General features: G+C 41.1%; 1 protein-coding gene across 2 annotated transcripts; it reads right to left on the reverse strand.

Moving 5' to 3' along the window:
• Nucleotides 1-13,167: 13,167 nt before the first annotated feature.
• On the reverse strand, nt 13,168-118,572 carry ZNF608 (zinc finger protein 608). Of its 2 annotated transcripts, XM_069491888.1 has the most exons (10): nt 118,278-118,572; nt 113,806-114,900; nt 73,005-73,260; nt 24,619-24,706; nt 21,665-24,119; nt 19,622-20,039; nt 18,876-19,048; nt 16,912-17,065; nt 14,753-14,834; nt 13,168-14,144 (listed from the first exon to the last, which is right to left on the reverse strand). In XM_069491888.1, exons 2-10 carry the CDS (start codon nt 114,709-114,711, stop codon nt 14,138-14,140), a joined length of 4,539 nt encoding a protein of 1,512 aa, XP_069347989.1. In that variant the 5' UTR covers nt 114,712-114,900; nt 118,278-118,572; the 3' UTR covers nt 13,168-14,137. The 2 variants fall into 2 exon arrangements, with proteins under 2 accessions (XP_069347989.1, XP_069347990.1); XM_069491889.1 differs by lacking the exon at nt 113,806-114,900.
• Between the last annotated feature and the right edge of the window lie 25,607 nt (nt 118,573-144,179).

The raw sequence follows: 144,179 nt of genomic DNA on the forward strand, positions 1-144,179 counted from the left end.
ACTCTGCTTCAGGCGCTGTCCAAGCTCGCTTACAGCTCCTGGGCCCATCAGTGACTACCAGCAGGCTAAGGAAAAGCAAAGAAAAGGGAGCAAAACAAAACAAGAAAAACACAAAGGATGCCTTTCTATTCCTCCGGGTATTAACTAACCTTAACTCCTCCTCACTAAACTCATTTCTTGCTAAACATCTAAACCACCGTATGATGTCTTCTGTCTCCAAGGACTCTAAACTACGCTTTCAACACAGCCCATGAGGCGATGAGTCCACTTCTTACTCCTAACTGCCCATCAAAACTGGGTTTCTTAAAATGATGAGGCTCCTTCTCCATTACTTCAAAATGAAATAGGACATCTATTAAAAGAATGTTATATAGACTTCTTCACAATGGATATGTTCTATTTTTAACTCTGAGAGATTAAGTACCATAAGAGGGTACTTAACCTATTATTAATAAAGACATTTATTTGTTTGCTACTCCATTTGAGCACTTTCCTCATTAAGCTTATAAGAACATGCATGTAATGTTATGCTAAAATAAAATATTATCCACTAACAGCCAAGGACAAACTTTGTATAATATATTTCAAAGCAATTAACATCACTGTGAAAGATTCTATAATTAATATTCTCTCTTCATTTAATATATATAAAAGAAATTAAATAGAAATGAATTAAGTAGAGAAAGTGATAGCAAGAGAGATAGAGAGACTATGGAGACTCATACTGTCACATATTCTTGGTGAGAGAAATGTCAGTTTATTTTTAAAGTGATTCACGTCCTTCATTTAAAAAAACAAATAGTTCATAATTATATTAATTAACAATAAAATTCCCTTTCTCCTCTAGGCCACTTCTCCCCACTCCCATTCATCATAAGTAAACCGCTCTTAGCAGTTGGAGAGGTTTTGCTTTCCAGGTTGGTTTCCTATCCAAATACAAATAGAACAAACAAACATACACGTCTACAACACACACACATGTATGCAAATAGGTATTCATTTATTTACGGAAATGAGATTGTACTCCTATACCCTGTGCGTAGTATCTAGCAAATTCTTTTGTTGACAATACGTTGTGGCCACCATATCATGTGAATACATGAAGACTTATTTCATCCTTTTCAAGGCAGCGTACTGTGGCTGTACCATTGCTAGACCACACTGATAGACGTTTAAGTAGTTTTTGGTTGTTGAAAATGATGCAACGAACATTTTTGTACAGTGTCTCTGTGCAATTAAGTGAGAATGGCTATAGACTATTTTGCAAAAGGAAATTATTATGTGCTTATATTTTTGACAAACAGTGCCAAATTTGTCTCTAACATATTTCTCACCAGCAGTGTAGGAATTTTGACTCTCACTCTCACCAACATCTAACCTTCATCTTACTGACAGGTAGAAAATAATCTGTTACCCTTTTAATTCACTAGATGACCATCTTTTCATATTTCTCTCAGTCATTGCAGTTCCTTTCTATTAACTAGCTGTTTACACCTTTTGCCCATCTTTTCTTGGGGTGTGGCTCAATGTTTTTTAAACATAATTTGAGTATAAATATTTGTTTTTGTCTGGGGTATATTTTGCAAATATTTTCCCATTTCTTGTTTGCTATTTAATTTTATTTATGATGTTATTCCCCACGTTCAAGTTAAATTTTTTTTATGTCATCAAATTATCCATCTTTTTCTTTATGGCTTCTGAATTTCATGCTATACACAGAAGCACCACTCCAATTCCAAGAACAGAAATAAATTCATCCATGTTTTCCTCTAGTGCTGTGATACTTTCACTGAAGGTTTGATCCATCTGGAATTTATTTTGTTGAAAGGAATTATATAGGATTCCAGGCTAATTTTTTTCCATATGGCTAACCAATGTGTCAAAGTATATTTAAGGCAATAACATGCCACATTTGCTGGTTGAGTAATGTTTTATTACAAATAAAGATAAAATTACTTCTAGGCTTTCATGTATTAATTTTACTTTTCAGAAATAGTAAGAGTACACTCCAGTTATTTCATAAGTTTTGTGATATGTTTCTTTAAGAAATGTATTCTGCAATTTAAAAATAAACAGAATGCAATTGTAAGTTCTATGTTACAGGAACACGAGAAAGGAATAACTCCCTGAATTCTTTTCAACAAGAGACTCCAAAAAATAGCGAAAACAATTATACTCCACAAAAAACATTTTTTAATGACTCTTTTTCAATAGAGTTTAACTTGGCTTTCAGGGTTCTACATGAGTTAAAATTGCTATGCTCTTTGGCTTCATGAACAAACACTGCAACGGTTTTACCAAAGTGGGAAATATGTTAGTATTCTATCCCAGCTAACTCAAATCATGAAAATGGTGCAATTAAAGTATATAATATCATGTCATTCAAAATCTGTTCAAATAGGCAGTAGGAAATATATAAGGAATAACTGGAATAGGACATTTTGAGGGGTAAGTCAAGATTTTGCAAAGATTCAATAATTAGTTAAAAGCAACAGTGCCCCTTAATCTTAAAGACACTAATTTATTTCCTCCTACCTTGCAAACTTCTCCCATTTGAACTTCCTTCAAATGGCTGCATCTGTCCGTTAGCTGACCCTTGTCCTCTCTGTGCCTGGTCCTTCCCTTCACCCTGGAGTGGCTGCCTTAGCCCACATTCTCTCATCCCCTTGCCCTCATGACAAAATTGAAATGGCTGGTAGCCAAACAAGTGAAATTAATATCCATCATCCTCCCCCCACCACCACCCATGACTCTCATCCTCAGCACCTCTTACGTGGCACGATGCCACAAAGCAACAGCTAGCACTGACTTCTATAGGTTTTCCTGTCTCCTGCCTTTCCTGAAATCTTCCATGCGTGTGATGAAGGCTCATCTAAAGGCGGTTCCTTCATTCCCTTTAGAGTAAAAATGTAGTCTTTACAGAAGCTTACAAGATCCTAATTAATACATCACTTTCCCCACCCAAACACACACACAACTCTTGGGCCTCATGCAATGAGCATTTGCCGAATTGAGGATATTCAATTCTGCTATAGAAGACAACCAAGCAAATGAGATTGATGCAAATCATTAGATGTGTTAAGCATAGATAATTAAATTATCTACCTGGGAGATACGTTAAACAGCTAAAGGAAGTAGAGCATGTATGTGTGAACCTACATAGCACGGAACAGAAGAAACAAGTCAATGCTAAATATTCACGATGCCCTAAATATACATGAGACACATGAAGTACTAAATATTCATTCTGTCCTAAATATACATGAGGACATGAAGCACTCAATATCCATGAGGTCCTGCTTCAGCCATTCGATAACACCCATGAGCGTCCCCACCTGTCCTCTGCCCTGGAGATGCAAACAAAGCCCGTAACTGCTCATGAGGCTGAAGCGACAGCTCTTGGCCAGGCTCTGCAACACAGCAAGCGTGTGCCGATTCCAGGTACCGTCCGCCTCCCTCACCCCGCGGCTCTGGCCCTGCTCACCGCACATCAGCAGGGCAGGCTGGTGCAGCACAGAGAGACAGGTACACGAACACTGTGGGACCCTGGATTCTGGTAGCATGGCGCTTCCATTTTCTTAGGCACCATCCTAAGTCTGTTGATCCACTCCATTTCTTTCCACTTGCTTCTCACTTTATGCTTTAGTTTCAAATGCTTCAATAAACTGTATGATCCATGCATGTTAAATCTGTGAGCTTCCTTCCCATGACTGTGGGGTAGCTTGCCTGGCTGCGTAGTTGAAGGCAACCATTGTGTCAAGGTTGTGTCCACACAAAACCTCATGCACCATCCTGCCCCTCACTTAGTTAAAGAACAACTACACTGTTCTTGCTTTTCCCTGAACACTCCAAACACACTGTGACCTAATGCCCTTTGCACTTCCTTGTTCCTCTTCCAGAAACACGTCCTCAGACATCTACATGACTTGCTCCTTCATGTCTCTTCCCTGACCCTCCTATATAAAGCTACATCATTTTCTAACAGCAATTCTCCAATTCTCCAACTCCAGCTGAGTGTCCTATAATTCAGTTCAATTCTGACACTAACGACCCAGAGCTAGTTCAGACCCCACAGGTTACAGGTTCAGTCCTAGAAGACTTCCCCCACTTCAGATGCCAGCCACAAATGGGGTCCCCAGCTACCTACACGTCTTCCCAACCAACTACAAATTCGGAGCTTCCCACGATTCCCTCTTCAGTTCAGTAATTTGCTAGAATGACTCATGGAATTCAGGAAGGAGTTATATTTACAATTATAGTTTTATTATAAACCCAGGAACCACCAGATGGAAGGGAGGCATAGGACAAGGAATGGAGGCGGGGGTGGCACAGAGCTTCTCCAGGTGTGCCACCTCCCAGCATACCGACGTGTTCACCAGCCCAGAGGCCCCCTGCACCTCACTGTGGCAAAGTTTTTGTCAAAGTTGCATTACAGAGCATGATTAATCACATCACTGGCCATTGGGTGATTAACTCAATCTTCAGTCCTTCTCACTTCCAAAAGTTCCAACTCTCTAACCACGCAGCTGGTTCCTCTGGTGCCAGCCCCCATCCTGAAGCTATCTAGGAGTGACCTCATTAGCATAAAACCCGGTATGGTCGAAAGGGTTACCACGAGTAACAAAACCACACAGAGGTTGTAGGTGAGGCAGATTAGCAAAGAAAGGAGGTGAGTCAATGCCATCTCTGCGGCATCCTGACATGACATTCAGTCGCTGGCTTGGCAGTGTTTACTGAATACCTGCGACAGGCTCAACGCTGTTCTGGGAGCTGGAGCTAGAACAGTGAAAAACAGAGATGAAGACTCTGCCCTTATGGAGTTTACATTCTGATGGGAAAAGAAGACCATACATAAATACACAAGTATATAACGCGTCAGGTGGTGGTAAATGACAGAAAAAAGAGGATAGGAAGTACCTATGGAGGAAGAGGAAATTTCTATTTTTGTGGTATAATAAAAACTATATATATTTGGTCTTTGTCTTCCCTCCCCCAATTCATGACACACCTCGCACACTACAGGCGGTCACAGGGATGTCCCCGGCCCCACGGGTTTGGAAGTGGCGTTGCCACCACGTGAGGACACACGCTCAGACTGGAAACCGTGTCCAGGCTGGCTCCTCCCAGGCACCGGGAAAGCTCAGCTGCCGCCTCTCTGTCGCCTCTGACGCTGCAGCTCACTGTGACACTGCTGGCGATGACGCTGATGCCCGACAGACTCTGGGCGAGGGGTAGGGATGAGTCACCACATCCTCCTCCCCGTGGGCACCTCTGACCGCCTCACAGCCCTGCGGGTCGGAGCTCTCCACAACTCACCCCTGCTTCCGCCCTCCGCTTGCCTGACCCGGGCACAGTGCGGCCACCAAACTGTTGTCATAGAACCTACCCGTTATTGTCCGTCTCTGTGTGTCTCTTCACCGAGGGGAGGGTGGGACTTGGGGTGCAGCAGACACACAGGCACCTGGGGGCTCTGAGGCTGAGCAGGGCAGGCTCCAAGGTGCATGATTTCCCAGCAGAGCCCCGGGGTGGGTGTGGTCTTCACAGCACATCTTCTGGAAAGCTCTGCTCATCTCTGCAGATATCCACAGCTTCCCCTCAGAGAGTCTGTCTACGGGGCTGAGAGGGTAGGGTCTGGGCCCCCTGTCCCCCAGCCTTTAGTAGGTTTCCTAAATGCATTCTGCCTCACATTCTGGTCACCCACTTTCAAAATTCCTTCTGAAGGAATTAATTCCACCCCAAGGGTGTCCAGTCCCTAGCTCTGCTAGGTGGGGCACTGGCCCACCCTCGCCACAGCAGGGACCCTTGGCATGGGCCCATCTAGTTTTCCTTCTTCCACTGGTGAGCGTGGTGTCCCGTGCACACAGGGATCCAGGGAAGTTCGAGGGGCAGGAAGTGGGGCCGCTCCTTCACCTTCCCCCCACCAGCCCGGCTGGGCCCTGGTCCCTGAGGGTGGGTGTGGGAGGCAAAGGCTATGGGGATCACGCCCCACCCAGCTGGGACGACTGGGTGTGCCCCCCCGCCTTTTCTTCCAGCGGGAGCAAGACCATTTTCTGAGACCCAGTCAAGCTAAAGCCCCTAATAACTCTGAGTCAGTGGCCCCAGGCGAAGGCCTGGTCTCCCTTCTTCTCAAGGAATTTTCCTCGGTGAGATTCTCCCTCTGCCCATGGGCTAACTTGCCCTTTCTCTTTCCACCCTTGGGATACCAGGGCCCCTCCCTTCTCTGCCCCACCTCTCATAATTGTATCTGTATTCTGGTAAAAATGGTCCTGTTAGGCTTGTTCTGGGTGGGAACCTGACAGTATGGATAGGACAAAATGCAGTTAATGGAAACCTTAGGCTCATAAAACAATAGCCACAGGAGTCTGGAGAGTCCCGGCCTGGTAGAATCTAACAGGCAGCTGCGGAGCCGGCACTCCCCTCCTCCTTGATAAGGATGCAACCAGCCCCTCCCTTATCTCTGCAGGATGAGACAGACACAGGGGCCCAGAAATTGGTTGTTTAAAAAATTTTATTGCAGTGGCTGTTCTGGTCCAGGTACTCCCCCAACGAAACCCTCTGTAAAACCCATGACTCTCCCCTCCCTCAGGATGGACGCTCTTTGGCCTCCACCCATCTGCACCCAGATGCTCAAAATAAATGGCATTTTGCTACACATGAGGCTTCGTGTGTCTCTCTCGGCTCCGGACCTAACTCTTCAGAGTCTAAGGCTACTTGCTTTTGGGAGGTCCCTCTTCTTTTTTATCGGCTGTAAGTTCTGGGGAACCTCTGCAGGAGAAAGGAGTATGTATCAGTGTGTGTGTGTGTTAGGGGTAGAGAGTGGCACTTTTCCTCCTGCCAGTAGAGTCCTACGCACTGTGTCGTGGAAGAGAGAAAGGAAATACAGCAGGTTTCTGATCCCTTCATGTTCCTCTGTGTGCTCAGTGTGGCCCAGCGCCATGAGCGCCTCCCTGTCCCAATTCTGCCTGATCACCGGATCCTCTAAGGAAGAATCAGTTACAACTGGGGGTCTCTCCATGTTCTGCTTGAGTACAAACAACTGCCTGCCTCCACCCACACCCATCCTGAACATACACTTACACCTCTGGGAAACCCAAGGGAGTCTACCAAGTCCCACTGGCCCCAAGGAAAGATGTATGTGTTGGACAACAAAATATTCATCACCCTTTTCTTCCTTCCAGCAGAACCCTGGGTGTAAACCATGATCCACCCCTCCCATGCATACCCAGGGGCAGATTCCCTTCCTTCTTAGCCTGAGGAAGTCACAGCAATCTCATTCTCTTGCTGGGGGTGGTTCAGGAGTGAGCATGTGGCCTGGTCTGGCCTAGGATACAGGAGAGGATGCCTGCCGGAGACATCTGAGAAAGGTCTCTTCCCTCCTAAGAGAGACACAGGAAGACACACTTCTCTCCCCTGGACATTGATGTCTCGGGACGGAGATCTGGAAGTCCTGTGGCCGTAACACAGAGGATAAAACCCAGGAGGACGGAGCAAAGAGTGTTTCAGAGAAGCAGAGCCAGTAGCACGAAGGATGGTGTCTGGAGCTCAACCTGCTCTTGGCTTCATGTTATGAGAGAGAACACATTTCCTTGTGGCCGAAGGCAGTTTGGGTCACAGTTTGTGTTCCATGAAGCTGAAAACATCCAGCTGTATAGCAGCCTTGCAAGGGACGCTCTCCCCTGCTGTGATTGTCACACTGAAATCCTCTGCCAGGCTGGGGATTCCACCCCTCCTCCCCCATCTGCCAAACACCACCCTATAAATGGACCCTGGAAAATTCTGATCTGATCTAGGAGGATGGGATGGGTGGTTGGACCACCTCTGGACAGTGGTGGGGAGATGGGACTACCTTCTCTGTCTGACCTACGGGTCAATGACCTCCAGTGATTAAATGGGGCCAGGACGCCTTGATCCACTGGCTCCTGTCACCCTTATAAGGAAGAATTTTTGAATCAATTAGCATATTTTGTCCCCAGCACAAACCATTTGGAATATGGCCAAGAAAAATCTAGGCCATTCATTTTTTGTAGCTCCTGCCATATCACAATAAAGTGGCAATTTCATTACAAGATTACAGAAATTAGAGCATAGTGTAAACATTTACATTTGCAAATATGTTCCACATATTCCCCTCTTCCTTCAGTGGACACAAAATGCACTGGAGAAGGACCTGGTTATGGAAAATGACTTTAAAGTTGTGGTTTGAACATCTTCCTTTTCTAATCATTTCAGAAATCCTCTGGGACATAAGTGTGACATCATTTGGAGATAATTAAAGTACAAATTTAAGCCCATTGTCAGACATTGGAATGACCTTCTGTAGAACCCCATGACTATCTGCCAGAATCACAAAAGCATCAACTCTCTCCATCAGCCTCTGATGCTCAAGCACCAGGCTCCCACAAAGCCCGACTCTTATACTCCAAGCTTCTATTAAGAGTTACCATGTGCATGTGGTAGAGCATTGAAGAAGGCCAGGGTCACCATGGCAACGAGAAGAAAAAGGTAACCCTTCCAGCAACCTCTGCAAGCAAGGCACTGAGGATCCTCCAGGCTCCCAGGACCCTGAGCCTGGGATATGGAGTATAACAAGGGGCTGGGGCTTTGTCCCACAGAAAACTGGGGACACAGTCACTTCCATAGCTGTGTGTACTTGAGCGAATTACTTTACCTCTGTGCCCCAGTTTCCCCAACTCTAAAACGGGAATAATAATTGGGTTGTTTTGAGAATTAAATGAGTTGCAAAATGCTTAGAACAGCATCCAGTGCATAGTAAGTGCTACATATATGATGATTATGATGATTATTATACCTACCAGATAAAATTATAGTGTTTCATATCATACAACAGTATTATCCTATTATCACCATGTTAACATTGCCCAGGCAGAAAGGAACTGTGCTGGGTGATGTGATAGGCAGAGTAATGATCCCCTAAAGACGTCCCTGTCCTAATCCCCGGAGTCTGTGAATGTGCTCTGTCACATGGCAAAGGGGAATTAAGATTGCAGACGGAACTAAGATGGCTAATCGGGTGCCCTTGAGGTGGGGAGATTATGCTGGATTATCTGGAGGGACCCAATCTAATCAAGGAACCTTATAAGAGGGAGGCAGAAGACTCAAAGGAGATGTGATGGCCGTGTAAAAGTAAAAGAGAAAAAGAAAACATTTCCATAAACCAGTAGAAAGATGGCTCAGTAATGACTCTAGCTCCCCAACTTTTCTGACTAAATGAATAATGATTGCTTTAAAACACTGAAAGTAAATAGATTATTTCCAAATTTTCCAATAGTCGGAAGGAAGCATGGTGCCATGTTAAATCTCCTCACTTAAAAATGAGGTAGGGAAGGAGGGTGACGCCCTTGAAAGTTATAGGGCCATGATTTCGTTTCTCAAGAGCTCGATTTCTTGCAGAGGCGACAAACAGCCTTCGCCTTGCATGTCAACTTTGATCTATTTTCAGGGGCTACCAGGAGAGTTGTGCAGACGTGGTTGTGAGGTGTCACCTGCACTCAGCTGGGGAGGGTGCTGCCATCACCAGCCACGTCTGTTGTGGACTCGGGGAAGGAGTTCTGCCCCACCGTGCTACCTGCTGTTCCATGTAGAGAGGAGCATGACAACAGGCGGGCACGGGTCAGGCCACAGTCTGACCAGACCACAAACCTGGACCCTGGACCTGTAGACGCCTGTGGGCGTCATCTTGCCTCGTGCTCACAATGGCCCTGGAGACCTTTATTTTCTCCATATTTCAGATTTTGGCATGTTTCCTTTCATTTTATTTTCAATGTTTAAATGAAAAAAAAAAAACAAAACACAAAATCTTACTTGACTGAAATATATGGTGTATCTGAGAATCTCTCAAAGTTTATGCCTGTATATGAATCAAATGACTCTCCCCGTGGGAAGAAAATCCAAGTTCAATCCCAGCAGCTCGCTTAAGAATTACCCATTTTTCCAGGTTTTCAAATTTGACAGCCTTCCATCCAGGGGAAAATAATATGCCTTTTGGAGGGCTAATGTTACCAACTGATGTGCTGTGAACTGAATTCAGCCCTCAGATCGGCTCTTTAAATTGAATTCATCTTCAACCCATAAAAACTACTAATTATCATGTTAAAATATGGATCATCCAATTCTCTTTAAAAAGCCAGAGATCCAGTCCAATTTTACCCACGTTGTCAAATGGGCGTCCCCATTATATTTTCAGGGGGTTACAGGGAGCTACAAGGATGGCTTTCATGTCTCCTAAGGCAACAAAGAACAGAACTCAGCGGTCTACATGTGGGTTTAGGGGCTAGGCAGGAGTTCTCAATTTCAAATGACCAGCCGGCAGCTGGTTGTCACAACTTTGTGGGAAGGTTGCTACCGGGCGTCTCCATGGTAGAGGCCAGGATACTGCTAGACAACCTATAACGCACGGGACAGTCCCCCCACAACAAAGAATTATCCAGTCCAAGATGTCAATAGTGCTGAGGTTGAGAACCAACCCCAAGAATGATTTTGTTAAGAGAAATACAAAAGAATCAATGGCAGAGGCCCTGCTAATAGTCGGACTGGGGGCTTTGCTTTGTTTTCTCTCCTAAAGTTAACTGAAAGTAAACAACATTTATGACTCAGACTACTGCAGGAAGCAGGGAATGGATGACTGTGGTTAGTGACAAAAACAATAATAAATGGCTTTGCCTGTCTTGTCTCTTTTTCAGAGTCAGGGAAGGAATAAAATGACCAGTAATTATCATTTAAACTGCTGTTTTCTTCTGTATCAATCAGAGCTATTCATTCTGGTTACTCCCAGACCCTTGGGCTGAAACCGCACTAAATCAGGGTCACAGCCAGTGTGAATGTATCAGGCCAGCCTTTCTACTCTGCAAGTGTTAATGACCTGGGCTGAACATCAATGGCAAGTTTCCATGAAAAAGCCATCTGAGAGCCTAATCTCGGAATAAATGGTTCTATTCGGAGCCTATTACCTTGTTTTTAATATTCTGTATTCAATGAGACCACAGCTGTAAACAACTCTTCACTCCCATTTCTCCCGGAAGTTAATTTGCACCGTGTCAGCACTGCAGGCTTTTTGCATATGTTCAGGACAAGCTGATATGAGCAGGCCTGCAATGAATAATGTTTAGTAAAATCAATAAACCCTATTATTAGTCACTAAGGGGACTGATTTTATGTCTATAAAAGTAAAACAATTAGAACGTATTAATGGCAGATTCATCATAGTAATATAATGGAGCCAAGCACGCTTGTCTTTTGGGAATCTTTAATTTACCATTCGTTACTGACTATATACTCAGCCAGAGAAATGGCACATATGATATAAACAAGCTCTGGCCTTTGGCAATTCATGTTGTCATCAGCAAAGACAACACTGTAACAGTAAGAGGAAGAAACAAAACTTCATTTAGTGATTAATGTAAACCAGTCATGAATAATGTTCCAGTAAAAGCCTAGGGGGAAAAACTGTTCAAATCACAATGTGCTTTTGGTCATATATCTTTGTATTTATCAGCATTCCTGTTTATTACACTAGCAGGGATAAGCATCCTCTAATGTACCTATTTATAACCTTATTTATTTAATCACTTAACTAGAAGTGATTAAAAGTTTAGTATGTATAATAAATATACATCCAAAGGTAAGATTTGCAGCTCAAAGGTAAGACTGGCTTCCAAATGTATGACTTAAAAAATATGTATCACTAAAAGCAGGGAAATCGTCAGGAACTCCAGTATCACCCAATTACCAACGGGAACATGGTAATTCAGCTGGTGAAGAGGTAAGATGACCTTAGTTTGGCTGCTGTGTTGTGAGAGTTAAGGGGCTGGTCAAGAACTGGATTCAGCACATGGGCAACCAAGAGACACACTGCAAACCATACTCTGAACAGAGGAGACCTACTTGTTTAACTGCATGAGACAAATTACAACAAGTCTTCAAGGATAACGAAGATGTGGTGTAAGAACAGAAAACATTTGACAACTTAAACAGATGAAAAATATGAGAAATACTCTCTTAGGTGCAGGAATAAACACCATAAACAATGTTTTTATAAATGACAAGCTAGATGAAATTCAAAAGAAAAATAAACTGAAAATTAAAAGAAAAGTGTCTTCCCCCTGAAATCTATTAAGAACCTGGACTAGACTTGTAAGGCAGGTGGCAAATGTAACACTTTAAGGTGGTCTTTCAAAAGCAAAAGGAAACATTTTTTTCTGATTGCTAAAATCATCTATTCATTTGTGAAGCAAAGGCCTCTAGGTAGAACTAACCAGATTATACCAGCACAAACTCTGTCAATTTAAAGAACTTTCTAGTAAACCAAGTGGTAGACCCGTCATTAGCAATTATAGTAATGACACTTACAGCTGGAATGCATCACTGAAATCACCATCCCAGACACACAAAGCACACCCCACCTAGGGCTTCTGCATTTGCGTTTCCATCTCACTGCCATGCTTCTCCCCTAGATGTATCAGTGGAGCCCCTTCCTCATGTCTCCAACAGCCACTGTATTTACAGCCACAAACTCCGCCACACATTCACTCTGCCCCTGCCGTGCTTCATTTCTCTTCATAGTATTCACCAACCAACGACCATACTCTGTATATTGCTCACAGATTTTGTTATATGTTTATCTCATCCACTAAAAAACGTAGGTTCTGTGAGGACAGTTTTTGTCTGCTTTGTTCACTGCTATGTCCAGCACCCTGTACAATGCCTGGGACAATACAGGCACTCAGTAAGGACTGTTGGAAAGGAGGAAGGGAGGGAGGGAAGAAGGGAGAGAGAAGTAAAACTTTAGCATAAAACATTCTAGCATATCAATTTAATGACAGCTAGCTCACTGACTTTTTACACATTTCATCCACTGTCTACACCTGTCATAGGATTTACATCTTTTGAGTATCATTTCATACCACAGAAACCTACATCTACCAATGTGTAGTGATACTAAGCTCCATGTCTAGAGTAGATACCCTGTAAATATGTACACACTCATGGAATTAAATACACTATTTGGTTGTTACAGTTGTGTATAATAAAAGTTAGTATCTGTGCACTGTATCCTATGCACTGGGCATTTTTGATTAAGAAACCCTTCTTTGAAAATTAGAATCACTATCAGCCAGCTAGAAATAACATGAGACAGACAAGAAGCCATTATAAAAAAAAAAAACCTTTTTAATTCTGATTGCCAAATTATTTAAGGCAGGTATAAAAAAGGAAAGCATTCAATATACATTTTACATAAAATAAACTAGATTACAGCATAAAACAAGTAACCAGGCAATGGCGTTAAAGTCTCTCTCTTCTAAAACTGGATAATTGTAAACATTAAAAAAAAAAAAAAAAAAAGACTGCAGGACTATTCAAGTAATAGAACAATCACAGATGTCTCTGGTATGCAGGCTATTGGGTTATTTGCCATTCAAGATTATCAAAAAATGACACCTCATTATTCACAGATGCTCATTATTTCCCCGTTTTAATCTTTACATTATATACAACACAGTTTTTGTGGTACTGGCAACCCCATGCCTTCCAAAAGCATTTCTCCCACAACACACAAGTACAAACAGTGACTACAGGAACATTTTACACTGATGCGTCTTTAACAGGAGCCACCAATAGACATCTAAATTGTACCAAAGTGTCATCATCACAGTTAGCCTTTCTGAGGGGCTTACAGGAAATATGTGAAGGATATGCAAGGTTCAGGCACACTGATACATAACATTATTTATTTACAATTTAAAAGGAAAGGAAAAGAAAGTAAGCAGCCTTTTGTGGCTAACACTTTTCAACATGACAAATACATTTTTTATTTCCTTTACTGAGTGGTTTGCGACGTGGCAGCAGACCCTGTGTGTGCGAGCCTGGTTACTGATACAAAAAGTAAAGAATATATATATATATGTATATATACAGATATGTATACGTATATATATATAAAACAGAAGTTTAATTACAGCAACATTTGTTACTCTGTGATAAAATCTGTAATTTACAAAAATGAAATGACTGGTTTTTGCCTGCCATTAAGGCATTTCAAATTAACACCATGGAACTGATGTCTGTATAAAGCGCTTCCCCATGTGATCCAGTCACATGACAACGTACATTTCCAATCTTGTTATTCTCTGCAAAAGAAAAGCAAATCTTAGCACAGGGTTCTACCTACATTTGACAATGCAAACCTGAAAACCAGAATGATTGATAGGCTTATTTTAATTCCATTTAATCGATTCATTTAATTCAATTCCAGAGAAGTGAAAACACAAGGTAATGATATACACTGTGAAAAAATTAATTTTATAATCTTAATAATTTAATTTCTTTAAATTATTTTTCTTCTTAAAACAACTTGAGGAATAATTAAAAATATCAAAGAACAAACATTACCTTTAGCATTATGAAAATAAATTTCTCCATTTGCGACTTTAAACATAATAAAACAAAGGGAGTCATGTCATGGTGAATTATTTTAACAAAGTTGTGAGGATAAACTAAGAAAATGTCAACTGTCTAAAAACCGAATCGGTTAGTTACTAATCTACAACACATTCACAGAATGAGGTTCCAGAATATAAGTTGCACGGGAAGCACACTGGCATAATAAGCATATTCATTACAATGACACAAAATCCAAGAAGCTAAGTTTCTGATCTAAAAACCCTACACTTGCTTCCTCCTGACTATCAACACGTCTCTGTGTAGAAAAGCGATTCAAAATGTACAGGGTATTTACCTTCTTTGTGCAGGAAACATCCCAGATGCAGATGCCTGGGCAGCCACCTGCTGAGAGGCAACGAGGGCAGCAGAGGTCAAGCCTAATGGGGGGAAAATGTAAAGGTTCTGTAACATTTGGAAAGGTAAGAGTAGACACAGGCCCAGTGGCAGACCCAGTAGCAGCAATGTGTCCTTTCCTAAACACACACAAGAAATGTTTCATGCAGCAAGGACAGAGAACAAACAACTTGGTCTATCCAATATCTAACCCTTTATCAAATACTCTGTGGTTTTCTTAATAGCTATTCAAAGAGGATATAGCATTCCATCTCTCTGGCTCTGTGTGGTGCTAAATGGTTCGCATGCATTCCTGAATAGGAAGCTCAGGAGAAATAATAGGTACCAGGCAACAACAGGAATCAAAAGTCACAGTGAATTATAGAAGCGGCATACTATTTGCTTAGAATACAATACTTTCATAATAACTTTTATCACTTTAACATTTTCCCCAGTGATTGAACACGATGCATTCCATAAGGGACATGGAATGAGTGAATCAAACCTAGAAATATTCTTAACTTTTACCCTGCAAGACAAAGGTAGCCGTCAGAGATAGTAATAGCTCCAAATGGCATGAATTTGCCTAATAGAGAATTCTTTTAAATTCCATAGGAAACAGTGCTGGGGATAAATAGAGTAAACAAATACAAACCTAGGGAAGATTACTCTCTTTTTCTATGTCCTTTATTTGGATATATTTTCTTTTTCCAGAGGTATTAATAACTTAAGACATTACAATAACAATAATAATATCTTGAAAGTGATAAGATTTCCTGTTCATATGTATATTTTATTTTCTTACAGATGTAATGCATTAGAAATAAAACTCGTTTCTTTCCAAGTTCTTCTCACACTCAATATAAGTTGTTTAGGAAACAGAGATGCTCTCTATTAACACCATTAGTTGATACCAAGTAACCAGAGTTAAATAAATAAAAATGACCCCTTCACATTTGTTTATTCCTTCCCATTTTTGGAAATACCTTCAAACATATCATTTTACTTTATATTCATACAGAAAGGTAAGAGGCAGCTTGGCAAGTGCTATGGACTAAATTGTGTCTCCCCAAAATAAAAAATAAAAAGCCCTAACCCATAGTGTGACAGTACTTGGAGACAGGGCCTACAAGTAGGTGATTAAGGTTACAGGAGGTCGTAAGGGTGAGGTCCTAATATGGCAGGATTAGTATCGTCATAAGAAGGGACACCAGAGCTCTCTTTTTCTTCCACCCGCCCACCCCCGCCCATGCACAAGGAGGAGGTCACGTGAGTACAGAACAAGCTGGAAATGAAGCCTCTGCAGAGACTGACCCTGCTGGCACCCTGATCTGGAACTCCCAGCCTCTAGAACGGTGAGAAAATAAATTTCTGTTGCTTAATGGGATATAAGCTGTGGCATTTTGCCATGGCAGCTCGAGCAGACTAAGAAAGCAAGAGCCTAGCAAATGGATCTTTTGGTAAAGATGGTGCCACCACCTACCCCCATGAGGTGACAGAGATGGGACACATACTACATGTTCAACTACCACACCACAAACTGAAGACCCCTCACATCAACTCTACGGCTTTTCAAATATGTTTCTCTTTCTCAAAGCTCATCGTTAGTGAAAGAGTCGCAGCAGTGAAGGGCTGTGAGGAGTCCTTGAATTAGGTGATAAAAAGTGTTAAACCTGATCATGTTGACGCCATTACTTCCATGGGAATAGAGCAACTGAAAAGGCCCGCAGACATCAGGACAAGTCATTTCAAAGCCTCCCACTGGCCCTTCCTTTTTTCCTACAATTTCCCCGAAGTAGATATCTGATCTTCTGATTGTTATATTCAGTGCCCAGACACGGGCCGCCGCCCTCCGCCTGCGAGATAACAGGACGCCTCCGATAACATCGAGCAGTGACAATTATTTAGTGGTAGCCATTTCATGTCTCAGTAGAATACAAAGATGTGGGAATAGCCTTAACCGTGTCACTAAAAAATACTAGGAAATAAGTGTTAAAAACCGTCCCCAGAGCTAATGTCAACTCAAGCTCAGTGTTTTTATTTTAAGATTTGAGAGGCAGTTTTAGCAACTGTTTTCCAAAGCAGAGTGGACACAGACACAGTAACGATGGAGCCGCTGACCTTGGAAAGGGTCGTATTGACCTGGGATTAGCGGGTAGCCCATGCCCACGTGGGTGTGGTGGTGCGTGTGCAGGTGCCGCTGGCCGAAGGGGGAGTGGCGGTCCCGCTCCCGCTCCGCTTCGCGCTCCCGCTCCGCGGTAGCCTTCTCCACAGGCTGCACAGAAAAGAGAAATTCCCCCCGTAAATCTCCGAAAAACAACTTGTAGCAGTACCAACCCCCCTGTTACTGATTAAAAAGCAGACATATAGAGACTTAGAATTCTTTATTAATTGAAGATAATTTCAAAAGACAGGCATTAGTTGCAGCTGGGATTAAGCCAACGCTAAACAATTACTCTACCCAAAGCAAGCCAAGCAGTACCAATGTGTTCCTCACTGACTGAAATCAGAGGACTTCTCTGTTTCACTCATAACTGCGGGTTGAAAATCCACCCGGTATCCTCCCAGAAACAACTTGTACATGTGGATCAAGGAAAAGAAATAGTTTTGGAGATTTCTTTAAGGTCAAGTTTTCTAATTACACTTTCATTTCATTTATATTTTGTGGGGAGAACCTATCTCTTAATTTTAAACACATCTGTATCTACTTTTTCTACTGAAAATATACTTCCTAATATTATATGCCAATTGAAAGCGTATGCCCACATTCTGAATCTCTCCATTTCTGAACACTCATAGAGAAGCTCCCATTCTCCCAAATTATAATTTGATTAAGGAAAGTGTGTTTCCTATGCATTTCTACCTTTTAGAATGTAACCACTCGTTCACTAAAGTTCTCTTTTTCATTTACAAAAAAAAAATCTTTGTACTAGGAGGACTCACAGAAAAAGATTCATAGATCACCTTTTCTAGTTTCTTTACAGAGTCTCCGGCGGACTCATTCACATCAGAGATACTGCATCTTAATTTACTTTCAACTTTTCTTTTCTAGCTAAGAACCATCATAGCCTACAGCCTGTCTTTAGTCTCTCTGCATAACAGTCTCTAGAACTAGCAGTGGCTTTTTCTGGGGGGGGCGGGGAGAGCTATCTTTCACAAAGACACACATTTATGCTACTTCAGCGGAGTTACAGGGACACGACAATGAGTCAAGGCCAAAAAAATAGCAGATGCAGTCCTCACTCCGTAGCCAAGTGACTCACTCTTGCACATGAGCTGCACACTGCGCAAGACTCCAATTAGTGCCTGATTAAACTTAACAGCTATTACATGTCATGGGACCTCAGCTTTGCTCATGATGGAACCTCCACCATGAACACTGACCATGTGAATACCAATGGTCAACAGCAGGAGTAGAAAACTCAAATCTCCACGGAAGTCAAGCTAACAACAAAGACGAGTGATGCAGGCTGGGAGGGTCTATTTACATACATGCCTACACTGGTGGGAGTGGGACATACTGCCTATGTGGGGATACTTGTTCCCATCAATTATGCCATGTCACTTTGGACCAGATTTTCTATTAAGAGAAAGAGAGCATCTGAATTTGTATGTGACATCTTCGATTTTTAAAAGCTGTCCCAAAAGAAAACATTTTTTAAAAACTTGATTTGCCCAATAGGTCAACAATTTGTGGCCTCTGAACTGCTTACTTACAAGGATGCTGTACAATAGAGTTCTCTGTTACCTAATTTCTCAAAGTTTTATCAGAAATATTTCACACAAAATGCTGGTTTCCTAAGAATTTAAATTTCCACCTAACAAGCATCCGCCCAGGTAAGCAAGGTATACTAGATTTTGCAACAGAAAAGCTTGCTATCACCATACACGCTTTAACAATAATTTTCCCTCCTGTGAAAGTATCTTACTTTTGAACACTCCATTCTTTATGTATGAGAATAAAACAGCATCCTGAAATCACAGCTGGGTTCCCAAACCATTTATAGTTCACGACTGTTGTCTAGCCTGATTCCCTTTCTCCCCCAAAACACAGTTCTCTTAAGCAACAACAAAAGGAGCCTTACAGCAGGAGACTTGCTGCGGTACTGGCTGGCGTGCTGCTGGAGCAAGTCCAGCGCTTTAGCTTCAGTGGCTGTTTTCGTGTTGATGCTAGGGCTGGTACTGACCTTCTCTGTCTCTTCTCTCCCTGACATCTTCCCATAAACAGGATAATGAAATCCTGGAGAGAGATAGGCCCCTGCAGATAAACAACAAATGCCATATCAAGTTATGGGCTACATCTTTACAAAAAAAAAAATCATTTGGGTCACATGAATTTGGGATAAGAGCCGGAGATCTTAAAATAGGGGGCTACATTAAGAATGAGCTACATCATCGTTAACCTGTTTCTAGGTTCTCCGATTTTCTTCTCCCAGTTAATTCATCCTGATGAACGGAGGTTATAAACAGAATTGAGCTTACAGCCATTTCATACATTTATGTGTCCGCTTAAGTGAAAGGAATAGTAACTATAATGATTATGACAGTAAGTGCTTAGGATATTTTCATAGGCAATAAAGTATCTGTCAGTCTAACAGCTGTAGCAGACCATCAGAGACTACGGAAACTGCAGAGGAGGATTCTTGACACTTCATTTAAAAAAAAAATCTTATATTAAATCTGTTTCATCTTTGGGACTTTAAGCAGCATAAAAACAAGCAAAACAAATGTCATTCTTGAAGCTTCTAATTTATCTAGAGTTTTTATAGTAACAGCTAATATTTGAACATGGCCTCTTCCCTCCAGTACAGTTAGAACGCACAGCACGTACCAGGGTAACTGTGCATCAGGACGGGGGACACGGCCCGGTATGCAGGATGGCTGGGGTCATACATCTGCGGGTAAGGGTAGGCATGCAAGTACTGTATGTACGACTGGTGCTGGCTCATGGGTGAGGACACAGCCACTCTCGTTGCCCGAGAGTCCTTCCAATTCACAGGGGTCTTCCGATCATCATTTTTCAGCTTGTTCTCATCCATTGATTGAGAATCAGGACGCTTGGCCTCTTTGGGCTCCTCTTTGATGCTCGTTAATGATACAGGAAGGCTGGGCACACCACTCTCTTTATTAGGAGTTTTCCTTGGACTATCCTCTTTTAATTTCTTCTCTCGATCAAGTTCTTCTGACTTTTGCTGATCCAGATACTTGGGCTGGTATACGTAATGATGCCATGTCCTTGAATCTGGATCCTGATTTTTAAAAAGAAAACAAAACAGATTTGTTTTAAAATTTCCATTTTTAAGAAAACTTATTTATCATCGTGACAGCACTATTCTAATATTAAGTTAACATCTATTTGTGTGCTAGGCATTGTGCTAATAGCTTTACTTCCTTCTCTCACAAAGTAGTATGTCTGAGGTAGGCATTATTACTGATCCCTTGTACAGAAGACAAAAATCAAAGTTTTTAAAGTCCCAGCAGTATCAAGGTCACACCACTGCCCAGTTGTGGAGCTCGGCTTCAAACTAAGGTCAGTTGGAATTCAGAGTTGGGCCCTAAATGTCATTTCTCAACATTGAATAACATCCTCAGACGTATTTAATCCAATCCTCATTTTCCTTTTAATACCTTGTATAGGTAAAAGGAACATTAAAAACTCCAACTCAAGCTAATAATAGTAAATTTAAGTAATTGCTATAGCTATTAACATCACTTAGGAGGAAAAACTCTTGGTTTCCTAATACATTTTCTTCATCTGCTGCAGCTGAGGCTTAATATATTGGCTCACTTCTCATTATGTGCTAACATCTTAATCAAAACAAAATTTCAAATTAATAGCACACATTATGGCTTCTCTATTGGAAAAACAAAGCCATCTATAAACCCCCCAAATTGTATTGTTCTAATGCAGCCCCGTGAGGCGACAGCCTGATTTAGGCGTGGAAGTGGGGCACGTGAAAACTCTAAATGGCCTTTGTGACCCGCAAGCCATGCATGGGGCACCCGGGCCCTGAGGGGACACCCACAGCTGGGCTAAGCCCCAACTCTGGGCGGAACTGTGTGTGGGGGAGGATTCTTGCTCCGATGCACCAGGGCTCTGGAGCACGGGGGCCGGGCAGGGCAGTGCGGTGCTGGGAAATACCAGTGCTGACGCTCACGGCGCTGCAGTGAGTCAGGACGTCTGGGCTGTGACAGAAAGTGCTAGCACATGGTGGTTTCATGGTGACCAATTTTCAGGTGTTCTCAGGCTGGCTGAGCACAGGGCTCTGGGATGGCTGCCGAGGCCCCTCCTCCCCGTCGGTCCCCCCACTCGTGCTCAGCACTGAGCTCTGCTCCAGGGCACTCGCACAGAGTACAAAACAGAAACCTAGGCATCTCAGACCCGACGCCAGAGACAGCTGGGCCCCAGATTTTATTAAAATGATGAATAGGAAGTGTGAATTTAGGGACCCAGTTTTAATAGTCTGAGAAGATGCTAGTAGAAATTCGGAAATTTGTAAAAGAAAAAGTATTTTAGAGATGAGATTCAGAATCTGAGGGTCAGAAGGGAATTCAGCAGCCCCGTGGTGGAATGCTAAGTGAGAAATTAAGGGACCCTCTCAGAGCCATAGAGTGAGTGAGTGGCATGGAACACAATCTGCAAAGTGCACGCCCACTGTTCCTTTTACCACACAGCATGACAAGAAAACAGTGAGTAGTGTACACTTTAGAGTTACATGAAACCCCTAAGAATCTTAAGATGTTTTTCAAGGGAAGAGGAAAAAGCCCTAAGGTCGGTTTCTTTCCTGTGCCATAAGTCTAACCAGACCAAGCCCAGACATGTACAGGTGTCAGACTGCTCTCTCTCTGTTGGGGCCACGCTCCACAATCTTACTTGTTTAAATCTCGAGGTTGGGTCTACACCTGTCTGCTTCATAGAGTCCATGACAGATTTCATTTCTACAGCCTCCTTAATAAGCTGGTGGTTTTCCATCTGCTTAGCTTTGAAGCTGTCGGCCTGAAGCTGCTGCTGGTGATTGGAGAGAAGCTGCGATTTACCTGTCTCCTCAGTTTTATTAGGCACTGATGGCCCTAGTTTAGAATGGTTTTTGTTAGGCTCCGGAGTAGAGGGAGCTTTTGAGATTGTGGCCGATGGCATGTTTTTCTGTTTACTGTCCTCCTTGCCCAGCTCTTTCAAGGGGAGCTCACTTTTCCTTTCACACTCGCCTCTCCCAGACTGGGCCAGTTTCTGCTCTGCCAGCCTCTGGTCCTCATAGTACTTCTCGTATTGCTGTCTATAGGCAGGGCTGGTGGCCATCAGAGACTTCTGGTCCATGTAGAGCCCATAGGCATACTGGCCGTAATACAGTGACTGCGCCAGGGCGGGATGTCTCTGTGTGATCACCGACTGGTGCTGGGGCTGTAAGGATGCAGAATTGTGGTCCACTTTCTTAGCGTCTAACTGCTCGGCCTTGTCTTTCTTGTCGGCATCTTCCTCAGACTCCTTCTTGATCTTCATTCCCTGCATGCTGCCGCTGTTCCCAGCTGCAGGGGCGCCGACCTGCCCAGGGTGCAGGTAACTTGGAGAATAATAAGGATCATAGCCATGGTAATAGGGAGAATGGGACTCCTTCAGTTGAGATGATTGTACTGTGGTTGCAGAATGCCCTTTTACGACACCATCTTTGCTAGAAATGATATCTGATGGGGAACTGGTTTTTGACCTCATGCCCTCCGACCTGCTGTCCGAACCACCGTCGTCAGCAGCATCAGATATGTCCGAATAGGCCGGGGTGCTGGTCTTGGCCGCTGAGCTCTCTGCGCCATTCTGGGCCAACACGTGCAGGGGTGCCATCGGCGCCTGCCCGTTCACCAAAGTGCTGCATTCCATCCTGGAGGCGCTCCCTATGGAGGGGCTGGGAGCGTTGTCTGTGAAGGTGTAAACCTTGTCGGCCTCGGCTTTGATGCTGGCCATGCGGCTCTCCTGGGACTCCGCCAGCCCGTTGGCCAGCCCTTCGTTCTTGCTGAGATGCTCCTTCAAAAAATGCCCAGACAAATCTTTGCCGGCCCCCTTGGAGTCCTCTAGTTTCCCCAGCTTGGCATCCATTTTCGGGCTTCCCGTCTCTTTCCCTTCTTTGTCCTTTAGCTTCCGCTTCTCCTTTTTCTTTTTGTCTTTGAGTGACACCAGAGCTGGGTTCACGGTGACGGGCTCCCCCATAATTGTGGGCTTTGGTTGAATGGGTTTTAATGGCGGACTCTTTGGTGTAGCCTGAACGACAGTTGTTGTGAGGGAGGGCAGCCCGGGTATCGTCCCCGTGGTGGTGGTCGTGAAGGTTGCGGTAGGTATAGCAATTAGTTGTGGGGGAGTCGGGGCTGGGGCAGGGGCGATGGGCCGGGCACTTTTTAGTTTAGAAAGGTTTTTGTCCATTTTGCAATTGTTAGCTTTTTTGCCCTTTTCTTTATCTCCCAAATTCTTCTTGTCAATTAATCCTTCTGCTTCCAGTTTAGGCATTTCGGCAGCCAAACTGCCATCTGCTGCTGAGCAACTGTCTAACGTGGCCGTCATGTTGGAGATCACCGGAAGGTTGTTCAGTTCATTGTTAAGGCCCTTCTTTTTGCCAGAATTCTTCCCAGCTTTAGAACCGATAATAGAACCTGGGCCATTGCTCATCAGTTCCCTCTTTCCCTTGGGGGTGCCAGGGGGGTTCCCAGACCCAGGGGATGCTGGTGCCTTCACCTGGTCATAAGCTGATGCACTTGTGCTTGGCTCACTGCACTCCAGGGCCACGTTGCTCAGTGCCTCCTCACAGTCCGAGATCTTGTCCTCGCTGTCGGGCTCGAACTCCAGCTTGTTTTCTGGGTCTAAGTGTGCATGAGCCTGGTGGTACCTCAGGCCGTTAATGTGCTTGTACTTTTTGTTGCAGTTTGGGTGGGGACAATCAATTAACACTGGAGAAGAGCAGCCCTGGTCCAAAAAAGTAGTCTCTGGTTTCCCTTGAGGGGTGGTGGGAGTGCTTCTGGAATTTGTGCGGACACGCTTCCCAGGCTTGTTGTCCTCAGAGCTGGAGTTCAGGTCCAGCTCCATCGGAGGCTTGTTTTTCCTTTTATTGGTGGAGGAAGGGCTGGCTTTGATATCCTCGGCAGCACAGTTTGGGGGTGTCCTTCGTCCGCTGGCATTGAGGCTGCCCCGCCTCCCTTTCCCATTGGCACCCCCTCTGTTCTTGTTCTGTAGCCCTCTGGACTCCGTGAAGCTGGCCTCGGAGCCTGGGGCAGCTGCGGCAGACCTCGCTCTCTTCCCTCTGCCCCGGCCCCCTCTCATCTCCAGGTCACTTGTCGGTGACTCACAAAACCTAGGGAAGCAAGTAACACATGTCAAAATGAGCATCCTGTAAAGAGCCAGGAGAAATCACAAGGTACACAATGCAGCAAAGAGGAGTCAACACTCTGGTAGCTTAAGGGCTGGGCCCAGCCAAGGAAAGAGACCCTATCCTGCCACTGACAATTTCCACACCTGCAAAGGAACAGGCTACCAAGGGCTTATATTCTTTTTCAGAAAACGAAAGGAAAACAGCTCAGGTAGCTAGCTTCCAATCCAGTTCAAATTTCCATTTTGAGAAAAGAAGAAAACAAGAAGAGAGAGAAGGGTGGGGAGTAGAGATCTTCGGATAGAAAAGAAATCCAGCATCTGCATTTTACTGTGTTCAGTCCTGAATTGTTCATTTCTCTTTTGCCTGGTTTCAATTACAGGCAGACTTTTATGTATTATTCATCTCTCTCTATAGTTTCCTTGCAAAGAGAGGATGGGGGAAGGAGAGGAAGGAGGAGAGAGATAAAAGACCCTGTTTGTACCTGGGAGGGGCCCAGTCGTGCTTGGTGCAGTCCAGTAGGGTCCCCACGTAAGTTTTGTTCCTCCACGTGACATTGACCACTAGGACACCTGTGGGAGGTGGGGGAAGAAAAAGGATCATGGTTAGCATGGATTACAGTATTTCCAGTTCATTTATCATTACTATTTTTTACCAGCAAAGTTCTATTCTAATTTGCTTTCAAAAGCTGTGGTTTGCATCCTTCCTCTTTCTGGTTTCGGTGACCTCAAGTTAAAACCCACAGGAAATAATGTGAGTGTGTGTGTGTGTGTGTGTGTGTGCATTCGTGCGCGTGCGCATGTGGTACAAAAGGGTGAGACTGTGTGTGAGAGTGTAATCAAGATACTGCTGACAGAAGGAAATGGTTTTTGCCATGTCCTGCTGTAAAACAGCAACACTCACCTCTTAATTTTTCTATTATTACACATAATTGCTTTCGTTTGGCAAGCAGCCAACATAAACTAAGCGCCAGTTACCAGCGCTTAAACCAGAAGGTGACTGAAAGCAATCGGTTTTGTTTCCAATTCAACAACATAAAATAATGGGGATTTTTATTAAATATTAAGAAAAAAATTGTGTAGGTATATAAAAATAGGCATAGAGGGGAAAGTAGGGTCTTAGAGTCCAGACAGCAGACAATCAGCTATGATTTCTCTTTCCTAATCCTCCCCTCTTTGACTTTCTGAGACAATAATCAGCCTTGCTATGGTATCTGTTTCACTGTTTGGTCTTGTTTCATATTAAGGACTCCTAAAATAGCCCTCTTAAGAAAATAAATGTGCACAATAGATTTGCTCTTGGGGTTATCTTTAGAATCAACTTTGGTAAGCATTTGCCACAGAGGATTAGAAGAGAAATCTCAAAACCAACACACTTGTTTCCTGCAAGCCATTCTGCTTTTCCCAACTGCTTTGCAGACAGACAATTTAATTTAGCACTGCATCTGTGAATTACTAAACTTAAGTGCACTTAAGTATACCAAATGTCACAGAGAGACAAAATATAACATCCTCTTTATTTCTCTAGAGGACTAGCGCCATATTTTTAAAAAGTCACTCCTTTAAAGCGTATTTTAATAGGACCTAGATTTTGAGACATACATAAAATATTAGGGTAAGGAAATGAAATATTTAAGTGAGCCTTTGTTTTCTTTTCTGCACCTACTCCCATTCTGTCTTGGAAACACCAGAGGACATTACTCAAAGTCTATTTGTAGCTGGTTTGCTCCCTTCCGTTACCACTGCCATTTTGAATTTTGCAAATAACCTGTACTGAGCTCCTTTATGCTAAGGGAAATCTCACAAGGTAAGACTCATTTCCTTGGGAACCTTTTAACAGCAGGTAAAATGTTTGAATGGTTGGGACTCAAGTAGTGGAGAGGAAGAATTTCTTTCAAAAGTCTCAAAAGGAGATTTTAAAATTGTTTCCCATATGGTCGATGTTGCTATTACTTAGGCAACAGCTGAATTTACTCAGTGTAAATTCAGCCCGTTGTAGCAATAGGCTAGCAGGGGAAAGGCTAGGATGAAGCAAAGCAAGCATTTCCTCAAATCACGTCTGATTCCACTGAAATTCCCTCAGGACATTTTTTTTTTAAAACCATTGAATATAAAAATTCATATTGCGATGAAAATCAATGGTAATTAGGCATTTGGTCAAAATGTGCACAAGACAGAACAATTGGAGGAAAGGATTCTTTATGAGCACATCCCTTCAGGAAAGGGGAGGGGTGGGAGAGGAGGAGAAGAGGAAGACTGAGCTGGTTTTCTCATCATCTGCTCTCTGGGGCACTGTGTGTGGTGTCAAAGACCTTTGCAGCTGCTTAAAATTCTTTAGCATGTCAGCTATATTTACAGTGCAGGAATATATCTGTATCGCCAGAAGGTTACTGCATTTTAGCTTTAGATGCAATAGGCTGGATCACTGCGTTCTGGAGTCCCTGATGTAGCACAAATGTATAATTAAAATTGCTTGAAAGGAAACATGAAAGAAACAACAAACCCTCCATTCTTGCAGTAATAAAATTAAAAACAGGAAAAGTCTGCACAGACACTTAACATTTGTCTGCAGTGAAAGGCTTTTGTTATTGCTTTTCCCCTAAGGGGTTCGCGTTTCCAGCGAACGCGGGCCGCGGATTGGCCAGCGCCCGCTGCCAACGCTCGCGTCTGATTGGCCGGGCCGAGGGCGGCCGCGGGAGCCGGCGGGGGACGCCGCGCCCGGCGGAGGCGAAGCCGCGACCCCGTCCCCGGGGCGCCGGCCGGCCCCGCGCTCCGCACGGGCTCCGCGCCCTAAGGAGGAGGTCCGCCTGGCCGGGCTGTCTCCCCACCACGACCCACGCCAGTCCCCTCAGAACCGAGTTCGCGCCCACAGCAGCCGCAGGGGAAACCTGCGGCCGGAGAGAAGGCGGGGACCCAAGGCGAGCAGTTAATCACGGGTTATCGGGGCTGCTGGTTGAAGCCGTCACAAACGCTGAACTGCAGTTGCAACTTCCACACTGTAAAACTATGCACATCTCCTGCTACTCTTTCTAGAAGCCACAAAGGCAGACCTCTTGTCTAGGGACAAGTGATGCTGTTGTGATTTGCTCTGGGAGGAAATAAAATCCTGGAAAGAAAAGTCCATTTTCAACTTCAAAAGGCCTAAATAAGTCACCCTTATTTTTCCAGAAGCACTCCGTATTTTAAAATGTTCCACTCCCAGGGAGATACCCTGAATAGCCTCCATCCAGCAATGCTAATTAAATACGTGTGCTTGTGTCTATGTTTCTTTATATGGACAAGCCGCTTCACAATGCCACAGAGTATTTAAATCTGCCTAGAATTCACATGCGAATATACACACGCACGTTTACACAGCCAAATCTGCCCCTTTATATAGGAATGAAGGCTTAAGGAATGTTTCTCATATAAACTACACAGTGTCTTGTCTCTTTGTAAGAGAGTCTGTGTTTTCACAACACCCTGTTGTGAAGGGCCAAGGGGAAAGGTGGTGTGTTAGCTCTAAAACATGGAACAGTTTGATCATTTTGCTGAAATCTTAAAATCTTGCACATTATGTAACCCATGGTCATATAAATGTCCAAGATGAAAATTAGTCCTTTAAGAATACAAATTTGAATTTTATAAATATGGGCATAAAGTTATATTTCTCACTATCTTATATAAATTGGAAATAAGTATACATGTATTCCAAAAAATTTAATGTTATTTTAATGCACATTTATTCTTTCAAACACCTAGCCTGGGAGACAGGTGCTACGGGCACTCTATACGAGTCCTTTTCATCTTTATATTTGCAAGTATTCCAACAGGTTTATTATCCTCCCCTTTCCACCCTTGGTCTTTCTTAAGGAACTAATGCCTGCACTGTAACATTTTATATTTGAAAAATATCTGAGGCTTATTACTAATACAGTAAGAATTACAGCAGAACAGTACAATGGATGGTTGGAGACTGTGCTCACCACACATGGTTTTCTTCTTTGTATTGTTAACACTTTGTCTCAGATACAGATATAGAATCTGATGCTGCCCCCAAAGGCATATTATCTACAGAACATTTAATAAGAACAAGGTCTTTATTATATAACCTCAGCCTCTTACCTATAGAAGCCAAATAAGCCCTGAGATCTCATAAGGATTCCAGTGACAATGTTCTAACTGTTATTTCCTCAGTACAGAGTTTCCAGGGAGATGGTCAAGCCCATCAAACATTTACTGTGTCTGTGGGGTACACATTAGGTACCTATTTGGGGCTATGGAATCAACCATGTTTTAGCTGGAATTCCACCCAATCTGTGTACTTCAAGAGTCTGCAGTCTTAAAACAAAACAGACACAGGCATTCACTGTAATGCAGAATTGGAAGTACAGTTTTGCACATTACCTGCATTTACAGAGCAGGCCCCTGAGGCCATCACATTAGACTAGAGCAGACCCTGGATGCGATATGTTCAAGGTGCCTGCCCTGCCCACAGTCCCTGCTCAGAGGGCGGCCTTGGGGGACCAGACTCCTAGATCAGAGATCCTAACCCCAACCTCATCTGACTGGACCAGTGATAAGCACCTGAAGCAGAGGCAACCAAACAGGGACTTATGTTGGGAATCCGAGTTAGTCATGTGCAAGTTGCAGAAAGTTAGTAATTAGAGTGGAAGCCTTACGGTTGCAAGGTACTATGAGACTAAGAAGACCATGATAGGCCAAACCCCCAATGATACGATAGCTATGAGATGAGAAAGCCAACTGCTGGTGCAAAGCCCTCAGTCTGTGTGTGTGTTTATCTGTGTGTGTCTTTTTTTCCTCCAGCTTCATCACTGATAGAGGATTTCACCAACACCCATTCAGGACTGTCCAGTTATTTTCCAGCCATCTTGTTAGAAAGTTGTTCTGTGTGTCTTTGAATACCTTGGTCCTGGCTGTGCCTTCTGATAGCACAGGCAGTCCACCCATGTCCCCTTGACTGCCTTTCTTTCATCCAGGCAAGGACAGTGACCATGTCGGCATTCCCCTTACCTCAGGTTTACTCTCTTCTTTCCCCTCTCTGGCCTAGACACATTTCTTCAACGTTCTGCATGTCATATTTTTAATTCCCCTGAAAGAAACCTTGAAGATGCCTTCATCCAAATCCTCAAGGAAAGTTAAAGTTCCTAACAAATTAGGAGCAAATGGAGACAAGTTCAAAGGGTGTCACTTCTATGAATCCTCCCCTCAATCATGCACAGACCACACACCACCAGAAGACGGCCACTCTCTCCTGGGTCGCCACGGCACCGCATACGCAGTTCTCTCACTGGCGCGTGCTCACAAGGAGCCACGTTTCCCTCCCCATTCTGGGTTCAGAGCTAGACTCCTTCTCAGCTGCCCTACTGATTCAATGCAACCGTGTGACTGAGCCCCACAAAGGAAAGTGAGTGAAATGACGTGGGCCACCTCCAGGCCTGGCCCATTAACAACCTCCCATGCATGTTCTTCCAGTCTCCTTCCCTTGCTTGCTGCCATGATGGAAATGACTACCATGACTGTGAAGGCCTCAAGTTGAAGGTGGCTACGTCTCCCTCATCTGGGACCCTGAATGATAATAAGAATCTCCTCCCATCAGAACACCCAACTCAATCTGCTGGGTGAGCACCAAATACTCTTACCATGTCTGGACACGGTTAAGACTATCTCTCCTACCCTAATGTCCCCTTCATATTTTACTCCACTCATATACACAGTAAGCCTAACCCTTAAAATCCGGAGTGGTGTCTGCACCCGCAGACCCTGGGAGCACAGGCCCAGCTCACAGTGAGGGTTCATCAAACACCCAGGAACTAACTACATGGGAACTGATGAGAGACAGTCCAAACTGAATCCTACTCAGTGACTTCTTTTCTCTATTATCATACTTTCTCATTAGGCACAATCTCCTACTACCTTATAGATGGTAGACATTCTCCATGGAGAGATTTTGCTCCCAAGGTGTCATAAATGTGGTTTATGAATTATTATTTCTGGTATTTGTGAAGCTGTTTCCTCAAGAACTGGGTAAATGCCTGATTTCCCAGTGGACAGGCATAACTCTGTTTGCATTACAGTTTAAAGACTGTTTCAGAGTCTTTAAAGTGCCTCATCCCTGGGACAGAAGTCTTTGCCAACCATTGCAAACGCTGAATTTGGAATCAGACAGAAGTTTTTTTGAACTCTTATTCAGACTACCACATCTGGATGGACTTGGTGTGCACTCAGGCAGAAAACAGAAACCTCATTCTAGTAACACCAAACTGTAACCCATTATGCCATGATCCCTTTTTTTTTAATTTACACATTTCTTTCCTTTTATGTCTTTTTTCTAGTGAAACATTAGTGACAATAAAAATGCTGCAATACTCTGGTTTCATGAATACAGGATAAAGTTCATATATTTTGGATATCATATTACCCTACATTTTTACACAATGTAACTATTGTATAAGGTGTGATTTATCACCATTCCTTTGTTTAGAACTCCCTCCCTCCAATATTTCGTTGTTGTCACTCTGTTGTATTCCAGACTGGTACTTTTTAAAAAGCTGAATCTTGTATTGTACACTTATCTGTTGTTCCAGCTTCAGACAGAGCCTTCTTCAAAGGACAAAATTGAGTTTATAATTATTTGGGAAAATTTAAAATTTGCAACTAAGGTTGCCCATAAAATACTTGCCAGTCAAAAAGCAGAGGGACTTTCCCATTACTTAGGTATGCTAAGTATACATGGAGCACCGGGACAAGAAAAGTAAGTGTTGTCACATGACCATCAAATGCAGTATTTTTTTTTTAAAGAGCCCTACCGCCGGGCTGAATGTTTGAAGAGTCACTTTAACCACATCCTGTAATCAACCCATCTGGAACACAGTGCAGCGATTAGTCACCCTGAACATTGGACTTTATCTGAATAAATAGTGTACAGCAGTGGAGCTTGGGAGCTAGGGCAGTACTAACAAAAGCAAGTGTAATGAAACACTCTGTGCCTAGTGTGCCGCCACCCCAGTCGAAACCCCAGAGACACGCTGCTCTGGTGTTCATGCACTGCTTCATGAAAGCACAGTGAGCTTAAAGATGAAAGGACTGAAGGGCTAAAAATTGCCGGTTTGGATAGATCTTCTCTGTCGGCGGCTGGGCTATGTTGGCATCACTCTATCTACGTTAATTATAACCTCTCAGCTGACAGTTCAGCATTCCTATGAGAGTCTGGTGTTATTTTCAGGACATTAGGAACAGGGTTCGCTTATGGGAGGACAGTTATGATTCTTTATTTGCCAGAGGTTAATCTGAGCACCGAGACATTCTTTTTGGTTCATCTAAACCCAACCCATAAATAACAAATAAAAAAATGAAATCTTAGCCAATACCAAAAAGCAAAAAGCCATGGCAAAATGCTGTTCTAATCTACATTTTAAAAGATAATAGGCTTTCTTACTTGACTGTGTTTCTCTCTTTCAAAAGTACATTTGCTCATCAGTATACAATCTATGGAGATCTTTAAAAAAAACGTGAAAGGATTTTCCCCTCTAAGTACACTGAATAAGCCCTTAAAAAAACACACACACACAGCTAAAGAAACCTTGTTTCCCCATGGGTCTTATGGTTTAATACACAAAAGAACACACAGCCACTTCCATCACTGTCACCTCCCCCGCAGCCTTTGTTCTGAGGCCTGATGAGCTGTATTGATTTGGGAAAATCATTGAGCTTCTTGGAAAACTAGACTCTCGCTTATTCACTGCCATCTATTTCTTTCCCATGAAGACAGGTGGTCAATATCCAGTTGACTGGTCAGCTAAAAGAAGCTCTTGCTGCTTTTCTTTTTCTTGCTTCCCTAGTAACGTTATCCTTTCCCACTTCTAGAAAACACAATGGCCTGTTAAGGAGTCCTGTGGGTAAGAAGAGGGAGCAGAAATAAGGCTTTTGTAAGGCACCACTGGGAACACTAAAATGCTGTCCCATACATTTGCATGGGAGCCTGCACCACATACGTAGGTGGTGACCACATTTTCATTGACCAAGCATTACACAAGTTTAAGTAAGCATTAATGAAAACTTTTAGAGCCCAAGATATAACTTGAAAAAAAATCAAAACAGATCATTAAAGATCAATTAATGTTTACCAAAGAAAGAGATGCTTTACTTCTTTTAAGTCATTAGAACAGATGTTTTAGCAAATCTCCTAGTTATAAAATGTCATAGGTGTAATTATATACATTTTAGGTAGCAAAGAACATCATTTAAAAAAAAATCACATGGAGATCTTTAGAAAGTAATTTTAAACATGACTGGTAACAAAAACATTTCTTTGAAGTTAGGCAGACATACATATCCTAAAGCAACACTGCCCTTTGATGGCTTGAGGCCAGCTTTAAAAAATATGCATATATTGCATTATTCACAGAGCACTATGTATTCCTTATTGCTTAGGCAGTTCCTCTAATAGTTGCTGCTAGGGTGCCCAGAGTCCCCTACTTGGGGACAGTCAGGAGAACAGGTTTGAAGTGACCACACTGTGGGAGGCAGGAGGAAGGCTGAGAAGAGGGGTAGAAGGATAAGCACCCCCCCCCCCCAGCTTGCTTCAGCAAGGACAGCAAGTCAGAGACGCCAACTGGGCCCCATCAAAGCCACCCCCGTACCCCCAAGAGGATGGTTCTCAGGCTGTGGTCCATCAAGGCTCAGGCAATACACGGCAGGATGCAAGGGACAAAGAGGGACAGGGGGATGGAATCAAACAAAAAAAGTAAAGTCTCCGGAGACAGACATTTGAAGCGATTCAAATGCATAAACTGAATATGTACATCTATAGAGTGTGTGTCTGGGTCCATTTGTACCAAGACGTTTCATTTCATGTCTCTGATTAAACTTTCCAGTAAGTACCTGCCTCCTTTGAGGCTTGGCGACATGGAAATAAGCAACAGCGCCACTCTGATTTCTGATGCCGCGCCACTCTGATTTCTGATGCCACGCTCTAAACTTGGATTTTCTCCTGTTCCTTGTCAGGTACCCACTGCTTTATGTGAAATCTGATGAGTTCAGATGATGGTATCTAGTGCCCACAGGTTCCTCACACCCTCTCCCTTCTCTAAGCACAGCTTCCTCATTAGAATAGCAGATTTCTCATTTCCTTCCTCCTCCTCCCTTTCTTCCTAGGAAGACAAGGTTCGAAGATGCTGACAGTTAACAGCATCAGCTCCCCACCCCCAATCCAGCCTCACAAGCTTTTATTATCAGCTCGTTAGGAGATTTTTTTCCCCCTTTAAACAAAAGTGTTCGGAAAATTTGGAAAAGGTACTTTATAAATATTTATTGAACTAGGCCTACCATGAGCCCTAATAATGACACAGTTCTTACGGTATCACCTTCTAACAGTCATTCCTTTCTTAAGAGTGTTATTTCAGGAGACAGCCGCGCCCAGTGGCCCTGGGCACACAGCACAGGGCCAGGGTCTCCCAGAGTGAGAGGGACACAGCCTGCACTCACTCCTACTGTCAGGCTCACATGTCACGGAAGATAAGCAGCTCAAAGAATGCAGCCTTTCAAATCATCGGTCCCAGTCCTCTCCTGCATTTCATATTAATTACAGGATCTTCTTAGCTAACAACTCCTCTACCCAAGCTCTCCACGATGCCATTACTTCAACTGGAAAAACGTGCAAAGTGAAGAGCGAAACCTGACAAAAATAATATCCTTAAGGCAAAAAACTCCCTGGCCACACCACTCCCCCACAAAAGAGAGTGCTCTGTAGTAGAAGGGTGTAAAACGCTCTGAATCTGAGAAGTCATTAACAGCGATCAGCCACTTCCCTATTTTCTGTAGCAGGCAGCCTGTTTCTCGTTCAGTCCTTCCCCAGTGGCAGGAGAAGGGGAGGGAGGAGAGGCGGGAAGGCAGAGTCATTACTGAGATGAATGAGACTGAAAGATGCAAAGGAAATAAAATGTAAGAATGAAAAATCTCATATGCCTTGGGGGGAGGGTAGGCAAGGAAAAGCGAAGGCAGAGATATCGGTCTTCCCCTCTGGCCACCTGGTCTTCCTCACCAACCCACCACCTCTTGCAGATCAGCATTGGCCTAGGTGGTGCGTGATTAGCAAGAGTTTCAGGTTTAAACTCTGTTGAATTGCTTGTCAAAATATGTGTAATACAACTATAGATTATAGGACTGTGTTTTAAAGTAATTTCTTACCATCCCCAGTCCTTGAGATGTAAGGAGACAGTGGGAACCAATTGACAATTATGCTCCACATCAAAAAGCTGCTACTGATCCATGTACCTCGCTGGGACTGAAGAGCCAGGCTTCCTATAAATTATGATGCTTTATTTAAAGTCAGAGCGCTTATTTGCTTTTGTGCCAGCTCTGGGCTCTTTTCATCTCTAGTTCTGCCGGGCCCAGGAGAGCACACATTCCTACAGCTCTGCTGGCCACCAGCTGTGTCCTCTGTAAATCATAAAACCTCTGAACAAGCCATGCTTTACAAAGGCCAACAACATTTACTGGAGATGATCACTCTGCTATTATTCCACTCACTGAAATTTAAAATAGCAATTTATAACAGCAGCTGAAAACAGGGGAACTGCCTCCCAACTCCGTGTGTGTTTTGTGTGTGTGTGTAGATGGGCGGGATCTGCACGTATTTGGCATGCAAAGGGGTACATTTCGTGTGTCACCAAAAAGGCACTGTCTTTGCAAATTTGGAAAAGAAACAAGGAATGTGGATGTCAGAGAAAGTAGATTCAGTACCCTCACAGTTGAAGGCAAGAGGGTGAATGGGCTCCTGTCCCAGGAAAGCCTGCCTGTGCTCACCCGGAGGCGGCCATGCCCGCAGGCGGTGTGGGAGGGGGTTCACACACCCCAGTGGGGAAGCCACATACTAAGGCTCGGTTCGGGATGTAGCAGGGAAAGCTGAAGGAACTAACTCTAATGGGGTGGAGTCTGCAGTCGGTGTTGAGGGCTGGGAGGAAGAAGGCATAAAAGAGCAGGGATTGAATGGAGCACCCTAAGCGCCTGGAAATATGGCTTTGGAGACAGATCCATCGGGTTCACAGCCCACTTTGTAGCTGCTGCTTCCTCAGCTGACCTAAACCTTTCTGAGCCTCAGTTTGTTTATCTATAAAACAGTATGGATAGTATGAAGATTAAATAAGATGCGATGCATGTAAAGCATTTAACACGGCCACGGGCGCGCTCAGCACATGTACCATGGCTTCCTCATCTTTTACAGTCTCCTCTCTGTTATTCCAGGTCACAAACTGAAGCATGGGGGAGATGCCAAAATACTACGAATTCCACACTCAGCAGCGTGGCCAGCAGCAAGGCCCCTGCGTTCTCTCCAGGTGAGGCACCCTCAGTTGTGGGCGTCAGCAATGATTCGCCCACATTCCTAGTGACCAGGCTTAGTGTAGATGTGGCACATCTATCTTTTAGAATCTTAAGGACTACAAATTCCAACCTTTAGGTCTTCTTTTATTATTGCCATATTTACCACCAATTTCAGCCAATACAAAGTTATCTTTCCTAACACATCCACTGCGGAAAGCAAACACATTTCCTCATCTGATCACTCAATAGTAGAGTCGATTGAGAAATGCAGTTCTAAATCACTGAAGCCTCCTCTCTGGACGATTTAAGAGTAAAGAAACCTCATTTCAAGTTTTCAGGAACAGCTAACTGAACGCCCGACATCTGTCTAAATTACAAAAGGCAAAATTAAAGCTCCCCCGTGCAGTGACAACAGAGATGAGAGACACTGCAGCAAGGCTCTGGGGATGGAGACCGAGCAGGTTAAAGGCGAACCCATCTTTCCAGTTCCCATCTGGACCGACCAGTTTTCTGGACAATGGTCAGAGGCCGCCTTCCCACCCTCCCCCATGCCACATTCCAAAGTTCTTATCTTTCAGCAAAGAAAAAAAGCCCAACAGAGTTACAAGTATTTCAATAACGTGCTTAGAGACCAGCTCTTTTCTGTAAACAAGCCTAATGAAGTGTGACTAATAGTCCTCTCCTGGAGCAGAGGGAAGGTAAAAGGGCCTTTGTTAGCACTTACTGGAGCAAAGTCGTCATTTTGCTGGAGCAGAACAAAACTTAGCTGGTTACTGATTGACCAGCGAGGCTTGGTATCACTGCTTACTGTCTATTTCTATATTCTATGTGTGTAAATACGCATGTTCACACGGACACAGAGATGTTCTACACGTGCACACAGTCACACACAGCCGTGGAAACTAATTTTGGGGTACGTTTCTCTGCAAACCAGATGAAACGTTCAAGGTATCTAACTGCAATCTAATTCTTCTCTGATATTTGTATCTCTTCAAGTCCTTGATGTTACCTAACATTTCTCTCCACGTTTTCAGTACCATGAGCCTCAACTGCAGAGTAAACCGACGATCCCCATGGACACTTCATAGATTCCGAAGTCACTCTAGTTTAACCCGACCTGGTTATTACATTCTAGAGGTGATTTCGTTTTTTAATAAATTCAAAATTACTGGTGTTTCCTTTTCCCATTTCACCTATTGATTCTGAAACTCCTGAAACGTGGCTCCAAATGTTAACTGCTAAATAAATAATTCATGATGACTTTAATTCTCTTCCTCAATTAAAGTTCATCTTAAGTATTATTAATACACACAATGGTGATGATAGCAGGAAAGTCTGAAGTTGGCTCAGACTTCTTTCTCGGACAGACTGAGGAATTCAAGTCAAAACCTGCTTTCCTTGCGAATCTAAGCAAAAATTTCAGTATAAATTATTGACTGCACTTTGGCCTCGTCTGAAACATTAGCCCCATAGGCTGATAAGTTCTGACCCCAGGTTGCACATCAGCCCTCTCCGAAGAGGCAGGAACATTAGTGCTCTGCACTGGGGACTGCGGAGTGCGAGCCGATCAATCAAGCTCTCTGACAGCTTTTACTGCCTCCATGCATTAGGCCCAAGTCAGCCTTCAAGACTGCTATTGTCTGCATTATTCTCTTCTTCTCTGGTCTGATGAAGTTAGGGTTAAGTCCAAGGCTTCAGTGGGAGGAAGGCTATTGTTAGTAACTCACTCTTTATTGACTCTGACCTGCAGGGCAGACTCCAAGTCTTTTCTAGAAAGTAATGCACTGTTAATTGCAGCTCATCGTCAGGGTGTGTGTTATACACCAAACATTTCAACATCTTTCCAGGTTGCCTCGTAATTCTCTTAAGAGTTACACACACACACACACACACACACACACACACAAACATATTCTGGACAAAAATTTGATTAGTAACCACCACAGTCCCTGAATCGCTGAATCTAATACCAATGCAAACATGGAGTGTTTGGCTGGACAATGCCAACACCTGGGAGTTGGCACACGAGCAAGAAGTAAATTTTTTCACGGCAAATATCTGTTTGGATTAGTACATGGGGCAGGAAAATACCTGATGGAGGAATAAAGTGGAAACCTATAATTTCCTTCTGATGGCTTTGCTTAAAATAACTAAAGATCCTTTTCAGCTGAAATTGGTAGCTACATTTGTGAGCAACCGGGACAGACTGGATAGCCTCAGGGTGAAGAGGCTCGGCTTCCACTCAGGCTTCATGGGAAGAATTCAGCACTCTAAAGGGGTTGCAGAATTGTTGGTCGAAAGGCTTTCTGGTTTTCTTTGAAAAACAGGCAAACCATTTTCTCTTCTTACCCAAATAGGGCTCTCAGGGAAGTGGGGGGCAGAGGCAGTGGCCCAGTAGAAGGTACCCGCCACAAGAGTCCAGGTCTGTTTCTCATTGCCCTGGGGCCCAGACCAGGCCTGTCACACAGCAAGCATCAAAAACCCCAAAAAGCCTTGTTGAAAGTGGAAAACGATAGGCCAGAAACTGAATGCTTCCAGGGAGATATCACATGTTGATATTTTGGAAATCGAATTTTTTGGGTACATACAGGGGAAAAGCACTCAGAACTAAATGGCTCAGTTTTTTACTTAACTTTTGATTGAGAAATTTTTGTCCACAAAAGCCTTCAGATATTTAGCCAAGGTATTATGGTACCTTATTTTAGTATATCCCAGTATATGAACTACTATATATGAATTAGTGCACAATTTCCCAAACCAGTGAGTAGAAAGCCATTTTAAATTCTGCTCCATTTGTGTGCTTGATACTGTATTGACTCCAAGATATGTGAAAGTGATACTAAATTTGATAAGCTTTCTGAAAAGGTGCTGGTTAGAGAGAATAATGCTTTCTGTATTGCTAAAGGCTCTTGGTTGCAGCGGGATTATGTTTTCTGGTGCCATTCACTCCAACTTAACTTTAACATTAGTGAGAATTAGATCAAGAAAAACTAAAATTTGCAATTAACCTTTTCCTTTAAATTGTAGCCTTGTATCTGTAGCTTAAAAAATTTTAAAAGTCCTTAATTTCTAACAACCAAGAATACACCATCATAGTACATTAAACTCATAAACACAATGGGCTACTGGGGCCAAAAATATTTTGTGAAGTATTCAAAACAAAACTCAATAGGCTGCTCCTATATAAAAGAACTTCCTTGAGAAATAAGTTAGGCAACAGTTCAGAAAAAAATCAATTGAAATATTCAAGCAGCTTCTGTATAAAGACAGAGTCTAGGCCGGGCGCGGTGGCTCACGCCTGTAATCCTAGCACTCTGGGAGGCCGAGGCGGGTGGATCGCTCGAGGTCAGGAGTTCGAGACCAGCCTGAGCAAGAGCGAGACCCCGTCTCTACTAAAAATAGAAAGACATTATACAGACAACTAAAAATCTATATAGAAAAAATTAGCCGGGCATAGTGGCACATGCCTGTAGTCCCAGCTACTCGGGAGGCTGAGGCAGTAGGATCGCTTAAGCCGAGGAGTCTGAGGTTGCTGTGAGCTAAAGCTGATGCCACGGCACTCACTCTAGCCTGGGCAACAAAGTGAGACTCTGTCTCAACAAAAAAAAAAAAAAAAAAAAAAAAAAGACAGAGTCTAAATTTTAAGTCTTGCGTTAATAAACATAGAAGCTGCAAGGGGTCAAAATCATAATTGCTAATATTTTTAAGCCTACAGACAAACTGAACTCACTGAGTCTTGGTAAAGCTGAACTTGGGGCTTCCTCAGAAGCTTCAAAGAAGGCAATTCAAAACTAATAAAATAAGCATTATTTTACACACCAGGTAGTTAACATTTGTGTTACTGTCCCCAGGGGGTAAAGACAGAAAATAAATATAAGGAACATTGATTGAGTGCTTTGCTATGTGTAGGTCACAAGAATAAGTGTTTGTACACAGATTATCTCATTTATTCCTCAGAGCAAGCCTATGTTCAAGGTTCTTTTATTATTGCTATTTTACTGATGAGCAAATTTCCTCTTGGAAAGCTTAACTGGCTGATTTGCCCCAGGGTAGAAAGTCAGAGATTTGGAACACCAGCAGTCTGACTTCCCATACCAGGCTCCTAAATGCATTATGTAAGTTTACATAAACAGAACCCCGAGAATGAGCCAGGCCTTCTCTGTGATGACCGGTCGGGGACATGCACTACTGATGACACAGGCTTCTTCCCAGCACCATATTCAGGAACATCCCCCTGAGAGCTTGAATTTGACCGTGGTGGTGATACATACACACAGAAAACAGCCATCCCAACACATCAGGGTTCTCCCCCTGGAACTCCCACCCCAGAGCTAGTTGTTACTCACCTGCACACCAACGGTTAGAAACTTAATTTGCTGAATTGCCATTCTTCAATCACAGGAAATGGTAAAATGAATGAAAGTACAGAAGAACTCCTGTATTATAATTTTGTACACAAATCAACATAGAAAAGTGAAAACTGCAAAGCTGAAAACTGTTCATCGGCTGATTCTGATATCTCCTAAGTGAAGGAGCTCATTTCAGTTGATTATTTCCATTTTAAAATAATCTGAAAATGATACAGATGTAAACAATTTGGTTTTATGTATCTTGTATTTTTTTTTATCAGAAATTTCTGTGGAATAAGTAATCTTACAAGTTAAAGAAGCCAGGAAAACTTCCTCTGGGATTTCAATAGCCATCCACTTCCTTTGAACTATTACAAAAGCAATTGATGAGGTACATTTGTCGCTCACCTGATGTAGAAGCCCTGAACACAGACCATAACCCGCCCAGCTACAGCAGATCCAGACTGTTGGCCTCTCCCACTCCTCCTTGCAATTTAATGAACAGTCATATCCAACAAATCTCCTCCCAATAGCCTGCCAGGGGTTATTCTCCCAGACTCTGGGCCCCAAAGAGAAATTTGTCATTGCTTAAATAAATTTTACAGATGTAATAGATAAAGGCAATAAAGAAAACAGAGCTTTTATAAAACAAAGTTGACAGAGCAGAAAGCTATCTTTCCGTAATGGGCATGTACGTTTGTGCGTACTAGGCTGCTTGTGTGTACCAAAGGGAAATAGACAATGAAGGTTAGGAAGCATGAAATGACAGCCTTCTTTGCCTTTCAGGGAACGTAAATTTTATTCGCTGAATGTAAATCTTAAAGCCATAGTGTTCAATCTGCATGTGTGATCACCAGAAATTGATTTCAAGAAGATATAAAATTATTTAACTTATTGCTTGGCAATGCAAATCCCAGATACACATTCATGACTATCAATACTGGAAAACTCATGTGATGCTTTCCTGTTGGGACCCTTCTTGGCACAGACTAGAAGTGGGCACCTGCAGCAACTGTCCTCGACAAGGGGCCCATAGTTTCTAACAGGCAGTTTCTTGGTACCAAACAACTGGAATGCAGAAAGATAATTTTCTTTCCCAATGTGCTTTTAGATATCTCATGCGCTCCAAATGATACAAATAGAGTAGTTTCCTTTAAAATGTCAGGTCTTTAGGCTACTAGGAATCAAGTATCTGGCTCCTAATACAAGGAAAAGACATGGGAAGGAAACGACTTCAGTATTTTTGCCTTCATAATATAGTAAAGATGCATTTTTTTTTTTCCAGAAGATTGGTAACTCAATTTGACTAGTCTTGTCACAACTCAAACGATCAAAATACAAATTGGGTTTGCTCTGTGTGTGTGTACATGCAAGCGGTGTTTAATCTGTTTAACAATTTGTGGCCTTTAATGCTTAATCCTAGTTAATTAAATTAGCCCAATTTTATGTTAAGTCATATTTTAAAATAGAAACTTGGCAAATATGTGGAAATCCTAGCATGCAGGCATATAATTCCACAAAGTAGAAGAGAAAATCCTAAAAAGAAATTTTAATAAAAATTGTCATTTTAAAAAAATGACCATAACAGCAATAATGTAAACGCCAGTAATCAACAGATGCAGGGGACTCTGGAGCAGGAGATTAGAGAGATGTAAATCTTCAATTACCTAATATAAGTTAGCAACTCAATTCAAAGTAAAAAAGAAATGCCTGATCCCAGAGCACGGAAGGTATTTAGGATCAGCCCTTCAGGATAACTTCTGCTTAGACTATATTTACAGCCCCAGTCATTTCATAAAAGAAACAGAAGAAAGAAATTTATTGGTATGGATTTGGAAGTTGGGGAGGCAGGAGGGACAGGGGGAGCACTAAAAAATTCTTACAAAGCATTTACACACAAAGCACTGTTCCCAACTACACCTTCTCCTGTAGTTTACATTCCATCTGATCCCAGAGGAACGCTGTATCGGACCATCAGTGACACTGGGCTCCTGGGGACAGAGCGCTCATTCCCCGCAGGTCCTGCACTACATTCATTCCCCTTCCCCTCATGGTCACCTTTGTGGGAAGAACACACGTGGCAACACTCACATCATTGCTAACAACTGTAAGAAGATCTACAAGTACCAGGGTCTTCTATGTTAAAATCTTAAATTATAGAGAACAGGATGGCAGGATGACGAAAATCGCCCCTGTCTCTGCCTAGAACAAATATTACAACACTAAGAATTGTACTTTCGTTTGTTTAATTTAACAAGTACATATATAGTGTTGACTATGTGTCAGGCACTACTAGAAATGCCTTACAAAATATTAACTCTCTTAATCCTCCTAACCACCCAGTGAGGGGGTACTGTATTACAGTATCTCCTTTTTACAACTGAGGCACAAAGAAGGCAATAAGTAACTGCCCATGGTTGCACAGGCTGCCAGCTACAGAGCAGGGAGATGGAGCTCAGAGGTCTGCTGCAGTCTGTGACAATTACCCGGTGTTCCCACATAGAAGACACCAGTGCAAACAGTGAGCAGATTCTGGCCCTCAATACAAGGGGTTTGCTCCATGCCCTAGTTGTTAGGATGCTAAACATACGTGGCCAGGTACATGGTTCACATGATAAGCTCTATCATATCATGTCTCAAATTCCCATAAAATAAACAAACCAAAAATAATCACGTAATTTTCAAGCACAAAAGTATCTTGGAGATCATTTATTCCAAACATACTCTCTTTATGGAGAAGGAAACTGAGGCCCAGGGAGGTTAAATGGCTGGTCCCAGGCCCCAAGACTAGACCAGAGCCAAAAGCACACTTGGGTTTCCAACTTTCTTCCCTTCCTTTGCCTCCACACAGCAGCATCCGGGGTGTGGGCGATCAGGATGCCAGGTGCCTGGCTCTCAGGGCTTCTCCAGTGAGCATGAGGTTCTTTCAAAGCCCATCACACAGCTGGGAGGCCTGACCGGCGGCCAGGAGCCATTCAGGACTTTTGCCCCAGTGAGACTAATGCACAGCTAGGTGATTGGAAATTGCTCTGGAGAAGAGGAGGATCAAGACAAGGCTTCCCTGAGGTCCGAGTAAAGAAGGAACCAGTGCACTTAGCAATAACCAAAGTCCTGTGGTAGGTGACACAGGAATCGATTCATTTAATCCATCATTTAACCAATTCATTTAATCAATCCTAAACTTCTTGGTCCAATTAGTAAGGCAGCCAAACCTAAATGTTTCAAATTCATGGAATATAAAGTAATTGAAGAGAATGAACCACAAGACTACCTGTTGCCAAGGTCATTATTGCTAAAACACAACCCATTTAGTGTATTGAGAAGAAAAAAACATCAGATGCAGCAATACGGAGGGACAGGATTGTCCCTGAGAAGGTGACCACAGGCTTCCTGGGACAGCACCTTGACGAGCAAAGAGGGGCAAGAGGTAGGCAAGAACCAGCGTGGTGACTCACCAGCCCTCCCTCAGAAATCACATCACAAAACGGAGTTATCTAAACTCACACTGCAAGCCTCTTGCTCTACTGGCTTTATCTCATCACAGGGCTCAGAAAGGAGCCACTGATGGCTGAGAGGCGAGAGCTGCATCCTCAGGCGCCCGTATCTGCACTTCCCAGAATGGAAGCGGAGGTGTTCTCGGGATGGCAGTCAGCCACCACGCCCTCTGCCCCCGTGGAGACCCGACAGGAGGGGAGGCAGCACACACTGTGCCCACACTGAACGGAGTGCTGCTGCAAGTGCAGCCACAGCCACGAGTCTCCAGCTCATTCTCAACGTTAAGAATCAGGGCTCCACTTGTGAAGGAGACATAGGGTAGGTATTTGAACCTGGGTCCCTGGTTCAAAAAATCTGTGAATCCCTTCATACACACACACACACACACACACACACAAGCACACACACACACTCACCCCTATAAGATGGTATATAGGGGTTTCAAACCCAGCCTTATCAGACTCCTGTGTTTTTCCAAATTCACCAGATGATAAAAATTCCCTTGAGTGCTTATTAAAAATACGAATCCCTAGATCTATCCCAATGATCTAAGTTGATTCTTAGCAGAGCCACCAGGCTAGCAGACTTTAAAGAAAAATGGACACCACACAAAATAAGATACATAAACCATGTTGAGCTTTTCTAGGAAAGAAATGGGGATATTGTTTTTTATTGATTATTCCCAACATCATGGGGAATGGGGCTGCAGGTGGGAGTAGGATGCATTTGGCTATTCCTTTGGAAAAGTCACCAAGGAGCATGGAACAAGGCTCAGAGCTTTTTATCTGCCTGAGCCCTGTGACAGGAGTATTAATACAACAGCTTTACTTGGTTTAAAGAAAGAATTATTTCACCATCCACAACTAATCTCTTCTGGCAAGAGGCAGAATTCTGCTGTGGCGACTCACAAAAGATGATGGAGCCCAGCAATCCTTTCTTCACAGAGGGGACTTCGGGGCTTTTCAAAATATTAATATAATCTCACTTATTAAGATAAAACGATGTGCTAAATAAAGCACTAGAAATTTTCACACTAGCACAGCTATCTATTCTTTTACTTTTTTTTAAATGGAAAGGCTCTATAAGAGTGTCCATTTTCACATCATAGCCTAAACTATTAATGCCTTGATATACTACATAATTGTGTGCTCTTTTGCCAGAAGTCAAATAACTGGACGGGTCACTATGCAAGATCAAGTAAATCATAGCTGCCTGGGTATAGTGGCTCAATGCCTGTGATTCCAGCACTTCGGGAGGCCAAGGCAGGAGCACTGCTTGAGGCCAGGAGTTTGAGATCAGCTGGGGCAACATAGTGAGACCCCATCTCTACAAAAAATTTAAAAATTAGCCAGGCATGATGGCATGCATCTGTAGTCCCAGCTCCTCCTGGGGCTGAGACGGGAGGATCCCTAGAGCCCGGGACGTTGACGTTACAGTGAGCTATGATCACGCGATTGCACTCCAGTCTGGGAGACAGAGCATAAAGAAAGAAATAGATAAGATAAACAAACAAACAGCTGTAGCTTAGAGACAAAACTAACAGCCAGGCTAACTTCTACCTCATCACAGGGACGACGCCCCTGCCAGGGGTGCTGTGTATGGAGGCGAGTGTGCCTGCGGGTAACTTCTGATGCCACAGATTCACCCTACCTGAGAATCAGAGTTAACCAGCACACTTTTCATTAAGTTTATCGAAGGCCCTTTCTTTTCTTTTCTAAGGATAGAAGACAGAAAGAGAGAGAGAGAGAGAGAGAGAGAGAGATGCAAACAAGCTTGCCTTTTCTACCCTGTTCCACCACAAAAACCTCTTGTGAGGTCTTCAAAAATAACAATTCAGCAAGAAGTGACAGCAAAGCAACCACTGAGTCAGCCCTTATAAGTCCTTTTCAAAAAGCTGCTTCCAGTGAATCAATTTTCAATGTTGTTTCAGTTATTCTTAGAGAGAAAACTTTCTACCCCCTCCCTTTCTCCTTTGGAAATTTGGTAACCATAGTTTCTGTATCCTGCTGAGACTTGATATGTAGAGCTGTATTCTACCTGCTATTAAGCTGCTGATAGCAGTGTTTCTGTTGCAATTTATGAGCAATGTCAGTTGAAGGCAGAGAGTATTGTACACACTATATTTTCCCAGCTGGAGATCTCCGTGAATGGAAAGCGAAAACATGAATACACATGCACTGTGGGCTTGAGGGAATAAAAAGGCAGAAAAAAAGTCAGCAGGCTAAAATCAGGTGGGTGGTCTTGATTATAAACCAAGTAGATAATAAAATATTCAAAGGAAGCTCTAACTAAATGGTCAGGAAACAGAGACACACAATATAGAAGCCCAGAAAGCTCTTTTTCTGCCTGGATGTCTCCTGCCCAATTCCTACATCGGTAATGTGCCAAGACTCACCTGGCCACCTGGGGTTTTAAATAACTTGCCATATCCAAAAGGTCATTTGAAACCACAAAAACAAATCCCATTCCACATTAAGTTTCTAATAACTGCTATAGTACATAGTGAGAATACCAGATTCAATTTCCAACCTTCTCTTCTAAATGCCTCCACCCACAGAATACCTCTAGAGTCAAATTTATTTCTCTTCTCATACCAAAAGTATTTTAGATGGAGAAAGAAATCTGGTTTATTTTTGTGGCTAAGAAAGAGGTACATCATACTGTCCTCAGGATTCTTCATCATGAATGAAGAGCACAGAAAAGGTAGCAGTCCTGGGAGAAGCCCAATTCCGCAGAGGAAAAAAGGATCAAATAATGAATCAAGAAATTATCCAGCAAAATCATTAAAAAGCCAAAAGACTGATTCTTTCTCTAAAAACTCTACTGAGAAATACAACATAATTTATTAATAGGCACCCAGTCAAATAAACCTGATTTAACTCTTTCTTGGCCAAATGCAATGTAGCACTGGCTTGTCTGTGTCATTGGTTCCCAATACTGGTGTCCATTATAGCTAAGGGGGGGAGGGAATTCTTTTTAATAACCACACCATGGCCTGACCCCTAATTATTGTGATGCAGGTTATATGGGTCCCAAAGGCCACTTTTTGTAAAAAGGGATCCTAATGTGTAGCCAGAGTTGAAAACCACTAGCCTATGTTCCTCCTCCGTGGAAATCGTAAATCTCTAAAGACCTAACAAACTAATCTAACTATGCCCTCAATGACATCAGTAGGCTATGTTGACTAGGAAAATGGGAAACTGTCTCCAGATACTAAATGAGAGATGCATGAAAAATGAATAATTACACAAAGCAAAAGGATCATTCATGTATTTTTCACTGGAACATAGTTTAAGATATTTCCCAAGTAACACTGGAACAGATCTTTAATCTAGGTGTTCAACTGTCTCCCTAATCAGAATTTAGTGTTTTTGATTCAGACATTCATCTCATAGTACCAACAATATAAAATAAAGATACTGTGCCTATTAAACTTACCCAGCCCAGAGCTAAACCAGGGGAAAAGTAATTACCAATTAAAAAGCAGCATGAAGTTCTTTGAAGGAACAGCCTTTTGATGTCAGAGTCTCAAAGGCTAAAAGGCAAAAATCTCAGATCTTAACATTGTTCAGAGAAAGTCTAAGAAAACAAATATGTCTCCTAAACATTCTTTCATCAGAGAAAAGGTATGCACCCAAGCCATTTATCATGTATGTAGTGAGTATGTGGTGACAACAGTAAGGTCCTAGTAAATTCAGGTGACTGTCTAAGAAAGAAAATCGGAAGAAAAGGGGATTGCAAAGGACTGGCTATTTCCAAACTGCAGAGAAAACATAACCTGAGAGACTGGGCACATGCAATTAACAAATTTCTGGAGTCTTTGGTGTCCAGTAGAGGGGGCCTGATTGTATCGGCCGCCATCAATATGGGTGTAGTTTATGCATCCTTTCCCTTTCAAATGGGTTCAGAACAAAGCTGGGAATGCCTGTTATTACACTCAGCCTCTTAACTCATACCAGGGGAACTTTCTCCTACAAATGATTAGAAACACCAAACAATATGATGTTTATAGGCAGAGATACAGATACATAGATATATCGTCCACTCTCAATTATTGTGCAGTTGATTAACCAGTTGGTGAATTAAACATTTGTACATTATCCATACACTGTAAAACATTTATATTTCTCCTCCGATCACAAGGTCTTTTAATTTCTTTCCTAGTGGCTTGCATAAGGCTAGGTACAAAACAGAATCCAATAAATTCTATTGAATGCTCTTGGCTTTTTATCTTTGTTTTTTTGTTGTTGTTGTTTGTTTGTTTCTCTCTTTCCTTTTTAATATAATGCTCTGACTAGCTATACAAAATGAAAATCATGAAAATGAAACTGTGAAACACTAACCAATAACAGCTCCAAATTCAAAAAAGACTCAACACAAAACAGGGGAGTAGGAGGGCCCTCAAATATAATGAGACTTTTCATCAGTTTGGGCTTTTAATTACCTGTGATATCCTTACTTTCTGTGTAATACAGCTAAGAATTTGCCATATTCCTATGATCAAATTTTTATCTCTGAACAGGCTTATTTATTTCAAGGATTCATACAGCATGTAGTCTATAATCATTTAACTACAGAAAGGAAGCAATTATAATTGTTTCCTGAAATGACATAATTGACACTGTTTGCTACTTACATACATTTTTCCCAAATATGAAAGTGTTCTGTTTTAATTCAAAAGATAGCATGTGCTTGCAAAGCATGTCTCTCTGCTCAGAAGCAAACCAGGTAAATTATAAGAAAATTTGCTCATAACCATAATATAGTAAGAAGTAGAATATTTATTGGTCCATGTTCCCCAAGCCTGCAGCATCATAAAAAATCACCTGTGGAACTTAGAGTTCCCTTACATTCCTCTGTAGATTCTGGGGTGGTCTCCAGGAATCTGCATGTTAGCAAGCACTGCAGGTAAACTGTATCATCAGGCAAAGTTGGACAAGGGTGTCGGACCTATCAGTGTCTGGCACTGTGTTCAAGGAACCTACAGCTGAGTCCAGCCGTTCAAAAACTGCTGCACGTTAGAATCAAATGGGTGGCCTTTTAAAGTTTTGATGCCCATCCCAACTGAAATCAGAACCTGTGGGAGCAGGACCCAGGCATCAGTATGTTTTAACTTCTCTAGGTGATTCCAGTAGACAACCACGTTTGTGAACTAATGTTCTAGTTTAGTGGTTCTCAGCCCTAACTGCTCATCAGAATGACCCGTAGGAAGTTACACACTAACTAATTAAACAAACAATGCTTAGACTGCATCTTCAACCAACTGAATCAGAGTATTTGGCAGTGAGGCCTGAACCGTGACATTTTTTTCTAAGTTCCTCAAATGATTTTAGTGTGCAGTCTGGATTGAGAATGAGTCTGGTAGATTCTACAGTTAAGAAAAAGTATTTAAACAACTTAATAAGCTTTTATCCAAACACCCTTTCCCTGCAAAGCACATCACTATGTTTGCTAAAAATAAATAACAAATTAAAAACAAAACAATTTCTCCTTTGAAGACTGCTACTCAGCTGCTCAGATAACTAATACACCTAGATGGAAAAACAAGGGACTATTACAAAGTATCAGCAAGAGTAAAATTTACAGAACCCTAAATACCTAAGTGTTGAGAAGAAAACTAAAAATGTTCCTAGTAAGTTTCCTGTTCATATTAGCTAGGTGCATAAGTCATTAAAAAGTGTGCAGATTGTTAATAAAAATTACTGAAGCCAACTTTGGGGTTAATGGTTTGAGAGAAAAAATGTCTTCTGGAGCCTTCCAACTTGACTGGTGCTTCTATCTTTAAGGATTGTGTTCTTCCTACAGGAAAATTATAAAACACTTTCCATCCAAGTTCTCTTCAACAACCTTTAAGGCTAATAGAGCCAGTGGCAGTTTACATATCTCTAACACATAATAATAAACTTTTCCATCTTTTTTCAAAGCAATTTTTTATCTATTAATATTTTATGTTTACCACAATCTTAACCCCATTTATACAGATGAGAAAAATAAGGCCTAATGAGTTTAATAACTTGCTTAAAAGTCTCTTGGCCCTGTCAGGGGGTTCATATTCCATGAGACCACAACCATCATTTGCTTAGAAATATCCTTAACCTATCTGTTATTTAAGGAAAATCCATTTCCTCCATCCATTTCTACACTCTAGCCCCCTAAGGGGTTAGGGGACACTGGGTGGCTGGAACACAGCCGTGAACAGGACAGACTCCGTGCCCACATGAGACACGGCCAGGTAGGCAGCTACAATTTCAGGTACCAAGTCCTTGAAGAAAACAAAGCAGAACAATGGTTTAGGGAGTGATAGGAGAGAGGGTAGTTTGGGGATCAAGGAATGCCTTTCTGGGGAGGTCTGATCTAAGCCAAGAGCTGCAAGACACGAGGCAGCTGGCCACGCGAAGGCCAGCCGGCAGCAAGGAGACAGGGCTGCAGAAGTAGAGATGGAGCATCCTGCTTTTTCAACGCAGCTTGTCATAGAAGCCACGCTTGAAGAGTGGTCCATATTTATTGAGAACCCAGTGTGTTCTCAACTTCATAGGAAGTTGAAAAGATGTCATCAAAGGCTTTAGATGAATGCCCTGGAGAGAAGTAACCAGAATCCTAGAGCCATCTGAGACTCACGTGCAAACAATAAATGCTCTCTGAACCCAAGAAGGAGGGGAGACTGCAACACATGCAAACGAGGTAAGCATTTCTTGGAGGTTTTCTTTTCCTTCTGTGTATCTTTCTGATCTTAAAATTCCATTTAACTCCTTAAGATGTAGTTTTAACAAATATTAGTGAAGTGCATTCTGCTGTTGCAGTGACTTATCTGGACCACTGTTAAGAGCAGAAAAACAAAGCTACTGACTGTTCTTTTATACTGTTGTGTAAATATGGGCCTTTCTTTGAAGTGTGTAATAAATGGTCATTTTATAATCTATAATACCTGGAATATTTTGTGACATACCCTCTTAGCAAAACAAATCTTAAAAAAAAAAAATACCAACATACTGTTTAAAGTAGATTGGTTTGTTTAAAAACTGGCTTAGATACCAAGGGACATGTTTGAAATAGCAAAGAACTGGCCACAATCCAAAAATCCATGGGCACAAGAGTGGACAAATAATAATGGTGCGTTCAAACAACCTGATACAGCAATGACAATGAATTCACCCTAATGTCGAGAGAAAAAAAGCAAATTGAGAAAATATACTGTATAAGATTCCATTTATGTAAGGTTCAAAAACATGCAAAACTAGGCAATGTATTATTTAGGAATTCAGAGGTATGTGATAAAACATGGGAACAAAAACACAAAATTCAGAATATTGGTTACAAAGGGAGAATAAGAAACATAATGGGATTGAGGAAGGGTCACCAAGGGGTTAAAAAGGTACTGAAAACTGAAATTTTCTATTTCTTAATCTAGGAGGTAGGAAATATATGCTTGTTTTCATGGTGTTCTTTATACCTTACACCTATTTTAAAATATTATTTCGGACATATATTCAATACTTAAGTTTTTGGCTGATTTAGAAAGAACTCAGATTTTCTTCACCCAAATGCCGCTCCTGCTCATTTCACATTTGTACATAAATTTCTTTTTTTTTTGGCTTAACATCCTTTCTCGCATTGATGCAATATTTTGGTGAACAATGCCTGAAGAAAAGGAAAAGCGATCCCACCCATTGAAAGGGAAAACACCTAAAGACACAAAGTAAGTTGTGAATGAGAACAGTTTTCCCCTGAGAAGCCATGGGAAACTGGAGAGAGTACTTACTCTCTCCTCTTTGACAGAGCATAGAATCTATGATGTCCTGATCGAATCGACACAGGACGCAGTACAGGGTCTACCAGGAACACTGCAGCAATATTCGCTTACAAGGGTGTACTTTACAGGAAACCAAGGATTAATTTTCCCAAGGCTCATAAGCAAGTACTTCCAAAAAAGGGAAAAATACAACTATTACATATCTGTGCAAATCAAAATTCATAGAACAGTGGCAGGCAGCCAACCCAACTATTTCAGGTCTGCTATCCCATCTGCTTGGCCTGTTAACTGTCGGAAAATACAAGCAAATTGCTTCTTCTGCAACTAATTCTCAATAGGGCTCCTAAAAACCAGACTCCATGATGCAACTTTAATAAGACAGAACAGCTTATTATGATCAATAGAGCAAAGCCTTCCAGCAGTTGCAGAGCCAAAAGCTGGCTCAAATGGCTCTTCGGTGGACATGGACCACGAACGCGATCCTTGCCCACACTGCATAAGGCCCTGGGCCAGGAAACACTCAGACACCAGGAAGGAAGCAGCTCTCCGTCCTGATTCCTCCCTGCAGATGAACCCAAAGGCATTCTCAATCCTGCTAGATTTTATTAGCCCCAATATATGGTAATTAATTTACTGCAGGCTCTTAATTCATAAATGGATCAAATAAAGCCTTACATGGCTTTTGGCAGCCAACCCTTACTAAATTATGGTGACTAGAAGTTTGTTCAAATGCTGCCCATAAGTCAGCCCCCTCAGCTTGTAAAGTTCAATTAGAGAGTTCTTTGCTTATTGTGTGCCTTAAAGCTTCAAAGAAGGCATTATTCATGCCTTTTCCATTGCCAAAAAAGGAAAGCTGGCAATGAAGCAATTCCTAGAATGTTGATCCAGGCATCACCAAGAAATCTTAAAACTTCAACTCTCAGTACCCAAAGGCCTCCACTTTGGGAAAAAAAATCCCAGTGAACTGTAATAGACTAAAATTAATCTAATGAATTATGGAAATCTACATAATGAAACTTCTAACCAAGACTGCATAAACATAACCACCTCCTAGAGTTTCTTTTTCTACATTCCCCTTATAATTGCCACTGATAGGTTCCTGTAAACATAGTCTAAACAGACTGCGGACTTAACCGAGAAGGACAGCTTGGAACTGCCTTCCCCACCACAATGGGCTGCCATCTCAGTTCTCATGCTCACATCTAGACTGGAAGGCCAAGCCAGGGTACGACTTGCCAAAGGTTTGAATTTGACTAGCATTTTCTGAGGGTGCACATTAGTTGCTGTGTGTTTTCTTTGTATGCTGTCTACTTCTGCCAGGGCTGATGACAGCTCTGCCCAGGGCCATGGGGCCCAGAGCTTTGCCTCTGATTCTTCCCTTCCCTGCAGGTAAGTGGCTGGACTCTAGCGCCCCTTCCCGTGGGCAGTTGCGTGGTTGCCCTCAGATATGAAGAAGGATTGGTGTATTCTCCCAAGAGTACACCATTAAGTCAGAAAAGTGTCAGGCAACAAATCTCCAACTCTTTCTGCAAAAGAAGAATTTGGTCCTGCCAGTTCTGTAAACACCCGGCCTTTCCAGTGCAGCAGACTTAAATGAAGGAGCTAGAAAACAATTCCACTGCGGGCTACTGCAGGGAGGCCAAGGCTCTAAATCTCCCTGAAGCTGAAAACAAATTAGCAGCTTTGCCTACATCAAGCTGGCCATCTGAAAGGAGGCTTCTTTTCACTCCCGCATTACAAACTGTGCTCCTTGAAGATAACACTTTTAAGGATATAAAAACGTTTCCTTCTGCTTACTGCCTGTCACCTCGTTGACTGGACTGACAGCACAGCCGAAGCCCACAGAGCTCGCTCTGAGCGCCAACGTGGGATGTGAGCAACGTGGGGGAGAGGGAGGGCGGCTTGTTTTTAATCAGCACTTTTTAAGTTGAAGGACAAAATCATGGGTTAATGTGACCTCCTTCCTCTTCTTCCACTCATTCAGATAACACACATTTATTGGTAGCTGCCCACGCACGTGGCACTGGAGATACATTTGTGAACAAAAGAGACAATCTCTGCCTCAGAATAAGATACCAGTGTGATGTTTAAAATCATCTTTTACAGTTTCTATACTCAAGGAAGGCAAGCAAGTACCTCTTATTATTCTGAAGTAGGTGGACTAGAAGGAAAAACACCTTTCTAGGCTCAGAAAAAAAACTTGAAAATACAAGTAATTGTACATGCTTTGGTTAAGTGAGCAGAGTGCTCTGGGGCACTGGTGAATACACCCTGCCTCGGGGCTTGGTTTTCCCACAGAACACAGCAGTGGACCTTGGTTTTAAGAGGTGTCTTCAGTGCATCTGTCCCTTGTAGACAGAAAGTGCTTATGAGACCTAACCTGACGACTGTAGCTTCTTAGAGGTGCAGGTACTAATGGGCTGGTCAACAAAGATGATGAGAGTTTTGCTAAAAACATCGAAAGGAGTTTATGAAAAATCAGCATAGTGAACAACTCAAGTTGCTAAGTAAAGATAAAAAGAACAGAGCTGAAGCCCAAAATAATGATCTGGCAGGGGCCCAGCAGGGAGGGAGGGAGGACTGGGGTTAGGAGAGAGTGTCCATTCCAAAAGCTGCTAAATTGGTTTTGTTTAGATAAGCAATAGCCAAACAAAAAAGGCAATTTGGGGTCGTTGGAAGTTTCATTAATATGTCACTGTTTTAAGTTCCCAAACTTCTAGTCTTTTTAAAACCAAGCATCACTGAAGCCACATTTGGAAAAAAAAAAAAAAAAAAATAGGCCAAGTAAACCATAATAATAATAAATTGAATGATTTGATCTCTCTGTAGAAGTGCTAATTACAATGGAATATTCCATATTACTGAAATTATCTCAATTTCAGATCATGAAATAAATGGTAGCTACCAAGAAATCTCAATAAAGGAACTTAAGGCTCTCTAAGAGTTTCCTCACCTGTAAAATGGGCATAATATTATAGTCACTAAAAAAGGAAAAGATTAAGTCAAAGTTTATATAATGGAAGGAAATCTTCACTTTCCCCCCCAAAAATGGGCACCAAGAAAGTAGGCAGCCAGGAAATCAGAGAAACCCGCAGAAAACTGAGGAAACTGATCAAAGCATGAAAAAAGGCATATGGAAATCTACAGCTGGGGGACTCTCTAGAGAAATGATCCACCCATCTCTCTCCATACCATCAACAAGTTCCACTGAAGCACGTGCAACTTCAAAACCAGCTTCTCAGCATGCCACTCGCAGAAACAGACAGCCAAGGGTCATCAGTCTTTTGCAGAAAGGATCCAACATGAAATTCAGAGGCCAAATCAAACACACAAACAAAAAAGAAACTTAGAGGAATTAGAAACAATGCTTTAGGGGGTGGGGTAAGGGAAAGAAAGGGAAAAAAGGGTAATTAATATCCTCAGAGAAATGAGAAGATACTGTATTCATGAAAGTAGAAAAAGAGGTTTTTTAAGGAAACAATTCCAACAACAACAAAAAAAAAACTTTAAGAAATGAAAAACATATGAGAGCAGATTTTTCAGTGAAAAAACAAAGATAAAGAAAAAGGCATCCTTTGGCGTGATTCTTTTTGTTTTTAATCTGCTATGCTGAGATTGGTCCTCTCATTGGAAACTCAGGTCCTATAGTTTTGGAAGTTGTGTAGATGTATTTCTTTGGAAAGGATATAATTTCCATTTCCATTCTCTTGCTGGAACTTATTTTATTTAAAAATTGAACCTCCTGCACCAACCTTCTTTTCTGATTTTTCCCTCCTTTTTCGAAACTCTGGTTTATAGGTATTCATATGTTTTCAGATTTCGAGAGTTTCTTCCCACTTTATCTTTGTTGAGATACGTCAGAATGCTGGAGACAGAAAAGATGAAAGCTCACAGGATGGAGCAATGAGTACAAAGCACAGGATCTGAAATCAGAAGGGTACTGGACTTCTCAAAGACAACACTGGGGAGCTCAAAGCGATGGAGCCCCAGCTCCCAAAGTCTAAGGAAAAATGATTTCCAACCAATTCTTCATCTAACCACACTACGAACCAAGCCTGAGGGTGGAAGGAAGACATTTTTAGGCATCCAAGATTTTAACATTTTTACTTTTATTAGAAGATGTGCTCCACCAAAATAAAGGGTCAGACCTAGCGAGAAGAGTACATAGATTCAGGAAATGGGGTATCCAACATAAGAGGCAACGGTATCTTCAGAATTTTTACAGCTATGAATAATACCCAAGCAATCAGTCCAGAATGGAGAACTTAGGAAACTCTGGGAGAAACCACTCCAGAAGATAAAACGTATAGAATACATACTTGATGTATTTCAACATACTGAGAAGCAAATTATAAATCTTGCATGACAGTTAATGGTGAATTAGTGACGGGTACATACAACACCAAGCAAACAAAAAATAAGTCAACTATCAACTTCAGAGAGAAAGTTGGATGAGAAAAAAAGGCAATCACAGTACCTGGCTGTGCTGTGAATAATATATACATAATCATAATAATGTAAACACTGAATATTGACCTAAACCAAAAATTACTTGTGGTAGGCAGCCTCTAAGTTGGTTCCCCATGATCCTTGCCTGTTGGTATTCACACCCCGGTGTGATGCCCTCCCCTTGAGTGTGGGCTGGATTTGTTTGCTTGTAACGAGGAGGAATGGGCTGTCATTCCTAACATTAAGTTCCGTAAAGACTGTGGATTCCACTGTGGGCCCTCTCTGTTGGACCTTGCTGAGGAAGCAGGCTGCCACGCGGTAAGCAGTCCCCCAGACAGGCCGTGTTGATGGCAAGGCGCTGCGGCCCTCAGTTCAACAGCCCGTGAGGACTCAGAGCCTGCCAGCAGACCCGCCAGCTCCAGCCAAGTCTTCGGTTGAGGGCAGTACCCGTCCATGGCTTGACTGAAACCGCAGGAGAGCCTGAGCCTGGAGCACCCAGCCAAGTTGCTCCCAGATTCCTGACCCATGGAAACTGCGAGGTAACAAATGCTGTTTTAAGGTACTACACTTTAGAATAATCTGTTACACAGCAATATAGAGCTCGTAACTCATAACTACCTTGGCAGTATGGGTGGTGGTAAAATATATTTGTGTTGGGGAGGGGTAAGAGAGCTAAAGCATTAGCTTCCATAGTAAGAGGTTACAATAAAATACCTAACACTGAAAAAATAAATCAAGAAGTATCCATATTAACATGTGTTTTCAAAGTACAGAGAAAAACAGCTAAAAGTTTAAAGTTGTTAGTTGCCTCTGGAAAGCAGAAATTGGGTAAGAAGAAAGGTGCAATAGGAAACTATTGCTTTTGCTATAGGCCTTGTAGAACTATGCAGCTTTTTAAACTATATACACATATAACTTGAATAGAAGTTAAAAAGAAAATTAAACTACATTTATGTGTTAACTCTCGTTCATCCAGTAAATTCTCAATTTCACAGTGGTCTTTTGGGCATTTTAAGGAGTGCTAACACAAGGTATATATAGGAAGCACTACAAGTCATTAGAGCTTGTGCAGGCATTTTAGACCAGGGGCTCCAAAACTTGCTAATGAAACTGTTATGACTATACCTCTTAGGAATCTTATCAGAGAATATCTTTAATGGGCTCATTCTTCTTTGGAGAGTTATCTCAACGTAAAATAAATATCAGCCTACTGAGACCAGACTTCTCTTTACCTGCAGAAGTGCTAATAGTTCAGTAAGTGATTTGAGTAAATAAAGAGTCCTGGAAATAAAGCCATTTTTGGAGACTCTAATCATGGCTACTCACTCCACAGGACTTGGCACTATTTAAGGGTAATGCCATTGCAGCTGGCTATGTGCTAAGAATTTTCTTCAGAATCCTTTAAGTCTGAAATGATTCTGGCAATAGAACACCCTAAGATCTTTATACTCCTTTTCTACCTAAACTTTAGGTATCTTCAAGAGATGATGTATATCAACCTCTGCCCCCTTCATTTTATACATAAGTGAGGCCCAGAGCCAAGGAAACACAGCTACATGGTGAGAAAGGTGGGACTACAGCCCAGTTCTCTTGCTGTTTTCCAGGGTTCTTCTTTCCCTTGGACCTTATCAAACTCCCCCACAAGTGGGAAGACATTTCAGAACTACATCATACTATTCAGGTTATGTAAAATGCAGTAACTTTCACAGCAAAAGGTGAGGAAGCAACAGGAATACTCTGAAAGAACTTCATGGCCTCATCATATTTACATAAATTTTCATAACAAATAGGGACAGTGAGAAGTGAGAGTTCCCAGGAGAGGTTTAACAGTCACACAGCTTTCCTTTCCTTTTCACTAACCTTCCTTTTCTTTTAAAACCAACACACTGTAGTAACCTCAAAGGTATAGCAATCTTGCCATTTTGTTTTAATTTGGTTTTTCTCCATGGTTTAGCTACAGGTTTTTTTCTCAAAAACAGTTTGTCCTGTAGTGGTCATGACTGCAATACCAAGAACTCTTGAGGATTCGGCAACAATACACTTTTTTAAATCTGTTAAATGAACAGATATTGGCATATTGCAGCCAAAAGGATAAAGAAGAATTTTTAAGGAACATATTACAGGTACGTTTTAATGTATGCAATTGTGCTCTTTCAGAGGGTCCTAATAAACACAGTATTTTGTATGAAATATAAAATGCCCATTTTGCTTAGTTATAACGGGGGATTTTAAAGGTGAATAACTTCTCACATGCTTTACAGTCACATACTGTCACTCCAGATACTTTTCACTATTCAGGTATCCAAAAAGGAAAAAGAAGTTCATGTACAATAGAAGAAACGCTTTGGCTGCCTTCAGGTGATTTCAGTGTTTTCATTTTGGGTTCTAATCAATCTCGTCATGCCTACCAACTGGCCTGGCCCTCCTACTATGCTTGTGTCGCTTTTCATTAAAGATCAGAGTGAAATAAATGGGGGGATGACACCAAACACTGAGCTGGAACAAGCTGCACTGTCAGAATTCACGGAGGGAAGAACACCACAAAATCAGGCTCTCTGACAATCCCCTAGTATTTCTTTGTAAGCACCAGACTACTCTTTTTACTTTCTAAAACACATGAACAATTTACCCTGAGCAACGCACAAAAGTTAAGGCTGCAAATTCCTTGGTAGAGTACTGCATCTCCCTCAGGTAAAGTGTGGTGCAAGTGGTCAGGCTGAGAGTCAAATCTCAAGGAAAAAAAAAAACCAACAAACTGGAACCTGGGCCCCAGGGGGTCTGGCTTAGCTGCCAGGCCTGGCTGTCCAGAGGAGGAGCTCAGTACGCTCCAGCCCACCTTATCCTGAAACGTGCGGTAGGTACACGTGGGCAAGACAACCGGATCCCTCTCAAGACATCACTAAAGCTCAGGAACATTGTGGCTTTTAATTCTCCTTTGGGCCCTGCCTTGATTTCTACACAAGTCATACATTCCCCATGCTTCGTTTTCCTCCCTGTGAGAAAATAAGGACGTTGGTGCTAAATCGCAGCCTCAAATACTTAACAGTTGCGCTCAACGTATGATGTGCTCTGTTGAAATTCCATGCTTGGAAATGTGCTGCTTGCAAGAAACTGCAAGCTCAGGAGGACTGGTACGGCTGACGATATTTATTTTAGGAAGACATTTAATTCAAAAGCCGGATACAAAGTGAGATACCCTAGAGGGTGGATACTTCAGGGATTCTCTAGTAACCAGCTGGGGATTTTGAGGTGATGCTCTCCTGAATCACTGAAGACTAATGTGCAGTCCATATAATTTTAAGTAGCTCACTATATTCTGCTTCTTTGAAAACGAACCCCCCATTCTCTTAATTCCATTAGGTTATTTGTTCCACCATCAACTCAAAATTTACTATTTGAGAGCTCCATGTGAATGTGAGAATGCCCTTCAGTCACCTGCCAGGCGAGAGTCTATGGAAGAGTCAAGTTCAACAAGGTGCTGGCACTTTGCAGTGAACACTGTCCCCGTTCCAGGTCTATGGCCTCCTATCTGGTCTGCCCTTGAGCACTCAAAGACTTACTGAACTCACAGAGCCTCACACACTTGCACACACTTGGTAACCACAGCCAGCTCCGTTCCAGGGTCAGAGAGTGTCAAGCAAACGCCACAATCTTAATTACGGCTCTTCTGAGCTTTTAGTATCCACCCCCTGTATTTGTTGGGACAAGAAATAACTTTATATGTGTACGTGCGAGGTCCTGGGCAAGAAGCAGCTAACTGTGCACGCTGTCCAGAGCCGGCTGGCTGCTCCTGCTCTGAAAGGAGACCAGGTCTTCCCGCCAAGCTGAGGAAAGCAGGGGAAAGCAGCCTTCAAACAAAACGGCCGCCGCTGCTGCTCACGCGAAATAAGACACATTAAATGCTCCCAGTCCACTGTTGCAACCTGCGTTTCTTCAAACGTTGTCTGTCGATGCGGATGTCAAGAAGACACCTACACCACACCATGCAAACTGTGGCAATGCACAGGTGAGCCCCTGAAGAGCTGGCAGGATCCGTGCTGCCTGCTGGGCCCGGGGACCGCGTGGCGCTGCCTCTCTGAGGCACTGGCAGCGGCGGGGCATGCTTTTCTTGTTACGAAGCACAGAGCTGAAAACGACATTTTGGGTATTTTCGGAAAAATATTTGGGGAATATTTAATGTAAAAAACATTTCACTTTATAAGCCGAATTAAGTTCCCACATTTCAGTCAAACCTCAAACTGACAGGCAAATGTTTATTTGCCTTTTAGCATAGTTTTTAAATGACAGGTTACAGTCATGCACACATACACATACACACTCAGACTCAAAACTAGGAAAGGCTAATCATTTCAGATAGGAACTAGACATCCAAACAGAATACACCCCTCCGCAGTCATTTTGTTTAGATTGTTGGACCTCAGTTTTTCTATAAGAATAATGGGCCTAATTATAGTAGTGTTCTACATAATGAGAAAATGCTGATTAGATGGTATTGACGGAGCAACGTAAGGTTCCCCTGGCTAAAGCGTTTAATTGTTCAGACACACCAAATGGGTCATGTGTCATGTAAAGGAAACAGTCACATTTCTAACGTCCAAGGACTGAAATACTATGAAAGTGGCTCAAATATCTACTGGGTCAGAAAGCTTAATAATGAAATGAATATATACAGGTGTGATGTGTAGGTAATCACTCAATTTACGACTTGGTTATAAGAAGTTATCAAATGAGCAATAAGAGTCCGGCATACCTCACAGATCTTTTTATATGCCCCCCTCTCGGGTCTCCTGGCGGTCATGTCAGACTTCGCTAGATCTCTGCAGTTGTGCCCCTGAGCCTAATTCTCCCAACTTTCTTTGCGGAGAATGGCTTTTTGAAACCTATTATATGCCTTCTCCCATAGTATAGCTTATTTTCTCTTTGCCAGGAAAATATCAGCCAAACTTATTGGAGAACAGAAAAGCCCCAGAAGGGCATACGGCATTGCTTTGGCAGATGCTACTTTCAAAAACTACCTGGATAGTTCCTCCTGCCGCAGCTATACACAGAAGCCGAGGGGACAAAGACTAGGAGAGGAAATAAAAGCAGGGGTCTGGGCAGGGCTTGGGTGTGCCAGGGAAAAATCGTTATACTGCTTGAATACATCAAGTGACAAATTATATATTATAAACAGATCATGAGACACAGGATTTCTATCAAAATCCTGTCCTTCAGCCTTCCTTATTCTGAAGGAGCAGACCCCGAAAGAAAGATGTTTACAAAGACAGAAACACAAGGGGATCAGATTCCTTCCAGTTCAGAATGTATGCCTGACAGACTAATTTTCTCACCAGGGTGTTTGAATTCTTCATATTTAAAAGTCTTTCTTAACTTCCTTCACTTGGGGGTGGGGGTGGGGACTGTAAAAGTCATTCTAGACACAAACAGAGGCAAGATCCAAACCTTTCTGTCATCTGGAGCAAAGCCCTCCATGGAGGCAGAGCCCGAGCCCCGTGCCCTCCCAGGAGCGTTGCTGAACAACTGTGGTTTCACTGTAAGGAGCAAGTCTTATTCCCTTCCTACCTAAGGTAGGACCCCTGGACATGGACATTGAAAGCTCTACATTTGACTTACAATCTCATCCCCTTTGCCATCAAAATGTCAGTAGGTCCAAAGGTGGAGAGGGTAAGTGAGACAGGCACTCGCATCCAGAAAGTGTAAACTGGTACAACTCTCTGGGAAAGCAGCTAAGCAGTATGTCTTCCAGTACATTAAAAATGTTTCTATAACACTGACCCAGCAATTCAGTTTCTTGAAAATTGATCTAGCATAAAAATTGCAAATTCATAAAACAAAACAAAAAAACTTCACGCATACACTATGCAATGCTACTTATATTTATCTAAGAAGTTGAAAGCAATATAAATATCCATCATGAAAGGAATTTAAATTAAACTTTGGTGTGTCTATTCCATGGACTATTTCATATCAAAGAAAAATGTGGCTGGGCGCAGTGGCTTACGCCTGTAATCCTAGCACTCTGGGAGGCCAAGGTGGCAGGATTGCTTGAGGTCAGGAGTTTGAGACCACCTTGAGCAAGTGTGAGACCCTCATCTCTACAAAAAATAGAAAAATTAGCCAGCCATGGTGGCACATGCCTGTAGTCCCAGCTACTCAGGAGGCTGAGGCAGGAGGATCACTTGAGCCCAGGAGTTTGAGGCTGCAGTGAGCTATGATGATGTCACTGCACTCTAGCCAGGTGACAGAACAAGACTGTCTCAAAATAAAAGAAAAATGCTTCTTATAAAGTGTTTTAATAATATTAGAAGTATTTCTTTCTTAACGTTAAGATTAAAAGAAGAGAACATTAAAAAGTATGTCTAACCTAGAACTAATAAGTGATTATAACAAGGCTGCAGGATACAAGGTTAACATACAAAAGCCAATCACTATCTATACACCAGTGATGAATAAGTAGAATTTAAAATTAAAAACACAATATATTTACATAAGCTCCCTAAAAGTGAGTATGTAGGTATAAATGTAGCAAAGTATGTATAAGAACTTTACGAGGAAAGCTACAAAATGCTCGCGAAAGAAATCAAAGAACTAAGTGGAGAGATATTCCATGACTGAATGATGTCAGTTTTCCCCAACTTGATTCAATGCAATCCTAACTAAAATCCCAGCAAGTTATTTCATAGATATCAGCAAACTCATTCTAAAGTTTATATGGAGAGGGAAAGACCCAGAACAGCCAACACAATATTGAAGGAAAAGAACAAAGTTTAAGGACTAACACTACCCAACTTCAAGACTTAGTATAAAGCTATAGTAATTAAGACAATGTAGTATTGGCAAAATAGATAAACAGATCAATGACACACAGCAGAGCTCAGAAATAGACTTACATAAATACAGTCAACTGATCTTTAACAAAGGAGCAAAAGCAACACAATGGAGCAAAGGTAGTCTTTTCAACAAATGATGCTGAAAGTACTAGACATTCACATACCAAAAAAAAAAAAAAAAGATCTAGACACAAAACTTACATCCTTCACAAAAATAATCTCAAAATGGATCACAGACCTAAATGCAAAACTATCAAACTCCTAGAAGATAAACAACATATAAGAAAATCTAGATGATCTTGGGTTGGGCAATGACTTTTTAGATGTGACACCAAAGGTTCAATGCATGAAAGAAAGATTTGATATAATAGACTTCATTAAAATTAAAAATTTCTACTCTACAAAAGAGACTGTCAAGAGAATGAAAAGACAAGCCACAGACTGGGAGAATATATATGAAAGACCTGATAAAGAACTGTTATCTGAAATATACAAAGACCTTTTAAAAGTCAACAATAAGAAAACAAACAATCCTATTTTTAAAATGGGCCAAAGACCTTAACAGAGACTTCACCAAAGAAGATATACAGATGGCAAATGAGCGTATGAAAAGAGGCTCCACATCATACGTCATCAGGGAAATTCACATTAAAACAACAACAAGATACCATCATATACCTACTAGAATGGTCAAAATCCAGAACACTGACAACACCAAATGCTGACAAGGATGCGGTGAAACAGGAACTCTTATTCATTGCTGGTGGAAATGCAAAGTGGTATAGCACTTTGGAAGACAGTTTGACAGTTTCTTAAAAAATTAAACATACTCTTACCATATGATCTAGCAATTGCACTCCCAGGTATTTACCCAAAGGAGCTGAAAACTTTATGTCCACACAGAAACCTACACACAGATGTTTACAGCAGTGCTATTAGTAACTGCCAAACTTGGAAGCTACCAAAATGTCCTTTAGCAGTGAAAGGATAAATAAACTGTAATACATCCAGACAATGGAATATTATTCAGCACTCAAAAGAAATGAGCTATCAAGCCATGAAAAGACACAGAAGAAACATAAATGCATATTGCTAAGTTAAAGAAGCCAATCTGAAAAAGCTACATACTGTATGATTCCAACTATATGATAGTCTAAGAAAGAGCAAAACAATGGAGACAGTAGAAAGACCAGTGGCTGCCAGAGCTCAGAGGGAAAGGGGAGATGAATAGGTGGAGCACCAGGGGATTTTTAGGGAAGTGAAAATACTCTATATGACACTATATGGTGAGCACATGTTATTATACATTTGTCCAAACCCATAGATTACACAAGACCAAGAATGAACCCTAATAAACTATGGACTTTCAGTGATAATGATGTGTCAATGTGGGTTCATCAACTGTAACACATGTACCACTCCGGTAGGGGATGCTGATAGTGGAAGAGGCTATGCATGTGTAGGGGCAGGGGGTATATGGGAACTCTCTGTACCTTCCTCTCAATTTTGCTGTGAACCTAAAACTGCTCTTAAAAAATAGTCTTTAGGCCAGGTGCAGTGGTTCACATCTGTAATCCTACCACTTTGGGAGGCCAAGGCAGGAGGACCACTTGAGGCCAGAAGTTCAAGACCAGCCTGGGTAACATAGTGAGACTCCATCTCTACAATAAATAAATAAATTAGCTGGAGATGGTGGCTCGCACCTGTAGTCCTAGCTATTCAGGAGGCTGAGGCAGGAGAATCACTTGAGTGCAAGAGTTTGAGGTTGCAGTGAGTTCTGATGATGACACTGTACTCTAAGTCAGGCAATAGAGCAAGTCCCCCCCCCCAAAAAAAAAAAAAAGTCTTTAATAAAATAGTATATCCACTGAAAGATCTCAAGTATGTGTTTAAAAATACATATTATAAAGCTAAGACACAGACAATGAAGGCAAAAATAGCCAAGTACAAGTGGGACTACATAAAACTTAAAAGGGTCTGCATAGTAAAGGAAACAATTAACAGAGTTGAAAAGGCAACCTAAGGAATGGGAGGAAATATATGCAAACCCCGTATCTGATAAGAGGTTAATATCCAACATATATAAGGAACTCCTTCAAAGCAATAGCAAAAAACCAAATAACTCAATTTAAAAATGGGCAAAAGACTTGAACAGACATTTAAGAAGACACACCAATGGCCAAAAAGTATGTAAAAAGATGCTCAGCATCATTAACACTCCGGGAAATGCAATCAAAACTATAATGAGATATTAATTAAAGAATTAAAAGACAGCAACTCTCCTTCTAAGTATTTACCTAAAAGAATTGAATTCTGATCTCAAACAGGTATCTGCACTCCCATGTTCACTGCAGCACTATTCACACTGGCCAAGACTTGGAAACAACTGAAGTCTCCATCGATGGATGAATGGACAAAGAAAATGAGGAATATACACACAGTGGAATATTGTTAAGCTTTTAAAAAGGACATCTTGCCATATGTGACAACATGGATGAACCATTTTGCTAAGTGACATAAGACAGTCACATGGATTCCACTTATAGAAGGTATCTAAAGTAGTCAATCACATAGAAGCAGAGTAGAATGGTGGTTACCAGGGACTGTACAGAGAGGAAAATGGGAAATTGCTATTCAACAATTTCCTATTTATGTAACTTTAAGCTGTGCGATTAAATTCTAGAGATCTGCTGTAAAACACTGTACCTATAGTTAACAATTTTTTTAAAAAGCTAAGAAAGTGAACTAAGTGGTCACCTGAATTATAGATTTTTTTTCCTTCTACGTTTTTACTTTTCTTCTCAGATGTCCTAAAAATGGCCATGTGTTCCTTTTATAATCATAAAATAAAAACCATAGTGAGGATATGAATGATTTAAAGGCAAAAGCATGCCAAATATTTTGTTTCTCCTTTTTTGTGTTGATTAACCAAACAATAGCAAGGTTGGAAGAGAAAATATAGTAACATGTAATCAGATTTTATGATGGATTTTTAAAAATCAGTGACAAAGTAGATTTCTCAAACTATATTTTCAATTGTCTAACTTAATTTAAGAGTAATATATCCCTCACTAAAAAGCTACGCTACTAAAACTTAAACAGGTATCAAGACCATATCACTTTGTTGTACGAATTGATTCAACATTCAGCAAATATGTATGGCGTGCTTACTCTGTGCCAGGCGCTGAGGCTCCAACAGTGAACAAAACAGATGGAATCTGTGCACTTAAGAAGCTCACAGTATAGTGGGGCTGAAAGGGATGGTTTGTATACATCAACCCAGCTGAAGCTGATTCAAGTACTGCTGCCAAAATCAGATGCTAGAACTATAAAGAAATTCCTATCATTCCATGCTTAAAAATAAACTCCAGTTATTACATCACATTTGACTCCCTCCTTCCAAAGAGCACTCTGTGAAACATACAGGAGCTTTTTGAGCAGTGATCTCAATACAGGACTCCCAGGAATGGCGTGAAGAGAGGGCTCTGAAAGTTCAACCGCAAGGGGGTTCAAATTCAGTCTCCCCCGCTCGCCACGGGTGCTGCCTGGTACCAGGGAATCTCCTTTATTAAAGTATAGGTAATAGGGAGCTTACTTTAGACTTTGTTCTGGGGATTAAAGGAAATCATTACCTGGCAATAAGTAAATACTCAACAAATCGGTCCCTTCTCTTATCCATATACATGTTTACACATAAAAACAACAAAGAATCAAATACAAAGATGTAAAAGTCAATGAAATGGGGGGACTGGGGTAAGTGGTAGTGACTGCTGATGGATATGGGGTTTCTTCTGGGGTGATTATAGTGTTGTGAAATTAATTTTGGCAATGGCTATACAACTCTGAGTAAACTAAAAACCACTGAATTGTATTCTTTAAATGGGTAGATTGTACGTTGTGTGAATGATATCTCAATAAAGCTGTTACAAAAAATTGTATTAAAAAAAGGTCAATGAAATACTTTAGTCAATATGCCTACGGGGCCAACAGCTATTCTTTGCAGCCAATCTCCATTTTGTAATTAGAAAATGTATCTTCAGCTCAAAGTCACTATAATATTAAGACACTTTCAAGATTTTCTTACCAACTCCTTCTTTACAGGGTAAAGATAAACAAGCAGATGGGACAACACCACACACACACACACACACACACACACACATACCACAAGTCTTACAGAACAACTTAAGTCATTTACTATACCTAAATCCTAAGAGAACATTAGTTTTACATTCTGTGTTTACATGTAAGAATAAGTCTGACTATAACATCAATCAACAAAAAGGTAACAATGCCTTTACACAGTAAGTTCAAACCTTATCACTTCATTACTTAACACCTAATGTCACCACCAAAATATTACACAAATAACACCAAAAAAAATTTAGTCTAGAAACATTAAGCTGAATCCTACCTAACAACAGCTGATTTTTCACATTCACAAGAGGTATAAAATGACTCTGTTGTTGCTTTCCAGCAAAACACACAATCACTCATCACATCCAAATTATGGCTGCATTACCGCATCAGTAAAGCATAAAACAAGTAGGTGCAAGAGTAAAGCAATACCCAGGAAAACAGCACAAAACCTAGGAAAACTGCTTCCTTCCTTTCTCTCTCCTTCATCCAACAAATATGTGTTGAATGTCTACTCTATGCCTATTTGAAGATCTGACCTCCATTTTTACTCTTTATATTTTTCTGTGAGGCTGGTAACATTAGCTTCATTAATCTTTTTTTTTTTTCTTTTCTTTTCTTTTTTTTAGAGACAGGTTCTTGCTGTTGCCCAAGCTGGAGTACAGTGGTGTGATCGTAGCTCACTGCAGCCTTGAACTTCTGGGCTCAAGAGAGCCTCCCCAGTAGCTAGAAATACAGGTGCGAGCCACCGCACCCACCAGCTAGTATTTTTGCATTTCTTATAGAGATGAGGGGGGTGGTTCCCTCACTATGTTGCCCAAGCTGGTATTGAACTTCTGGCTCAAGAGACCGTTCCACCTTGGCCTCTCAAAGTGCTGGCATTACAGGTGTGAGCCACCACACCTGGCTTAGTTTCATTAATCTTGAAAATACTTTGATGAGTTTTGTTGTTTATTATATATCCTTAATCAATTTTATTTTTTAAAAAATCTTCGCCACTGTACTCAGAATAATCAGAGGTAAGTAAGATGGTATACATGGTCCGGCAAAGATATAGATCTGATTTTCTATTTGGGGTGCTTTTTCCATGTGACAGTGGATGGCACGAGTGCGAGTAAGTGCACTGCCACCTCTGAGCTGCTCTGCCACCAATGGCGACGGACCTCCAGGAGCCATCCACACTGTCCTTGGCAGCCCCCACTGCAAGATGGCCCAGGAAGGTGAAGGAAAAGTTCATGCTGAGGATCAAGGCTGGACCCTTTTTCTTATCAGCACAGTGATTAAACAACCATGCTCACTTGCCAAACTCACACACGGGGCACTGTTTTAATCATCACTGATTTGGGGGGTAATAAAATACAGAAGCTAAAAGTGATCATCCCCTTGTGAGTCAAAGTTGAATCTTTAAAATCACTGGGATTTACCTCAACAAATAATATTTCATTCTGTAAAGTACTGTACCAACTCCATGCTCAGTTACTGAAAATATAAAGTAAGCTTGCTTAATCTCATCTCAAATTAATTAAAATTTAAAAAGAAATGTTCTATTTTAAGTAACAAGATTGGTAAGTAAATACTGCAGAATAGGAATAACAATACTATACCTTAGACTCACCCTCTGTTATGCAGAATCATTTGCCTTTTGATGAACTACCTAGAAACCCCCTATAATGCACATTTAAATGCTATCCTCTTTATGACTGGAGATACAGGAGAAGCAGAGGAATTCAAAAACATCTTTGGTAGCTTAAAAGAGAATCACTTATTTCTCCAATTAATTACCCTGAAAATATTAATTCCCAAAATCACTTTTCTTTCCTTGGAAAACAAAGAACATCAGGTGAAGGGCTGCATATATACCAGCATTCTTCCTTCCTCTCACACCTGGTGTTGAGCTTGCTCATTAAAATCATCCTATCATAAGTTGTCATGTTTATTTCCTTTGTCCCCTCTGAAAACTGGCTGATTCTGAGTATAACCCTTTATTTGCTACATTAACAACTTTCCTTAATACTATGGGTTTATGAACCATTTCAAAAGTGATTCAGCAGAGACCACACAGAAATAAAAGTATTGTGTCTTGTTCACTTGAGAAATCAACAGTAAGGTCCACCACCACCATATTAATAAATTAGGAAGAGTGGTACCAATGGTTGTCCGTGAAGCCCTGCAAACTCTCTGCAGAGTCCATGTTGAGGGCCGTCTTTCTCATTAGCCCACTAAACCAACGTGCTCATCTGCCACACGACAGCATCTTGGTAGACATTACCTACGCTGGGAGAAAAACAGGGCAGGTGTTCCTGTTCATCTTATACCTGGGCAAGTGAGGCAGTAACAAATGTGGCTTCCTTTAAAGGAAAAGGTCAAGGAACTTGCACAAAGCTAGGCCATCCACTCTTTCCCTAGACAGTGGTTCTCAACCTTGTTTGTACATTAGAATCACCTGGAGAGCTTTGACAGAACACCAGTGCCAGGTCACCAAACCAGACCAAAATGCCAATCTAGACCAATTAAATGCCTGGGGCAGTGCCTGGGCATCAGCACGTTTTTTAAAGCTCCCCAGGTGGTTCAAAGGCACAGCATTGAGAACAGCTGTCCTATAGCCTATATATGTTTAAAAGGCCATCACTGGCAGACACCAGTTTTATTTCTCCCACTTTCTTTTATTCTGTGTCTTTGCTTAACCAGTAGGAAAGTAAAGGGGTCAGGAATGCCCAAGTGGCAGAGCAGTAGTGAACGACAGTCATACAAGGAATGATGGATTCAGGTGAAACAAGTATCTTCTCAGGTGTGGCAAAAACAAACAAACAAACAACAAACCACAACAATAAGAAACGTGATTCAATAAAAATCAAAAGAAAAACACATTCAGGAGAGCTAAAAAGCCAAGTTCAACACACATGTATTTATACACATTGCTGTATACAACATGTTTTTTCTGTTTTTTTTTCCCCCAAAAAAGGAGCAAATTTTCAAACAACTATACATAGGCATGTGTGTCCCAAATGTCAGAAATGAAATGCTAAGGAAATTCTTTCCAACATCTGTGAGTAATTTTGTACAATACATCATTGCTTCTATGCATTCACCTTCAAGGAAAAAGATCAGAGTAGAATAACCAAACATCCAAGCGCAGTAATAGTTTTTCTCTCCTATTAAGCATGATCTGAAACCCACTAATTTTTTCCAGAGGGAGCTTGACTAGTAACACTTTATTCCTGAGCATAACTCCGTTCTTAGAAGCCAGCACTTCCCGTGCTGGCAGTAACTCTACGGGGAAACACTGACTGAAAGAACCCTCCTCTAAGGAGGAATTCCAAGCACAGAACAATGAAGTATGAAGCAGACATTTCATACTCCCGCCTTGCTGCTCCCCCCACCAACCAAAGAAATCACAAAAATAGTCCATATTCCCCAAAGACTGCAGATGTGAACTCTTAAAATCTCAGGATCTTAAAACACAGGCACATAGACAACCTCCGCACACACGTTGAGTGCATACAACAAATTAGGTTTGTGGAAAACACTACCAGTTATCCAATACCCTCAAAATGAAAATACCTGGGAAAGGATTTTATCCAACTCAATCTACAGGACATTAGTCAAAGGCACCTGACAGTTTTATAAGTGCTCACCTTGAAGCTCTTTGTGAGTGAAACCTCACACTACTATTGTAGCCTACTCCCCACCCCCACCCCTGCCCCAAATCCATCTCTTTTAGCTCTGCCAAGTAACTGGCTCCAAATGTGTTTGTTCTGTGTTTCTCTTTGTTTTTCCCAAGAGGGAAAAATTAATGCTCAAATGGGTTTAATTTTAAATTGGTACAAGAGCTTTAAACACATGTAGTGAGAAAAAATGCAAATGGAATGCTCCTGAATACGGCTGCACGCTGAACACACATCTTAGGACCTCGGCCTTTAACTAAGACGAGTTCTTACATTCTACAGAGGTCAGAAGTTTAGTTTATTCAGCAAGAATAACTCTATTAACAGCTCCAGCTCCCTCTTGTCACCACAGTAAACATCCACACATTCCGAATCCTGGAAAATGTGAGGCAGTAAAGAGGAGGTTGGAGCCGCTGAGGGCCCGCAAACCCTCTAAAGCGATCAGCATGCGCGTAGCAAGACATCCACGGGGATGGGGGTGTCACAGCGCACGAAAGCAGCAGCGTGGGACTCAGGAGGCCAACTTTTCACAGGATAGGGTGGAACTGGTGAGGCTTTGTGTACATGACTATCAAAAGATAATAGTGATAATAATACCTTACAGCTCTTTATGTCCAGAGTATCAGAATTCCACATCGACTCATGTACTGCCTGTAGTTTTTCAACACAGATTTTTTTTCTAAATAATCCTCTCTTTTATTAGAGGCTAAGGTTAAAAAGTCAAAACTAAGCCGACTTCTAAGCAAAGGGAAAAATAACCCAAGCCTTAAGGCTGTTCCAGAGTTTGTGGCTAATTTTATGTCATCTACCACCCATGAGGTCACACTGCAGGAACCCAGTCCTGCCCCACACTTGAATAAATAAAATCATGACAAGTAACAAACTGACTGGTGCTAAGTCATAGCTAAGAAATGGGAAGACAGCACTTCACCCTAATGAGGAAATTATCCAAGTACAAGAAAATCTGAGGTTCAAGTTCATGGAAATTAACCCCTTACCTGTCCAAAGCTTTTTCTGGTCCTGAAAATTTGCACCTAAACGAATTAATTGTGACCTTCTTAGTGTCTTGATTCCTGTTCTATACTTTTCACACTGAGGTATCACCCTTGCCCACTACTTGTGCTTCAGGAAAAATCTAAGGGCATGCAAACTGCACAACCCAAAGAGAGGTGACAGATAGAAGCTTGCTCCCCACAGGAACCCCTCGCCCTGGAGGGTGTCTGAACAACAAACAAGATGAAAAAAATTTAAGGTTGGCTCCTCCTACGGCAATTCCTCCCAATGTGGTTCCACAGTATGGTTTTAAATGGCTTCCCAAAATATCTGAAAAACCCAAATTAAAAGGATAAAGAGGGAGGAGACCCAAAACCAAAAATGTCTAAAGCCAAAAGTAAATTTTAATCACTTCCATTTGAGCAAACAGGAAAGCTCACCATAGCTACCGCTGTCACTCCCTGTCTCTGATTGCTTCTGGTATGGTTCTTTCTTCTTCCTTACTGCTGCTATCTACAAAACTGTTTTACTTATTTACAAAATATACGCCATAAGAGTACATGTAATGTAATACATGGAACTCAGAGAGTTCTCTAAGAATCTTTGTTTTTCTATCTTGAAACAGCTTGAGCTGTTTTCTGCCTTCTAACAACCTGTCGTCTGATTTTCATTCTTCATTTTTATTTTCATTCCCCAGTGTGTCACTATCCTTAACTATTTATTCTCAACTACTTGCCCAGCAATTTTCCTCAATCTATCCTCCTTTCCCATCCCTCTTTTGCATATATTTTACCTTCTCCCTTTGGGTTTTGGCCCTCAATTTTCCCCCCGATTCAGAAAAACCTAATGAATGATTTTGAGTCTCAGACCCTTCCTATTATCCTCATTCTTGCCCTTACTCCTCTCAAAATGACCATGAAATTGAGAACTGTCATCTCCTTTACCCTTGAGCAATCTACCTTAAAGGGAAAAAAGTTTCTCCTTGTTCTTCATTCTCCTGTGTTCCCCTGCTATACGCTGGGGCACGATTCCTCCTAATTTTTTCTACTTGTTCCCCAATGGAGCAAGGCAGGTCTCTCCCTGGTACTTAGTTTTCAATTATCGGTGAGGCTGTTAGTGACACTGGCCATCTGAAACACTCTGTACCTGATGGTCGTTGCTATGAGACGTGGCCAACCATGATTTGGATCCACTATCAGCAGGGCATATGCTCTGATTTATATTTCCAGTAGCAATGATGGATTAATCCTGATCCATTTCTCTTGAACCTTGTTTCTCTTGTGACTAACGGATTGCACTTGCCAAACGGCTTGCTAAGTTCAGGGGCAGCAAAGGTTCTATGTCTCTGGCCATAGAAGAGAAGTGACTGCCTTAACTAGTGCTTAAGCCTTTGACCTTGGCTTCATTAGCTCTGAGCACCAACCAGCCACAACCACATCATGACAATGATCCTCGCTATGTGCAAGAACCCTTGCTCAATTCAGAAGGTAAATATAAACCTCTACGACACAAAAACAACCACATCAAGACAGATTGGTTGGCACCGCAAGAATAAACTAAACTTAAGGTACTATCTCCTTCCCAGTTTCCACAGCACCTTTCAGGGGAAAGGTAAACCCTGACCCTGCTTCTCACAGTCCTTCCACGTTAGCACTTAAAAGTGGAGAATCACTTTTAGAGACTCTGACTCATCCTGAATGTAAAAGCAGCCACGAACAAGAAGACAAACGGTTCTTATTTCAACACAAATCCAGACAGCATAAAAACCACTTTTCTTTCCTCTCTAAATACCATTACACAAATTCCCCTCACAAGTGGACATTAATACATCATGGGGAAGAGGGTGTGGGGAGTATATAAAAATAAATAAATTGTATTTACCTTCTTCTGTTTCATGCCACACGATCCCTTCCAAATTCACACTGGTCCCAGGTTCACAGGGCCCAAGACACTCTGGCTCTGTCACTACTCCAACTTCACATGTATTGACACCCACGGAACGAGTCCGAACCAAAAGCTGTTCAACCGGTGCTGCAATATTGGATGAAGATGGGGAAAAGTAGGAGGGTAGAATCTGAGGCGTGAGACTGCTGGAAATCGGCGGTGGTGGTGCTGGCACTGTAAACAGGGGGTCAACCTGAAAGACAGACAGGCTTACTGCAGTGGCGCTGCATTCTGTGACTCCTTCTTAATGCAATCTGTTTACATCACTTCTAGAATATATCACCATTCCAAATTCCATTTGCAATTATAATATGCTTCGTGTGTTTTCATGGTGCCAAAATATAAAGCAGAATAGAAATGAGCATTTTATTTTTTCATGCCAAACAAGGTTAAACATTAGAGCACAGATTCCGGAATCATAGGCCTTCAATGTTCTTCTAAATTCACCAATGGACAACCGTTAGTCCCAGCAGATGTGAATGAAATATGCTTTACAAAATTAAAGCTCTTTCCCACGTGGAATGAAATCTTATTTTTAAAATTATAACATTTTCCAAAGGAGAAACTCCAATAAACACTAATAAACAGTAACAAATACATTATTGGACATTTAAGTATAGGAACTAGACTAAAACTGTTTTGAAAGTACTTTATAAACCATAATAAACTAAATCACTACTGAAATAAATTAACTTATTCTGCTGGATATATAAAATATATAAACTCGATTACACACACTAAAACACATAAACTGGATATTATTGGCATGTATGAAGTGTAAACTCCTAATTAAGTATTCTGTTGCAAAGTTTAGCAGAATTCATATAAGAGGGGAAGTAAATGTGTGTGCCCAACATTAACAGAACTTGAGTTTCCCCAATGTACAAATCCTTTAGTGATTCGACTTGTAAAGATCCCTGATGAGTCTGATCGAGGCCCAGTAGCCCTCTCTCTAAATCCAGGAAATAGAAATTACAGCCAAGTACAAGATCTTGTGGTGCAATGACATCTCCCTTGCACCCGTATCCCCAGGAAAGCAGCAAAGGGAGTCTTCATCACAAAAAGTTTAGAAGTCTGGCCATAATGAATCCAAAGGCTATGCGTGTACTGAACAGGCACAGCAACCCATTCAATCATTTGGCCCGTTCTAAGACTGCTACACAATAGCCAAATGCAAAGTCTGTACCAGGACTCCAGATTACCTATGTCCTGGTTTTGCAGCTAGACACAGCCTAATATACCTTGTGTGTATTATCAGTTGGGCTAAAAAGTCATATATGTAAAAAAGACACACAGAAGATCATTCTTATAAAATTCTCTCTCTCCTTCATATACTCCCAGTTATTCTTTTGTAAATTATCTTTTATAGCCACTTGGCTACAGACATAGTCTCATCTAGTCTTTGCTGTTTAAAAAAAAACAAAGAGTGTATTTCAAGGGAGTTATATGAGGAAGTATGCTCCTAGTTAAACAGCTGAAGCAGTCATCTGTGTGGGCTCCTTGTTCATATGACTGTAGGAACTATTTCTACAGTTTGCATTTCACTAAAATGATAAACTGACGTTCACTTGCCTGAGTGATCCAAGATGCAATAGAACAGCCTTTCACCCATCTGCATGTTAAAAAAAACTTAATTTCCTGCTCTCAAAGCTGCCATAAAACTTCTTTTGCTCCATGCTTTTTATTGTTCTGCATTCTTGATCACAGAGCCCAAGGAAGAAAAGCATTTAACAGCCCCAAACCCCAGATATGGTGATTTATGCTTTTGTGTAAATGTAGATTAATGTGGATCAAAGTTCGCACTGATAGTTCTTATTTTAAAACTGAGCTGACAAATGAAGAAAGGGGTCCTAAGGGAGGAAATTTAAAGAGAAAAAAATCCAATGCCACCTTGTAGTCTTTATTTCAACTAAAAGATTGTGTGAATTTTGATTCAATTCTAGAATCTAAAAAAAAAAAAAGACCAAGGAAAATTATAAACCAGCTTCTACTACATTTTTCTGCATGCTTCTCAACAACGTCTTAATTTGTATAGTTAGATGTAAATTGACTGCAATTTGATGCTATGAATCGAAATTGAAAAGACAAAATGGAACAACATTCTGAAAATGTTCTTTACATCACCTGAACAACAGCATGCATTAATACCAGGAGAGTAAATATAGCTTCCATTGGACGTGCAAGAAAATGGAATCAAATTAAAGAGGTGAGTAGTCTTAGAATCAATTCTCTGATTTGCAGATGAGGACACAATAGGGCAATGAATGCAGTAAGAATTATGGGGGCAGAACAGGTTGATACTAGGATTTTGGCCCCAACTCTAACACTAAATAGCTTGTGCCTTAGAGAGTCATTTAACCTCTCTGAGACCCATTTCCCTCAACTGCAAAATGTATATTATTCAGCCTTCTAATATTGGTGAGAAATCCTATCACAGCAGTTGCTAGACTAAATCCCTATTTCAACATAACCCCCGCCTATAGATGTATTTGGATACATGCACACACATACTATTTGGGATATTTACATAATTTCCAAGATCAAATTTCTAAAGAATCCGGATGGCTGGAGGGGAAAAGTCATGGTATTCTGGACCTACTTTTAAGTTAGCTGTCTTTATTTTCATTAACACAATCCAAACGTAATGATAAAGTTTAAATGATGATATTTATAGCAGGGACCTTGGAGCCCTGTCCAACATGTTTTAAAATAAGAAAGCTAAGGTTCAGAGAGTTTGACTATAAATGTGAACTTAATCATAAATAGTACCCTAAAGTGGTAATAGTCTAAAGCCCCCAAACCCAATAGATAACATTGTCTTAAAGGCTCAAATCTTTGACTTAACACAAGTGAATTTCTCTCAGTTTTTTCACTAGGGCTTCCTCATGGTAGCTCAAAACTGCCATCCCCGTAGGTACTATGGATGGTACTACCAGTGAGAGAAGAGGAAACCTGTTCTTCCCCTCCCTCCCTGTGGGACTTCTAGATTTGGAGGAGGAAGTGGAGCACAAAGACCACCATGTGGTCTACTGCAAGCCCCTGTTCCCTAGGAGTCGCAACGTGGAACGGGGTTTGGGGTGGGGGGGGAATTACAGCCATTCCCAGGAGTGTTTTATCTGGCAGGCATATTACTTTTTAAAATATTCCAATTTTTTACCAATGATTAAAACAGTAGAGAAGAGTCTAAACTTCCACTATCTCTTAAAATAATAATTGGGGCCAGGCGCAGTCACTCATACCTATAATCCTAGCACTTGGGGAGGCTGAGGCTGGAGGATCACTTGAGGCCAAGAGTTTGAGATCAGCCTGGGCAACATAGAGAGACCCTGTCTCTACAAAAAATAAAAAGTTAGCTGGGCATGGTGGTGCACTCCTGTAGTCCCAGCTGCTCGGGAGGCTGAGGCAGGAGGATATCTTGAACCCAGGAGTTTGAGGTTGCAGTGAGCTGTAATAGTGCCACTGTACTCCAGCCTGGGAAACAGAGCAAGACTCTGTCTCTGATAATAAGAATAATAAGAATAATAATTAGATAATGTGCTTTGCTGGGCCCACATTCCTCACGGCATCAGCTGACAAGGCTCAGCTTCACTGCAGCCTTGCCATCCGACTTGCTGGGCCGCAGGCAGCTTGCGTTTGTGCTTCCGGCCTTTCCCTGAGACAAATACAGAATGCTCCAGCTAGCAAGTCACCTCGCCCAAGCTCCTCATTCTAGAGAAAACTGTGGCCCACATTTGTGCACGGGCAATAGGCTATCTCCAGTGGCAGCCCAGGTAAGCATAAAAGAGTAGCATCCTACATGCAGAAAATGTACAGGAGTTCAACACACACTGGGAGACAAAAGAGGGAGAAAGGGAAATAATTCAAAAGATTGTGGCAGTTCTATCTACCAGATAATCCCCCCAGTGGGAGATGTTCCCCCTACCAAAGGTTTCAGCTCTCTTGTATCTCACAGTGTCAAACACGAAGCCACATGTATCATATGTAAAGCAGGATTTTAAAGGACTCTCAGTAGTTATTTTTGCGTTATACAAAAGATCGGCTCCATTGCACCCTGATTTCTCAGGTCACTGATCCCTACCCTGAACCATAGTTTCTTCAACCAGCGAAGCTCATCAAGCAGAGGGTGGCACAGTTTCCACAAAACTCCTTCGCTGAGGAGGCAGGACGCACCTGGGGTTCTGGCAGCGGACAGGCTTGGGTTCAAATTCTGGCCCTATGGGTACTTGTTGTGCGGGACCCTGAGCAAGTTACTGGACTTCTCTAGGGCTCAGCGTCTGGATCTAAGAAATGGGAGTAATGATCATTCCACACCCCACCCCGGCCGCAGTGAAGACTCAGTGAGACAACGCATGCAAAGTGAACGCTCAGCACAGCGCTCGGCCCGGTAAACACCGGCTAAAAAAAAAAAAGGCCCAGGTCTGATATTACAGTTCCCTAACCCTGCACACAACCTTACAAAGCTCCTTTTTATATCCTACCATATTTAACATAAATCTATAATCCCCTCCAAATGCATGGTTAAGTGTGGTTAAAGTATGTTAAAAGTATAAGAAAAAGGGCTTAACCCTGAGGAGCTCAACCTGGGAAAATACAGCTTCTTTCAGACGCCAGCATCTGGCGGCAGTCGCCTGGCTTACTCCACCCCGTTTCATACTGTCATGGCAAAGATGGGATCCCGAGAAGGTCCTGATGAGTCCCACACTACTGCACAATCCCCTCCTGCTCCACTCAACTCAGTCATGCACCCCCCCCCGCCCCCCGTAATGGCTGCATTCCTGCCGTGGGCCAGGCCCCGTGCAACCTGCTAGAACAGCTGCCCGAGCTGACCAGGTCTCTGCCCTTGCAGACTGACTACTCTGTAGGCGAGACTGTGATACTAATCAAATAATCACCCAACGAGGACAAAATTACAACAGTAATTGTAGAGCCACATCCAAGAGACCACTCATGGCAGCCTGAGCACAAAATGCAGGGTGTTAGTGGAAGACAGGGTGGTGCAAGAATCGGTCTTCGGAGTTGGAATCCCAGCTCTGCTGTGAGCTACATAACCCTAGGCAAGTAGCCTGATCTTTGGGACTCAGCGCCTTCATCTGTGAAATGGAAATAATGTTGGGCTAATGTGACTACTTCATGAGATCATACAGATAACCTTAGCTCAGGGCCTGGCATAGAGTGGCTCTCAATAAATAGGAGCTACTGCTATTGTCAATATTATTATCATTATTTCAAATATATTTGAGACCTGAACTAATAAGAAATCAATAGATGGTTTGGCCCTATGGGGCTAAACGCTAGGATTTGCTACATCCAAAGCCAATTCAAGAGAGGCAATTACAAATACCTTTCTGAGGGGAGAAACTCTAATATAGCTCTAATCTGATAGTCCTCATTTAAAAATCGGTGGGCGATTATTAGTCTAATAACACTAGTAACTGGACTAAAAGATCAGAACAGAGAACCAGCCAGTTTTAGCAATGGTTCTTTTGTCAAAGCTCTGTTCTGTCATCTTGATGGGACACTGATGTAACCTATTAGAACCCAAAAGAGGAAAGCAGGAAAGCAGCCATCTCCAGTGGAAAAAAAAGACCCATAAGTCTAACAGCTGGTGGTGGCAGCCTGTCAAACTGAGGAAAGTTAATGTCAAGAACAGACGCACGGCAGTCTCTCACTGTTATTTTTGCATGATTATTCCCAGGTGTTGGTGCACGCTGAGCAGTAGCCTGGCGATTTATCACGAGAGAGCCTAAGAGCATGGGAGGGGCGGCGGGGAGGGGGAAGGGAGGCGGGGAAGAAAAGGTTATTTACACAGATAGCAGCACTTAGTGTGTGTATTCAGAGGACTGGGGGTGGGGTGGGGGTATCTGCAGAGAAATCCTGGCAACATTTCTCTGTTCACCTATTTCAAGGACTTCCTTAGTGCTGATGAGCAAGGAAGGCTCCAAGGCTGGAGTGTTGGTGGGGGCAGCTTCTCATCACTCAAGTTTTTGACTGTTCTGGCCAGTGATGGTTTCAGAACCAGAAACTGACACCCAGTGAGGAGGGGTCACCAGGGCAGGGCTCCAGCAAACACTCTGCTCCACAGGGACCAACAAAGGGACATTCAAGGTGGCTCTGCTGCATGAGACAGCTGCCAGGCAGAGGGAGAAGGGGAGACCCAGGGCTGCAGAGATAGGCGAGCCTCCTGAATGCTCAGATTCCCTCCCTCGCCCAGGTCAAGTCTGAACCCTGACAGGGGAGCTTGCCACAGGTTTCTCCCATCTGTTGCCAAAAATCTCCACACCCTTCCCGCTATTAACCCCTCAATCCTGGGATTCTCAGATCATCAACAACCAGAGGAGGCATGGTGCTTTTATTTTACTCAAGAGTCAGTATTTTTACATTCTATGAGCATGCTAGGGCACGATTAGTTAATGCTCACGTTTTCTCCATATCCCGGTATTTGGTGTTATCATGAGATTGTCCACGGTCACCTCTTAACTTAAAAAGTATTAGGCAGAGACTGCACTATCTTGTAGGGGAAATCACAGCTCTTTGGAGCCGACCACGGCCAAGTAAGCTGTCTCTTACTTGGCATTTTAACCACCCTTTCTGCCTGACATCAGTGCTTCATTAGCAAAGCAGGGGAAGCGTATAAAAAACTGTTTCCTTAAATTAGGCACTGTTCTTTTCTCCGAAATTAATCACCAAGGTTGAATTTCCATCCCTGATGGACAAACGTGTAAGAATGTATTTTGGTCATTCCTAATTCCGCCTTTCCTAAATGCAGCAGAAGCTTTTCCTTTCAGAACCATGATCAAAGCGCCTTATGCTTTCAGCTTGCTACAAAAACAACACAGGCCAATTCTTACTAAAGGTCTCAGGCACCACGTGTTTTTTTCCCTCTAACTCTCACAACATTCCCATTTTACAGAGGCAGAAACTGAAGATCTCAGAGATGGGCAACTCATGGAAGCAACTGAAATTCAAAGCCAAAGCTCTCTGATTTCAAAAGTCCAGGGGCTTTCTTGTAAAAAAACAGTAACATCAGCAGCTACTTTTTAACAGATGCCATAGAAGGATTACAGCTGTTCTGCCACACACAGTGTAAAGAGATGATACTGTGCGTTCCCTCATTCCATCTCCACAAGATGGTCACGGGAATATTTTACAGGTGAGGAAAAGGAAACCTGGAAAAGTTAAGTAACTGAAAAGGTCACGCAGGGGTCGGTGGCCAGGCCAGAATTTGAGCCCACATTGGTCTAACATTAAAAGTAAACTCCTCTAAATGTAAAATAGAACATGAGGTGGAAAGAAACCTTCCTCCAAAGGTAATTTCCAATCCTTTTCTGCATGTTGGAAGCCACACACCTGAATCACCTTTTATTACCCACAGTTTAGAATAGTACAGTCTCTTCAGAAATCTCATTTTAAAACCCTACTGAAACCAAAGCTCAGGTTTTGTTTCATTATTGTTGTTATTGTTTTAAATCATCCAATCCTAAAAGCTACAAGTATGTACACTGACTGGGAATAATAAAACTATTTCCATTTTCTCATTACCCGGTGTGAAGACCAACCCTGCCTAAAGAAAAAGCCACCAAGGGCTCAGGGTTTCACTGCTGAAGTGCCGCCAAGGCTCAGCAGCTGACATGGTGGGGCCTGGCCTGGGGATGGGCAACCAGGGCTCTGGCCCCAAGACCAGCAGGGCCAAGAAGGATGCTTCCATGTCCGGCCAGGACCCCAGCCACGCCGGAATTCCAGAATGCCAACGATCCAGGGCCTCTAAGGCACTAGTACTCTGGTGGGCAGGAAAGGGGTCACTGATTGTTCGTGTCTGACTGCCAAAAGTGGCCCTGTATCGAGATCACAAAGCACAGATGGCCAGCCACATGTGTCAAATACACTTTAAACAGCAGGGACTATTTTTAACTTCATTCTCTAGCCCTGACCCTTTTCAAAGCAAAACAGAAGGTACTGAGGATGTAAAGATAGCATATAATTAAACTACTCAACTCAACGTCTTACATTTTTTTCTTACGAAGGCAAACCAAATTCCTCCCTCCAAGGCCCGTAACCGCACAGAGCTCCACGGCAAGGCGACACTGGTGGGGAGGGGGGGGGCAGATGCAGCCTTGAGGACTCTCCACCGGTTACACACTTCGCCTCATCTGTGTTCTTGGAGAAAAACCTGTCCTACTGCTGGGCCACAGATACTTAATCTGTTCCTAACGTGCCGCTGACATCTTTCACTGCTCCGAGAGCTGGTGTACTTTACATAGTGGCTGTAAATGATCTGCGTTTTCATATCTGGTTCATAAGGATTCTCTGATTTCCTCTCATCATATTTCCAAAGACTGTTAATGAGCCAAAAAGAAGGGAGACCCTTGTAAAGGTACTAAAAAAAGACTGGCCTTTTCACCAGTGCCATTGCTTGCACAAAGCTGAATTCCTGAAAAGTTCCACATAAATTCCATTTCTGTCAATTAGATCTTTTTCCCAATCCCTTAAGAGTGAGATTTAACAAGGGTGCGCCTATATTGGCCAACAAGTCAATTTCAAAACACGAGAATAATGCATCTATCTTAGCCGAGACTGGCCCCTGGCAAATGCCCTGACTGTGTGACTCCTAATTTCTCCTTGAAGTTCGGTTGAAATCAGGGACAGGGTGGAAGTCTCTCAGCGTCGTCCTTCTGGAAGTAGGCATGATTTGAAGAAAGGAGAAAGGAGGGAGGGAGAAAAAGGGCAGAAAAGCCTGTTTGGGAAACACCACCTTATTCCAATTTCTCTTAGCTAACAGCAGTTCTTTTCCTTACTCTACATTAAGGAATCCCACAACCACCTAAAAGGAGTATTTTCAACTAAAATTTTAGACATTTAAATTATAAACACAATACATGCTGGTCATAATAAATTAAATGACAAGAAAGTGCCTGAGTCACACTGTGTGGGAACTAGGGTAGTGTCTTGAAAAGGGTCCCAAACCTGGTTTTTCAAAGCATCGTGGCTTGGCCACAGAAGAGGACAATTTTGACTCCCCGCCCAGGATGCTATCTTGGTACCATTCACTTGCCTCCCTGCAGAATCTGAACATGGCTCACATCAATTCAGCACGTGTCTAAGAGGCTTGGCATGTACGTCTCACCCCTCTTCTCTCCAGACCTCCCAAATGTTGGTCTAAAACACCGATCAATTTCAATAAATTAATGACAGTTTTGAAATTTTAATTTCGTATTAAATCCCAGTTAAAACAACTGGATAAAGCTCTCTCTAGTTTATCACAGAGATGGAATCGTTAAAAAGAGAAAGAAAATCACAAAGCTCCTACATACGTATCTTCATACATATCTATATACATGCATGTGTACAATATATCCATCCATACATAATACTTATCTACATACCTATTTTTGAAGATACTTTAAAGACATATTCATTCTTACTACAGCTCTACAGAAAGGCAAGCGTGGGCTGTCACATCTAATTTTGGACACTGAGGACACTGAGGTCCTAAGTGATAAGTTACCTCTCAGGGTCAGGAGCAAAACCAGAGGCCGCAGGCTGTCACGGGGAGGCCTGTCACATCCTCCACCAAGCTCTGTACCATAACCCAAACCTTTAAAAGTTTCTTCTCACAGACCCATAAACAAAACAAAGCAGCTCATAGTCCAGAATTTGGTTTCCCTCCTGAGAACAGAGCAGATTTTAAAAGCCAATGGGTCGCTCTCCAGAAAGAACCCCTCTTCTAACGGTTGCTTGTGTGCCCTTTCAGAACTGTCATCCACAAAAGCATACAGAGGGAAGCACTTTTCATTTTATAGCCATCTGTGTTGCTAGAATTTTAATATGAGCATGTACCACTTTTATCATTTTTAAAATGATATTAAAAACCTTTTTAATAAAAAAATGCTAAGCAATTCCACTGCAGAATAAAACTCAGCAGAGTAATGCAGAGGGGAGAGGGCAGATGCCTGAAGGCTATTACTTGAGCCCCTCATGAGGAGTCCTGAAATCTGCAAGTGAGTCCCAGGTGGCACAAGGACCTAGTTTGTGTGACAGGGGACTATGTATTCACCCCACACCCTGCCCTTTACAAGGGTTGCTGTTTAAGATGCCTCACTGTTGGGGAAGTCATTCCCTCATCCAACAAATTTTTGCCAGGTGCCACTATGTACCAAGCATGGCTCCAGGAGCCCTTCTGGAGCCCCGAGGTGGCCAGGCAGTGGCTGCAAACCAGGGCATGGTCAGGGCTGAGACAGTGGGTTGAGAGATGCTCCCCAGGGCATTGTGGGAGCACCAGGGGGGTGCGGCAGGTGTGCAGAGGTGGACTTTAAGGACGTGTAGGGCTCAGCCTGGTGACAGACAGGAGTGCAGGCAGAGCTGCGCCACGCCGGATGCCACACTCAGCTAAGGGGCTGGCAGCCCAGGGAATCAGGGAGCTCACAAGGAGCCCGGACCAGGCTAAGAATTTGCGAATTTACTGTGAAGTCAGAAGAGAGCACTGAGGATTTTAAAGCAGGGACACAGGAGGATCAGATGATTCAAAAGCACATACTGGAAGCTATGGGAAAACCGAGGAGACAGGGCAGGACTGGAGGAAGACGTCACAGCACCTGGTGGGGATGGGGAGGAAGGGGGGGCAGAGGAGAAACTCGAAGATGAGCCCCAGGTGTCTGCTTCAGTGGGTGAGAGTGTCATTCCCTGGGACCAGGAGGATGGACAGAGAAACGCCTGTGGGGCAAGGTCTACCAGGCACAGGGACAGAACTGTTTGGAACTTAGGGGAGTGATCTAGACTAGAGAGGGGTCACTGGCACAGAGGAAGTAATGAAGCCAGAGGAGTGGCTGAGATGGCTCAGTGAAAATGGGAAGCGTGTGAAGAGAAGGGGCAGAGCCCTAGACCCCGGCAGTGAGGGGGCAGAGCGGGAGGGGAAGGAGCGGGTAGCTGATGAGGTCCCAGCAAACCCAAAGAGCAGAGTAACCCAAACCAAAAGAGAGAGGCTCTAAGATGAGAGAGGTCTGAGAGGTCTGGTGTCCAGCACCACGGAGACGCCACAAGGAGACCGTGTCCACCCTGTGGAGCTGGCCCAGGTTTCCTCCTTACCCTCCACCTACCAGAAGAGCAAAGCCGCCGGCTTCTGAAAATCTGCAGATTCCTAACATTTCCCTTAGTTTCACCCTAACAGCCATTGGCAGTGTGCCATAGTGCGGCCCCTACACCAACCTGGAACCTTCTATTTCCATCCAGGTGAAGAAATAATGACTCCACACTCTGCATGGCTGCAGTCACTTTTCTTCTATTAGGTAACTCACAATCTTGGAGAAATCAGACCTCGTCCTCAAGTACCGCGTCCGGCAATGTTCTGTGGCTGCCGGGAAGACACGGAGCCCTTCACTACAGGAGGCTGAATCACAAAACCAATGAGGATCCTGAATAAGCTTTTCAACCAGCTCTCCACCCTGATCCTGGCCCTCCCGGAGTGATGTCCTGGTACGGTCCAAGGCACATCCACCCTTAAGAATCACTTTCCAGCTTTGAGCAGAGATAAACTTTCTCTCCTTCCTTCCTCTCTTACTACTCTCACAGTCTTTAAAATTAGGTTCACTAGTTCCCTAGGTAGCAGGGTATTTCCATCCTACAAGTCCCATTTGAGCACCACCATCCCTTTGCCGTCTTAGAGCAATGAGCCTTTACAGAGGGGATGTCACCGGCAGCTGACCCTGCTTTGGGTTTCTCTGAGTCCACAGTCTAGTTCAAGGGCTACCAAATGACAGCTGATGGGCCACATCTGGCCCACTGCCTGTTTTTGTATGGCCTGAAAGCTAAGAATGTTTTTTACAGATGGACTTTTGCAATCAATTTCATGATAGCAAACACTAACTTTGAACCTCTATTAAGTGAAATGTTATCCCTCCCCACAAAAAAAAAAAGTCCATTCTTCTCATTACGAGATCTATATTACCAAAAATTGTACTCAATTACTATCAATGGATTTTAAATTTTGTCAATTAAAAAATTTTGTGGAAATTTGTTTTCTCTCATTATGTAAGTACCTACATAATGTCCGTGATTGTACCTACATAGACATCCATGATTTTGCCTCTTGGCCTGAAAAGCCTAAAATATTTACCCACAGCCCTTTCCAGAAAAAGTTTGCGGACCCTTGGTCAAGTTAATGAGAAATGCCTGTATTTTCAATAGCTCATCTAGGTTCCCCCTTAGACTTCACTGTAGGTTGGTGGGGAGGAGGAGAGGGAACTGAGTATGTTGGGAGAGGGCAGGAAGAAAGAGAAAACAGGAAGTAGGGAGAAGTGCAGAGAATTTAAAAAGCAAGCAGTAAACATCCAGATCCCTTTCTGAATGAGGGAAAAAGAAAAAAAATTAGTGTACACACTACTGAGCTCTCAGGAGCCACATTCCAATTCTGGCTTAAGCAGTCATCACTTAGAACATTCAACATTTACTAAACATCTTTACTAGGGCAGCCGATATGCCCAGTGCTAACCAAGACGACAAGATCCCTGCTCACACAGAAGTGCATTTACAAAAAAAAAAGAAAAGAAAAGTCAATAAATTACACCTCCTCAAGAAATAGAAGAAACTTAAACATCCCATGTAGTTGTGACGTGTTTCTGATAACATTTTAATCTTAAAAACCAAGGTATTTTATCTTAATTCCCCCACAAGTCAATGAACTAGATGAAACAATTATTGTTCTCTAATATATTTTGTTGGAGACTAGAAATGAACCCCAAGACATCTGGGGTGCTTTCATCCAGAAGTCTAGTCATGGATGGGACAACTAAGGCCATCAGTCCCAGAAGCTACTCCTCACAGAAGATAATGACAGGCTGGTTGATGTTCCATGCCATGTGCCCCACTAACACTTCTGAACTGAGTCATATAATGTAATAAACAAAGAGTGCAATCTCTGTGCTTGGATCTCATGTTGCTTACTTTCTAGCTGTATAATCTCAAAAATTTACTGAACCCTTTCTAAACCTCAATTTCCTTACCTATAAAGTAGAGATCATAGTATTACCTAATTGTATTTAATGTAATAGACACATTAAATGAGATATTCCCTATAAAGCCCTTAGTGTCCCCAACACATAAGTGCTCAACAAATGTTAGTTATTACTGTCCTTCCAGCACACAATTTCCACCAATCTCAAAGCACATGTTTACAGGGCTTGCTTAATTTGTCACATGGCTAAACCAGCACATTAAAAACATATTGCTGTGCTCTCTGAAAACCAGAGGACAGTTTTCAAATGAATCAAAAAATGAAAACCTTCAAAATACCTGGGGATGGATTTATAATTGAATATTTACAGTTATTTAAAATCAGGTATATGATAAGATTTTATTTTAGCAGAACAATGATATTTCCTCTTCCAAAAGCTGGTGTCCTGGGAGGAATCCTAGACTAAGAATGAGATCAGGATCTTACAGTGTCAACAACCATAAAATGGCATTAAGAAAGCTTGCCTCAGCTATTTTATAGGGATACTGTAACATCTGTAAGATTTCTTAACCAGTGAATAAGACATTTTATATAATTTGGGGGTCTATATCCTAATAACACACTACCAGCACCCTGTGAGCAAGAGCTTCCCGGATCTACATTAAAATACACATTTCTATTATATGGTCCCTTAGGTGTTACTAATTTCCAGTCAGTCGATAAACACCTGCGACACAGTTTTAGCTTTAAACTAAGCTAAATTTAAATCAAGTTGATTTGAATCATGATTTTAATCATCAGTCAGGAAAAACTGGTATCTTTTAAAATTAAAGAATGTATGTTTTATTTTTACCATAATGATAATATATACCTCATAAAACTCATAGATGTATGTACATATACTACTGTTGAGAATGAAACATTATTTAAAATTAGTGTAAAAAACCTTTTAAAACATTCCCATTATTTTTATTTTTAATATTACCCTCTAGTCCTTACATATACATATATATTTTATATAATGAAAACCATACACCATACCCTTTAATGCATTTTTGTCATATTTCACAGCTACATGAGAAACTATAATATAGTTGCTTTATCAAAACTAAATGAAGCAGCCAGGCACGCCTGGTGGCTCATTCCTGTAATCCCAGCACTTTAGGAGGCTGAGGCAGGAGGGATATTTGACACCAGGAGTTTCAGGCCGCCCTGGGCACCTTAGCAATACCCCATCTCTTTTAAAACAAACAAAAACAAAAAACCCTAAATGAAGCATCTATTTAAATCATTCAACGACCATCTCCTCCAAGTTAATCATGGGTATTTTTCCACAGTGCGTTAAAATCTAATAACCATAACCAAAACAATTTACATTTAAATTGTTTTGTTTAATTAAAAAGGGGGAGGACTTTCTCCAACCACAAATCATTTTAAGATAAGCACCTTAAGTACCTTTGTTCATCAATGTTAATATTTATCAAGAAACATTTATTCCTTGACTATCTGCTTATTTTCATTACAGCCCAAAATTTACTAGGGAAAAGGAGTTCTCATGTCAAAGCCACTCTCAGGCAGTTAAGGAATAAACTGGTGACCTAGAATTAAGAACATAAAAACTCTGAAGTTCTGACATCCTACGTGTTTTGTTTTGTTTTGGTGGGGTGAGATGGGGTGGGTGAAATTTGTTTCACGTAGCTTTGGTGGTAAGTGCATTCTCCTGTATTATTTATATTCTAGAGCTCTAGTAACTCTTTAAATTCTAATAATTTATTAACAAAACCCCCACTTCCCATCTTTGCCACAGAACATAATTTTATTCTGAACTTATATATGTGGATAAAATATTTAACTTCTGACACACCTTAAAACTATATAAATTTCTCTTAAAAGCAATGTGACTTTTTAAAAATCCATTTTTTAAAAATCAATTTCTTCAATTCACAAATAATTCTGACTTAACCATTTCTTTGGAATCTAATATTTGAGTTCAAAAATTAAGTGAAGATAAACTAATGTTAACAAAAAGACCTTCTTGAGGGGCTCTCAAACAATAGAGCCCAAGGATAATGCAAAAGTACAAAAAAGCACAGCAAAATAATGCTAGCAATTATATAGTCCTCTTTTAAAAAATTTTTCTTAGTTTTATAGATGGGGCAAGTTAGCTCAAGACCACAGGAGTTTGTGGCCAAATAAACACCCAAAACTTTTCAGAAATTCCCAAAGCTCACCATGTGTATGCAACATGCAACCTGGTTTCATCTCCTGCATGCAGAGTTCTGAGCAGATGGGGGACTCTGGGTGTGTCTGTAGCCAGACAATTGTCCTCATACTGGCAGAGAGACAACAGATACAAATTCTGTAGCTGTTACCTCTTCCTCTTGTAAAACCTTCTTGCCTGTTCTTGCCCTTCTATAAAGCAGAATCATACCTTGACGCCCAGGCTCAGCACTTAACTATGACTGAACAATTAGTGCAATCTCACAGTTCTAGATGGCCTGCCCCACCATGTCACAATCTGAGCACAGGCCCACATTGTGAGGACTTCCTCCCCGGTGGCCTCTCCTCTTCTTTCAGAGTGACACAGCCTCACTCCATTTATGTTGGAGGAAGTAGCCAAAGCAAAAGTATGACCTGCCATCCCAACTTGTACATCTTCCCATCGAAAACAGGTAATCTTTCTCTGCTTATCATTCTCCGAATGCCTTGTTAGGGTAACAACAAAAAAGAAATTCTTTCACATGCGTTAGAAAGTCTAATATTTTGTCAAACAGAAATGAAAAATAAACCTAATCTAAGCTGTCATAGAATAATGAAATGCCCCTGGCAATTCCATCAAAGTATGCAGACATGTATGGACTCTTTGAAGAAATGAAACTGCAGTTTATCAAGTGTGATTTATAAGCAACACTGATTTAGCTGGTTGATAACACTGCTGTCTAATCATTAGTAGTCAGACAACAGCCATGTGAACACATCAATTATGGGCCACTGCCAAAAGCCCTTGAGATCTTGGAGATTAACAGCCAATCCTCTGTTTTACAAGCTCACATCAAAAAGAATATTAATAAGAGGAGGGGCAATGTGAAAGCTTGTCAGAGTAATTCAGCCACTAAAACAAGGCATTTTTTTTTCCTCTCCTCTCTGTTGAATTGGCCCAAGGAAGAAGCTGGCATGAGCTACAAAGTGCAATGCTGCCAATTTCTTGGAAAATGTTTTTCACTAACATATGGGAACTTGTAAGGGTCTGCAAAACTGCTATTTGGTGAATAAGACAGGCAAGCTTTCTCCATGTCCCTTTTTAATGCTGGAATGAAATAAATGGAGTCATTATTGAATTATTTTTAAATTAACATGCACAGTAGAAATATCCATTGCTTTTTCTCTCCCCTCAAAATCAGAAATTTTATAAAACTTCATCACATATACTCCATTTCTAACACTTCTGCCATCCATTAAATCTAATTAAGAGAAACTACTAGTACTAACCTGCACATTAATGAGTTTCTTCAAATTAACATGGTTCTTTCCAGTGTAGAACAAAAATCAAAATTGCGCACTCTCTAACTTTACTTAAATTTCTTCTTTCCAACTATCTCATGAAGACAGATATAAATCCCACTGATATTTCTGCAATTAGAATTAAACCAGCTCTCATAACCCACACATATAAAACATTTGCAAAAATACGCGCCACAGGCACAGCATTCGTTTCAGTTATATCTGTATTTAACATACACACCAGTTGAGCATTGCTATATTTTTGTAAATGATCAGATTAAACTAAACAGCTGGCAACTAACGGTTTAGTGGGGTTCCAGCAGGCTCCCTAATATATGAACATAAGCCACATTTCAAAATGTGTAGCCTGGGCTTCCCTGCCACTTACAGATTTGTTTGCATTTATATTTGTAGAACACTCTATATTTACAGAGTGTTTCCCTATTATTTCATTTGTTGTTCATCATTTCAAAATCAGCATGGGGTGGTGGGGAAAACATTAGGGAAGGAAAAAGAAGCATGGATTTCCTGTTGTTTCTCAGTAGTTAAGCAGTTTGGCCCCTAAGTCAGTCACTTAATTCAAGGGCTTGTTGACAAGCAATTGTTAAATCACAGATTCTTTACCTGGGGTTCAAAGACTTTTGTAGAGTCTGAGAAGCCCTATAATTACAGAAGCAAAGGTTGGTGTGTTTGTGCACTTTCTTTCTTTTCCTGGACAGAAGGTCCATAGATGCTCAGTAAAATCCTAACCTACAACAGAGATAAAAACTGCCGACCTAGTGGTAAACTCAAGGACAAAAGCTACGCCTCTTTTTCACTACAGTGCATACTCAATGAACGTTTGCTAGACTAAAGCCACTGGCATTTGTTCTAAATCTCAGTCTCTTCACCTGTAAACCAGAGCAATAACATGTACTTACGACCTTTGAAGGCCATCATAAAAACCAACAGGATATCAGTTTGGAACTACTTAAACAAATTTCAGGTGCTACTGAATACAATAAACGTTCCTTGGGCAGCTGGATGCTAGGTGTTGTACAGAGATTAAAAACTTTTTTTTTTTTTTTTGAGACAGAGTCTTGCTCTGTGGCCCTGGGTAAAGTGCAGTGGAGTCATCATACATAGTTCACCTCAACCTCAAACTCCTGGGCTCAAATGATCCTCCTGCCTCAGCCTCCTGAGTAGCAGGGACTACAGGTATGTACCAGGCCCAGCTAATTTTTATTATTTTTAGTAGAGGTTGGGGTCTCACTCTTGTTCAGGCTGGTCTCGACCTCCTGACCTCAAGCTATCCTCCCACCTCGGCCTCCCAGAGTGCTAGGATTACAGATGTGAGCCACTGTGCCCAGCTTAAAAAATTATTGCTTCATTATTAGAAAGGAAATAGCCTTCTGAGTAAACAACTTATCTGGGGAACTTACTTAGGGGAAACACAGATGTCTCAAAAAGGAAACTATTCCCAGACTTTGAATATGCTGTATTAGAAGCTCACTCAAGAAAATGTTAGATTTCTCGTGAACAGGCATCATCATCTTCTTTTGTAATACATCTGATTATGAGGTCTCTTTTCTCTACCACTTTTCCAGCAAAAACTCTCTTAATGCTAAGAGACACACAACTTAGAGGCTCCATAAGAACCACAGCCATGCTATGGCTATCTAACACAGCAACATCAGAATTCGTTCAGGTGAAACCAACCTTCACAGGAAACACGTAGATTTTCAATCTACTGAATGTATACCGACAAGTATATTTTTTGGAAAAACATATTTTAATAACATGTTGTGTTTAATGGGCATCTTCAAGGTAAAAAAAATCAAACTACTCTTCTTTTTAACAACAGTTATGGCTATTAATGACATATGATTGTAATCAATGATTATATACCAAAATTGTCCGAATGGGCTATACTTCAAGTTCTTAGACAAATTTTAACAGAGATAAAAGGGGCCAAATTCACGTCTGAGTTCCTAATAATATATTCCAAACTCTTGGGCTGGCTTTCCATCCCCCCCCCCCAAAAATTAGATTGTTAACTTGGTTTAAACAATTTTCCCAAGGTCACACCTAAGCTATGATAGACACTTCCCTCTTACTTTTGAATAATGACTTTCTCTCTCTCTCTTTTTTTTTTTTTTTTTTTTTTTTTGAAGAGTAGCTTTCCATTTTAGCCCTGAAAGTTTTGTGGGTAACAAAAAAATCATCAGACAAAAATGTGCCAGCAAACAGGATGCCAGTGCAATCTGTTCTTCTGACACAGCATGACCCTTCTGGAAAAGTCCTCTTTATCTTCATTCTTTAACATTCAGCAGACAGGCTCTACCAGACCTGAGAAAGCAGGTGCAATATAACCAATGACACAGACGACAGTACTTTTAAAGAATTAAAAATGTCACATAAATGCAAGCTAAAAGAAAATCCAGGTAATTCTCAGCAATGGTTTCACCTATGATCATTACATGGAAAAAAGACAAAAGATGTGGACCCAGCAGAGCCAGCCTTGAGGCCTTCTTCCCCTCTGTCTCCCTACTGTAAGAGAATCCAGTTCAACAAACATGGACTTAGCATGTCCTAGAAGAGGGCACAGTGCGAGGTGCCAGAGAGATAAAAATAAGATGGCATCCGTGCCCTCAGGGGTCTCAGTTTGACAAGGGGGATGTGTACTCACTTATCACAGAACAGAATGGGGAAAATGTAGATAAAAAGATACATGTTTCCAATGCAGTAAGTAGGAATGGGGGAAATTACAACTCTTTTGGAACTGGAAGGATGCTCAGAAAATGTAGTCCAAGGAGAAACTAAGTCCCAGAGACAGTGGCTTTTGCCCAGAGTCAAAAAAGAAGTCAAAGGCAAATCATCAACTGGGACCCGGTCTCCCAATTCCAGTTCTAGAGTTTCTCTCCCTGGATCACCGCTGAGGTGGGAATCAAATTAAAGGGTCTGCAACAGGGAACAATCTACCTGAGAGCCACATGTGGCCAACATCAGCAGGACTTGTTGGCTATGTTCCACTAAGAGGGCCCGATAGCAAACTGGCAATTTTCTGAAGCCCAGCTGACCAGAGGAGATGACCTCCATAGATCAGACCTACAGCAGTAACACTTACAACTGCATGCTTTATACACTCCCAAAACATTTCCTCCTGCCTCCACAGCAATTATCTGTGCTACTAAACCAAAATGGCTACCTAAGCAAAGCGATGGCTCTTCTTTACTACTTAAGCAGTTCATTTGTGTAGGAATGTTCCTGCCCCAGGATTCTAGGAAACACCAGTAAGTGTATTTACTGGCTGTAAATATTCCTAGGGCTGGAGCTGCAAATCATTAGTCCTTCCTGCTCTACCTCCCATTTGACCAAGTGCACTAATTAACCACCTGTAAAACACCTTAATGAAGTCATATTTAAAGCAATACTGTGGTGATTTTTCTATTAAGAACCTTTAAAAAAAAAAAAAAAAACAGGAAATTCTAATAACCATTCCTAACATCTGCCCTTTGAGAGGAAAAAAAAAAAAAAAAGACATCTTCAAATGAGCTATCTGAAGCTTCTGCTAAATGCACACAAAGGAGCCAACCTCTAGAGCTGGAGAATCAGAACAGGGTTTAGGAGACCTGGGACTGGATATTTGGGGAAATGAAAACAATTAAGCACTCTTCAAATAATTCAGATGTACAACTTTGATTAAGAAATAAAATTTATATTAAGGGTTCAAGGATTTTGGATACTGAATCAAAAATCATTTATATAGAAATAGACCCCAAAAGCCAATAAGGTGAATATCATACCTTCCAGTTAAAGACCATTAAGATAGTTCAACTACCATAAAAGCAGTAGAAACAATAAAAAAAAAAAAGTCTAATAATCTAGGAGTAAGAAAAGTCTTCTTTAGGAATACAAAACCCAATATAAAACCCAACAGCCATAAAAAATATGAATTGTAAATAAACTTGACTGTATATAAATTGAAGATATTTGCACAGTGCTAAAAAAAAAACTACCATAAACAGAATCAAATAACAAATAAAAAGATGGAAAAAAAGATTTGCAAAGCACATAAAAAATATTCGTAAAACATATGAAAAAAAACTCATGTATTTAATTAATATACACTGAAATACTTTAAAATCAATAAGAAATGGCCAAGAACTCGCCAGAAAATTAGTCGAAGGTTATAAATTAGCAATATGTAGAAAAATAAAGAGATACAATGGCTTGTACACAAGAAAAATGCAAATTAAAATAAGATTACTATCAGATTAACATAGATTAATGGCAGAAAATGATAACTCATAGTGTTAATTGTAGAAGTACAGGCAATTCATGTTCTACTGTTAGGGGGAATGCAAACTGATGCATTCAAGTTGGGCGGTGGAGACAACTGAATTTTGAAATACATGTGTGCAAAGATGTTCACTGGAACACTTTTTGTAACTGAAAGGGCCTAACCTAAATGCTATCAGTAGAAGACCAGTTAAATTATGGACTCAAAGGTAGAAAAGGACCATATGATATCCAAGACATACAGTATGTGAAAAGAGCAAGGTGCAAATCAGTCTCTTTAATATGCTGATTTGTATAAGGAGGCAAGAAACAAATATATTTGCTTGAACATATGGAGACTATTTTAAGGACATACAAAACTGTTAAAAATAATTGGCTCTAGGACACAGGCTGGGGGGTCTAAGGAGGAAGTAAAACCTACTTTCCATTATATAACAATTTAGTACAGTCTGAACTTTTACAGATTTACGTCCTGCTTTTCTGATTTAAAAAACCAGTCAATTAAAAAGTATTTTAATAAATACAACTAGTTTCTCAGGGCTCTACACCAGTCTCCAAAGCAGAAGGCATGTTCAACTCCCAGGGAGTATGAAGCAGTCTATTGGGATGTAAGAAAGAAAAAAGACTGGCATTTCTTTTTATATTATTACCTTATTATTTTCGATTTCTGTTGTTTGTGATTTTAGTAATGGTCAGCTATATTAAGGCAATAGTACATGTATGTCTGGAGAGAGAGAGAGAGAGAGGGAGAGAGAGAACAACTAGACACACTTGGAAAACATTCCCTCTGGGCAAAGTAATACTCTCTTTTAATTAATGTCTTCTGAGAAAGGTACTGTTTTGTCCACTGAAAAAAGACTCAATATTTATGATACTGCATGTGAAAGCAGTTGACATAATTCACACAAGGTAACATCCCATCTCCCTTAACCACCTAGAAGTGAGAATGAAATCAAAAGACCTGAGGAACGAAGCCAGAAGTTAAGCTTAGGATAGGTAGTTCCCACACACTGAGATCTTTCTAGAACTTAAGTCACAGCCTGTCCCTCCTCTGCTCAAAACCCCCTAGTGCCTCCCACCTTTCTGAGTCTTACCTGGTTCTGGAACGTTCCCTGGAGCCTGGCCTTGAGCTCCTTCTCAGACTTCTTCTCCTCGCACTCTCCTCCTTCCCTCATCCAGCTCCAGCCAGCCTGGTGTCTCCTCAAACACACCAAACACACCCTCCCTCCCTCCTCCCGGGCTTGTTCAAGGACTGTTCTGGGCTAGAAAGCTCCCTCCTCAGGGGGTCAAATGGCTCCTCACTGTACTCAGGTCCCTACTCAAACAAAAACAAACATAAACTCTCCTTTCCTTTCCTACCATGGCTCTCTCCCACTTGCCCTGCTTGATTCTCCCTTATAGCACGTAACACCAACCAAAATATATTTATTTGTCCAGAATAAATCAGAATATAAGCTTCATGAGAGCAGAGACTTGATTTGTGCACTACTGTACCTCCAGAACCCAGATTGTGCTTGGCATAAGCTAGGCATTCAAAAAATATTTGCTGAGCAAATATTCTTACTGGGTAAATAAAGTAAGGAATAAATAAAGGAACAAATAAAAGAATAAATTGAGACCTGCACTGTCACCTCCCTCCTTCTAATATTCCTACTGTCAGAACACCAAATAGTCAAAGTTCTCTAAACTGCAGGAGGAGGCAGGGAATGAATTAAGAAATGAATATTTAACTGCTATCTACAACATCTGTAATTATTTTTTAAAATCCCTTAACACAGCAATAATACCCTGTCAACTGCCCTGCATCTGGACGTGCTCTCTGAGTTTCTCCTGTGACAATGGAGAACCTGTCCTAGCTCGAGGTCCCTGCTGCACCCATGTACCAGATCTCCTCCATCCCGACCCTCATGCCTACTCCAAGACCTTATCCCCTCTCTCTCTAGCATGATTGGCTTTTCTCCACCAACCACTCATCATTCTCATCAGCATACAAACAAGCGATTAGAGTTCCCCACTTTAAAAAATGATAGATGCTTAGATAGATATTCCCTGACACCTCATGTTGCCCCTTAAAAAAGAGTGCTATACTCATCATGTTCTGTTTTTGCTCACCTCCCACAAAAAAGTCCAAGCACTCCAATTAGACTTTTTATTTTCCTATCCCTACCCCTAACCCCAGGACCATTTGTGTTAAGGTCACTGAGAATCAATTCTGAGTCTCTGACTTCTTGGCAGCATTGACACTGCTGATCACACTCTCCTTGCTACAATTTCTTTACTTGCTTTACAGAAACACCAGACTGGTTGGATTTTCTTCCTCCTCAATGGACACAGTCCTGGTTCCTCCTAATGCTCCATGGCTCAGCTCAGGGTCCTGGTCTTTTCCAACTATACTCACTCTCTAGGTGACCACTCCAACCCAACAACTTTAAAGTCCACCTGTAATGCCCATTTCCCCAATCTGTGTCTCCAGCCCTGGCCATCCAAAATCAAACATCATCACTTGGCAGCCATGGGATATAGCAAAAGTGAGTCACAACTCTTGATTCCACTGACCTTCAAAATCCAGATGTTTTCTGTAATTCTCATTCTTTCACGACGCCATATCCAAGACCAATCCTCATTACCTTAGGAAAACATGACCACTTCTCACCACCTTGAGACCTACCAAAGAAGTCTATCTTCTCTCACCAGGACTACTGAAAGTCTTGTAACTGATTTCCCTAGTCCTTTTCTTGCCTCTCTCTAGTTCTCCACACAGCAGCCAAGAGTAAGCTTTTAAAAACAAATCAGGCCAGCTGCTGTGGCTCACGCCTGTAATCCTAGCACTTTGGGACGCTAAAGCAAGAGGATCACTTGAGGCCAGGAGTTTGAGACCAGCCCGGGCAACATAGTGAGACCCCCATCTCTAACAAAAAATAAATAATAAAAATTAGCCAAGTGTGGTGGTGCACACCTATAGTCCCAGCTATTTGAGAGGCTAAGGCAGGAGGATTGCACGAGCCCAGAAGTTCAAGACTGCAGTGAGCTATGATTGTGCCACTGCACTCCAGCCTGGGCAACAGAGCAAGACCCTGTCTGGGGAAAAAAAAAAAAAATCATTCCCTTACTCCTTACCATGCATGACCTACAAGGCCCTGTATAGCCTGGCCTGTGCCCAACTTCCAATTCAATCTGGTCATGGTCTATGCAGAACATATTGCATCATTCCATGCTAGTTATGTGAGTGGACTTAAGAGCATGTACAATCGGCCAAGAAAAAGACTAGGAAGCATGTCCAGAAAAAAAGTGCAAACATCCAATCAATCACGATTCCAGGCTTTGGTTCCCCTCTCCATTCAGCATCAGTTGCTGAATCTGCTCTTACTCTCCCATCTCAAGCTTATACCTGACACAGCCCTCCAACCTGTGACAGGGCTTCAAAACCATAACTGCATCGGACTCTGCACTTTAAGACCCTTACCTGGGATCTTAAAGAAACATCAACAGAAGAGGTTTGCAACAAATAGGTCAATCTCCTACTTTGTTTTTCTAATGAAACTCTTCTCCATTGTGTCCTAAGATGTGTCAGCATTTCCAACAGAAAATAGCACAACCCTGTACTCTGTCGGCCCTAAAACCCTTTCCTCTCCCCAAGTCAAGGCTTCAGAGGAAATAAAAAGTACTGCTGCTCACACAAATTATGGACTTTATCATACGCATTATCTTTCTGACTTGTGTCCTTGGGATTCCAGTAGCCTTGACCTTGTACAGCTGCCCTCAGAGCATCTGTGTCAGTTATATACACTATTTCTGTTTCTACTCCTCATATCAATTTCATCAAGTATGTTAGAAATGTGCACAAATTTCTAGAAAGCACAACTTACAGAAATGTATACTTATATAAAAATATATTAACAAATACGGAAAGTAGAAACATATAACATTTATACTACTCTCAAGTTTAACCCACACCATAACTTAAAGACAATATCAATCTTCAGGATCTCATTTTCTCATTAGATCTCTATTTTAATTTCACTCCAAAAGTCCCTTTAAAAAAATCAGAAAAAAAGGCTGGGTGTGGTAGCTCACGCCTATAACCTTAGCATTCTGGGAGGCCAAGGCGGGAAGATCGCTTGAGTTCAGGAGTTCAGGACCAGCCTGAGCAAGAGCGAGACCCCGTCTCTACCAAAAATAGATGAAATTAGCTGGGAATCATGGCGTGCCCGCAGTCCCAGCTACTTTGGAGGTTGAGGGAGGAGGATCGTTTGAGCCCAGGAGTTTGAGGTTGCCGTGAGCTATGATGATGCCACTGCACTCTACCTGGTATGACACAGCAAGACTCTGTCTCAAAAAAAAATCAGAAAAAAAAGAAAAGAAAAAAACAACCTCAGACCCTGCTTTAACTTCATCACTTACACCTTGTTGCTAGCTCCAAGTATCATTAAGAAAACATCTACAGAAGAAGTTGTCTCCAAACCCAGCTTTACAAATAGGCAGAAGAGATGACTGCCCAAAAGGCGTGATTTGACACCAGGAAAGCTCCCGTGCCTCTCTTCTTACCAAACAGTCTCTACCTTTGAACTCCACACCGTGGGGCTTTAAAAGCCTACTCAAGATGGGGCGGTGGTACCATCTTAAAATCACATCAAGGGTCATTCAATGGACTGCTAATGGACAGCAAAGCTCTTGATAAATGGAGAAAAAGTAGACTCTAAGTGGATAGGAAAATATCAGAAGGTAAAAGAGATATTTCTAAAAGGAGCTTAGCCAAGAGGATCAAACCAAAGATCACCTCTGCTCTGGAGTGCCTGATCTTTTGTGTATCTTGTCCTCCCATGCTACTGGCAATAATAGCCTCGGCCTCAGGAAGAGCCTTCTCTTGGCCTGTCTTACACAGGTTTTCTACAAACCGAAAGTCACCATCCCAGCCTGGCTGGCCTTTTGCTTATTTTCCTTACCACACAAGACAACCTCAAGCTCATTCCTTGGGGCATTTTAAAATGCTAAGGACTTAATAGTAAAATATTAAAGCAACTGACATATGGTAAATATTATATAATGCATATAAATTTGGCTCATTTCTCTATACTTTCTGAACATTATGAAATGTGTTTATTTATAAATATTTGGGCGCATCTTCACTCCTGTGCAAGAAATGTACCCATGTTGCTGGCCTTGTAGAACACAGTGCCATCAACCCCACCCTTCTACTCAAAGCAGACCTGATCAACAGCCCCATAACAGCCTTCTGTCCCACGACTTCCTAAACCCCAGGACACATTCTTCCTCTTTCTTTCCTTATAATTCCAGGCAACACAAATAAAGTTCACTATAGAACCCTATTAGCCTACTAACTTCAAAGCTAATTTATGGGTCCCAGACTTAGGTCAGCAGTGTCCCAACTACAAAAGGGAAGGGGGCCTATGTCTATCCTTTAGACTGTGATCTGAACAGGAAGCAACGAGGAGGAGGAGGAGGTCTTGAGTAGCTTTAAAAGCATCACTTCAGATAATTGCACTCATTCTGGCGTGGCCTCCAAACACAAGCAGTGTGAAAAATAAATGGATGCCGAAAAGAAGGCTCCTCCTCACACAGCACTGATCACCATCAACTGCCCCTTTCTGCACACTTAGGCTGCAGCTGGGGAAGAGCAGGCGGGGCCAGGCCTGAGAGCACCCCAGAGAGGGAAGTCCTGGACAAGAGCAGAATTTGCCCCAATGTCTGATGAGATAAATACCGAAACCCTTAACCAGGAATATCCAGTGACAGAAAAGTGGTATTTTAACACACCTGAGGGGAAACCTAGTCTGAGCTCAGGAAAGGTTAAACACACACACATTAGGAAACACTTAAGAAGAGAATATAGTAAATCCTTAAACATTAAAAATCACTCCTCTTCTAGATTCTATTTGTTTATGTGGTTGTAATAAATTCTTTAAGCTTTTCCTTGACTGTAAATACTATACATATATATGTGTGTGTGTTTAAGTATATATGTCTATGTGTGTTTATAAATATAAAATATACATAGATGCCATATTTAGTGATCTATGGTTACTTTTAATTCTTTTTTGTTGTTTACTTGTTGTTTCCCTGCACTCCCCCAAAGGGTACTTTGAAATCCTTCCAGTTTTTACAATTAAACCTAACCATCTGGACAGAAATCTTCACATTCACTAAATTAGTCACAGATTTTGTGGGTAAGCTGAGAAAGTAAATGCTATGCTCAGTGCTAGGATTTAAACCACATCTACCACAGCAAAACACTCTCTCTCCAATAATCTCTCCAATTATGCACGCACATGCAGGCTCAAATAACACGGAAGCAACTACCTCATTGCACAGAATTATTTGTACAGCTAGTATTATTCTTTAGATCCCAAAGTGAGTTACAACAAATCCAAAATAAAATTCTTCAAAAACCTTTCAGAATTTATTTTACAGACAAAAGATAAACCAGTGCCTATTTTTCCACCACCATGTAACCTCCTGCTCCTACCGGTGTGTGCTGGCAGGCTGCTCGCCAAAGTCAGAAGCGATTTGAAGAGATCTGTATCTCTGTGTTGAATACTGTGATTTGAATACACAGGGCACTTTCTAATTTTTCAAGTATAAGTCTTCAAACCTCCTCAGAGTTTACTGTAAGTGTCAGAAAAGGAAAAGTTAGCATGTTTAAGATTCACTACCCTTAGAGACCGAAAATCCAACGGGGGCAAGTGATTTAGTGTTGTCATCCAATCACCAGTAGGTAACTATAGATATTACAAAACTTCTATCAATTTAAAACTGGACAGGATTATCCGCTGTGAGTAACTTCACAGCTGTACTATCTTCAGGTAAATGGAAAACACTGGTTTTTACAAGGAGGCAATGTGTACGAATTTATAGCAGGCTTATGGAGGCATACGCTGGCCTTTCAAAGGAGACTTTAAGCCTTTAATATGAGCTAAGATAAAGAGTATTACACTTTGGTGTAAGCAGGTTTATAAAAATCATTTTCAGAGTGTCTTAGATTAGCGTTTTTCCTTTCACATTTTATATGGACAACAAAAAGGATCCACTTCAATGGTATACAGAAGAACGGGTTAGAGGGGAGGAGCCAAAGACAAGGGAACTCTTGTTAATATTAAATTTAGAGAGGCAGAAAGCTAAGCATCTAACTCCCCATTCTTCATGCTACATGTGAACACAGACTTAACTTACTGAAATGGTATGTTCAGCAGGTGCGTTTTTAAAATCCTCAGAAGCACTCGTATTGTGGAGGCACTGACAATTTGGTAAAAAGCTTTCTTCCCTGGAAGGATTAAAACTGTGGAGCGATTTCAAGATTTCAAAGCCTCTAGGCTGTCATAAATATTAACAAGAAGCCATGTTTTTTTATCTTTGCACTTTTATTTTGGCTTACTGAGTAAACCTAGGTTGAGCACATATTAACACTCAAACAACCACAGAAATCAAATTTAGGTGAGCATTTGCAGGGTTTTACCATTTTGGTAAAACATGATTTTTTAAAAATGCATGCACATGAATTTAGTCTACTTAGTGACCATGACAGTGTTACATTTTATGAAATTTGCAGTTTTAAAAATTACATTGCTCACAAAACTAAAATGCATTCTCTTTTCTCACTAAATAGAAAAGTATCTGGGATGAACAATAGCACATTAAAAAGTCACTAGCAATTTGACAGGACTGAAGGCATTTAGATCTAATTTTTTATACTCTCTTTGCTCCTCAATTCTTACAATCCTGTTGTTTATGATCCCCCAGAAAAAAACAGATCTATAAAAGAAGCTATCAGCCGATGATTTGGGCTCAAAAATTATGCCATTTCAAAAGGGATCATGACACTAAGAAAATAAATAATACCAGAACTTAAAACAAGGAGGAAAACAAAACATCACCTTAAGCCAATTAAGATATTTAAAAGTTCAATGTATCAAATATGCATCAAGTAATAAACAAATGATTTTAATGTTACAGAAGAAAAGAGCTTTTTCATGGCCAAAGGGAACACAAAGATAGCATGTAGGAACAATACTTGTAAGTATGCTGAGTTATCAGAAAGGGTGACAGTTTATACACAAAAGAGTAGATTGAGATAAAGGGTTTCACTCCCAAGATTAATGTAAAAATAAAAACAGTGAGTTGGGGAGTCTTTAGAATGATACGTCTAGAAAACAACACTTTACTAGCGATTTCCATAAGCCTATTTATACATGAGAAGATTAGAAGGACAAATTATTACTATTGATACAAAGGAGACAAACAACCATGATTTCTGGTCTTCTGTTAAATATAATCTAGTCCTTAAAAAATGTGTGTGTGTATTTTTTTTAAAGGCATCCTGAAATTCAGGCTGCCAGGCAACAGCTCTTCCCAGCAAAAGCGCTGTACCACTTCACTGCTGTTGCTGGAGAGTCCCTTTCTATTTAGAAACATGGCCACTCACTAATGAAATAGTGGGGAATTTCTGTAAACGGTCCCAATTATTCAAGAGAATGCCTTGCCTAGGGCCATTGCAACAAAGGCTCTACAACAACCACCCTCTTTCCCACATACCTTTCTTCTACTTTTTTATTCTCTGCCTCCACCACCACCACCACCATTCCCCCATCCCAACAAACAGGAAGATTTCAGCAAATCTTCTAGCTCCTCTCAGCTAGAACCTTAACTTTTTAGCTGCCTAACCAGGCAGCAAAGAAATAACAACCTGCCTCCCGCTTCCTCCCCTAGCTCTTTACAGCTTAAAAAATGCACTTGGCCAAACAGTTCTCACCATTAAACAATTCATTCTTATTTTGCCTCCTTTGTGAAAGGAAAACAAAAAGGGTAAAAACAGCTGAGCATGATCACAAAACACAACACTGGGCATTCAATTTCTGTACCTTACAGCCTCATTCTTTCACCCCCTAGTCCATAGGATTTGGTGACCGAATAAGTCTTAATCTGTAAACAAATGGTTTGCTCTACAATTAAACCATTCATTCTTTTTTTTTCTTAACTGCTTGGCGACTGCCCAACCCAAAGACTTCTAGGTTCTTGCATTATTTTGCTCTCCCAATGGTTAAAAGGCAATAAGCTCATTTGGAGTTTATAAAACTATGCACCATCAACAAAAGCATATAATGCTTCCAAGATGCACAGTGGCTTCTACACGCACAATGAGGAGCTGTGTGTAGTCTCCCCCGCCAAAAAAAAATGCCCGGCCCCAATTAAGCACCCTGGGGGCCTTCAAAGCAGTTATGCTAAGTTGCAAATACAGCAAGATCCACTTGAACTCCAACTGTCTTGTGTGCTTTTCCTCCCAAGGTAGGGAAAAAGCCCAGGCAGGCTGACCTCATTAAAGGGTAATTAGGGAACCCCAGGACTTGAGGGGCTACCACAATCAAGCCTATTGTGAGCATTTCACTATGGGGCCACTATTTTTTCTTTTAAACCCAGGAGGTCTCTGCAATCTGAAGGACCCACGTTTTAAATTTTTAAGGATTTCAACCTGGATATTTTTTCCTACCAGTCACTGAGTAAGAAGAAAGCAATACAAACAGCATCCCTACTTCTGTGGAATTGAGGCATAGATAAAAATAAGTTTTTTCATAAAATCATTTAAATAATTTACATATATATTAAATAAGTAAGTTTTGGCTGGGTGCAGTGGCTCATGCCTGTAATGACAGCACTTTGGGAGGCCGAGGTGGGAGGATCACTTCCTGGGTAACACGGTGAGGCGCCATCTCTACAAAAAAATTTTTTAAAAACTAGCTGGGGGTGGTGGCACACGCCTGTATTCCCAGCTACTTAAGAGGCTGAGGCAGGAGGATCACTTAAGCCCTGGAATTGTAGGTTGCAGTGATCTATGATCAAGCCACTGCACCCCAGCCTGGGAAACAAGAGTCTAGCTCTGTCTCCAAAAAAAAAAAAAAATTGTTTGAATGCTCCACATTCTGATTCTAGAGATTAAAAAGGACATTATAAATCATTCAATATATGGTTTTTATCATTATATATGACAATGATGTTAAAAAACTGATGCACCATTTACATGTGAAGGTGTTACTTAGAAACTAATACAGAGTGATGTGATCAACATAACCACTTTACCATCAATAAAATCCTTCACACCTCTTTAAAGTCCATTATTACTGTTGATACCAATCTGCCAAGATGCTAGAGAACTGAACTCTGCTATAAAATGCACCAGTAAATTTCGCTGTTTACATTAACAGCAGCACCTTTCCACAAATACTAACCCCAGAGATCCACTGCCTTGGTACTAAAAGTCTCCAGTACTTGAGAAAGTCTTTAAGGCAAGTAATAAAATGTTGTCTTAACTTGACCTTCTCAGTAAGATTTAAACAACTCTAATATTTACATATAATCAGACGGATCAACATCTTTGTAAAAAAAATTACTGAAAAGAAGGAAATAGAGTTGGAGTGATGATGGCTGTCAAAACAGAACCACCCCAAAACCCATTCTCCTAACAGTGCATTATGGAGGCGGAGAGGGGAGACTAGAGTCACAAGAACCCAAGGACTATGGGGATTCCAGCACCAGAGCTCCAACAGCTCGGGAGGGTGTGCTCCAAAGACCCAAACACAAACTTGCAGGGTACACGTTAATGCCCATAGCAGCAACTTTAATGCTGCCCTTAGATTTGTGTCAAGCCAATTAATCACCCAATTCATTTATTTGGGTTTACAGCTTTTGAATACTAAAGAATTTAAAGGCGAAGAACAAAAGTCTTTGTGTTTTGGCCAAATATACTTTAAAATATATTTAGATGGAAATTTGTGTGTATTTACCTTCTATTAAAACACTGCACAGGAACCCCTCCTTAGCCGAACATCCTGTTTTATTTATTTTAGAAACACTACAAAATTTATTTGCATAACTTAAACACATGCAATACATTTTGGGAAATGTTGAAAAGATGGAAAGGGCTTATTTAAGGGATGGGGGAGGAACCCCAACCATAGTTTTTTGGTTTTGTTTTGTTTTAATATATCCAATATATATGAGGCTTTCGGAAAAAAATGCAAATTCTGGAAGTCATTCCAAACAGTTGGAAACTCTTCCTCTTAAAGTAAATCCAAGGACTCAAAAAATAAATATTCAAGAGCATTAATTTGTTTCTAGATGTGTGCGTGCAAGTAAAACAGCAGTCATAATGTGGAAATCTCAGTCACATTTTGCAACTAATTGGAAGCAGATTAGAATTCCGCCTCAGGGGAACGTTGTCAAACTAGAAGCCGGAGCAAATGAAGAAAGAGGTGAAGGCGTCGTGAAGAGCTGACAGATTTACAGCGCTCAGGGCCATAAACGGGTCCCCGGCGGGAAGGAGGGCGCGTCCCCGGTTGCACGCCCCCGCCGCCCCGTCGGGAGCGCGCAGCCCGGGCCCGAGGCGCCAGCAGCCACGCCCCCGGGAGCCCTGGGCCCTCCATCTGCTCCCGTCGAGAAAACAATAAACGGACCTCCTGAAGAAACCGGTGCTACTGATAAGATATAAAACCTGCAGACTGATAAACTGGAGGATGCAAGAGTCAAAGGGAGAAAGCGTCTTTATTTTAAAAGTGGGGGAGGGGAGAGAGCCAGAAAGCAGATTGTGGAGGATAATACCGCAATGGAGTAATGGAAACAGCTGCTCGCTTTCTACTTCAGTGTCTGGCATCTGCTGCGGCATCATGGGAAAGGCTGGTGAAGGATTTGGGCAAGGAATGTAAATGGAGACAATTGGCCAAATGGAGTTGGATGCGGAAAGGCTCAATTGCTCTGTTTTAAAGTCATGTTGCAGAAGCAAACAGTATTACTTAACTCAAATTCCACCTTCAGAGCATTTCAAAGATTTGGGGATGTGAATCGCTTTTCAATCAATTACTAGGATGTCAGACAATACAGAGGGATAAAGTCTGGTTGTTGAGGCAGCCTCCATTTGTCAAAGTGCTCAGCTCATCTTCCACGTGTCTTCACAGAAAAGTGAAATTCAAGTATTTTTCTCTGTATTTAACTTATTTTTCTTTATTTTAATCACCACTGCTTATTTCTGAACTGGCTCAAGGAAGAGTTTCTATTTGTTGTGTCTATTTTCCCCTTCACTGCAAAGATTCAGTTCTAATTTCATTTCCATCACAAAGGAATTGGCAAAGAACTAAAGCACAGGAACACGTAACTAAAGTGCTGCTGTGCTAGTCATAAGCCTATAATAAAGCACAGATTTGATAGCATTATCCATGTACTGTGGTGAACCACACACAAATAAACAGTTCTCCGTGAAGAATGAAAACCCAAGGCTTCAACCCTTCCAATTCAAACATTTTTGTTGTTTTTAACGTGAGCCATCCATAAAAATCAGCCAAGGAGGTGACAGGAAATCCAGAAGTAATCTGGTCTGGTTATGCACACTTTGCAAAAAAAAAAAAAAAACAGGAGATGCTTTCCATCTCATCCTGATGATTTAGGTGAAGAATGGGTAAAACTGTAAAATCTAGGCACAGAAACAAATGGTACTTTTACGCCAACTGAATTCAAACACGTGGTGAATGTAGTAATCAAAAAAAGGACAGCCCTCCAGCATGGGGAAAACTTGCTAACCTAACTAGGAACAACTTAAACACAACCTTTGAACCTTCAGTGACTAATTCGAAGGACAAAAAGGTATACTGAAAGCAGCCAGAGGGCCAGATGTGCTTTCCTAAGAAACTAAACCAGGAGTTTTCTTTAATCAAAAGGACAAACAGTGACTTCCAGGAGTTTATGAAAGTGTGACCAATTGGAACTTTGTCGTCTGTTGCTAATTGAGGCATATAAAAGAGTCCATTTCTTAAAACATACTACAAACACTTTTTTTTTTTTTAATTCTCTGCCACATGACAAAAACCAGAATCAAGTTGACTGGTAGAAGATCAGTGCAACCAAAGACCAAGCTATTATTTCAAACTGTCAGGGGAAGGCAGTAAAATTGCTACCAGGTCTCCTTAAGTTACCCTTCAATAAAAGGAAGCCATCAGGGAAATAAGAGGAAAAGAAAACACATCAAAACCTTAAAAGTCCCTTTAAGTAAAATTATACATCTGTGGCACCATGCCATCTGCTCTCTGGTTAACATAATAAGCCAATTCCACAACCTAAATATCTGCTTTCTAAAATCATTATGTACAACACAAAATATAATCAATATATTTTTATTTGCTTTTTTAAACTGTGAAAGCTGCATTCATATGGCATTATTGGAATATGCCTAAATGTCCCTGTAGGCACATTTTTCTTAAGGTGCTAGCTGACAATGAGCATTCCCAGGAGGCAGAAAGCTCCGTGTTTGAGCCAGAATAGTCACAGTGAATAATAATCAAACTAGGTTGGGGGGTGGGATGAGAAAGAAGAGAAAGTGGCTTTGAAAAACCAGCAGTAGTTGTTTGTTCACCGTTTCAAACCCATTTGTTCTAACTGAAACACCCTTCCCTTTGAGTTCTCTATTACAACTATAATATATACTTTTAAGTTTTTATTTAGCTTCACTGGGCGAGAAAACCTTCTGAATGCCAGATGAGATCCCTGTGGTTCAAGGCCTACTGACCTATCAAAATCTAAGTATTTGCTTTGTGATCATTTCAGTTCTTCAGGCAAAACCCATAATCTTTTCTACATTCCCAAAGGTATTTCTAAGCAAAATTTAGCAAATATGCAAAATTCAGCTTTAGGAGCAAAGTGCCAGTCTCACCCTCTTGAATATCCTCCCAGCTCTCAAAATAACATTACAAAACAGCCCAACTGCTGGTCAATCAACTATGAAGAGTTTAACGACCTTTCATTCAGTTGCAAAGGCTATGTTCCGGCTGCCAAAACCTTTAGCTTAAATTAAAAAGAACTTGCAACAGAGAGCAAGTAGTCACTAGTGAAACTTCAGCTGGGAGAGAGACATGGACAGGGAGGGAGGGGCCCAAATACTCTGCAGCAGAGTGGAATGTAAAATCAACAGTGACCTTTTTTTAAAGAATAAAACCCATACTAACTATTCCCAATCCAACACTTATATTAACAATTACAACATTTATATACACACACCTATGAAACACCAGTTACAAGACACCAATATGATACATATATTACTCTATAATGACCACCTAAGTCATTACTGAGGCAGGGGATTCACCTGTTCTCTTTCCCTATACTCTTAAATTACTACATTAAGGGGGTATAAATACTATTTATTGACAATAAGCCTAGGAAAGAAGGGTTATTTCCACTAAGATGTTGCTAACAAGGATAGCCCAGGATTGCCTTAGTTCTGTCTTCCACATTATACAAGGCAGCTACACAAATAGGAATAAACTGTTTAGTATTCAAGCAAAACCCTTGATGTTCAGATTGCTGGCAAGTTCAGAGTGCTGGCAATCAAAACTATGTTGTGCTGCAGTAATTACTATGAAAAACTTCCAGTGCTTAATATTAAAGAAGAGAATAACATGATCCTTCCACCTCTTCTACACCTCTAGAATGTGTTCAACATGGCAATTATCTTTGTTCAAGAAGCAGAGTTTAAACTGTATTGAAACTCAGTTACACCCATGACTTTTTTAAACATACACTTCAAAAAGCAGGTTTCATCACATTCAAATCACTGAGCAAAATCTTTTTCCCAACTGATAAAAAAGATTTTTAGCCCCCTCCCACGAGACGTCTTCAAGTATAAAATGGCTTCTTTTCACCTCTGTACCCACTTGTTCACTTTATTAAAGTAGAGGAACAGCTGAGTAAAGTTGAGAGACAAAGAGCTATGCCAACTGATAGCTACAGTGCAACGTGCAGCTCTCCCAAACGTCAGTACCAGGGAAGCCTAGAACTGCCACCATGTTAAAAAACCAGATCGCACACTTGTTAACAAAAAACACATTATTTTGCTACTTTGAAGAATGCAAGGGAACTAGGAGTAGTAGATTTATGATTTAAGTGCTTGTGGCTAAAATAGCTTTCCAATTATCAAGGGCCTCTTAGGAAGAGCAAGAATGCATTATGTGTTAATGACCACAACCAGGGGTCCCTTTCTCAACTCTTTTGTCAGAACCCGAGCAGATCCTCCCCGCAGCTTCACCATTAACATGTCTGTTTCCTGTCAGCCCACTCAGAGATAATGTCATTTATCTCAGGGAGGCACAAGCCCAGTCATTAGCTTCAATAAAAGACCTCAAACAAAGGCCGGATAATGTTTTACCCAGGGCTCTAACTAAACCCAGAACCAAGAATCTTAGTGTCTAAAAGTCAAGGACTCCAAAGTTACCCTTAAAAGAATATTTTCCTTGTTATCAACAATCCTAGATTACAGCTCTGAACAAGAGCAAGGTCTAAGTATGGTAAACACCAGTCCACGGCAATATCACACACAATTAGATTAACCGATAAACGCTGACCAGCCTTAGCCCTGAGAGCCTTTCCCCCCCTCCCCCCCCTCGCCCTTGCCTCCAGGGGGAAAATTGACAGAATAATTCAGGTACTGACTAAATAGTCAGATCTTTGAAGAACTGACCCCTCATTGTGATTGCCTGCAGGAACTGAATAACCATTATAAAATGTTCAATGGCTGGGCTTCTGGAAATCTTTTAAATAAAAGTGGAACTGGTTAAAATAAATGTAGGAACATGTGTTTTCACAGTGTTGCTCATATTACCGCAATTTCGAGTTTCTATGAAGTACCAGGTGAACTTTTTTAAATTAAAAAAAACACACACAGACACCATCAAAATTGGAGCAAATCTCAGCCATTCAATCCCTGTTTTTCATGCTGAAAACGAAGAACAGATGGTACTTTCCATGTTGTTTGAATCTGGTTGTTGAACACCTCTGTGGTTAGGGAGATTTCTGCTTAGCACTTTCGGCATACATTTCATTTACTAACTATAAAATGCTCCTTAGGAAAAATAAGTCTTTATAACACTCTAATTAAAAACATCTTGCAGCCAAGTAATTTCACTTGAAGAGCATTCTTAACCTCATGACATTTGGACCATCAATCCCTCCTCCCACTCTTTTTTTTTTTTTTTTTTACAGACTATTTGCAAAGTTGTTAAAAGTTGCAAAATGTTATTTACCTCCTTTAGCACAATCTTGATCAGCTGTGTGTGTTTTTAATCTCTCCAGCAAACCTAACAGATTTCAAACACTAAACTCAGAATTCAGTGATGGACCTGATCACTCAAATACTCCAAGTTCCCTGGGTTCTCACAGAAAACTTCCTTGGGGAAAGGACAGCCCCTCTGCACTCACCTCAAAAAGCCCTGTCACCCTCTGAGGAAGCCTATAGAAAAGTAAGGAGCTGGTCAATGCTGATTGGAAGCCACCCTTAGTTACCAAGGTTTTTAACAGCTAAATCCCTTATGTAGCTTTCAAAACAGTTTGCTGTCCAACAACAATGGACTTTGTTCTTTAATTATAGTAAGTGACCTTTCTGCCCTTTTATTTCACAGTAGATAAACTGCACTCTCTAAGCAGAATTCATACAAGGCAGTATATATATTTAAAAAAAGCATATCGTCCACAACTCATTAATCAAAATATGTTCTTAAACTGCTCACACTCACTTAGAAAATGTGCCAGAATTCCCTAGTTAAGTGTAAAACGGCTTCTACAAGAGAATAAAATACAATGAATGATATCCTTTATAAACAAGTCCATTTCTAGACACTGCTTTTACGACAAGGACCATCTTAACGAAAGCAATATGGTATTACAGACACGATTCTCATCCCTGAATATGTATTGAGACACAACTGTATGACACAACTAAATGCCTTCCTGTGCCTTTCATGACCTCCTGTGCCTTTTATATCAGCTGCTTTCAAGAATTTTAAGAATCTACGTATTTTCAAATTTTCCAGAGATCAAATAAACTCATAAACCCTATATAATTATTTATTTAGCCCAGCCAAATGCTCCCCCTGTCTGATAAGTCAAAACTGTAAGACAGCTAAGGAGGATACATAAACAAGAGCTTCAATACAAGGCTATTATGCTTCAAAAGAAAAGAGGGGAAGGTGGAGAGGCAGGTTTTAACAACCAAAAGCCAACCCATCAAATGTACTTATTCACACATGTCACACTGGTGGTTTAACTATGAAATGGGCTATAGAAATATAGCTCAAACATCTTAGAATTATGGCATGTTTTGATTTTGTTCACGTATTAAGGGAGTGGCGACTTTTACAACATACTTGTGGTTTCCACATAAAGGAGCAGAACACTCATTGATTTAATTAGGTTTCATAAGGTCCAATTTATCATGTTTTACATGACTTTATGTAGTGAAGAAACAGAATAAACAGACCAAAAATAGACATTTAAGCACGCTGTGAAAATTAACCGGTGACAGCAAGTCTTATGAATCTCCTGTGAACCTTCCAACCAGAAAAAAACCAAATTCGCACACATGCATACAACTCTCCCTCGGTGTTCACATGTGGACTCTTCACAAAGCCAGATAATCAAGCAAGGCTGAAATTAAAACACGGCATAAAATGTCAAAAAAAAAAAAAAAAACCTTTCTCAAAGATGCCTCAGTGTTGAAATATTTTGTCAGATGAAGCCTGCCCTTCCAAATCTTTAGTAGAGGTAAATAGATAGCCTCGTATCATTAGGAACTATTTTCTGAACTGATGCCTAATTTGACACAACCACTAGTTAGTGGAATTAGAGTTACTTTCCTGGGTGGCATTCAAGCAAGGGAGTGCCATGTCTGAGTGCCAGGGATGAAAGCATTCCTAAGAGAAGTAGTTCTGGGTGGGGTGGGGTTGGGGTGGGGAGGAAAATCTTAAGGTACAGTGTCTGAGCTCCACACCCCAGCTAGATAGAGAATGGCCAGCACAGCAGGTCCAAAGCCCCTGAGGGGCCCCGTGCCAACTCCAAAGGCTAAAGTTGGCGCTGCAGATTCCTCCTGCACAGGGCCAGGAGCGAATCCCCTCCCCCACCCCAGACCCACCATGACCTGTCTGCTCTTCATTTATGTAACTCATATTACCACATTTATACTGCTCTGACTGAAGGTGAGTTGCATGTATGTGAATAATTTAATTCTTCCATTCTTCATCCAGTTAGTTTCCTCTGTGAGTGGAAAGTAAAAAGAACACAAAAACTGGAGAGATGACTCCACGCTCTAATCTCAGTTGCCATGACAGCAGCCTTTGAGATACTGTAATGTTCCGATTGCCAACTAAACAAAATTGTTGAATGTGAACATTTGGCTGGAAGATTAAAAGGCTAAGGGGAATGCAAAAGGGCAGTACCTCCCACATTCCAAGCAGCCAGTGAATCCAATCAAATGGCTCTGACTCCTTAACCACAGCCATTGTGAGCTCTGGATTAGGGCAATTCATCTAGATAGTTAAAGCAGATTAGAACTGCAATTTGAAGACTATTGGCAACAAAAGTAAATGCCCTACTGTACTAAGTAATAAGAAGATTTTAGAATGCCTTTTAGTAGAAATTATGTGAAACTACACATTTTAAACATAAGAATTGAAACCTGAAATTTTTTAAAAGTCTTTTAAATTCATCAATGTAAAATGCCATCTGACCAAGGGGATATGAATAAAAAGTGTACGGAGGCTTTTTGTGAGTTTGGTATTGTCTATGCCCTAATGTACCTCCATCACCTTCTAAAATCAAAACTTTATTCCTGTATTCCAACTTAAATCTTGAACCCACAAAAACAAAAATACGAAGGTTTAAATAGAAAGCAGTGAACAATTTTTACACAGAGATAATTACCCAAAGATATGTTACCACCACTTACATAATTCCAATCAAGTCAGAAATAGCAAAATATCAAATTATTTAATAAGCATGTTTCCAAACAACCATACCACAAACCACATGATAGAAACGTTGCTTCTGCAAGCAACAACCTGTAGGATTAATCCAAAGATTAATTTTATAGAAATATCACACATACCCCCAACTTGCTTTCAATCTGCCTAGTGGACAGAGCCTCTTCTCAATTACCCAGACTTTACTCAAGGCACAACAATTACCAGACCAGTAAGACACTGGCCTCTGTGACTAAGCAGCACAACACTGCAGGCAGTTTTTCTAAGGCAGTGTCTAACTACAGACTTGTACAAAGATGAGAGAAAGTGTCCAAATGGCCTACACCAACTATCCACACTGTTCAAATGTAATGCATAATTCTAGTACTCTGCTTCACTCTTAACTGTCCACATCCCCTTTAGCTGTATCTTCACATTTCAAGAACATCAACCCACCAAGTCTATTTCACTCTTCTTACCAACCTTCCAGCTCCCCAGTTAAGCTAGGTATCCATGTGATAACACTCTCAAATCGCCAGCTAAGAACTAAGTGAGGGAACTAGGGTAGGGTGCTAACAGCCACCAAAACCGTCCAGTTTTTCTGCACAGTTATGAAACCAAAGACCCAACACACCAAGCTGGGGGTTTAAGGCAGGATCAATAGCAAGAACCCATCCAAGGATACCCTATGACAGAACTATTTTGGAGAAAGTAATGAAAAAATAAATACGATGAGGGTGGAGTATAAATCAGAATCCTCGACATTGCCCTCCAAGGAAGGAACTTGAACCCTGCACCTAACGACACATTACCAGCAATACTGGGACCAGTAAATTAAAACAGAAGACACTCTCCTAAGGGGAGAAACCAGAACAAGAGTCAAGTGGGTGTGTGAAGGAAAGATTTTCTATTAAAAGCACACACCGCGACTTGCTGACTGGCCAGGAGCCCATCTTCAGGGCAAAAGGTCCTTAGAACGCTCAGGCCCTCCCACTTGGGGACCCAAACACTAGCATCACAAGCAGCAGCAGCAAGAACAGCACAAGCAAAAGCCAAACCTGCACCCGTGTAAACTCCCCACATCAGCTGTCGGTGTTAAAGGATGCATATCACAGAAATCTCACAAAGAACCAGAAAGCACAAAGAAGTGTAAGGCACACAAGAGGCACACCCCCACAGCCCCACACAAATGCACACAGAGGAGAGTAGGACATCTAGGAAGGCGACTTTATCCTACCTTCTCAGTTTTCAGTTTCTTGATTCGCCTGTGGCTCTCCTCCTCCTCCTCTTCCTTCTTTACCAACATAGAGTTTCCCATGAGCCCTGAATCCGGGGCACTTTTGCTAACTTCCCCTGCAGCGGCGACGCTGCCACTCCCAGTGCCCCCGCAGTGGAAGGGGCTCGCGCCACCTCCATTGCTCTTGGCCCCAAAGCCATAGAGGTGCCCCCCAGAAGGGGCCTGGCCGCCACTGCCATTCTGGTGGCCCTGAAGCAGGTCGTGCTTGTCCTTCCTGGATTTCCCCGCATCCTTATCCCGCTTGGCGCCTCGGCTGCTCTGGCTTTTACCTGGCTTCTCCTCTTTGCTTTTCCCACAGGAGCCTGCCCCCGCGGTGGCAGCGGAGGTGCCGGTGCTGGTACTATTGCTGTTTGGGTTGCCGCTGCCGCCGCTGCTCACACTTTGACCCAGCGCTGAATTCATGCCAGTTGCCTCTCCAGGGCGCCCTTGGACTTCCTGCCTCTTGCCAGTGCTGCTGATCTCGGGAATCCCATACAAGGCAGCAGAAGGCAGAGATTTATTAGCATCCTTAGAAGTTTTACTCCTTTTCACTTTTGATTTGCTGGTCTCTTTGTGTGAATTCCCCTGGGGAGCAGAGGGCTGAACAGAAGCAAATTTTAGGCCATCAGCTAAGGCTGCGGTAGCACCGGCCCCACTGGACGCCGGACCGCCACAATCCTTAGGGTTGCTGCTGCTTGTGGTGTTGGTGGAATTATTCATCTCAAATTTCTGTCTGTCCTTCTCCAAATCAGCGTCCAGATCAATTATTAAATTTCCAACCCCGATTTCCCAATCATCGCCACTGTCATAAGTATCAACTGTATTTGGATCCACACCTTTGCCTGCAGTAGAAATGTTCACTGACATCCTGAAGATGAGCTCTCTAGAATAAAAATCCGATGAACTTTCCTTTGGAGATGAGGGGACATTCGTTTAGCTCCGCTGGGCTTTCTCTTAAAGAAAAAAAAAAAAAAATCTTCTAATCTTCCTCTTCTTTTTCCTGCCCCACGAATGTGTCCAGGGATTTTACACCCTTCAGTCCAGGTCCACCTTTTCCTGTGAAGGGGGGAAAAGTCGAATATTTCTTGTCTGGGTGTTACCAGAATAAAAACGATTAATATTGGGGAGTCAGTAAGGGGTACAGGGAAGGATGGAGAGTAAGGTGGCTCATGTATTGTCTCCACAGTCCAATATCAGATTTAAAAGAAAATAACCAAACCCCAAAAACACACCCATGACAGTAAGCATCTTACAGTAGCTAAAAGAAAATCCCTTTATCAACACCACAAGGATAGTCACTTTTAAAAAAGCATTAAAATATCCTAAGGATCTGATTCAAGTCCAGAAAGGTTTTTGTGTTTCTTTTCTAAAGTTTAGGATTTTTGACTGGCACATGTGATATCTCAACCCCAGAAACACAGCCTGCACACTCAGACAAGAAGAAGGAACACGGCTTTAGACATCCCTAAACATGTCCTAGATCTTCCAATTTAAAAGACCAAACCCTGGAAGTTCTGAGGCTAGTTTTCATAATAGAATGTTGTTAAATTTTCCTTATTTCTAATTTTAGTACTTCTTTTACAAATTGTCTGGGCAATCTGGATTTTGTTCCCAGTAAGGAACAGAAAAAAAACAACCAATAAATCCCCCCCCCCCACACACACACATACATACCTCTCTCCTATCCTCTTTTTTCCCAATAGCTTATACAATTTGGGGGGGAAATACAAATACACATGTCTTTAAGAGCATTTCTTGATAGAAAAGACAGTGTTATATAAAAAGTTAAATATCTGCCTTTTGAGAAAAAAATACATCTAAACAATTCTAGCTTAGTCCTAGGTCACAGAACTGCTCAGTCTGTTAAATATGGTGCTACTGACTGTACGGGAAACTGATTAAGACATACACTTTAAGTGATCTGCGCCAAGGTGGCCTCAATGACCGCAAATGAGTGTGTGTTTGACAAAGAGCAGTTAAAACGGTTTTTAAAGGGATCAGCCCCTTTTTAACAGTTGATTGTCAAGAAAAAAATAAATAAATATACATACACACACAAACACACACACACACACAGACATTGCTTACCTTTAATCCTTTATCATTTTTTAATTAGGCCAGCAAATCAAAATGCCTTTCCCACTCCACTCGGCAAACAAGCCTGTGCCTCATTTTACTTAAACACCAAATGATCAAGAAGGAAGAAACCAAATAACACATCTCAGCCAGAATAATCACTCGATAACATTATTCCACCTCCCCACCCCCCTTTTGGCAAACGGACCAGGAGTCCTTTTCTCCTTAAAAAAATGTATCACAGTACAGCTGGAAGATAATGTTTCACATTCACAACAGAAGCACCAAAGGTTTTTTTTCCTCTTAACAAGCATCGAGAATAATCGTTTTTTTTTAAAAAAAAGAGAGAGCTTAGAGAAAAAAGTTTTCCCAACTTCACATTCCGCCTTCAGTTCCAGACTTCAGAGTCACCGTGATCAGTAAGTAATGATCCCATGTAGCAAACCTACAGGCGTCCGCTAGTAACAAGACAGAATGTGCTAACATCGGGATAAATTAGTGAAAGGGAAGAAAGAATAAGAAGAAAGGACTGAAAATCTGGGCTGGATTCCGCCTGTTAGTCGGGAAGTGGCATTTTTCCGCCCGTCCTGACAGATTTGATTTCTTGAACTAACTTAAGAGAAAAGGAGGGGGAAGAAGAGCGGGGGCAGGAGGAGGAGGAGGAGGAGGAGGAAGAAAGGGTGGGATGAGAAGCCGGGCAAGGGAGAAAAAGCAAGGTGTGGAGGAGGAGGGCGCCGACGACCCAGGGCGCTGACAGACCAGTTATAACGCATTCGCTCGGGGCGGGGGGCGGCGGCGTGGGGGAATAACGGCGTTGAAAATGGGCTCAGTCTTGGAAACCTAAAGGATGTGATGTTTTCCTGTTTTATGTTGTTTTAAGAAAAAGGAACTGAGTTCCTAGTATAGTTCCCGGGGGCGGGGAGGGGAATATCCTCTGTCGCTGAAGCCAATCAGTCATGTGGTAATTCGATAATTAGAGTCAAAAAAAGATTTTTTTTTTTTAAGGCGACCTTTTTCAGGAGTTTTTCCCCCTTGCTCTCGCAGCACACGGTGCGTCTCCCTTTTATTTATTTTTTCTCTCCTCCTCCTGTCGCCCACCCCCTCCTGTGTTTAGTCAGATGGCCTCGGAGCTTGGCTTAGTATTTTTAATTAGCTGGCGTTTGGAAGCTAAAAGCAGTAATGAATTGTTGATGGATTGGAAGTGGAGAGTCGCTTTGCTGGAAATGTCGGGGCTGCGAGAGGGGGATGGGCGAGCTGGTAACAACCAACCATCTAAAAGGAGCGATTTTGTTACAGTGCAAGCCTTTCACATCACGTGAGGATCAAGGGCTCAATTGGTTGTCGTGAGAACAAAAATGGTGACAAGCGTATCAAGAAAATACTGATCTGGTCTTTAAAAAAAAGCTGAAGGTCTCTCCCCTCCCCCTGCACACACCGCCCCCCCCCCGCCGCCTCCCCCACCCTGCAGTGGGCGAAGCTACAAGTTATGAATGTGAAACATTTCTCTGAGATCTAGGATCTCGGAAGTTCGGAAGGAGTGAAATGTAATGAGCACAAGAGCAAAGCAGATGTTTTAAAGAAACACCTTATAAACCTTTCCTCAACTTATCTCCAATTTGTCGGCTTTCCCAAGGGGCCAGGGCCAGGGACGCCTGGGGAAGGGGGTAGCCTCCCGCCCCCGCCGCCAGCCACTTGGATTTTAGGGACCCCCTCATGTATTAAACAAAGAAAAACATTTTGCTAGCGCCCAAGCCTGGTCCTGTAATAAACACAAGATTGTTACTATTTGTAGGTTTGTTTGGGTTGGGTGGGGCTTTTTTCCCTCTTAATGGTATTTTTGCTGCTTGCTTTTTTTTTAAGGAGATGGAAAATGGTAATTATAACCATTACATTTAATGGGTGACTATTCTCTTCTTTAATATTAAATTATTGGGCACTGGGATCTGACAGGAGACAGAAATCGGCTTGGTCTGTCCTTACCCCCATTTTCCTGGCTCGGCTTGGGAGGGGGGTCTACCCAGCTAGGACAGGAGAGGGAGGGGGTAAGGTGAGCTAGAGAACTGACACTGCAGACCAGGATATGTAATTGTGTCACTTTTATTCTCCTTTGGGTTAGAGCCCAAAAGGTAATTTGCTCTAAGTTACCCCGAGTGCCCAGTCAAGCTTAATTTGTGTGAAGAAGTTACAAATGCTTCACCCTCCACTGAATAAAATTCACCCTTCTTGGGTTGTTGTTCTAAATGCAAAAGCCAAACCCTGTAACTAGTTCCTCATTTCTATGCATAAAACTCGCACATTCCCCTGCATGAAGTCCCCGCTAAGTGCTATATAGAGACACACCACGCAACCGTACTTACGGTCTGTATTGGATCGAGTTGACCTTTTCCTTCTAACTGCATTGAATGTGTTTGGTTGCAGCCGCTTTATTTTGGAAATTATAATCTCTTCAACAAATTTATTATTAAAGAAGATGGACCATCAAATGTCACAGACCGTCCTGTGTATTTTTTATAAAAGCAAAAAATTAAAATTAAAAACAAAACAAAACAAAAATCCCCCTGGCGCACACACACAACAAGCTTGTTCTGCAACACTGAAATCAGGACTGAAACACAACACACACACAGGGGGAGTGGAGCAAAAGCAGCTCTCAGCCTCTATACCTGAAAGGGACTTTTCTTTGTTCCCAATGCCCTTTCGCATTAGGCCAATCAGAGAGCAGCTTTTATGAAACTGGGCTCTCTCATTGGCTAGCTGCTTTCTCTTGGCTACTGTAGGGGGTTGAGATATACACACGTATAAAACACACACTGAGAGCGGGTGGGGGTGCGGTGGGGGGTGGTTGTGGAGACAAAGCGTTTTATTTTCCAACCAGATTGGGGTTGAGGAACCTCCCGCAGTAAAAAGGGAAAAAAAAAATGGTGCGCCCGTTTCAATTACTACATCATTCACATAAAACACTTATTTATTAAAACAAATCTCAAACTGGCTGCGAGGAGAGGATGTCGGTAAATACAAGTTTGATTGTGTTATCTTGGGGGAAATAATGTATGTGATCGCTCGGTGGCAGAGGGAAGCCAAATGAGCCACTAGCGCGTAGCGAGGAGAAAAGGGAGGCTGGCTGTGTGGAAAAGACTGCGAGCGTTTTGCTGGCTTCCCTTCCTTGTTCCAAGGACTCGGCAGCCCAACTCCCAAGACTGATTTTCTGTATTGCAGCTTCTGGCTTTCAACCCTCCCCCACTACTTTGCCCTTCCTGCAATTTTTTTTTTTTTTTTTCCCTGTGTCTCTTTTTACTCGCTGATTAAATAAGAAAAATCGATCTGGGGGTAAAGGCGGTGGTAGGGAAACAAGTAACCCTTTTGTTTCCAGTGTTCTGGTCTACAAGCACTGAAGTGTGAACGCGGGCAACCATTTAACCAACACTACGTGAATGGTTCTTCCCTGGAATTAGTAAAAAATCTTTTCCACCTGGTGTTACATGGCTCCCAAAAAAAAAAAAAAAAAAAAATTAAAACAAGTCCCCAGCTAGCCACCCTAAATTTTTTAAAAGATCGACTTGTGGGAGAAAAATATACTAGAAATATTAACCCTTTAAACAGTGCCCGTCCGCGTTTTTAAACCGCCAGATCGTCAGAATGCCTCTTCCCCCAAATCTTTAACCCTATCTTGGTGGGCGAGGGAGATCCTAAATCCTCTGACTGCTACAGCTGCAATCCACAAACGCTGAAATATTTTACAATTTCTTGTAGAACAAATGCCAGCAACCAAGTTAATGGGACTGTGAGGTCATAGGATAAGGGAGGTTAATATGAATAACAAGTTTAGTATTTTACTATAAAAGTTAATACATTTAAGCTAATGTATTTATATATATTAAGCCTTTAGAGCACATTTTATTTTTAATTTTTCATTATCTTCCACTATTTTAGGGATTATGGAAATTTTATGGAATATGGAAATTTTGAAGCCAAAGGGTGCTGTGAATTTAATCGAAAGCATCATGATCCCAAGTTTTAAAGATCCAGTACTACTGGGATTGTAATTTCCACATGACAATTGCAATTTAAGAATGTGTCTTCACTGACTCAAAGGGACACGTACAGTGAATTAGTGCTAGCAGAAGATAGCTTATGACGTAAATATTCAGTGTTGACTCTATGGATCAATAAAAATACTTATGTCACATGTTTTAAGTAATGGCTATTGACTCATGTTTGAGCTTTCAATATATTTAGTCCATAAAAAAATTGCCAATTAGTTGTTTCACTACCGTAAATGAACTAGATTTGATGCTGCAAATAGTAATAAACAGCAGTTTCCACCCTTTATTGGGACATATAAACCAGAGGAATGCAATCTATAATAGTTCTTAGATCTCCCTAAATCAATCTGTATTCAAATCAAAGCTGTTCTTTAACAAATAAAATGGGGCAAGTTAAATATCTGATATCCACTGATCCTCCATTTTACCTTTAGGTTTGTTTTATATTTTTGAATATACAGATTTTACATTTATGTATGGCTCACTGATAAACAGCACACCACCATATGGTGATTTTTAACTTTTCTTCTTTTATTAGAAGAGTGGTTTCTCAAAGGACCAGATCACTCTTGGGCACTTCCTGTGTCCCTGTGGTGTCACCTACATTTCAGCCTTTGGGAGCCCATGACTACCCCATATGTTATATTAGTTTGGAAAAATCAATGGTTAGCTCTTAAAACAACAGGACTTCAAAGGACTTTAAAAATGAGACCCAGTGAGGTTGAAGAAGGGTAGGAGCTCCTCCAATACATTCCCTTGCTAAAGGCAAATCACAGAGTCTGCAGTATCGTTTTAGTATAACTAAAACCAAAGTTTAGGCTTCCTGATACTCTAATAATCTAACCTAACCCTAGCTTCAACACCTAAACCTAAACCTTAAACCTTTTGGATAAACTCCCACTGGCTGAAGATGAAGGCTTATGCCCATCTCGACCACATATTTAACCTGAACCAGTTTGGTAAATGAAAGCGTTTCCTTCCATTCCAACAACTCCACACTCAATTTACACCCCACCCCCATCTCCTTTTTCCCAGAGTCTTCCAGGAGACTTTTGAATAAATCAGTGTTGTTTTGCCGGCTTTTCCTGTGTTTGTTTTGTTTTGTTTGACAAAGGGCCCAATCAAGAGGCTTCAGAGGACTACCAGCTAATGGATGACTGAAACTAAGATAATTAACTACCAGCTTTGAAAATCAGAGCTACTCTTCACAAAATTGGGAAGTTCAACTGCATTCATAGAGATGAAAATTTTATCTTAACCTCTTATCAAGGTAACTGGAAACATATTTGTCTCCATACTAATATCCATTTGCATATACTTCGTAATATGCAATATGTATAATATGTGCCCTTTGTAATTTTACATCTTAGTGCATAGCTACTCAGAGATGAGGTAGAGGGGAGGAGTATTTGGAATGCAGAGGTGAATGGAGCATGAGGACAGTGTAAAGGGGCAGTTAAAGAGTATTATCACACCCCCAATAACCACCCCCACACTGGGACCCCAAGATCGATTCTGCCCCCACGCGTATACTATGTTGTTTACCAGGTAATCAGAGGGTCCCCAAGAGAGACTGTTCATCCTTTTTAAAGGCAGAAGATCTCAATGCTGAGGAGGCCAAGGGCTTCAATTACAGGAAAACATAGTGGTCTTTCTTTGGTGCCTCTCTCCTCTGCTTTGGGGTATATAATTAAGGATCAAAAATCATTTCTTTAGTTTTTGTTTATTTGGGAGAGAGTCTACACCTAAGCCTAGCTTTTCTAAATCTATGCCAACATTGGCACTTGAGATCTACTCAAGACCAAGGGAAAAAGTGGAAAACAAAGTCATGAAAAATAAAACTTACCAGGAAATGGGCTTTCTTTATAGGAAAAGGAACTTAATGTAGACATAATGAGAAACTTACTGGCTATCCAGGAAGATTATGGAGAAAGATTCTTATCTCTCTGGGGTTGCTGGTGGACAGGTGTCCTGCCCAGGTTTCCAGGGAACGTAGAGTTAGTGATTTAGTACACACCACACAAACACTAGAAGGTCTTCACTGTTTTAACCTACTGGTAACAGCCTAACTTTCGACTTCCTAAAAGGCTCCTGGAGAAAAAGTCTCTCCCTGCCTTTTCACACCTGCATACTAAATCCAATTCAAGATTCTGTGGAGTACTTTTAACAACATCCATTCCTTGATAACTGTCACCAAAAATAGATAAGCAATGTTCTTAGTCAAACATTTGATGTTTTGCACTATCCTGAAATATCCCTGGACCAAGACAAAGCACCAAAAAGCTGGTCTACAGTGGAGAGAGAGGACCCTGCACGAGAAACTTTCAGATCCTTTGGTGGGGGTGGGGGGGGAGCAGATTTAAGGAAGAAAGACACCAATGGTGTTCCCCTTGCCATGAAAGATTCTTCAACATTTCCAATATACATTTTGCGAATATGTATATTTATATACATTGTATAACACCGCCATGTTAACTTTTTAGCTCATTCTGTGCCTTGTTAACTCACCTTCATTTTAAATTCCTTCAGTTATGGCAAAGAGACCCTGCATGGAAGAAGAGAATGATTGTCTTGACAGGTCTTTATGACACAGGTTAGCTTAAACAAGTTGAGATAATATAAAGCAAATATTACATGAATTGATTTACGACTACAACGAATTTTAATAGTAAAGAAATATCAAGTTGAAGAACTTTATATGTTTATAAACCCCATGTGTTTATGTAATTCCCCATTCCTTCTCCCAGTCCTCCACCTTAAAAGAAAAAGAAAAAGCAACAATTGGAATCTTTTATGTCTTGCAGTTCTAGAGAACCTAGCAAAATGTAGCAAACCAGCACATTCTTTTAAAGGAAAACATTTGTATACTGCTCGCATTGAAAGAATTGCAATGTAGGTCAGTGTTAAGTGTCTGAAATCGTACCTCCGCTTGGCTCAGGCTCTTGTGGTGTGGTGTGCGCTGCTGTATCTGAACGGGTGCCCAAGCAAGGTCTGCGGATCAGTTAGCAAAGTAAGGCAATTTACATCGCATGTAATGAAACCATTTCTGAAAAAGGATTTTTCTTTTATGCCAGTGGAGACCGGGTGCATAAAAAAGATCAAAACACAAGCTACATTTTTAAAAAACTACTTATTGGAGATTGCTGTTGCTGGTTTTATTACAATATGTATTTTACAGATTTAGGTAATAGCCCTGATTTTTCAAATCGACCTCTGTTTAGACACGTTTCACTTTGGGCTGTTTCTTGTCTGCAAAATTACAGTCATTTGCACGTTATTACAGTGAGTAGGAGACAGATTGTATTTAGCGTTGGGTGGGGGAAGGGCTATTATGGGAAGTGATCTGCTAAGGTCAGCACATAATTTCAGCCTGAAGAAAATTGCTTCTGAATGGTTGGTCTGTTAGCTAGCCAAGGAGTGGTCACTGCGAGAGACTGCAGAATACTTCTGCTTAATCTGCGTTGTAGAGTTATTCTCATTTCCACAAAGATGGCCTGTGGAAGCAATGTTTGTAAACCTGCCTTTAAAAACTTGTAGGTGAAATGTTGTCACTGCTCTGTCTGAATTCAAAACAAGTACAACAAAGTGCAAAACTACCTAGAAGCAGCAGGATACAGCCATTACCTTCCGCTCCATCTTTCTTACTGACCTGCCTTTCTCTGCTTCCCCTTTTGTCATTTTTAAAACTTCATATGACTTAATGACTAGTAGATTTTTATATATGTGTAAAAATTTGTGAGAGCAATACCAAACACACTGATGAATGTATCTCTAACTTTCACATGTATGTGACTGCAGGGTGGAGGAAATGCCTAAAATAGCTTCTTTGTGGAGAGTGGCAGAAGTCTCTTAATTGTGTCAGCATTAAATATATTTTGGGCAATAGAATTTAAGAATTTTTTTCACACTTTATGAAATATATTTATTTGTACACATTTAATAAAGTGGACAGAAGATGACTAAAACAGCGATGCTTATCAGAAACAGTAACCTCTGTCTAATTTATAATTTAAGTCCAATCCTTATGCATCTCCTAGGAAGTCTTAACATATTTGGTTAGATGAAATCAGACTAAAGTTTATTTTAAAGAAGAATAAAAGAGTTCCATTATACTCAGCTCTTTTCGCTGTTGAATATCACTTTTGTTGTGAACAACTGTGCCTCTTTTGTTTTCCAAACAAGCTTTCCTAAAGGATGAATCACTACAATCATTTGGAGAATATGCAATAAACAACAGAAAGCCAGAAAGTTGTTTTGCTGTTTTTCTCAGCAGAGCATTTCCTCCCCTTGCTCACAGCTCAGCAGAGCCTCCAGTCCACCAGCCAATCATCATTATGGAAATGTGGTTCTCAGCCCCCTGATTGGCCGACTCCTGGGCCAGGATGTTAAGGTTTCTACAGCTCAACACACGCACTGCATGCCAGGCTGCTCTGTGGATCCTCTTCTTCCAAAATATTTTAATCACCTTTCTTGCCCTTTCTCCTCTCTTTTCTCTTCTTATGCCTTCTCTCTCTCTCTCTCTCCCTTTTTTTAGATTCTTAAAATCACCCAGAGAAGAACCTTGTATTTTTTAAAAAAAAAAAACCCTTTAAAACATAATGGTCATATTGAGACTCTTATACTAAGAATAGAGTTTAATGTACAGCGACATTTCTTCTAACTATATTTTAATGTTTTCTGTGTATTTGGGTTTTCATGGTATGTCTTTGGATTTTACAGGAATCCCAGGAAAGTTAAATGAACAAATTGTTCTCACATGTGCTTTCATTTTTATAATTCTGAACATTATCTATTCTGGCAACAATTTTCTTCTCCAAGATTTTTTTTTTTTATTTAAAACATTAAATTAAGAAATCTTCAATTAAATACTGAAAAGTAATCTTGTCAGACGATTTTTAAGGACAAAGGAGACAATGTATTTTTCTTCATAATTACAATGTTGCATTTTACCTATAATTTTTTTTAAAGTTTTAAAAATTTATATCCTTATCATGTCTTCAGGATACACAACTCTTTCAAACTTAAAATAGATTTGTGATTCAAGTGAATAATAATAGGAAATATATGTGTGATTTTTACAGAAACTCTTCTTAATTCTTTATATGTATTAATGTATTTAATCTTTATTGCAGCTCGGTAAGATAAGTACTATTATCATCACATGGGGAAACTGAGACAGAAAGGATAAGTAATTTGCCCAAGTTTTGCAACCAAATCTTGGTATAGCCAAGATTTAATGTAGGAAGACTATATGCTAACTACATTAAGACTGCCATCAAAAAACTAGGCTCCAGACAGCAATGCCACACTTTTTGTTGAACATAGGAACCTTTTTTGTTGAGCAAGTGACTGAGACTTCTTTTCCTGAAAAAAAAATGCATTTAACTGCTTTTCCGTCAAAGAAAAGCAATGTGGTGATTTTTTCCAGAGATCAATACTATGCCAAGCAGAAGGCATTGGCACCTTTGATCATATATACAAATTATGTGAGAAAATGTATTCCTTCTGATCCTACGACTCAGATTAAAAAAGGAATCAGTTTCTTGGTATCACTTAGGTGAAAATGTTTAAACATTTAAAAAATATTACCATAATGGATGATGAAGTAAGGTTAAAAGTGACACAAGTCTGGCCGTTACTGAGACTGGTGGTATGTACATTGGGATCATAATATTATTCTTTATGTGACACATACACAAATATATTTTAAAATTTCTACATTAAAAATTGGGGATGGGGAGGAAATTACCAGGTCTTGGGGAAGGAAAGAGACATTCAGAAACACAATTTGTCCCTTGGCTTTAGAACATTTTTGGCATTAACCCAATAGGGTAAAATAGTCTCAAACGACATTATTGTGTAATAGACACAAACAAGCAGCAGATTACATGGGCATCCTACCCTTTTTTTACACAAGGTTTTGTGTATTTTGCGTCAGATTTACTTGCAAGGCAATATATGATGAAAATCTGTAATGTTCTATTTATACATTTAACATGTACCCAGAAGACTCAATTGAACACTTTATAACTTCCTTGTGTAAACTGTATCTCAATCAAGAAGTTAAAAACTCCCCATAAAGAAACATATATATTCAATAGAAATTAAGGACTAAAGACTCAATATTTCATTACAAGTATATTATACTTTGGAAGAAAGAAAAAATATTTAATAATTTAGGTTTCTTCAGTGCATGTTTTCTGTCTCAAAGAAATAGTCATAGAGATGAAACACACAATTCAGACACAGAAATTCTTTAAATAAAATAGCAAAATACAGTAAAAGACACTATATAATGAAAGCAGCATTGAACAGAATTATACTAAATGAAGAGAAAAAATGTCTAATCTTTTCACAAAGGGAGCTATGACATTGACGTTAAAAAGAGCATTGAAGAAGATAAAAATCATGGTAACAGTTACTATTCTTAACAAATAGGATATAATTTTGTGAAATAATGAGATTATAACACAAGGAGTCACTGATAAAACTGTTATAGCAGAAAATGGATAAATCATTAAATATAATGAGATTTAACTATCACTGTGAGAGAAATGATATGTAATTAGAAAAAGGAACAGAATAATAAAAAGAAAGCGATGTTTCTACCCATGATTCCACATTAGTAAAAGTCTAGTGATAAAGAGGAAAGTATCTCTGAGTCTATTAATAAATTACAAACCAAATTTTCATTAATTATAATAACAATAGTCCTCCCAAATTCAAACTCATGTCCTATCAACCTTTCATTTTATTTAGAAAACACCTGTATAACATTTACTCTGTGTAAGGCACTAAGCTGTGCATTTTACAAATCTTAACTCATTTGCTATGATTAAATTTGAGATACTCATTCATTTAGTAATAGTAATGCTAACCTCTATTGTATAATAGTAATAGTAAACTCTAACATGTTACATAAGCTTCACAGAAGATGTGAAAAGAAATAAGACGTCATCTCTGCCCTTGAGATGCTCAAGTTTTCTAGGGGTGATAAGACACCAAACTCTGAAAAGGATGTGAGTTATGACAGTAAGTACAAAAAGCATTACTTTGGAGATAAGAAAAGCTAACTTTAAGGAATCAGTGTAGGCCCTAGGGAAGAAGTGGGTTAGATTGTTGTGCCACATTAGAATGTTGCCTTGCCAAGCAAAGGAGACATAATGAACATAGATGTAGGGCAAGAAAGAATGGAACCACAGTGTTGTCCAGCATGGCTAAATTCTAGGGGTGCTGAAGGGACAGATTGGTGGTCAGGCTGAAGGTTCAAGTCTCACTGTAGACAGGGCCACTATGAACCGGCACAAAGGTGCTCTGTTGAGGGAACAATGGAAGCTGACAGCAGGCCGTGTTCTGCTCACCCAGCTGAGTGCCCTGGCTCTGTGCTGTGTCGACCTTCCATCACGCATCCGCCCAAAGTGTGCTCTCAGCCAGACTGGGTTACACAACTGCCTTTCTCCCCTTCCTCACAGGACAATGGCCGTCCCCTAGTAGGGACTATGGAAAACTCTGGAATCTCTTACCATTTACAGTCTTTTATTGACATATACAGAAAAGAAAAGGTAGTCAAGAAAGGTCCAGGGGGTAGTAATGAATCTGCCTGGCCAAGTTCTTGGAAAATGTAATGCTCATTTAAATTACATTAAATTAATGAACTTATATTGAACTTTTATATGTATAAATAATAGAATGGATTCCCCAAAAATATAGGGGGCAGTAATGATTAATGAGCAGCTCAGGGTGTATTGAGATATATTCAAGCCTACAAGTGTATTCAGTGGACAAAAGATAACAATAAACATGTAATAAGCCAACTCTGAATTTAGAAACTCTCAAATTAGAAAGTGCAGATTCTACAGGAATATTCTACAGCCAAATTAAATAAACTAACCCAAGCAGGGAGAAATCTTGGTGAATGAAAACCTGTTGAGAGATAGGTCTTTATGAATGAAAGCATGTTGATTGAAGCGAAAGTTAATGTCAATAAACAGAACATAGGGTCAAAAATGGGATCCCTGGCGAAAAACAACATCTACGTATGGGACAGAAATAAGAGCACATTTATCGAGTGTTGGGCTGATTTGAGGGGCTGATGCGGTGCTCACCGTCTAGGGGATGGACACGCTTGAAGCTCTGATTGGAGGGGGGAGGAGGGGCAGAGGCAATATATGTAATCTGAACTTTTGTATCCCCATAATATGCTGAAATAAAGAAAATTTATTAAAAAAAAAAAAAAAAAACTCGGGAAGGGATATCTCTGAGGAGAGAGTTATCAATAATTCCAAATGCATCCAGGAAATAAGTAAGTCTAAGACTGAAAAGTCTCCATTGGTTCTTATTTTGGGGAAGTCATTTAGTGATCTCAGAAGGAGCCATGTGAGTGGAATGGTAGCAGCAACCCAGGGGAGCAAATAGAGAGATCAAAGGAAGTCTACTCTCTTTAGGAGCTTGTTGTCAAAAGAGAAGAAAGAAGGGCCATTAGAAGAAAAAGAGTCTGGGAGGAGGCTTTTGTTGTTGTTTATATGTTTCTATTAATATTAATAGTATGAAACAGCCTTTAACACACTCACATTTTGAGAGAAAGGAGTCAGTAGAGAGAGTAGTTGAAATTTTGGAGATTAATGAACAAAGATCCTAGCTGAGAAAGGAGAGAAAGGGAACAAGAATGTTTGGTGCATCTATAGAGAGTTCCTTCGGGTTTTAGCACGTATTTCTAACGCAGCAAACCCAGAGTGGAGGTAGTAAGTGGAAACTTAGGGAGCTGCTTCCACAGGGGATCCCCCTCCTGCAGCAGCAGCGTAAGGGGACCAGGGGACTCATGGCCGCCCCAGCGCACGGGAGAAGTGAAACAGCTGCTATGAATAGAGACCAAGATACTTTGAATTTTGTATTTGGACCTTAAGCTCCTAATGATTCGGTATATCCAGCAACTTTCTGGGAAGCTGATGGATAAAGAGGAAGAAACTTGAGATATTAGAACAGATTTATCTTGTCAGAGTATTAAAAAACTAAATGAGTAGATTGTACTAAATTAGTCTTTCCATTACTTAACAGGGTTTAGACTTGACAAAGATAAGAAGGAAGTTCAGGGCTTTTCTTTACATTCCAACCTGACATCACACTAGGTCATATTTGTCTAAAGTAAAGGGCTTCTCTGTTTACTCAGATAGCTGTCTGTAAACCCAAACTGAAGGCCTGTCATCGACCCACATATGTGACGCTTGCCTCAGTGCAAAGTAGAGGCACACATTAAAATCTCACTGGTTTATTTTACCTAGTTATTTTATTCTTTCACTTGTATCCGTTTATTAATCACCTACTATGTTCTAAGCACTGTGCTGGCTAGATGATACAAAGAACTTTATTGGTTAATTCTTGAAAGGTATCCATTTTTTATATTTTATTTAAAAGAAATTTTTTAAGTTAGAAAATAAATAGGAATGAATGCAATTCTACAAAGCCATTAACCTTCGCACTCCAGAAACCAGAAGCTAATCAGTGAACCCCTTGCATCCGTCAGCTGAGGCATAGGTCAGCTTCAGGAAACAGAGCCCGGATGGCAGCCCTGTACCCAGGTTGCCGCAAGCTCAGGTGATCCCAAGTTACGAACAAACCTCCCAGATGAGACTGTTTCAACAAGAACACAAAACAAACATAATCTGCAACCTCAGCCACCATCTCGGAAGATTTATTTCAATTCAATAGAATAAATAAGTTAAAAAGCAAATCTCCTAGAAACACAAATATGGTTTTGCTGCCGAGATAGTCAAACTATATACTAAAGATGATTATAGAAATATTGTAAAAATCTTTCCCAAAATATTCAAAGATATTCAAACGGAAACCTTAATTGGGAGTGGTATATCATTCTCAAGAGGAATCAGCATTCTGGAAAAGATTTATAGAAGTCATGAAATACAGCTCTGGGAAAACATACAGATGAAATAATGTGAAGACTGGATAGGCATGTAATATCTGATAACGGTATTAAAACTATTAAACAAATTGACAGTGGAAAAACAGGTGATCTAGCATTTTTCATACCTTTAAATATATAGTATGCCTATTTTTCCGTTTGAATGTCTGGTATATAGTGTCTAGTTTTTTAAAACAGCTTTATTGAGATATTTATGTACCATAAGATTTACTCATTTTAGTATACAATTAAATGAATTTTAGTATATTTACTGACTTTGTAACCATTGCCACCATCTAATTTTTAGAACATGCCCATCACCCTAAAAAGAAACTACTTGTCTATTTATAATTAATGAATAGAGTTTTAAATATAATTTTGGAAACCACGTTTACTGATTTGGTACTCTAAAAAATGGTATTCATATAAAAGTTATGATTGAAAAATAGTGAATCTGATTATAATGTATGACCATTACTATCTAAAAAGTTCCCCTTTTGAAAACATCTGGGTAACCCTTCACAGAGCTTGACATGAGGGCACCAGAGAGACATTGCAGGAGGAAAGAGTTTTACATCCTGGTTCAGCATATCTGTTTAGCAGGCTCCTGCAGCTTGGATGTCTCTCCTAGTACCAGGCTCCTGCAGCTTGGATGTCTCTCCTAGTACCAGGCTCCTGCAGCATGGATGTCTCTCCTAGTACCAGGCTCCTGCAGCTTGGATGTCTCTCCTAGTACCAGGCTCCTGCAGCTTGGATGCCTTTCCTAGTACCAGGCTCCTGCAGCATGGATGTCTCTCCTAGTACCAGGCTCCTGCAGCTTGGATGTCTCTCCTAGTACCAGGCTCCTGCAGCATGGATGTCTCTCCTAGTACCAGGCTCCTGCAGCTTGGATGTCTCTCCTAGTACCAGGCTCCTGCAGCATGGATGCCTTTCCTAGTACCAGGCTCCTGCAGCTTGGATGTCTCTCCTAGTACCAGGCTCCTGCAGCATGGATGTCTCTCCTAGTACCAGGCTCCTGCAGCTTGGATGTCTCTCCTAGTACCAGGCTCCTGCAGCATGGATGCCTTTCCTAGTACCAGGCTCCTGCAGCTTGGATGTCTCTCCTAGTACCAGGCTCCTGCAGCTTGGATGTCTCTCCTAGTACCAGGCTCCTGCAGCTTGGATGTCTCTCCTAGTACCAGGCTCCTGCAGCATGGATGTCTCCCCTAGTACCAGGCTCCTGCAGCTTGGATGTCTCTCCTAGTACCAGGCTCCTGCAGCATGGATGCCTTTCCTAGTACCAGGCTCCTGCAGCTTGGATGTCTCTCCTAGTACCAGGCTCCTGCAGCTTGGATGTCTCTCCTAGTACCAGGCTCCTGCAGCTTGGATGTCTCTCCTAGTACCAGGCTCCTGCAGCTTGGATGTCTCTCCTAGTACCAGGCTCCTGCAGCTTGGATGTCTTTTCTAGTACCAGGCTCCTGCAGCTTGGATGCCTTTCCTAGTACCAGGCTCCTGCAGCTTGGATGCCTTTCCTAGTACCAGGCTCCTGCAGCTTGGATGCCTTTCCTAGTACCAGGCTCCTGCAGCTTGGATGCCTTTCCTAGTACCAGGCTCCTGCAGCTTGGATGCCTTTCCTAGTACCAGGCTCCTGCAGCTTGGATGTCTCTCCTAGTACCAGGCTCCTGCAGCATGGATGTCTCTCCTAGTACCAGGCTCCTGCAGCTTGGATGTCTCTCCTAGTACCAGGCTCCTGCAGCTTGGATGCCTTTCCTAGTACCAGGCTCCTGCAGCTTGGATGCCTTTCCTAGTACCAGGCTCCTGCAGCTTGGATGCCTTTCCTAGTACCAGGCTCCTGCAGCTTGGATGCCTTTCCTAGTACCAGGCTCCTGCAGCTTGGATGTCTTTCCTAGTACCAGGCTCCTGCAGCTTGGATGCCTTTCCTAGTACCAGGCTCCTGCAGCTTGGATGTCTTTCCTAGTACCAGGCTCCTGCAGCATGCGTGGTTTCTCCGGAACCAAGCTCCTGGAGCACAACACCCTGCCCCTGCAGTTTATAGTGACCAGCAGGACCCAGTGGCCAACAGCTTCCCTTGGCACCCCCTCAGCCAGCGTTGTAGATAAATGTCTCTTATGAGATGTCCCCCTGTGTGCAGCTTGCCCCAAAACCCTAGGGCTCGGATTTCCAGCAAGTTCCTGAGGGGGGATTTCTTGCAAATTCTCCTGGCATGGCCCCACAATGACTTTTTTGCCATCCGCTGAACCAGACCATATACTCCCCAAAAAGGTCTTAATCTCAACAGGGAGTGTGTTCGGGGAGAGCTTGGGTGCTTTATCTTAGCACTAGGGATAGTGGCTATATTATATTGTTATTTCTGACATTTCATTATATACTATATCTGCTATTTTTATATTCTCTAAAGTTCTCTTTACTCCTTACTAGCCATTCTCTCATTACTGTAATCCTCCATTATAGTTTATTCTTTACATTAATCTTTTCCTGTTCAAATTACTATTTGGTTTCTCTCTCCTGATTAGACCCAGACTGATGTAAAAAAAATACCATGAGCCAGAAAACACTGCTTTCAAAACAATTCTTTATATTCATTTTCTTATTAAAAGATGGTTCACTTTAGAACCTACTTACTATAGATAAATAAACGTATCTAATACCTAGAAAGCTATGACTTAATTTAGGAAGGGGATCTACACTGATTTTGAAAGAAGATAAAAATCAAAAGGCTGGGTTATGATAGAGCAAACACTGGACCGGACTGACTGTGCCCTGAGACTCTTGATCATTTCAGCCACTGTTCCGATTCTCTATAGCTATATGTAGCAAGCAGTCCTCAAACTTAGTGGCTTAAAATAACAACCAATTTTATATGTTTTATGATTTTTGAGGGTCAGTGATAGGGACAGGCCTTGCTGGTGCATACTTCTGCTCTATGTAGTGTCAACAGAGGTCACTTGTTGGTACTCAGCTGGCACATGGGCTCATATAGAGGGTCCAAGACAGCTTCACTCACATCTGGCACCTTGGAGAGATGCCCAGAAGGCTGAGCTCAGCTGGGACTATCAACTTAAATGCCTACACATGGCCCTTCCAGCGTGGTAGCCTCAGGCTAGCTGGACTGTTTACGTGGCAATTTAGGGCTGCAAGAGTGAGTGTGCTAGCAAAAAAAATGTTCCAACTGAGTGGCTTTTATGATGCCACCTTGGACATCACATAGGCTGCTTCTCTGGTCACCAGGCACTCCAGTCGCCCAGGTCTAAGGAGACTCCCAGGGGACTTCAGTGCTAAAACCAGGACTGTCCTAGGAAACCCAGAGTGACTGGTCACTCTAGTGCCATACGTGTCAGCTGAAGCGGTCACAGGCCCACCCAGATCCATAGGGAGGGAACATAGATCCTCCCATTATGGGAGTCTATGGGAAAGAATAAAAAAATTTGCAACTATATACTTTTTAAAAACACTGAGCCATTCAATCACTCTGAACTTCAATTTCCTCATTTCAAAGAAATAAGAGATTCATCGTAAGCAGCTTCTGAACTCTGATCCAACTTTAACTTGGATTCTATCTATAGGAGTCAGAAAAGGCATCAAGAACTATTGCTGGGCTGCAACAAACTCACAGTGTGTGCATTTAGGTTGAAAGTAGGTTATTGTACTCAAAGAGAACTTCACATCACATTTTTCATTTCTTTATTAAATTCCACATTGTGTGTGGTTGTGAAGCTTTTTAAATGAATCCTGCTTAGCACCCTGGAAATCTTTTAATTAGTGGATTCTTATCCTCAGTTCTGGGAATTATTCTTTTATTTTATTTTACTATATTCTCTCTTCCATTATCTCTGTTCTACCTTCCTGGAAGTCTTACTGAATAAATGTTAAAACTTCTGGGTATATCTTCTGTGTTTCTTAACTATCATCTCATACTTTCCATGTTTTTGACTGTATTCGTTTGCTAGGGCTGCCATAACAAAATGCCACAGATAGAGTGGCTTAAACAACAGGAATGTGTTTTCTTTCTGGAGGCAGTGCATATCAAAGTGTGTCCGGACGTTTGGTTTCTCCTGAGGCCTCTCTTCTTGGCCCCGGGCTTGCACAGGGCTACCTTCCTCTTGTGTCATCACATGGCCTTTCCTTTCCGGACATGCACCTCTGGTGTCTCTTTGTGTGTGTCTGAATTTCTTCTGGTTGTAAAGACACCAGTCTGATTGGATTAGGGCCCACCCGTATGACCTCATTCCACCTTCGTGACCTATTTAACGACCCTGTCTCCATGGCGAGTCACATTCTGAGGGACTGGGGGTCAGGGCTTCAACAGGTGAACTTAGGCGGACACAGCTGAGCCCATCAGTGTCCTTCTACCCTGTATTCTAGTCAGTCACTGGGCTCAATTTTCCTGCTCGTTAATCAGATCGTAAGCATATCCATTCTGCTCCTTCTCATATCTACCGAGGACTTTTACTTCAGCAATCATAATTTTTATTTCCAAAAACTCTGATTGTCTCTTTTTCATATCAGCTTATTCTTTCATGTATACAATAGTTTCTAAAATCTTTCACCATATTACTTTTTCTTTTTCTTTCTTTCTTTTTTTTTTTTTTGAGACAGAGTCTCACTGTCACCTGGGCTCGAGTGCCATGGCGTCAACCTAGCTCAACTCCTGGTCTCAAGCTATCCTCCTGCCTCCGCCTCCCAGAGTGCTAGGGTTACAGGTGTGAACCACCACACCCGGCCACAGTATTAATTTTTCTTAGTTTAAGTGCAGGATGCTATTATCTGAGACTCTTTCCTCAGGGCTTAGTTCTGTTTCCTGAATTTTGAACCTCTTTTTCAAGGTGGTGTTTTTTTTGTTTTTTTTGTTTTTTGTTTTCCCACACGTTTGGTGCTATCTCACCATCTCCTGTTTGAAGCTTGGGCAGAAAGGGTGTACTCCTGACTTGTCTTTTGGGTATAGGAGTGCCTCTTAGCATTTGTAAATTACCTGGGTGTTGCCTCCAGTGATTATCTGTAAAAACTCCCACTTCAGAGATGCCTGTTGAAGGTTTTATCTGTAGCAAATGCCATGGAAAAGGAAAGGAAGGCTGTGGAACTCAGTGTGTATCTACACCCCAGCCCCAGCCCCCTTCGGTGGTCCTTGTGTTACCTAGGATTCTTCACCAGCCTGAACTCACAGACTGGAACCTGCACTGGCACTGTTCCTTATTTTGTTTGGAAAGAAGTTAGGGCAATAATCTGAAGGTATTATTACAGAAAGCCTTTGTTTTCTGCTTGCTATTCAGCTGATGTGGCAAAGGAGCCAGGAATTGGACCCCACTAGTGTAGCTATTCTGAGTGTGGTTCTTTCGGTGCTCTGAGGATTACTGTGGGTCCTCTGTTGAACTTTGCACAGGTTAAGTTTTTTTGTTTTTGTCTTTTTGTGGAGACAGGGTCTCTCTATGTTGACCAGACTGGTCTTGAACTCCTGGCCTCAAATGATCCTCCTGCCTCTGCCTCCCAAATTGCTGGAATTATAGGCATGAGCCACCATGCCCAGCCCACACATGCTAGATTTTTATTGGGATTGCTAACATCACATTTGTGACAACTTGCTTCTGTCCATGTTTTTTTCCCATTGGTTTTTCTTTTCCAGGAATTTCTCAAAATATGTTTCTCCCATGTTGTTTTGCAGCTCTATTAAAGGTTATTTTCTGTCATTTCAGTGGAGTTTGGGGTATAAGTAAAGTTTTATAGATATGCTGAGGCCACTCTCTTGATGTAATCCCTACTGGGTTTTAAATTGAAGAAATAAGTAAAAATAATCATGCTCATCTTATAAAGTAAAAATGATAGTACTAATAATATTAAAGATAAAATTCAGTTGTATTAAAACAAAAAGGAGTAAGTTTCCTTTCAAATCATCTTCTAACTAACTATACTCCTTTTTTTCCCCTACAGTTTACTGTATGCCTTTCCGTACTCTTTGCCAGGTATTTACCAGCATATACATGATATGTAGAGTTTTTTCTTGCAAAAACTAGAATTTCACTATTACGACTTTTCCTGCAATTACCTTTTCCCTTAAGATTATATGATAAACATCTTCCTAGATCAGTACATGTAAATGATCTCATTCTTTTTATGGCTGTATGATATCATTAAGATGGAAATATTATAATTTATTATATCATTTCTCCAAGATTGTTTCCAAAAAGCATATGATTTGATTCAACACCTCAAAGAGTTATTAAGGTGTTATTTGAAGCAGGAGTATTAAATAACATATCATAATAGAAATATTACTAAACCACTCCTAAATATGGAAAATGGAGACTATTCCGGGAAAAGTCATTTAGTTGTCTCTCTTATGCTTAGGATTAAAATTATTAGACAGAAAAAAACAAGTAACAGTGGCCATGGCTAAGCATGAAAGCAAACATCACATCAAATATTTGCTTTACATGGGTCATTTGAAGTTCTATCAACTCTAAACACATTGCCTTAAACTGTTGAAATCTAAAAACAGTTGTGCTACTGCTCTCTGTTTTGTTCCTTATCATCTCATGTCAATTTACCTGATGTGAGATGTTGTGTTCCAATGTTTCTTTAAGCGCTCCCTGTGTGCCAGAGTATTTTGTTTAACCCACATGCCAGCCCAGAAAATTATTATCCCTGTTTTAAAATTAGACAGATTTTGTTCAAACAATAATTTTGTTCTTGGTTCTTTGTTAGTTGCGTGACCTTGTTCAAGTAATATAACTTCTCTGAGCTTCGTTTTCCTCATAGACAAAATAAGGACCATATTCTCATATTCAATCATTTACAAATATTTATTGAGTTCCTACTATGTGTCAGGTACTAAGTAGAAAGGTTATTTGAAGGATTAAATGAAATGATCCATATAACATCATACCTGGCACAAAATAGGCATTCAAATGGTAGCCACTATTATTGTAGCTAAAAAGACACCAAGCTTGAATTTGAAACCAAATACATATGAGTCCAAAGTCCTTCCTTTTTTATCTTCATAACTCCATGCTATCATCCTAAAACCGTGTCACAGGACTACACCTGTAATTCACCATTCTTTTCACTGATTTCTATAGTCCAAATATTCAATTCTTCCAAGATTAAAAAGTAAACCTAAACCCACCATAGTTTCTATGGTGAGAAATACTAGTCCAAATAATTTTTACTTCTCTTATTTTTTATTATTTCTTTTCACTGTGTACAACACAATCTAGTTTTCCATGGGTTGTCATACATTTTTTTTTTCTAGTGCTGTAAAAGTTAGCCTTGCACTAGCATGATAAAATAAGACAGACTGGATGGCTTAAGTAACAGAAATTTATTTTTTCGCAGTTGTAGAGGCTAGAAGTCAGATCAAGATCCAGCCTGGTTAGTTTCTAGTGAGGGCTCTCTTCTTGGCTTGTGGATGGCCGCCTTCCCCCTGTGTCTTCACATGGTGGAGAAAGAGAGAGAGAGAGAGAGAGCGCGCGCGCAAGAGCACTTGCATGCCCTTTCTGGCATCTCTTTTTATAGGACACTAATCTTAACAGATCAGAGCTTTACCTTTATGATCTCATTTACCCTTAATTACTTCCTTAGAGATCCCATCTCCAAATACAGCCAAACGGGGGTTTGGGGCTTCAACATATGAATTTGAGGGAAACACAAACATTCAGTGTCTTCTTAGTTGTACCTTGTCTTCCAAGACTTCAAACAGACAGATGGTACTGTACTTTCTACTTCTTTTATATTTCTTACAAAGGTCTTAAACTGCGACTAGGCATGTAGTAGAATAAGCAATATACAAATGAATTCTGATTTTACAAAATCTACAAATCAAGAGACATGGAATGACAACTACTATGATAGATGGGTTCACTAGTGTGGAAAAGGTCAGTGATGGAAGTTTGAAGAAGGGGCAAAAATTTAAAACTTCTAGGCTTTTTGACCTTGAAAGAGATGAATAGCAACGCCCATGATGTTACCGTAAATAAAATTGGGAAGGTAAGTATAAGTCTGTAAGAGTAAACATCTGACCTAATGTTTATTCAGGGTCATAAATAGAAGAAAATTTACAGTTCAAATAATGTCCGTTTTTCACTGCCTCCCATAAGGATTCTTCACAGGAATCCCAGAGTTTGCTTTTTTATTTTTGACTATTAGATAGTGGCCACACAGGTCCATGTCAGTGAAGGCAATAGGGCACCAAAGCCAAGCACAGCCAGGACTTTTATCTCCAGCAGCACATCACATCTGAAACTGTAAACTGCAAATACTTGCCTAGATCCACTTTTCATATGTATATATAAGCACATATGTATACCTTTATATTTTCGTATAACTGTTTCTTTGACTATTCTGCCCAAACAAAGCAATGTAGTCTGTGGGTAGGCAAGACCTCTCACAGCAGTGAAAGATTTGGTGATGGGCACTTAGTGGGGTGAGTGAGCTGGCTGAGAATGGGGGCAGGCACCATGGAAGTAACCCTGGATTCAGAGTTAGAATCTAGGGTTCTTGTCCTAGTTGTCACTAATCAACTGTGATGCCTAGGGCAAGCCACTTCAGTTTTCTGCTGTGCCCTAGTTTTTCTTGGTATAAATTGGGACAATAAGGCTTGCCCTACTTACCTCATTTGTTGTGAGGGTCATAGGAGTTAATGTGTGTGAATGTGCTTTTAAGACATAAAGCCATCCGCAAATGCAGTGTGTTTTTATTTTGTATGTTGTCTAGTGAAACTATCAAATAAACATGTAGTTGAATGACACTTCATCCTGATTGCTGTGGATTATACAAACAGGCATAATAATTGCTAATGTTATACCCTGAAATTGTATTTCCAGTATAAATTGATAGGAGAGTCAAAACAATTGTATATATGAGCCTAAGAGTATGTTAGAAACTGATATATTACAAACTGATAGCTGTAGGAGATGTTGAGATAAAGACATAATAGCAAATGTGCAATCAAGATCAGTTAGTCTAACATTTGATAAAATAATAGTGAGGTTGAATGCTCTGCTGCTGTGGAAATTCTTTGAAAATTTAACCTGAAGAGATATGAAAGTAAAGAAAAATTTTCAACTTTCAAATAACATATTTTTAGTTGGAAAAGACCTTAGAGACTATTCCAACTCAATTCCCTTAATTTTGTAGATGAAAACATGTTAATTCAGCTTGCATATGTTTTGTCCAAGGCCACACATCAAAGATAGTAGCAAAATTATTCTAATATTCTACTCACTCAGAACTATATTTGGAACCATTTTTCAAGTCCAAAGTGAGAAACTGACTCAAGGTGGTAGCTAGATTAAGAATCTGGGATTCCAAAGACAGACAGTGCTGGCACGACTGGGCTAGGAGTCCAGATGGATTTCATGCACAGCCGTGAGTAAAGGCAAGTTGGTTGACTGATTCACTCCAATAAAAGAGCAGGAATGGGGCAAACAAACTCTATAGGAAAGAATAGGCTGTCTGAAGGGAGACCTTGCATTGGAAGCAATGTAGATTCAAGGAGTAAATTCCAAAGGTTATGACTAGCTAGCCAATCTAGGCTTGGGAATAAGAGCAACAAGAGCATCATGATACTACTCCTAGTAATAGCTGATTTTTATTGAGTGTTGTGGGCTAGGCGCGGTGTTAAGTGTTTTACATCATTCTATTCTTAAAATCTCAAAAAAAAAAAAAAAGGAGATAGGAACTATTCTCCCATTTTGGGGAGGAAAAAATGCAGGCACAAGGGGAGAGTTGGAGCTTAATCTACACAAGTATAAAGTCTGCATTCTTAACCACTGTGGTGTATGACCTCCAAAATAGAGAAAAAGAGTAAGAAAACGTGCTGGTTTTAACACCACCGGTACTCAATTCCTAGACTCTTTGGGAGGGGTGCAGGGTAAGGCTTCCAAAAGTGATCAATGAATTTTAATACAATAAACTACCCAAAACCTACATCTAAACTTTGATTGTAAGTTAGCATCTTGCCCTGATTCTGGGTCATTCACATGCATCTGGTTTTTCATTGTAATGTAGACGTGATAAAGGGACAGTAGAGAGTGGGTTGGTGTTTACACCAAACAACAATCAAAATAAAGCGACCAGGCCGGGCCCAGTGGCTCACGCCTATAATCCTAGCACTCTGGGAGGCTGAGGCGGGTGGATCACTCAAGCTCAGGAGTTCGAGACCAGCCTGAGCAAGAGCGAGACCCTGTCTCTACTAAAAATAGAAAGAAATTATATGGACAACTAAAAATATATAGAAAAAATTAGCCAGGCATGGTGGCACATGCCTGTAGTCCCAGCTACTCGGGAGGCTGAGGCAGGAGGATCGCTTGAGCCCAGGAGTTTGAGGTTGCTGTGAGCTAGGCTGACGCCATGGCACTCTAGCCCGGGCAACAGAGTGAGACTCTGTCTCAAAAAGAAAATAAAAATAAAAATAAAGTGACGGGTCATTTGTATACTAGTCAAATATTTATTGAATTATAGAATCACAAGTCTATCAAATGCTGAGTATGTGTTTAGAATAATGATATTCATTCATTCATTCATTCTTTCAGCAAATATTTCTTGAACAGTCATTGTTTGCCAGCCTGAATTTTAGGGCACTAGGGTTACCAAAATCCCTGCTTTCGTGGAGCTTATACTCTAGTGAAGTTGAGAAAACAATAAGTAAAATGGTAACAAAATATTACAATTTTAGACAGTAACAAATGTTATGAAAACAATAAAAATGGATGATACGAGGGAACATGATGGAGGCAGGAGAAATTTTAACTTTCCACGTGCTCCCCTTCATTAAAAATCCGTGTGGGTCTTCCTTTCATATCTGTAGAACATTCCTCTAAATTGGGCTTAAAATAAATCTCAAAAATATTCTTGCATTAATGGGAATATCAACTAATCATTGCCCATTTGAAATAAGGTCAACCCCTGGACAACCATGCCTTGTTTCTGTGTTACTAAGGGATGCACAGGAGTAGAGTTGACCCGTCATTTTCCACTTCTTCCTTGGCCGTTGGCTGCGTCCTCTTTCAGGGTAATGCAATGCTGGGATCCCAACCAGCCGTTAAAGATTGATGGAATAACTGAGTGCTTTGGTCTGGTTAGTTCACAATTAAAGGCACAGGACATATATTTCCCTTGTTTTCTCATATCTATCCATAAAATTAGACTAACAACTGGCATTCTGAAGTTATCATCAAGAAACTCCCAATATTGGCTGGATCATTTTCATAATATTGCCATTTCATTTTCATAAGCAAAGAGGCTCCACTTGAGAAATAATGCCAGTTATGCTTTATCATGTAAATGTAAACCATCGCTGAAGTTCAGACACATAATGCTATGCAAGTGTGGAGACCCTATTTTTGCAAATTGACAGCTCTCATTGTGTCTATATGGTTAATATCGAAGAGATGAATACAAACTATATAACTTTATTTGAGAGAAGCTATGATAAAAATTTGGCTCAAGATAATTGTTTTTGTGAAAAAATATCTTTAAAACTCCCCAGTTTGGGAGAATAAGATTGGGAATGGGGAGAGAGGTAGTGAGGTAGGAATTGGAAAGAAGTGTGAAGAGGAATGAGAAAGTCACCAAGAAAGAGAGACGTGTTAGGAGGTAAGGTCGATTACTCCAGTCTCGGGTCTTGATCATGCACACATATCTCTCTCATAATGAGGACCAATTTGTATCAGATTTACTTAAAAATCCAGATGGATACCACACTCTTGCAGTCTTGTGTGGGAGCTGCTCCTCTTACAAAAACAGAACCAGCAAGGATAGTCTACTTTGAAAGATTTCATTTGGTTTGGGCCAAAATCACATAGGCTTCAGTTAGGAGAGCTGTCCCCAGTGTTCTGCATTAGAACCAGCACAAGGAATGTATTTTCTTTCAGTTGGTTCAAAATCCCTGTGGGATACAGGCACCATCAAATGCAGATTGACATCTATTTGTAGCACAACTAGAAAGGCAGTTTCATTCTGAATTATTTAACATGGCAACATTTTGCACATATAAATCATGTCCAGCTTTATTAGATTAGGCCAATTGAAGAAATATATACACCTGCCTGTCATGTAAAGCCCTTCATCTTGGGGAGTAGACTCCCCAGGGGGACATCCCAGGAAGTAAATTGAATACTGAGTGGTTTATCCAGTGGTGGGGCCTGCACTGGAAATTGAAATTCCTGCATGGACATCAAATTTCACATCAAAAATGAGAACTAGTTCATCTCTCTTGGTTACCAGGGTACTAATCGCTCTAGAAATTTGGATTTACATGACTATGGCCCTTCTGTGCCCTTTATGTTAGCGCTGGGCCCTGTCAGTGTGATAATGTTCATAAGGCCCTTTGAGGTCTTCAGATGAAAGGCGTTCTAAAAACACAAACTATCGCTTGCATAAATCAACCACATAGCTTGATATAATTTCTCTCCAGCTCTGGGTTTGCCAGAAAGGGGCAGGAGATAGCAAATGGTATATGGTGAGATGAAAGGCTAGACATTAATAGGCGACTGCTTTGTAATCAGATAAGGCATGATGATGCACAGCCGATAGGCCTGATTTCTATTACAAGAAAGAAAAATACACCTAGGGTTGTTCTCATTGTGCTCACAAAATCTCAGAGGAAAATCTCTTTCATAAAAACAGGCTGCATCTCAAATAACAGCACCATGTTAAAGCTCTTCCTAATTTAAGTTCAGAAAAAAAAATCACTTAGTGCCACATATGGGCACAGCATTGAAAAACTGGGATTGTATTTCTTCTCCTCTCACCCTCTCTCCTTTTTTTCAAAAAAAAAAAAAAAAAAAAAAAAAACACCTTGTTAAAGGGGGAAACTATGCATCTGAAAAGAAAAAACGCGATGAGACCCAGTGCCATTGCTTTGGAGAGCTGAGAGGTGGAGAATGAAAAAGCCATTGGTCTCAGTTTTCCTGCCACAATGGCCTTTTATGAGAGGGATTAGACACGCCAAGAGCTGGTGCAGCACTCACTGGTGCCCCGGACGACAATCTGGAAAAAAGACGATAAAAATCAGTTTGTCGTAAGGTTAAATCACCAAAGACTTCCTAGATTGGTTTTTCAGATTGTTTTTTACTTTGGAAAGAAGATAAAAAAAAAAAAAAAAGAAAGAAAGAAATATGGGCTAAACGCTGTTTTTTTTTCCTTTTCCCTTTTTTTCTCCTCAGTGCAAGATGTAGCATTCAGAAAACATGTCGAGCTAGTTGAGGCATTAAAAAGATCAGTCTTTGGCTGTTGAATGAAAGGCTGTTGTGCGTGTGACTCACATACTAAATGGAAACCTGCCTTCAAAGCCTATTTTACTGCCTAATTATATATACACAAAATGTAGCTGTCTGTTTCAATCAAATCATAGGAAAAGAAATAAAACTCCTCTAAAGATGCAATTTTCATGGTTTGTCATAACCTTAGAAACACTGCTAATGTAAAAGGAGGAAGTACAGCTGCACCGTCCAGATAAGGTTCCAGTAATTGTTTTCCTTTTAATTATTACTTTATAAAGACATTATACCTCCTACTCCGAAGAAGCAAAATTAGTGTCCTCTGTCTCCTCTTCTTTTTTCCCCTCCCTTCCCATTTTCACACCAAGCTTGTTGATATGCATTTCAGCTGTGGCTAGAAGCCAGCGTAGCTATGGAAATAATATTTAAGTAACCACCATAACTACAGGCTTTCAGAGGGTTTCAGGGAGGAAACCTTTTCTAAATTTATATTCTGAATTGAGTAGAGCTTTCCAGATCACAAAATAGAGTGCCAGCGATGGAGATAAAGTACTTAGACCTGAACAACTGTTTGCACTTGGCTTTTATGGAAATAGGTCCTATTCACAAGAGCTAATATGTTTATTTTTAAAAATTATTGTATGATCATTTTTTATTCTTGTCATCTTCACTGAAGAATGATATAATACAATACACAAAAGGCTCCCCCCCAGCATTTTATATATACAGATCTTTTTTTACAATAACCCAAAACTGTAAAGTTTAATAAGCCATTGCTAATTTACATATTTTCATAGATTCAAATCATTAAAATGCAATGATGTTTTAATGGCTTAATATATATCTAATTGCAGATTAAAACTTTCTAACACTGGAGATGGTATTGAATATACCACCAAGGGACTCCAAGTGCTTAATTCAGAAAGCACTGGCAGCTACTAATGTTTCCGAAGGAAACGGAGTTCACTGGATGAGTAAATTGATTATCTTGTAATGTGCACGTGTTTAAAAAGTCATAATTTTAAGTACATCTATGACCTTTTCCCTTAAATCTCTTCCCACCTATCCCCAGTTCTGTCTCCATCCCTA

Source organism: Eulemur rufifrons, chromosome 17 (assembly GCF_041146395.1).
Source record: "Eulemur rufifrons isolate Redbay chromosome 17, OSU_ERuf_1, whole genome shotgun sequence".
Classification (NCBI taxonomy): Eukaryota; Metazoa; Chordata; class Mammalia; order Primates; family Lemuridae; genus Eulemur; species Eulemur rufifrons.

Bases quoted from the DNA above. Each gene is read 5' to 3' on its own strand.
- ZNF608 (XM_069491888.1), bottom strand. From the start codon at position 114,711: ATGTCAGTGAACATTTCTACTGCAGGCAAAGGTGTGGATCCAAATACA. The intron at 24,707-73,004 runs GTAAATACAATT...CACCTCCCACAG, and splicing joins GTGGCATGAAACAGAAGAAG to GTGTCCTAGTGGTCAATGTC. The intron at 17,066-18,875 runs GTAAGGCTCCTT...TTTTCTGTGCAG, and splicing joins ACCGCAGCAAGTCTCCTGCT to CCTGTGGAGAAGGCTACCGC.